At 48.2% G+C, this 142,752-nt stretch overlaps 1 protein-coding gene and 1 long non-coding RNA gene across 3 annotated transcripts; both read left to right on the top strand.

Annotated features, from left to right (window-relative positions):
* Positions 1–3,934: 3,934 nt before the first annotated feature.
* LOC114095518 (uncharacterized) lies at positions 3,935–8,738 on the top strand. The gene is made up of 3 exons (XR_003583269.2): positions 3,935–4,193; positions 6,574–6,741; positions 8,336–8,738. It is a non-coding gene; the product is annotated as an uncharacterized lncRNA (long non-coding RNA).
* Positions 8,739–67,317: 58,579 nt separating this feature from the next.
* Positions 67,318–140,095, top strand: Tubgcp3 (tubulin gamma complex component 3). Of its 2 annotated transcripts, none has more exons than XM_027938789.2 (22): positions 67,318–67,488; positions 83,063–83,170; positions 83,828–83,895; positions 88,687–88,764; positions 89,538–89,755; positions 91,321–91,493; positions 93,256–93,374; positions 93,912–94,037; positions 96,810–96,878; positions 97,233–97,365; positions 98,937–99,103; positions 108,016–108,126; positions 108,457–108,565; positions 111,501–111,690; positions 113,489–113,624; positions 114,296–114,364; positions 118,116–118,251; positions 128,573–128,661; positions 128,763–128,894; positions 131,656–131,796; positions 134,485–134,601; positions 136,104–140,095. In XM_027938789.2, the coding sequence occupies exons 1-22, from the start codon at positions 67,413–67,415 to the stop codon at positions 136,260–136,262; spliced, it is 2,724 nt and encodes a 907-aa protein (XP_027794590.2). In that variant the 5' UTR covers positions 67,318–67,412; the 3' UTR covers positions 136,263–140,095. The 2 variants fall into 2 exon arrangements, with proteins under 2 accessions (XP_027794590.2, XP_027794589.2); XM_027938788.2 differs by having other exon boundaries at positions 108,457–108,571.
* The last annotated feature ends 2,657 nt before the right edge of the window (positions 140,096–142,752 follow it).

Here is a 142,752-nt window from a genome sequence, read left to right as displayed (position 1 = left end):
CACGGGTGCTGGCGGCAAGTGGGAGGACCTGAGTGGAGTGAAGGGCCCCCACTTCACGGGCTTCAGCACTCTTGCCCCCGAGGCCCAAGGGAGTGTGGCTGCCAGGTGAGTGCCTGCACACAAGGGGGCCATCGAAGGAGGGGCCCTGCCCCGAGGGCCCTTGACTCTTCTAATAGGCGTCAGCATGGCCACTGTGTTAGTCAGCTTCTCAGCACAGTGACCGACCACCGGACAAGAGCAACTTAGAGGAGAAAGCATTTACCTGGGCTCATAGTTTGGAGGCTAAGGTGAGGCAGAACCCGTGGGCATCCTGGAGGAAAGCTGCTCACCTCAAGACAGAGAGGAGGAGCCAGGAAGACAAGATATGATCCCAAAGGACACACCCCCAGTGACCCACTTCCTCTGCCACACCCCACCTGCCTAGAGTTGCCCTCCAGTAAGTTTCCTTCCACATCACTAATCCATTGGCCCCTGATTAGGTGAGGCCATGGATCACTTCGCCTCTGTACATTTCTGCGTTGACACAGGAGCTTTTGCAGGACAGAGGTTTTCCTGCCCAGACCCTAACAGCCACCCTTTGCTCCCGGGGGAGAGGCATCTCTGTCCTCCAAGGCTGTGTTCCCTGTGGACACTCTGTAGGTCAGCCTGGGGCACAGGGAAGTCCGGGCCTGGCCTGAGACCTGCAGGAATGTGAGGGGCTGTGGGAAGTCGTCTTCAGCGTCACCACTCATGGTTCTTGCTCTCCATTGAGGGGGGCAGAGCCACCGGGAGAGAAGCAGGGCTCGGAAGACAGATGTCCATTCGGGGCTAGAGGACATTAGTCATCTGCTGTCACCACTGCGAGGGTGGATGAGCTCTGGTGTGGGCAGGAAGGAGGAAGACGTGGGCTCCTGGGTTAGGGGATGAGGGGAGAGAGGTTGCCAGGGTGACGGGCTGGGCTGGCCTAACGTCTGCCCACTGGGCAACTTTGTCCTGAGGCAACTGTGCCACGTATCTGATGGGATGGAGGCCACCGCCTGCCCATGTGGCCAGGCTGCAGAGTAGCAATTAACTGATGTGACAGCATTTCATGCTGTGCTGGCTCAGCCGCAAAGAGGGGACCGGCTTTGGGAGTGAAGTTCTCGGAAGAGAATGCTGGCTTGGGGTGCCAGGGTGGGGGGGCACCATCCCTGAGCTAAGGCAGCTTGGATGTTCAAACTCCGTCTTGCAGGTGAAATCCCTCCCTGAACAGTGCCCTTATTTCTGGGTGGCTGAGCAGGCAGATGCCCAGGAGCCCTCCTGATGTGTGTCCCGCGGGCACTGTGGTTCTTGGCCTTGGCTGTGCCCTGAAGTTACTGGGGCGGTATTGTAATCCCTGTGCCCAGGACAGATGTGCTCTGCAGCAGAGGGCTTTACAGAACCAGTGCCCAGCAAGCAGAGGCTTTGCCCCAAACTGCAGGACGGAGCTCTACAGCAGAGCTCTCCACCCAGCCGCCCGCAGGCAGAGTCACCAGAGAAGCTCACCCCAAACTCCACGTCAGGCCGCCCCCGAGGGGTGGCATCAGAGGGCCTGGGGGTGGAGTTCTGGAGAGGCTGGTGTCAAAGGTCCCCCGTGAGCACCACAGCTCTCACTTGCTGTCAGCTCAGGGCACAGCCCTGGCTGCATGGGCAGGGGAGGGCGCAGGGAGGGTGGGGGAGCAGAGCCATCTGTCAACCTGCTCTCCAGCCAGTTGGCTCTCCAGCCCCCTCCTTACTGCTGTAGGCAATTAGGGTCCTGAGGTCCCCAGAGCTAACCCCCTGCCAGTCTCCTCAGTATTCAGCAGGCAGCTCAGGCTCCCTTTGCACCGTGGTCCGTGGTTTAGAGAGTGTGAGCTGCAGTGAGGAAACTAGGACTTGGCCACATCTCCAAGAAGTAGCCCTGGGGTCTTGAGGCCCCCTCCCCCGCTGCAGTTTCTTGAATCTCTTCCTCTAGAACCAAGGTGGGAAGGAGGCCGCCTGGGCCTCTTCCCCTGCCTCTGTCCTCCTGGCCTGTTGTGCAGCTCTCGGTCTAGCTCCTCCTTCCCGCAGCGTGGCCTTTCCTGGGGTGTACTGTGGCATCTCAGCTACTGGGTGACGGGCGGTCCCGGGTCCCTACCGTCTTCCTCAAGGTGCTGCTGCTCACATCTGCAAACACCAGAGATGTACCCAGCCGGGTCCTGAGCAGTTACACACAGTTCTCGCTGCTGTAGGCAGCGGCACGCCTGTGTCCACCCTGGCAGGACAGTGGCAGCTCTGGGATCCTGGGCTGGGACCTCAAGGAGGATGGTGCACTTGGGGATGGAGGCCCTTGTCATCCACAGCCCCGAGCCATTGCCCTTTGGCCTCCTGGCGCCCCACCTGGCAAGCTGGGGCCATGATGGTGCTCAGGAAACTGGCAGGACCGTGGTCCCCCTTACTTGGGCCGGTGCTGTGCCACCCAGGGCTGTGTGCGGCTTGCATCGGGGTGTGTGGAACTGGACAGCTACCTGCGAGGTGTAGACAGGGTTGCTGTTGGCAAAGCCAGGAGACTGCAGATCCAGGCTGCTCGGTGTGCATGCCCTGCCACACGTGAGCTGTGTGACCTCAGGTGGCCCCAGATGCCTCTGGCTCCCAGCATTGTCATCTGTAACTGCACACTGGGCGGCTGTTGTGGTGCTGGCTGTGTGGGAGCAGAGTCTTGCTCTTTCACTGTGCAGAGAAGACAAGATCTGCCTGTGCGGTGCTCGCTCACCCACAGCCAGAGAGGCAGAGCAGAGCCGCTCCCTGAGCTCCTCTGCCTACCCCGGGGGGAGCTGTGGTGGTGCAGGCTGGCTCTGTCCCCCTGAGACAGCCCATCCTCCTGACCGGACAGGGAAGCCACCTTGGCTGGGGCTTCTGCTCAGGCGGCTGGAAGCATGTGACAGGGAGCTGGTTTCCTCTGCCTCATCAAGATCTTAAAGCATAAAGGGAAACCCAGTTCTCCTGATTCTGCACTGCAACTTGGCTCCTTTGCATACATAACTGAGAACCACTGAGCACCACTTGACAGAAATGACTGGCCAAGGGCTGCAGGAGGAACAGAGCCCTGGTGGGTGAAGAGGAAACCGTCGATAGGGAGGACGGCCACTAAAGGCTGAATCGGGGAGATAAGCCCAAGCTGCAGGGGTGCTGGCCTTTCCCACTGGAGAAGCACAGCTGCAGACTGCCTTGGAATCCACCGAGGGAACTGTCAGCGGCGCCCAGCGGGCTCTCCTCTGAGGGTGCTATTTCCTGAAAGTTCTTGCCTTTAGAGTCACCTGTGCTCTGTTAAGGACACCATGCTTCCAGGCTTTCTGTTTTCCTGTGCAGATCCCCAAATCTGGGATAGCTGGGTTGAGCCTGGGGTTCAGTCCAGCTGAGTTCTTAGATGTCGCTTAAGCACTGGCTTGGACATTTTGTCCAGTGAGACACCCACATTGTGCCTGGTTCTTGCAGAGACACCCAGGAGCTGGTCTGAATCCCAGTCACTCTCAGAGTCGGAGATGGGTGGCTGCAGGTCTCAGAGAAGTCACCACCAGCTCGCAGCAAGGCCCAGGACACCTTAGCTATTGGAAGGACCTTGTTGAGTCCTGCCTCCTCAGAGCCTGGGGTAAGGGACTTGGGGTCCCTGAACCTCAGAGAGAGGTTGTCCAGGCATGAGACCAGCATTGGGACTGCAGCCAGGCTCCTGCGGGTTCTGTGCCGGGAAATGACCTGCAGATCTTCAGGAAAGAGCAAGAGAAGAGATACCAGAGGGTCTCCTCCTCGAGGGTGGGCCAGCCCTCAGCAGGCCACGCCCACCCCATCCAAAGCCTCTGCAGCTTTGACTGCAGCTCTCTGCTCACCAGAACCAGAGCTGCAGAGTCATGGGCATGTTCTCGATGATACTCAAGCAAGCACTTCGTCAATGTCATCAAAGATGGAGAAGAGCTGAAGGCTTAGAGACAAGGAGACTGAAGCAATGTAGGAGCCCAGAATAGGTCCCGTACCAGAGGAAAGACAGCAAAGGACACCGTGGGGTGAATGAGAAAAGTGGGACACGCCCAGCAGATTAGATGGAGACACTGTGTCACGCGACGTCACTGAACCTGACACTGCACTGTGGCTATGTTGGGGAATATCTGTGGTCGTATGAAATGCGTACTGAAATAATCAGAAGGCAAATATTTACAGGTAAATGAGGTATTCAGAGGCCACAGGTAGGTAACTTGCTCTCAGAGAGAGGTCTTGGGGACATAGATGTATTTATATATATGAGGTTCAAGAGAAAGAACCCAGATGCCAAAGCAAACAGGGCACATGTTAACTGTGGGTGAATCTGAGCAGAGGGTGTTTGGACATTCCTCCCACTTTCCCTGCAAACTCTCAGTAAGGCTTCAAGTTTTTCAGATAATAAGCTCCAGACTGAATGTGACCTGCCCATCGAGCACCCTCTTTCCCAGTTGCACCCACAGGTGCACTTTTTTCTCGTGTTTTCGGGTTTCATCTCAAACACGGAGCAAGGCTGGTGCTCTCGTTCCATTGCAAAGCTAGCTTGGGGTAGGATTTGGTGACAGAACAAGAGACACATGTTGGTTGCTGCCCCTGGCTCCTGACAGCATCCGCATGCCCTGGACTCTCCCAGGTGACTGCAGCCCGTGTTGTTTTAATGAGGTGGGTTTCACTGGGCTCCTGGTGGGGGCCGCTCACCAAAAACCAGCTCAGGATCAGCAGCCCAGCTTCTGCGCCACCCCATCCTCTGGGGAGTGGGGGTGAGGAGCTGGAGCCGCAGAGTTTGCAGAGCACCTCCCAGTGCTCCACGGGGACCTCTGTCCTGTGTCCACTGGACCTCAGCCTGTGATTCCCTCATCGGGCCATCCATCCTCACAACAAACCAGCGATCCTAAGAGTTTCCCTGAGTTCCGTGAGCAACACAGAAAAATGCCAGACCCGAGGAGGGGGCCAGGGGTCCCCCATTTGTAGCCGTGTGGGAGTAAGCTGAGGCCTCTATGCGGTGGGCCTTGGAGGCGGGGCCTCTGGTGGGGCTGAGCCCTTGCCCGTGGGGGTCTGCACTAACTCCAGGCAGCTGCTGTCCTGCTCCAGTGGGGCCCTGGGTGCAGGGTCAGTGTGAGGAAACCCACACTTGGTTCCATGGGTTCTGTGAGAGCAGGAGAAGCCAGGAGTGTCCTCAGAGGGCTCAAGGGGGTGAACGGAGGGTCTGGCATAGTTCAGTCTTTTATTTATTTTTTTCATTTCTTTAGTTGTTGATGGGCCTTTATTTTAGTTATATGTGGTGCTGGGAATCGAGTTCAGCGCCTCCCACGTGCTAGGCAAGTGCTCTAGCACTGAGCCCCAGCCCCAGCCTCTAGTTCAGTCCTGTCGAGGGGTCTCTTATAATGAGCAGGTGACCTGGCAAGGGAATCGGGCAAGAGCTCGCGTGTGGTCTTCCAGAGTTGCACTTGGGATAGAGATGGCATAGGTTGTGCTTGCTTTTGAGGTCCATTCTGACAAACTTTGCCTTTTAATTAAATGGATTAGTACGTTAATATTTATAATATTGTTGTGGCTAGAGTTCGGATTCATTATTTGTGTGTTTTGTTGTGTTTGGTACAGGGATGAAACCCAGGGGCACTTAGTCACTGAGCCACATCCCCAGCCCTTTTTATTTTTATTTTGAGACAAGGCCTCACTAACTTACCTAGGACCTTGCTAAATTGCTGAGGCTGAGATCCTCCTGCCTCAGCCTCCTGAGTCTCTGGGATTACAGATGGCTCCTGGCTCATTGTTTGTGTTTTGGTGGTTTTTTTCCTGTTTTTTCCTTTTCTACCTTCTTTTGGATTATTTGAACACATTAAGGAATTTCATTTAAATCACCTAGTAACTCTCTATTCACATCTGAATCTTAATTGTTGTGGTTGCTTTAAGGGTTAAATGATACTCAGCTTCCACGCTCTTTACCTGGGCCTGGGCTGGGCCTCCGGGGCTGTGAGAGGTCGAGCTGTGCCAGAGCCGCTGCTGCTCCAGGTGCCGCGCACCTGCCCGCGCTGCTCCTGCTGGGGCCGCCTCCTCTTTCCTGAGGGTCTAGTTACTTCCTGCCAGTGGGCTGGCCTGGCCACAGCTCAGGCCGGCCCAGGGGGCAGCTCTTCACAGTCATATGGACTGTGGGTATGGACAGTGGTCACCAGCACGTTCTAGCAGGAGACACTTGGATATTCGCGTGCAAAATCAGTTCTCCTGTGAAGGATGATGGTTTTATTTCTTCACTTCCAGTTTTCAATTTATCATTATTGTTATATTTTTGGCCTTCCTGCCAAAAGCCAAGTGGAAATAGTAATCGTAGACATACTCTGGTCTCAGAGAAAAGGCTTTTTAAAAATTTTATTATTAAGTAATAGATTTGTTATGTTTGTTCTTTAAATTATTCTTTCTGATTAAAATGTTCCCTTCTATTTTTAATTGTTGAGAATTTTTTATCACAAGTAGATGTTGAAGATTGTCAGATATTTGCTCCTTTGGAGATGATTGCTAAGTTTGACACCTTTATTCTATTACTGTTGTGAATTATATTATTGATTTACAATGTTGAACCTGCATTCCCAGGATTAATCCAGGAACTTATCATGAGGTTTTATTACCTTACAAGAACCGCTGTGCATGGTTTACTGTTCTCAGAAGGCTTTGGATCTAAGAGTGTCAGGGAGATCTGCCCGGGTGCCTGTCCTTGGCAACGTCCTTCAGAGGCTCGGTGCAGAGGACACGGGTTCCCAGGTGAGTGAGTGCCAGTTCCCTCCTCTCCTCTCTCAATGGGCACATGAACAATTGTTTTGAGTCCTTAAATTTGTGGAAGAATCCATGGAGAAATCATAATGTTTGGACTTGGTTTTGGGAGCAGTTTTTTAGATCATGGATGCCAATTTTTAATAGAAAAAGGCTGCTGGGTTTTTCTCTGTCCTCTGTCTGTTTTGGTAAACTGCTCTGGGTCAGGTTGTGAGTTGGTGAAGTCGTCGGGTGTGCTGTAGGCAGTGGTCGAAAGCCCCTTCTGCTCCTGCTTCTGCATTCTGGGAGCTGTGGCCGGGTTCTGTTGTTCAGTTCTGACGTTGGTGATTTCTGTTTTATTTAAACTATTTATTTTCATCCATCTTGCCAATTTCTTATGTTTGCTTTTTAAAATCACGTCAAAGAAACAGTCTTCTCTTGCTGATTCTCTTTATTTTGCTCACAACATTAATTTGTGCTCTGGTTTCACGTTTTCTTTTCTTTTTTGTGGGGGTTGGGGTGCAGGGGTTGGGTACTAGGGATTGAACCTAGGGACTCAACCACTGAGCTCCATCCCAGCCCTATGTTGTATTTTATTTAGAGACAGGGTCTCTCTGAGTTGCTTAGCGCCACGCTGCTGCTGAGGCTGGCTCCCGAGTCACTGGGATCCCAGGCTTGTGCCACTGCGCCCAGCAGGAGCTGGTGTTTATTATTATTTTTAGGGGCGATTGAACCCAAGGGGTGCTCTACCACAAAGCTACACCCACAGGAGTTTTTAAACTGTTTAAATTCTGAGACAGGGTAAGTTACCGAGGTGGGCCTTGAACTTGGGGCTCCCTTCTGCAGCCTCACAGGTGCTGGATGACAGGTGTGGCCTCATGCCCTGCCTGCCCTGAAGTCATCTTGCTGTTGCTTGCTCCTGTGGCTTACAGCATCCATCCTCGACACGTGACCACTAAGGAGAATGAACGAGGCCCTGTCCCAGACAGTGCAAGGGGCTGAGATGCTCCTCCCGGGGACACGCTGCCCACACAGCACGTGGTCTTCCTGCGTCCACCTCACACACCCTGAACGCCATGCTGCAGCTGTCCCTGTGGTCCCCCGTCCAGGCTCCACACAGGGACAGGCTCTCCCTGCGTCCACCTCACACACCCTGAACGCCATGCTGCTGCTTGTCCATTCCCAGAGGCCGGGGTCCTCATGCCACCCTGTGCGAGTGGGCTGACTTTGGGTTCCTCCTCTGTGGTGGACACTCTGGAGTGTGTTGAGCTGTGGCACAGGCTTGGGGCCCATGCCCACTCCCACAGGGTGGTGTCTGTCTCTAGCAGGGTAGGGAGCTGCTGCCCAGTCTGGGATGCAGGGGCATCTGGCCCTCGTGGTACTCGGGCTCCTTTGCCGTGTCTCAGGCTGGTGCCCTCGCAGGAGACCCAAGGCTGAAATCCAGTTTTCCTTCTCGCTTTGCTCTCTGCCGCTGACCCTGGGCCTGATGTTCTGCATAGTCTGTCCTTGGGAGGTGAAGCCCTCCAAACCCTGTCTTGGGAGCCTCCTGACTTTCCGGTGGCCTTGAGCGGAGGCTGGCTGACTTGAGCCCCTTGTTTCCTTTCAGGGCTTGTAAAACCAGCCGGCAGCACGCCCTCCACAAGTGCTATTTCCGCCATTCCATTCAAAACCACAGTGACCGCGGAAGCTAGCGCCTGCTCCTCGCCCCACACAGCCCTGGGAGAACCATAGTGCATCCTGCCAGAGAACACAGCCACCTGCCGTGGGCTGAAGGTCCCCACATCCACACTCCTTTGGGAAGTAATTAGGGATAGAGGGGTCGTGACAGTGGGATCAGTGTCCCTGTAAGCAGAGGAAGGGAACCCAGAGTGTGTTCTCTCTTGCTATATGAGGACAGAGAGAGATGCCACTGCCATTGAGCCAGGAAGGGGCCTCTCCATGAAGACTGCTACCTTGGTCTTGGGCTCCCTGAGTCCAGGACAGTGAGAAATAAATTGAGCTGTGGTGTCTGTTGTGCCAGCCTGAGCTAAGACACCACTGCGCCTGGGCACTAGCCTGGGACCCACAGGTGCAGGCTGAGCTAAGGGTGGCAGCAAGATTCCTGGGGGTGCAGACAGGGAACAGGGAAAGGGGACCCGCCCCGGAGAACAGGAGAAGGGCCTGGGGAGAAGAGGGGAGGGGCCTGGGGAGAACAGGGGAGGGGCCTGGAGGGAACAGGGGAGGGGCCTGGGGAGAACAGGGGAGGGGCCTGGGAGAAGGGGGAGGGGCCTGGGGAGAATAGGGGAGGGGACTGTGGAGAACAGGGGAGGGGCCTGGAGGGAACAGGGGAGGGGCCTGGGGAGAACAGGGGAGGGGCCTGGGAGAAGGGGGGAGGGGCCTGGGGAGAACAGGGGAGGGGCCTGGAGGGAACAGGGGAGGGGCCTGGAGGGAACAGGGGAGGGGCCTGGGGAGAAGAGAGGAGGGTCCTGGGGAGAACAGGGGAGGGGCCTGGAGGGAACAGGGGAGTGGTCTGGGGAGAACAGGGGAGAGGCCTGAGGGAACAGGGGAGGGGCCTGGAGGGAACAGGGGAGGGGCCTGGAGGGAACAGGGGAGGGGCCTGGGGGAACAGGGGAGGGGCCTGGGGAGAAGGAAGCAGCAGGTCAGCCGCCAGCCCTACAGAACGTGGAGGGCTCCTGAGATCAGCCTCCATCCCGTGGTGGCAGTGGTGATGTGGGGAGTGCTGGCCCTCAGGGATCCAGGTCCGTACTCCATGGCTCTGCGTCAGGAGGGCCTGGAGGAAAGAGGGAGAGTGCAGGGTGTCTGGGGTGGTGTAGGGGACTCATGACAATGACGTCAGAGCCAGGATGAGAACCCAGAGAGAGTGGAGGGGGAGGCAGGGGCAGCACAGGTGACCTGCCAAGGCCTTTAAGATGTGGCCCTTGCCTGGTTCCTGTCCCCTCGGGTCTCAGAGTTTACCACCCAGCTCTGCTGGGGCCCAGCATTCTCAGGAGAACTTTCTTTGTAGCATTCTTCATGACTGGTGGCCTGTTCACTGTCAGCTGCTTCCTTAACTCGAGTTCAGGGAGCCAGAGACGGGCTGGTACTGTCCACCAGGCACAGGCGGGCGCTCGTGTGCTGCATGGCCAGGTTCCAGCTCCTGACCCCTGGCCCCCTGCCCCGGCCCACCTACAGCCTGTGGGTGGCTCGACCCCCTCTTCTGTGTGCTCCCCACCTGGTGCTCATGTTTTCCTGCCCCACATGGGAATGGGCCGCTTCCTCCAGCAGACCAGGTGTGAGGACCAGACCTGCCCGGGTGTGCGCATGCTCCTGGGCGTCCCTGCCTGGGCGTCCCTGCCTGGGCTCTGATGTGCACCTGCTTCCTGACCCGTGCACACATGTTGACACCGTGTGCCTGTCAGGAGCTCAGCATGAGCACATGTTGATGCCTGGGGCTAGTCAGCACCTCCGATCCTTCCGGTGTGTTCTCCCTGGTTACTGCAGCCCCACTCTCCATCTGTGAGAACCGGCTCCACGGTCCCCAGGCATGGTGACTTAAACCCCAGTGCAGGTGCCGAGCCATCTCAGAACTGTTCACACACACCGTGAGGAGCAAGGGACCAACCCCCTGGAGCTGTGCTCCCTTCCTTGACTCTGCACTTGGGACTTTGTCAGACCCTCTCCCCAGGTCCCGCCCGCGATGTCACCTCAGTGCAGCCAGGCTCCCGGTGACCCATGCCATCCTCTCCCGCATCCTGGCTGCATTTCCCCTTACTCTTTGCTGACCTTAACTCATTCCACCAGGGCTCAGTGCGTGAGTCGGCCATGCCTTAGGGTGTGTTGGGTGTGGAGAGCTCACACCCAGGGCTCATCTGACCTCAGCACCACTCCCAGATGGTGGGAGGAGTGTGGCTTCACGTCCCACTCGGTGTTTGGAAATATAAACAGTGTGCTTGTCACAGCACAGGAAGGAGCAGCCGTAACGAGGGACAGAGCCCAGTTCCTTTGTGCTTCCTGGATGTGTCCTGCTGTTCAGAGTGGACCACAGCAAAGTGAGGGAAAGGGTGCATTGCAGATCTCCTGACCGTGCTCAGGAGAGGTGCCAGCCATGCTTCCTGAAGGCCGTCCTTTCCCAGCACCTCCAATGCTCGGAATTGAAAATGACCTTTCGATGAGACAGTGATGGCAAAAGCATCACATCACATTACAGTGCTTCTGAATGCTAGCATTGGGGGTTTTTTGCGGACTAGATGTTCGACAGGTATTTGGCTGGCAGAGGTGGGCAGTGCAGGGCCAGGGCTAACTCCAGGCCCAGAGGAGGCCTGAGGCCAAAAGGGATGGAGGCCCTGAGACACGGCCACCTCGCTGCCCTGCAGCCAGGGGCCAGGGCCATCTTCCTTGTGCACCCATGAGCACCTCCTCCTTCCACCTCTAGGGTGCAGCCACGTGAAGAAGTCCCAAGGCAACTGGGAGCCCAGCCTTCTCCTGCTGCCCTCCCACACCTGGTCAGAGGTCACCTCCAGAGTCTGGTCTCTAAACTGCTCGGTCATGTGGCTGAGCAGTGACACCAGAGGTGTGTGGCAGATGCTGGCAGAGCTCGCTCACCCCTGGCAGGACATGCACAAAGCTGCACTCTGGCAGCCGAGCCCTGAGAGGCCATGCAGAGCCTGCGGACACTTGGTGCGACCCATTCTCTTCCCAAACCAGCAAAGTGCAGGTTGGCTTCTGCCCAGAGGGTGTGTGCCGAGGCCAGGCTTATCTGATCCATCAGGAATGACAGCTGGTCCCCGAGCAGGGCACCAGCAGTCGCGAGCCGGGCACAAGCACCTTTTCTTCCCCACCTATTGTTTGGCGGCCTGTTTGGTCTCGGGCTCCATTTTCCCCACAGCAGTTGGGCATCCACTGAGTAGGCTGCTTCCTAGGGCAGGCAAGTCCCTGGAACTCGCCACTTCCCGTCCCAAGGCGCCTCGGCACTCTACAGTTGTCCAAGCAGCTCTGCTCCCGGCACAAGGAAGATGGCCCTGGCCACGTGCCCTCCTACTGTCCCTTGGTGATCACCCGCAGTTCTGCTGTCTCCCAGTGGCATTGTTTGGTGAAAACACTCCTAGAGTCCTCTCTCAGCTCTGGGAAGTGGGACAAGAGCTCCACTTGAATTCCTCGTGATAAACGCTCCGTTGGATATTAGCAAACGTCTCCTCCAACGAAGGCTGGTGGTAACAGTTCTTCAAACACAAGTGTTTACAGTAACACCCAGAAATCCATAAGATGGAAGCAGTTGTCTCATTAATAGCCGGTTTTCGAGAATCATTTCAAGATGTAATCTAATATAAAATCTATCTTCTTTAGAGCCAGGGTGACCCCTTGCTGGAATATCTTTTCTTCACAAAGTGATCTTGATCTCACAGATCAACAGCAGTAGCTCAGCTTTGAAGCTCAGCTCCCCTCAGGACAGGTCTCAAAGCCAGAGGCACCGGCTTCCTTCCCACGGGGGCTAACAGCATTCCTGGAGCAGGGGCTTCATGCCGAGACCACCCCGCCCCCCGTGATACCATGGGCAGGACTGATGGCTGGTGTGGCCAGTGTGGCTGTGAACAGGTTCCTGTTTTCAGTCTGCTCCGGTGCGTTCTGCATGGGGGCAGTTTGCCTGGGAAGTCCCGGCTGCTGCTGGGGGTCTGGGTGCCCGCGAGTGCTCTTACCTGCAGAGGGCTTGCGTCTTGTTCTGTGTTGTCTGAGTGAGCTGCAGTCCTGTCACTCCCTGGTCACTGCCCTGACACCACCACTAGATTTGTTAATGTGGCATGGACCATGGCAGGAAGGACCCATGGTGCCATCCACCCAAGCTCTTCTGGTAGCAGCAGGAAGATGGAGAGTGACTTCCAGGCCATGTTCTCGCTGTGCTGATGGAGCAGCCTGAGATCTCTGCCAGGCGGGCCTGGGTTCCGATCTCAAGCCAGCCACGCACAGGGGTCGCCGGCTTGTCAGACTCCTTGTCAAGTCCGACCTCTTCATCCACAAATGGGAAATATCGTGTGCACTCGCAGGTGACGTGAAGGACAGAAGGGTGCATGTGAAGTCTGCAGGCAGAATCTGCAGGACCCAGCAGGCACTCGCACGGCCAAGGTGACCAGGCGGCTCAGTGCCGTGGACAGGCGGGGGAATGGACAGGCGGGGGAAAGGACAGGCAGGGGAGGCGTGCAGGGAGTAGCTTCGGCCATGTGCCCTCATCATTTCCTTTGCCAGGGGAATATCAAAGGCTCCTTAGGTATTCTGTGTCCCTGTGAAACTCTGCATGTTCTTGGTCTTATGTCCCCAGTAAGAGAGTGCACCCCCAGACGACAGCAGTGGCTAGGGGTATGGGGTGCCCTCTTAGGTCCGGATTGAGACACTGACACATGCTCTTCCATTAGACTCGCTCCAGAGGCACCAGGTGAGAGCCATTATTGTCTGGGTTTGCAGGTGAGGTAAGTGTGCAGGGGTTTCTGACTCTGTATCTCAGCTCTTCACCTTCTCTCCCCTGAAGGTCCCTGATACTGGTCAGTTAAAACCCCAAATAAGCATCAACTGTTCTGGGAAGGATACTTTGAACAGGCCAAATGAGGGACCTTCTTAGCAAGGTGGGGCAGCCAGGGCACTCAAGGTAGACCACATCCAGTACTCAGGAGCTGTTGCTGCTGGGCTTAGCTTGTGGGTGACTGGAAGACAGGACCAAGCCTGGGTTCTCTTTGGAGTCCTAGCTCCGGCACCGGGTCTGGTGTATTGTAGGAGTCAATAGACAGACCAGTACAGGAAAGGGCGGTTTGGAGGGAACTCGGAGGAAGGATGGGTAACCTGGCCAACAGCAATCAGGGGAGGAGTCGTCAAAGTGAACCCCAGGATTTCTAGAATGATGAGGGAAGGATGCAGGCACAGGAGGCAGGCAGAGGAGCCGTGGGGCTGGTGCAGAGAGGTTGAGCTTGAGGTTGAGAGCAGCCTCGGAGAGAAGCGTTCCAACTCAGGAAGGTGGAATTGGAACCCAGTGTCCTGCTGCGGTCAACAGAACGCAGAGGATATTGCTGAGCTTCAGCAGGAAGGACGACGCGAACAGCAGAAAACATCATCAGACCAATTTCTGCACCCGGAAATCTATATATTCCTTTGATTGCCAAGCTTGAGAGATAGATAAAAAGCCAGGAAACGTCTAGAAGGCAATTAACTCTCAGGCACAGAGAGGTCCTTCACAAAAAGATTAATAGAGGAAAAATTTGACTTTTCAGCCTGAAAATAGAATAAAAAAGTGTTTTAGGGAAACGTGGAGGCTGGTAGATCAGACACTGCTGTTGCTTACTCCTGAGCAGGCGGGGGCTCCCCTGAGGTCTGCAGTTAGGCTCCCAGGAGAGGGCGCCACCTGCCTTTCCCTGCTGACGCAGGTCCCAGGAGACCCCACAGGCGCCCCCCCCCCACCACGCCAGGCGCTTGCGGCCTCCATAGTGTGCCCTTGCTGTCTGCACGTTGCCCTCGAGCAGACCTGGAGGGACCGCTCCATCTGTCACTCATCAGTGGCAGGCACATTCTGAAATAAAAGGTGTATCACGTGATGCACTCATCAATCAAAATGTGAAGTGTGTCACCCCAAAGACAGAGTGGAACCCACATCTCAAACATTTACCTGTAGGCACATGTTAAGACACTGTTGACCAAACAAGAACATGGATCCCTCTTAAAGGACCAGTAACGCGACTATCAGTAAAGCGCATTCAGACTGCCGTTACCCTAATGCGCATAAGTGGAAAATAAAGTGTGAACAGCCTGTGTTTACAACAGGTCAAGAGAGACAACTATAGACTAGGTAAAATCCAGATCAGCGTCCTTCTTCAGATAGCAGGTGGTTCTGGCTTCTCTGAAGTGCTGATGGCCTGCGTTTTGAGCTTCGCTGGTCCCAATACTTGTTGTGACACACGGTGCACTGTCTCTTCATCATCACGAGGGTGTTTCTTTTATTTTCAACAAACTCATTTTAACTATGGATTTGTTATTTAGATGAGCTAATCAACTTGATGATGTATCATCAAAACACAGTGTTGAAGAATGAAAAGAGAAACAAAAAGAATGGCCGCCTTGGATCTCAGTACACACAAGGCACCTGATTGAAAAACCAAGGGGCAGCTTTCCACAATGTTACTGGGCCTGTCTGTCAGCAACAGAGCGATCTAACTCCCTCCTGGAATTCCGGAAGCTCTTTCCGACAGTGCTCCTCCAGCCTGGCTGCAGGCTCCCATTTGCCGGTGGCTCCCTTTCGTTGTCCCTCAGCATTTAGAGGGATCCTACTCCTTCGTACGACATGGGCTCCGTGGCGCCAGTCAGAGTTGGTAGCTCAATGGAGACAGTCTGGTCTTTCCAGGAAAATGTCTTTCAGCCGCAAAAACGAGCTTTGAGCCCATGACTAGCCAGGGACACTCCCTCCTAGGACAGCCCCGTCTGGGATCAGGAGGCACCACCTGGAGGAGGAGCAAACCCACTTGCTCCACGGAGGCCGGGCTGACTCTGTCCCGGGCAAGGTGGACAAGAAGCACACGCAGAACTCTTGGGCCCTGGAGGATACAGTACTCCTCCTCTCTCTGCCTCTTCCATCGCCCGTACCGAAGCTAAGAATTTGGAGAACTTTATTAGGAATGGGCCTCGCTCCATGAAGGACCCACAACATCTAGTCCTAATCACCAGGGACTAGGCCAGCTGCCCAGCATTGGCTCTTCTGGCCATCTGAACCTGGGCATGCGTTTAACCTTTTTGGGCCAGAGGCCCGCATCTTTACAGTGGGGACAAAAACAGTATTCACCTCACGGGATTTCGGTGAGGTGAAATAGAGAAGACAGGCAAAGCAATCAGAGCGCAGCGGGTGAGACGCCCAGTTAGGACTGTACGTGTATTCTCCCAAGTAAGAACCGTGATTCTTGACTTTTTAGCAATAAAGAATACAGCATCACTTACGCAAATAGAGTTCTTAAAACGACTTTTAGAAAAATATGGACATGGCAGATGTTATATTTATCATTTTTATAAAATTCAATGAATCTAAGTTATTTTATGAGGCAGCTCAATAGCCACCAGCCCTGAAGATTTAGAAAAATCAGGCTGACACTGCAGGTGCATCAGAAAGACGATCCCAGTGCTCAGCCCAACTGACCAAGACCATGGTGCCAAACAGCATTGAAAGGGACCTTTGAATGATGGCAACAGAGACCGCAGTCATGGCCCTGTGACATCGAGCTTTTTGGTTGATGGCGTGCAAGTTCAGGACGATAGAGTAACTCAGGCAGTGGGTGTGGAAATCACACCACCAAGTGTCTGAAGGCAGGAGCTTGCTCTTTCATTCCATGCCCTCCGAGGACCAAAGGTGGAGAGAGGTGATCACGGGCTCCGTCCTGGGATTCCAGTCTCCAGAGCGGCAGGGTGAGGGTGGGGGCTGGAGGACTTGCCTGTTTTGCACATAGGAGTGTCCTCAGGGCAAGCCCCAAGATAAGAGGAATCTTCCCAGGGCTTTAACCAAACCAAGCTCCTCACAATGAGGACCTGGGGCAGGAGCTCTGGCTGGTGCATATCTCAGCAGGTGACCCTGCTCTTTCTCATCCTGCCATAGAGGTCATGCAGCAAGGTCACAGTGCTCCAGGACTCTCTCTTCCACTTTCGCCCGCAGCAGGGCTGTGTTCACACAGCCGGCCCTGTCTGCAGTGGGCATGACTTCCAGCAAGACAGACAGTGGGATCCCGCCAACAGGAGTGGACTCAGCCTCTGGACTGGATAAAGCCACCTCCCAGAGATGGCAGGAGAGTGTGGCTCCCTACTCAGCTTAGCAAAGAGTAAAGGAATGAGCAGGCGGGGTTGGACCATAGCTGGGGAGACATTCCTGGCAGAAGTGATTCTTCAGGAAGTTGAGGTACTCAGGTCACTCAGAGGAGAAGGTCCAGTGGACGTGACTGCTGGGGAAGGATGTGGAATCACCCTCCCTGAGGGACTCTGAAGGTGGACTTGATTCCTGCCTGTGAGTTCAATAAGTCCTGCCTGAAGTGATGGGAGAGCATGAACGTCAGGCTCCCTCCTCATCCTGGACTGCGGTTTCTCTACCCTAGAGTAGGAAGGTCCACTCTGAAGGCATCTTGGAAAACTTTGGCAAGGTAGCTGGGCTTTGCCAAGACTCCTATGTAGTCTGTTTGCACGAGTCGAGGAGGCAACTCAGATGACAAAGTGCTCAGCATTCAGTCTCTTACAGACTGCAATTTATGAGTAAAGCAAGATGCTTTAGGTCATTCAGAGGGACATTAAAGGTAAAATGTCACACTTCAGCACACTCCAGCAGAAACCATGGTTGGTTGCTTCTGGCATGTCAGGGTCCACTCCAGACAGCAGCCCTATAGCCCCAGAGGAAATGGTGAGAAGACCCTAGAAGTAGTCTCTGCTGAAAAAAAAGGAGACCAGAAAGACAGAGCTATTGGTCTGCGAATGGCAAGTCCGAGGGCAGGACTGCGGCCTGTGGAGTCATAAGACGGGGCAGAGTGGCTGGTGGTGGGATCCCAGATTCCAGGACCTTCACTCGGGTCCGAGGAGGTGATTTATGACTTTTCAAAGAAAGAAAGCATGCACTGTCCACAGTAAGTAGATCCACCCAACTCCTTGCCCTGCAATTAGTAACAGGAAGTGGTAAAAGGATTAAGTAAATCAATTGGTGATTGACAGACAGAATACCATCAAGGAGAGCTGGGATTTTGACCCTCCGAGATCAGCAGAGAGAGCAGCTGAGCCCCATGGTGTACTTACTGCTCATGACCTCATCCAAAGAACAGACCCGAGCTGGCTGGACCCTGGGTGCTGCAGAGATGACCTGGGGACCTTGCAGGAGAGGCCACCTCCATCCCCATGGAAACGGTGTGCCTCTAGACAGCTGATGTCCTTTTCAATGTGAAGAAATAGCCATTTGCAAGCTTTTGGTTTCATGCCAAGCAGATATCCCACATCACTTATGTTTCTTTACAAGGCCAAAATCTGGGGTAAAAGTACCCCTTCTTAGCCTTGCAAAGTGCTTAAGAATGCTTCTATTAGGCCTTTTAGACAACTGTATTTCTAATTTCCCCCAAGTGCATTTTGAATTACATTTGATAAGACTTCGCTAATTTATTCACAGCAAACCCTTATTGAACAGCAGTATATCAATACTGAGATGTTGGTATTAATAAAACATGGCCTCTGCCCTCGGGGAGCTCACAGTCGAATGGGTAAATTGCACCAAGAGAGACGAGGCTTGCAGGGAGGGCACACCCAGCCTGCCTCAGAGGAGGAGCCTGGGCAGCCTGAGCTACTGCAGACCCCAAGGCTTCCTCCAGAGGGCCCCCAGCCCTGGAGGCTGCCCACCGACAGCGGATGACCGCCCCAGGGTCCTCATAACGCCATGGGTTGGGGGAATACAGGAACACAAAAAGTTAAGTGATAACCTGGGGTGAAAATCTGAGAAACCCTAATACTTGGGGAATGGTCAGCAGAAGAAGGAACCATTGGTCACTGGGTCCACAGAACCAGGACGCGTGGATCCCCACACCAAGAGATATCAAGTGGCTGCACACAGTCCAGGGCTGGGGTGCTCGAGGTGGAGGCAGGCTTTCCACCCGGGGCACTAGGCACTCCTGGTGAGCTCGGGAAGGCCAGCAGGGCAGCTGCTTGAGAGCAGGAGAGGAGAAGGGGCCGGGACAGGGTCCCCATGGCACCGTGGGCAGCGAGTCTGTCCATCCGCCTGGCGGAGACTTGACCCCTCAGCATCTCTGCCCTTGCAGAAGTGGCACTCACTCACCCTGCCCCCTGGAGTGGACAGGACGCTGCTCTGGGTGGGGGTCACAGAAAAGAGCCAGCATCTGGTTTATAAAAAGTCTCTAGCTATTGATTTTCAAATCTTTGATCTGCTGGCATATTTAGGGGTGAGACCCTTGAGATTTGCTTCTGAGTCACTGTGGGGAGGTGGTGGGCCTCAGGTGGAGGAAGGGCTGGGGACGAGGGTCAGTGTTAAGACCCAGGGCTGACCTCTGGGGACAATGCGCAGCAGGTGCATGCTGAGAAGCATCAGGTACCTCTTCAATGAAACACAAGTCAGGACAGAGACAGGAAACACAGGCTGTGGAGAGCAAGCCAGCAAAGAAGGGGGCAGGAATGGGATGCTTGGTCCCCTGTAGGGGACAAGGTGGAGAGAGGGTAGACTGTATGCCATCCCAAGAGGCAAAATGGGTGCACACTGAGACCCCTTGAGGAGTTTTCCAGAATGATTCTCCTGAGCCCAGCTCCCAGGGATCCAGAGGGTGAGGGCCTGGCCACCTCCAAGTGGCTCTGCAGCTGGTCAGTGTGGCCAGCTCTTCCCCCTAGGAGTGCTCGGAAGGGGGTGCCTGTGAAGTGCTGGTGCTTAGTAGGCACACAGGGATTCCTCTCCATCTCTTCTCCTCCTTCCACATTGTTTAAATATCTTTTCTTTTCAGCTGCCTCCCCCAAATTCTACAAGCCTTGCAATAAATTTGTCCTTGTTTTTCAATGTTGTGTCCTATGAGATCATTGAAAAAGAAAATCATTTTTTAACCATCATTTTATTTATTTTGCCAAAATTGCACTTTTGAGTCTATTGTTGGCAGGGCGGCAGCCTCGTTTTTGAGCATCACCGCACACTTGACGTTCGCGTTGAGGAAACCTGATATGAACCTCGTTCCACCCTGCTCGGATATTGATTTCATATCAGAGGACCATTTTCTCTTCATCTCAACCAGATGCTAAAAGGAACTTGAGGTGGATAGCAAGGACATGTCCTGAGCAAGCTGCCGCTCCCTAACTTAAAAAAAAAAGACAACTTTTCCTTCCTTTGAAATATCTTGTTGCCAAATATATGTGCATGTAACTGCTAAGGGACAGCAGGATGCTGAATGACAAGAGTGGGTCAAAGGGCACCTTTCAGCTATTCATTGCACGTGTATCCTCCAGGGATGGGTCCTTCAAGCAGGAGCAGAGGACCAAGGTCGCCGTCCATCATAGATGGAGCCATCGGTGCTGGTCCAGGAAGACCCCCGTGAGCACCGACAGCTGGGACACGTGAGCAGCTCTGCTTCTTTCCTTCCGATTCTCCACATCTGACTTGTTTTCTTTTTCTGGCATTGTCGAGGGCCTCCAGGGCCACCCCGTTCAACAGCAGTGACGATGGAGAACATTTTGACTTGATCCCCCTTGAAGAGGGTGTCACGCGAGTGTCGCGGACTCTACATCAGGGCTCCCTTTAGGACTGTGTCTAACACGATGTCAAACAGTGGCTCTGGAGTTGAGGTAAGATTCGTGCCCCGTGCTACGAGCTGGAGAAGCTTCCTCTTCCATCTGTGGACCAAGGTGTGTCCCAGGAAAACAGTTCTGAGTCAGAGGTGGGCCTGGGTCCCCACAAAGCCCCCTGCTTGCTGTCATCAACCCAGCCTCCGTAGACATCCACAGTTCCAATTTCCATTGTCACTGATGAAATCTGTGCCGTGGTCAACTGACCACCCCAGAGTATGTTGACCTGCCGTCCTCTGGGGGGTACTTGAATGGCTTTCCCTGTGAGGAAAGCCACTCCACACGTTGTCAGTCTGTGTTCTCACTTCTCCAGGAGCAAGTAGCAGGGTCATGGGGCAGTGGGGACGGCTGGGTGGGAGGGGGTCCGGTGTTTTGCTTTATGAAAAACCGACCCATTTTTGAGGTTCCTGCACCATTTCACAATCCCAGTAAGACAGGGCTCCAGCTGCTTCGCCTGCTTGGCGGCACCGCGTGCTGTCCATCTCGTGAGCCTGGCCATTCTCCTGGGTGTGGGTCACACCGCATTTCTGTCTTTATCGCCTGGCCTCGAAGATGAGGGATCTCCAGCCAGCTCCATGCAGTTGTGTGCCTGAGTGTGAGTGGCCTGCCCTGGCCTTCACTCTGGCTGCCGGGGTCTGTGTCATGTCTGTGTTTTGTGTGTGATGCCGGTGGCCCTGTCCCTGTCCGGGCCCTGAAAACACACAACAGCTTTCCCGCCCAACGGCTTTCTGTTCTAGGTTAAGCTGCTGTCTGCCCGGGTCTCAGGATTTCCTCTCCCTTTCCGCCTTGGGTCACTGTGGCCTTCTTTTTCCAGCTCCTTCACTGGGAACCAGCGCTGCACCCTTGACTTCTTGAGGGCTGAGAACCCAGGCTGCGAGCCTCTGGTCCTCGCTGCGGAAGCTGCGCCCTGCAGGTTCCTCACTGCACCTTCACTTTAAGGCCGTTTGGGTGTTTCGAATTTCCCTTGGCAATTTCGCCTGCCCTGGGGTTGTTGAGTTTCTACAAGGTGGAGAGTTGTCTTCTGGTTTGATTGGGCGCCACTGAATTCACAAGGGAGGGTTGTGATCCTCCTGCTGGTTCCTGTGGCCTGTGGTCAGACTGGGCTGGGGAAGGACCCACCCTCTGTTGTGAGGCACGGCCACGCGACACCTGTTGGGACCCGTGTCGTTGGTTCCTCGGCACCTGGCTGGTTTCCTGTCCACTAGGTCTGCCCCTGCCAGGGAGCAGTGCCGAGCTCTCCAACTGCCATCCGGATCTGGCTCTCTCCTTTCCAGCTCCGTGGGTTTGGTTCCAAGCGTTCTGACGCAGTTTTCTGCGATGCTTGGGTTCAGGATCACGTCTTCTCATGGACTCAGTATCAGGGACACATCCCTCCTTTCCCTCGTGGTTCCCTTGCTCTCACATGACCAGAGCCTAGACTCTCGCCCTCGGGATGTGTCTGGACATCTCTTTTTCTGTCCTACTCTCTCAATCTCCCCGGCCGTTACGAGTGGAGTGAGTTTCCTACAGACAGCGTGCACTTGGGCTGTGCCTCTCCCTCCTCTGCCAACCTCTGTCTTTTGGCTGCTGTATTTAGGTCACTTACACCTGAGGTGACTGCTGTTCTATCCGGGCCTCCATCCATTTTCCTTATCTCTGTCAGGGTCCTCTCTGTCTTGCCTCGGGCCATCTGATCACTTTTAGAAACCCACCTGATTCATTATAACACCTTTCCAGCACACTGCTGCTGTGGCTTGCTAGTGGCTGCTTGGGTGTTGGGAGTGTGTGTGTCTCTGTGGGCCGCTGAGCGCCCGTCTCACCACTGCAAGGCTGCTGGGACTCTGGCTGTCCCTCATGCCTTTTACCAGTGCACTTTGCATGCTGTCGTCCGAGTGCTCACATGTGTCGCACACCCCATCTGACGGAGTCGCAACTGCTGCTTTCACTACAGAGCGGGAGTGAAGAGACTCTTGCAAAGGGCAGTTTGTCCCCGTCCCCTGGTTTCTGCCACCCTGTTGCCGAGGCCCCCTTCTTCATTCTCCTTCTGTTGGCGTCCGCAAGCCTGGGTGGTGAGACAGCCCTGGGTGCCCTGTGCTGAGTGGCACCTCCTCACCCTCATTCCTGGCCTTGCTTTCCCAGGCTTTGGGCTTGTGCTGACGGTCCTTCTGTCTGGTACGAGTTTCCTCCTGGCCCTGGTCTCTGCTGAGGGCTCCAGTGTCATCCGAGCTGGCATCGCCTCCCCAGCCATCAGCCCATGGCCGTTCCTGAAGTTTTATGATGTGTGGTGCTGTGGGCTTGGTGTTGTGGGCTTGGTGCTGTGGGCTTGGTGCTGTGGGCTTGGTGTTGTGGGCTTGGTGCTGTGGGCTTGGTGCTGTGGGCTTGGTTTTTTGCTTTGTCCTAATGCTGTTCTCTTGGTTTCTTGAGTCTGTGTTCTCATGACCTTTGCCAAACTTGCTGAGTTCCAGCTGCAGTTTGCTTCGCCCTCTCCTTATGGGACTTGAGTGACATGAACTTTAGGTCTTTTGCTCTCCTGCGGCCTGACCCTGAAGCTGTTCGGTTTTGCTTGTTTGTTTTGCAGTCCTGAGGACTGAGCCCGGGGGCACCCACCACTGGGTCATATCCCCACTCATTTTATTTTTGTTTTGTTTTGAGACAGCGTCTTTGTAAAGTCGCTGAGACTGGCCCTGATCTTGTGACCCTCCTGCTCAGCCCTGAGTTGCTGGATGACAGGTGTGGAAAGCTGTGTCCGGCTCTGTTCATTCTCTTCCAGCTGTTTCTCCCTGCTGAGCACCCGAGTAAAGGCTTTTGTCTCCCAGTTTGCTGGTTCTCTTCTCTCCCATCTCCACCATTGAGGGGTCCAGCAAGTTTCCATTCCTGTCATTTTTTCAATGCTATAGTTTGTACTTGGTCTTTTAAAAACAACTTTTTGGCCAAGATGTTCTTTTTTTTTTTTTTTTTTAATTTGTATCAAAGAATTTCTGATTCTCCGTAGAAGCACATTTATAGATGCTTCAAACGCCCTGTGTTTGTCCTGCCCGGGCTCCTTCTGTGGTGTGTTGACTGTCTTCCCTGTTGGAGTTGTGCTTCCTGCTTCTGCTATGACAAGGGATTGTCACTCGGCCCTGTGCACGTCAGATATGGTGCTTAGAGACTCTGTTGTGCTTGGAGACAGGCAGAGCTCTGTCTGGGCTTCTGTGGTTTGCTGGAGGGACTAAACCGGGGCCTCCACATTGGTGCCTGGTAGGCAGGTGCTCCTGAACCCAGGCACCCCTGAAGCCCCTCTGTCTGGGGGTGTGCGAGGCCTGCCTGCCACTGCATGCCTGCTTGGCAGAGCCATGATGGCAACGACAGGTTCATTTCCAGGGCCCTTTGTCAGGACGCGCCACGTCACCAACATGGGTGAAACACGTTTGTGCCCTCACCCAATGTCAGATTCACTGAATAGCAGCAAATTCACAGGTGGCTCTGCTGTCCTCGGGGCAGTGCACTGAACACTAGTGGCTAACCTGCTGTCATAAGCCCACACTCACAAGTTCTTTTACTCCAATCTTAATTTCTAATACCCAAACACTCGGCTCGCAGGTACTTCACACAATGCTACAGAAAGAGGTCACAGGAAGACCAAGAAGGGTTAGAGGAGCTGCAGGAGGCTGGGCCCAGAGCACAGCAGAGACCAGAGTGCAGTCAAGGAGTCACTGTAGGTGGTCACATGAGGATTCCTACGACCAGATCCTCAGAGCTGTCAGAGCCGTCTGTTTCAGAGTGTCCGCTGGAGCGGCTGCGTGGTCACCACAGGAGGAAAACTGCACTCGGCTGAAGAGCAACAGGACAGGAAATCACAGTTTCTTCTCAGTGGCGATTTTCCTGGGCAAGGCCTGTGATGAGAGAGCAGGGGACAAGGTCAAGGGCTCCTCACCTGGTGAGGCTGCTAAGTTCCCAAGTCCGGTTCTGATATGACGTGAGATGTCCACAGGTCCAAGTGCTCCTGATTTAGTTTGATAAGTTGGCAAATGTAAGGTAGTTATGAGTTTGCGCCTCGTGATTCTTATTTACTTGTACAAACAAGGTGTAGACGGATCACACCTTGGCACTTGGACTCAAAATGGATCCGCTCATGGCAAATTACTCTTTTACAAAAGGGAGTACCTTAGGTTGAGGCAGAGCTGAAAACTGCTGTTCCGCACACCATGGAGTCACTAGGACAGGCACAGCCTGAGAGCTGCTGTCCTACACACCATGGAGTCACTCAGGGCAGGCACAGCCTGAGGACTGTTGTTCCACACACCATGGAGTCACTAGGGCAGGCACAGCCTGAGGACTGCTGTTCTACACACCATGGAGTCACCAGGGCAGGTGCAGCCTGAGGACTGCTGTTCTACACACCATGGAGTCACTAGGGCAGGCACAGCCTGAGGACTGCTGTCCTACACACCATGGAGTCACCAGGGCAGGCACAGCCTGAGAACTGCTGTCCTACACACCATGGAGTCACTAGGGCAGGCACAGCCTGAGGACTGCTGTTCTACACACCATGGAGTCACCAGGGCAGGTGCAGCCTGAGGACTGCTGTTCTACACACCATGGAGTCACCAGGGCAGGTACAGCCTGAGGACTGCTGTCCTACACACCATGGAGTCACTAGGGCAGGCACAGCCTGAGGACTGTTGTTCCACACACCATGGAGTCACTAGGGCAGGCACAGCCTGAGGACTGCTGTTCTACACACCATGGAGTCACTCAGGGCAGGCACAGCCTGAGGACTGCTGTTCTACACACCATGGAGTCACTAGGGCAGGCACAGCCTGAGGACTGCTGTCCTACACACCATGGAGTCACCAGGGCAGGCACAGCCTGAGAACTGCTGTCCTACACACCATGGAGTCACTAGGGCAGGCACAGCCTGAGGACTGCTGTCCTACACACCATGGAGTCACTAGGGCAGGCACAGCCTGAGGACTGCTGTTCTACACACCATGGAGTCACCAGGGCAGGCGCAGCCTGAGGACTGCTGTTCTACACACCATGGAGTCACTAGGGCAGGCACAGCCTGAGGACTGCTGTTCTACACACCATGGAGTCACCAGGACAGGTGCAGCCTGAGGACTGCTGTTCTACACACCATGGAGTCACTAGGGCAGGTGCAGCCTGAGGACTGCTGTTCTACACACCATGGAGTCACCAGGACAGGTGCAGCCTGAGGACTGCTGTTCTACACACCATGGAGTCACTAGGGCAGGCACAGCCTGAGGACTGCTGTTCTACACACCATGGAGTCACCAGGGCAGGTGCAGCCTGAGGACTGCTGTCCTACACACCATGGAGTCACTAGGGCAGGCACAGCCTGAGGACTGCTGTTCTACACACCATGGAGTCACTCAGGGCAGGCACAGCCTGAGGACTGCTGTTCCACACACCATGGAGTCACTCAGGGCAGGCACAGCCTGAGGACTGCTGTCCTACACACCATGGAGTCACTAGGGCAGGCACAGCCTGAGGACTGTTGTTCCACACACCATGGAGTCACTAGGGCAGGCACAGCCTGAGGACTGCTGTTCCACACACCATGGAGTCACTAGGGCAGGCACAGCCTGAGGACTGCTGTTCTACACACCATGGAGTCACTAGGGCAGGCGCAGCCTGAGGACTGCTGTCCTACACACCATGGAGTCACCAGGGCAGGCACAGCCTGAGGACTGCTATTCTACACACCATGGAGTCACCAGGGCAGGCGCAGTCTGAGGACTGCTGTCCTACACACCATGGAGTCACTCAGGGCAGGCACAGCCTGAGGACTGCTGTCCTACACACCATGGAGTCACTAGGGCAGGCACAGCCTGAGGACTGCTGTTCTACACACCATGGAGTCACTAGGGCAGGCGCAGCCTGAGGACTGCTGTCCTACACACCATGGAGTCACTCAGGGCAGGTGCAGCCTGAGGACTGCTGTCCTACACACCATGGAGTCACTAGGGCAGGCACAGCCTGAGGACTGCTGTCCTACACACCATGGAGTCACCAGGGCAGGCACAGCCTGAGGACTGCTGTCCTACACACCATGGAGTCACTAGGGCAGGCACAGCCTGAGGACTTCTGTCCTACACACCATGGAGTCACTAGGACAGGCACAGCCTGAGGACTGCTGTCCTACACACCATGGAGTCACCAGGGCAGGCACAGCCTGAGGACTGCTGTTCTACACACCATGGAGTCACTCAGGGCAGGTGCAGCCTGAGGACTGCTGTCCTACACACCATGGAGTCACTAGGACAGGCACAGCCTGAGGACTGCTGTCCTACACACCATGGAGTCACTAGGGCAGGCACAGCCTGAGGACTGCTGTCCTGCACACCATGGAGTCACCAGGACAGGTGCAGCCTGAGGACTGCTGTCCTACACACCATGGAGTCACTAGAGCAGGCACAGCCTGAGGACTGCTGTTCCACACACCATGGAGTCACTAGGGCAGGTACAGCCTGAGGACTGCTGTTCCACACACCATGGAGTCACTAGGGCAGGCACAGCCTGAGGACTGCTGTCCTACACACCATGGAGTCACTAGGACAGGCACAGCCTTAGGACTGCTGTTCTACACACCATGGAGTCACCAGGGCAGGCACAGCCTGAGGACTGCTGTCCTACACACCATGGAGTCACTAGGGCAGGCACAGCCTGAGGACTGCTGTTCTACACACCATGGAGTCACTAGGGCAGGCACAGCCTGAGGACTGCTGTCCTACACACCATGGAGTCACTAGGGCAGGCACAGCCTGAGGACTGCTGTTCCACACACCATGGAGTCACTAGGGCAGGCACAGCCTGAGGACTGCTGTTCCACACACCATGGAGTCACTCAGAGCAGGCACAGCCTGGTCTCTACACCTCCCAGTGCTAATGTGGTCTCTTAAGATTTCACCAAGATTCAGTATTTTCGTGGTTACTTATGTGTTTGTAGGTAGAAGAATGAAAACCCAACCTGGACATGTAGTAGTATATAAATAATGTGTTGGGGGGAGACACCAATTTCTAAGTGAATGCCACACAAGAAGGAGGCCAAGGGTCCATGCCATGAAAAGAAAAATGAACCTAGTTGTTCTGGGAGGTGGAGGAGACAGCGTGTGATTTCTTCCGGGGCAGCAGTTTGCTGGCACAGTCTGTGCCCCAGCTGTGCTGTCTGTCCAGCTCAAAGACACTGTCCAGCATTTGAGAGGTGCTCGTCCAGGGACTGGGCCCCAGCCTTGTGCTGTCTGTGAGAACGTGACGCCTGGAGGGCGCTGGTGACCCCTCGACTTCCGTGACCCCTTTGGGCAAGCGTTACTGGCGGCTGGCCTGCCTCGCCACCCTCGTTCTCCACTCTCGCCTCCCTGCGTCAGGCAGGTGGGTCTGTTGCTGGGCCAGTGGGTCTCTGCCACTGAATTGTCTCTGCACTCCGGCCTCTGCTACCTCTCCATTCATCTTTGACCCTTTCATCCATGAAAGCATCGGCATATACGTGGCGCTAAGTTGGGTGTTTTTAAATCAGGCTCAGTGTGACCAAGTGAATCTCTCTGTTCGTCTTTCAGTTAGTCTTTCCTGTGTACTCTTTGAGAATTTCATATATTGAAATCTAGTGGACATTCCGTCACCTCTTACAGCTGCCATTTCCAAGTGCTTGCAGATATTTTTTGAACCTTAACGACAGAGTACCCTCAAAACCCTGTGAGGTGAACATGATCATTTCTGTTGTAACAGTTAGAAAACTGAAGTTCAAAGCTGTCACTTCCTGGGACTCAGCAGCTGGTGAGTTGAACCCAAGGCTTTCTGGAGGACTTAGCAGGCTTCCATCTCCAGCTTTCCCTGGAACAGAGTGGGAGGGAACTGAAGGATTTCTGAAAACAAGACAGAGGGTCCCAGCAAGGCAAAACTGGGGGCCCGTCGGAAGACTCGTTTGTAGAATGATGAAAACCCTATTAATGGTCTGATTCTTAGTGGGCTTAGTCTCTGAACCAGGTGACCTGCTTTAATTGCAGCTCATCCCTCTTGGGGTAGCAGTTGAGCCCTGCCGGCCAGCAGAGGGCAGCACAGGCCGGCTCACAGAGGAGCTGGCTCAGCCACCAGGGTGGAAAATCCCTTGGTGTGCGGGCTCCAGAGCACCTGCTGGCCTTGCCAGGTGAGGGACGCCCAGGTGCAAGGGCTCCGGCTCAGGCCTAGGAACAGCCGCTCCTCTCCTCTAGGTTCCCTGGAGAAATAGTTGAGAAGATTCTAGATCAATTGCAGATTGTCTCAAGCACCAGGTTCCACAGCTCCCTGGAGCGTGGGGTGGTTTTCGTCTGTATCAGTTGTATCGAATGCCTTTTTCTGAAATATGTCTGACTGTGGCAGGAATCTCAGATGATTTCCTTGAGGCAAAAAAAATAAATCCAGGGAGCTCTTAACGCCATGCAGCACCTGGGGGCTTTGGGAAGACCACACCCCGCTTCTTACAGGACGTAAGACACAATATAAATAGCAGCGTCCCAACACTGTAGAAATTAGCTGGCAAGATGGTTTATATTCAGTTTATGGTGACCATTATCTCCTAATTTATTAATGAGTGTTAAAATAAGAGGTATTAGTGTGTCCTGTGCTCCATCATTATTTAGATAGAGGTTCAGAATTAAATTCCTGTTGGTAATTTTAACTTCCATGAACCTGTTACTGATGGGTGGGAGCCACAGGGGCAGCGCCCACCTGACAGAGGCAGGATTCCAGCTCCCAGGGCCACTTACTGCCATGGGGCCATCGGCAAAGCTCTCCCATCCCTGGCCCAGCACAGGGGCCACGAGGTCTGTGTCCTGGTTTTGCTGAGGAACCTGTCTGACCTGGAGCCCTCTTCACGGGTGTCACACCCCAAAGGTGACACTGTGTTGTTGAGGCTGGTTGAGACAGCCTCTCAGTGAGTCTGACATGTGCCTTTGTGCACTGGACACCCACTTACTGACCAGTTAGCCATGCTGCGGAGCACTCACACGGCTTTGTGCTGGCCACACAGAAGGGCAGCAACAGAGCTGGGATCAAAGCTGACATTCTGGCCCCAAACTTCAGGGCCGGGCTGGTTGCATTGGGGGAGGACAGCTTGGAGGCAGGTAAACGGAAGATGTGTCTGAAGCAGAGGGTGGGTGCCGCAGTCTGGCTGGGCACAAAATCACGAGCCACTCACAGCCTTGTAGATTCAAACAGCAATTCTTTATTCCCGAACTCACACCGGCACTCTACAAACATGTTCTGGGGGAATTCATGTTCTGGGCCCCAATCACGTTCTGGGCAAAATCCCAAATACTCTCTGAATCCCACGAGAACTCAACTCAATGAGAACTCAACGGGAACTCAACGAGCAGGCGCGCCTGAGGCAGCAGGATACGCCCTATTCCCAGCAGGGTACACCTTAAACCTGGAACCGCCCTAAACCAGGATTGTCCTAAACCAGGAATGCCCTAAACCCCGATCCGCCCTAAACCCGGATCCACCCTGGTCCTTGAGCAAGGTCACCTTACATGCAATGACACTGCAAATGGCCTGGGTCATGCCATGCGTCATTCTTACTTAGCAATGGCCCTCAGCATCTCCCCCCTTCTGATTAATTAAACAACAAGCAATGTGGCTTAAGGACCGTGCCTGGTAGGTTGTCCAATTCAACATATGGTTCTTACCCGTCATGGGAAAAACTGACCTCTAGGCGTCAGCCTCCTGTCTTAGGTTGATACCACTGCAATTGGATCATACCCGTCACTGACTACCGGTCCAGCATACAGCCATACTTGTGGATAGGCCTATGCACCAGTGGGGGGGTGAGGTTCTTGCCTCACCTCTGTTGGCCTCCAAATTTTAGACCATCTCTAGCAGAAGGGAGGAGGATACAGAAATGCCACGTCACCAAGCCAATTGACGGCTCCTTTGGAAAAATTACATCACTGGTGACACCATCAGCAAAGATATGCCGGCACTACCACAATTCGCTGCACCAAACGATAGTTCACAATGTATACAAGTGATACATAGTCGAGGCAAGTTCTGCAAGCAGTTCAAAGCAGAGGGGTCTATCAATATGTCCATTTCCTCCCAAAGTAAATCAAGTCCTTGATTGAGCATTACTTGTTGAGTTATATTCATTGATGCATCAGTTTATACAGTTTACTGTGATAGCTATCATAGAAGCTGTAGTCTGGTTTTATCTTTGTCTTCACTGGCACTGGGATGGAGATAGGAATTCTGGCAATGATGCTAAAGAGACATTATCCTGAACAGAATTATTAAATATGATGAAAAGGAAAGGTGAAAGTAAACAAACAGATCTGTTAACCTCCTTTAAAAACAATCCTTAACAGCTGTTTACCTAATTTAAATTAAACCATTTAAATCACGTGAATAAAAAAAATAATAATAATAATTCGGATCCATTTTTTCATGAGCACTCCTCATATAAGATCTATGGACATACGCACACACAGACATACAACACAAAACACAAATGTGCACACAAACGTACAACACATAAGATAATAGTAAAGGCCTTGTAGCTTTACCTAGGTGAAATCTCCATTGCAATGTTTAAAAACTCCACAGTCAAAAAATAAAACTGATCAGAAAAACATTAACCTAGGTTTGTATGAGCTCAAAAAATAAAATAGAACTTTATGATGTGGGAAAAATGCAATAATAAAATAGATATTGAAAAAAGCACCCTGGTTAATCACTGTCATAGATGTAAGAATAGCCAAGCTGGAGCTCTGGATATCAGCTGTTATGGATTTGAGTCAAATCATCTTCTTTTTGGACTGTAGAAATTGCTTTAGTTAATCTCTCTGGAATCCAAATCGGCTGCTGTTCTCCCTGTGGAAAAACACAAACAGACTCCCGACTCCAGACAATCACTGGGTCAGGACTTTTCCATTGTCCTGTTAGAATATCCTTCCAAAGTACTTTAGGCTTATGTACATTTTTTGGATACATATGCCTTTCCGCAGCACTAAGTCCTGATGAATCCAAATTTAAAAAGTTTAGAGTAAAAGGGGTTATTTTAAGTTTATCTTTGAGGGATATATACCCCTTTCCAATTCCCTCTTTTTGCTTTAATAAGTATGTTTTAATAGTTTGATGAGCTCTTTCAACTATGCCTTGTCCCTGTGGATTGTATGGGATTCCTGTTATATGAGTAATGCCAAATGATGAGCAAAATTGTTTAAAAGAGGTAGAAGTATAACCAGGACCATTATCTGTTTTTAACTGTTTTGGAATGCTCACAGTGGCAAAGTTTTGTAAGCAGTGAGCTATAACATCTTTAGTTTTTTCTCCGGGATGAAGGGAGCCCATCAAAATCCGGAAGAAGTATCAACTGTAACATGTAAATATTTTAATTTTCCAAATTCTGGCAAGTATGTGACGTCTATCTGCCAAATATGGTTAGGTATCAGTCCTCTAGGATTGACTTCAAGATTAACTTGTTGTAAAAATGTCACACAATTTTGACATTGTTTTATTATATGTCTGGCTTGTTCCTTAGTTATTTTAAAACGCTTTTGTAAAGTATTAGCATTGACATGGAACCTTTTATGAAAATTTGTAGCCTCTTCTAGTGTAGAGAAAATATGTATGTCATGTATGGTTTTATCTGCTAAATCATTGCCCAAACTAAGGGCTCCAGGCAATCCTGTATGTGCCCTAATATATCCTATAAAGAATGGATCTTTTCTGTCCCAGATTAGACTTTGTACAGTGGAAAACAGTAGAGTAAGGGGAAATCCTACCAGCATCTTCAAGGGATACAATAGCATTAACTATATATTGACTATCAGAAAATAAACTAAATACAGAATCTTTAAACATCACAAAAGCTTGTAAAACTGCATTAAGCTCTACCTTTTGAGCTGATTGTTTGGGTGCTAAAAATGTAAAAGTTTGATCAGGGGTAACTACTGCTGCTGTACCATTATTAGACCCATCAGTGAATACATTTGGAGCATTCATGATAGGTGTTTTTCTTGTCATTTTAGGAAAAACTACAGGATGCTTAGACCAAAAAGACAACAAAGGATTAGATGGTAAATGATTATCAAATGTAACATTAGATTTACACATGCTTATTGCCCAAGTATTTAACACATTAGCTAACTCATCAATTTGATCCATAGTATATGGAATAATAATTTTATTGGGAGAAATTCCAAACACTCCCTTTGCTGCTCTTATTCCTTTGAGTATTAATTGTCCTACAGCCTCAGGATACCTAGTAAGAATAGTATTAGGAGAATAAGATAAATGTATCCACAATAATGGACCTTCTTGCCAAAATACTCCTATAGGAATATTTTTTGTTGGTAGTACAATAAATAATAAAGGCAAACATATCAATTCTATCCAAATGCATATTTTCCATATATGTTTCAATAATTTTTAATGCCTTTCTTGCTTTAGGAGTTAACATGCGGGGTGAATTTGGATCTGATGGACCTTTTAGAATATCAAATAAAGGTCCCAACTCTCCTGTTGGTATGCCTAGATAAGGCCTTATCCAATTTATGTCTCCCAATAACTTTTGAAAATCATTAAGTGATTTGAGTTGATCTACTCGTATTTGAATTTTTGGTGGACGGACCATGGTTGAGGATAATAGAACTCCTAAATAATTAACTGGAAAATTTAATTGTACTTTATCTATTCCTATCTCTAGATTATAATTTTTTAATAAGTTTGTAAGTGTGGCATAACATTCTAGCAATGTGTTTTTATCTGTGTGTGCTAACAATACATCATCCATATAGTGAAATATTTGTAGTTCAGGATTTTGATTTCTAAGTGACTGGATTGCTTTGTTAACATAGATTTGACACATAGTTGGGCTGTTAGCCATCCCTTGAGGGAATACTTTCCATTCATATCTCTGATCAGGACCTTCATGATTTAATGCAGGGATAGTAAATGCAAAACGTGGACTATCCTCAGGATGAATTGGAATTGAAAAAAATCTTTAATATCTATAACTAAAACATACCAGGTTTTTGGCAAAGCAGACAATTGAGGAATCCCTGATTGAGCAGGTCCCATAATAACCATCTCATTATTAATGGCTCTTAAATCTTGCAATAATCTCCATTTACCAGATTTCTTTTTGATGACAAAAATGGGAGTATTATGGGGAGATACGGAAGGTTGTATATGTCCCTCCGCTAATTGTTGTTTGACCAGGTCATGGGCTGCTTGTATCTTTTCTTTAGTGAGGGGCCACTGAGGAACCCACACTGGTCTTTCTGCTTTCCAAGTAATTTTGATTATCTCAGTGGCCCTTTCTGAAAATCCAACCCATGTCTGTCTGTTCCTTGATCTATTTGTATTGGTGCTGCTATACCTTGTTCTGGTTCTCCTAATCATTTTTCTTTCCTAAAGCCTTGTCTAGCCCTAGTAGTGGGCGCATTAGGATTGATGTTATTTGTTAATGTCAAACCTAATTGATCTAGGACATCTCGTCCCCATAAATTTATAGGAAGATGATCCAATACATATGGCTGTATAGTTCCTTCACATCCTTCAGGATCCTTCCAATCTAATATCATTGAACTTCTATGGGGATTAGTTGCCACTCCTAGGCCTCGAAACGTTTGAGTGGCTTGTTGTAATGGCCAATGTTTTGGCCATTCTTGACGAGATATGATGCTAAGGTCAGCACCTGTGTCCAGTAGTCCATTAAACTCATGTCCTTGAATATTTAGTTTTAGCATTGGGCGAGAATCTAAATTTAAAGACAGCATAGCCCAATCTACACCTGTGGAGCCTAATCCCCTGGAACCTCTTTCTACACTACGGCTGGAGAATTTATCATGTAGGTTGGATATTATTAACAACTGTGCTATTCTATCTCCTGGTGAAATTACTGATATACCTCTTGGAGAACTAGCTATAATTTTTATTTCACCTACATAATCGGGATCAATTACCCCAGGACTTATCATAAGTCCTTTTAATGTAGATGAACTACGTCCCAATAATAAGCCTACTGTTCCTTGGGGAAGAGGTCCTTTTACTCCTGTGGGAATGATTTGAACTCCCATCTCTGGAGTTAGTACTGCTCTGGCAGAGGCGCAGATGTCCAACCCTGCGCTCCCTCGGGTTTGTCTGATGAGGGATTTAATGGACAATGTGTCCTGGGCACTACCCTGATGGGGTTGCTGGGTTCCTCCACTGCCCCGTATATTTGTGGTTGTGGGCCCCGCAGCATTGGGCCCCCCAGTCCATTTTTTGGCAATGGAGCCTGATGCCTTTCTCCATGATATCCGTTTTTTGATAAGGGAGTACCCTCTATGGTGGTTTGAGAATGGCATTCATTAGCCCAATGTCTCCCTCTACGGCATCGTGGGCAAATACCTGGTATTCTATTCCTTTGATACCTACTTTTGTTAAACCCTCCTCCTATGGGGCAATTCCTTTTAAAATGTCCTGTTTGTTCACAATTGTAGCATCTTTTTGGCCTGGCATCTAAAGCCTATTGTACTGCAGCTGCCAAGACTTGCCCTTGTTCATTAATGTCTCTACATAATTTAATATATGTGTTTAAATCTTCATGTCTCCATGGTCTAATGACCTCTCTGCAGCAACGATTTGCTTGGTCATAAGCCAGTTGTTTTATTAATGGCATTGCCTGTTCTGTATCCCCAAAAATTCTGGAAGCTGTTTGAAGAAGCCTATCTACAAATTCAGTGTAAGCTTCATTAGTTCTCTGTATTACCTTAGACAGCTGACCTTGTAAATCTCCATGTCCTTGTAAAGTCTTCCATGCCCTAACTGCGTCTGCAGCAATTTGTGAATATATGGCAGGATCATATTCAATTTGTTGCCGTTGACCCTCATAAGGTCCTTTTCCTAACAACATATCTAGATTTCTTTGAGGGTAACTGGCTGCTGCATTTCGCCTAGCTGTCTCCGTGCAAAATTCTTCATTGGCAACCTTCCATAACAAATATTGTCCTCCATTTAGCACAGATTTATACATGCTAGCCCAATCTGCTGGTGTCATGTCCAAGTTAGTAATGGACTCGACCATGCTTACTGTGAAGGGTGCTTGGGGACCATAGGTTGTTACAGCCTCCTTTAACTGCTTCACTGTTTTAAAATCTAAAGCATGGTTAATTCGCTGCCCTCCTACCTGTTCAAGTACAGGGCATGCTAATCTTTGAGGTCCTGTCTCAGGATCCCATTTATCAACTACGGGGTTTGAGGGCCACTCAGCTGTCTCCATAGGTGGGAATGTTGGTTGAATTGCGCCCTCTGGTGAAAAAACAGAGTTAGTAACAGCCTCCTGTTGTGGCCTTTTTCCTAATAACCCCTTTTCCTTTAAATTTTCTTCCCCTGTCTGACTAGCTCGAGAGACCTTCTCTTTTGCTTGATCTAAAATGTCTTTCTCCATGGTCTGAACCTCTAACAATTTACTTAACACCTTTTCCATTTGTTTTTTACTAATTTCTAATCTACTCTAAAGATAACGCAACCCAATAAGATAACACAAAACAAAACCGAAACTGAATGAAACAAAAACGGAATAAAAAAATCATTGTATCAATTTTCTCTTCCTCAGGGCCGACAAACTTCAAACCTTTAGCCATCCATTTTTCCCAGTTTGCCTGAGAAATTTCTAGGGACAGGCAACTTCAAATAAAAACAAAATAAATCAAAAAAGGAACACATTGTTTTTTGAAATGCTCACCCATTCTTTCTCTCTTCCTCAAGAGCGAGAAATTTCACTTACCTCCAAGTTTCAGGCGTTCCCCGTATGGACCACCAAATGCCGCAGTCTGGCTGGGTACAAAATCACGAGCCACTCACAGCCTTGTAGATTCAAACAGAAATTCTTTATTCCCGAACTCACACCGGCACTCTACAAACATGTTTTGGGGGAATTCACGTTCTGGGCCCCAATCACGTTCTGGGCAAAATCCCAAATACTCTCTGAATCCCACGAGAACTCAACGAGAACTCAACGGGAACTCAACAAGCAGGCGCACCTGAGGCAGCAGGATACGCCCTATTCCCAGCAGGGTACACCTTAAACCTGGAACCGCCCTAAACCCGGATTGTCCTAAACCGGAACGCCCTAAACCCCGATCTGCCCTGGTCCTTGAGCAAGGTCACCTTACATGCAATGACACTGCAAATGACCTGGGTCATGCCATGCGTCATTCTTACTTAGCAATGGCCCTCAGCAGGTGGGTGTCCCCACTACCCTGGCTCCTAGACTGGCTGGCAGAGAACGCCATCTTCCTGGAAGCATTCCTGACAGGACCTGGAGTGGGTGGACAGACTCAGGGTCTGACATGGGCTTCGGCCAAGGGCTGGCGTCTGGAGCTGCTGTTAGGGTGTGTGGTGTTCATTATGCATGATTGAGAAAAGCTTCAAGACAGGCTGGATGTTCAAGAGTGCGAAGAGGGAGTCGGTGGCACCGTCCTGGTGATCCACACAACAGGGTGCAGCACGGCCGACGTCAGGCTCCAGGCTGCTGGATGAAGCAAGAATGAGACGTGCTGTTGAGCAAAAGGGAGGCTCAAGTGTTTGTGGGCAGGACCACCCCGTGTCTTGTGCACACAGCCCGTGAGAAGGACTGAGTGTGGCTGCAGGGCTTCAGGAGTGCCGTCTGTGGGTGCAGCCAGCCTGACTTGTACCCTTTGGGCTATTTTGTGGTTTCCTAATTTTTTAATGTACAATTATTATCTTGAGAGCAGGAGAAATTACTTTTTAAAGAATTGTGTGTATATATTGACAGTAAAATGAAAATAAATTAGTAGGTGAATATCTTAAGATATCCAAACTAAAAGGTCCTAAAAGAAAATCTAGAAAATACACAAGAATGCATGCATTGAAAGTGATAAAAGGCCATAATATCAAAACATTAAAGCAAAATGCAGTAGAACGTAATAAGAACCTGGTGGGGAAACTAGATCAAAGGTTTTAAATTTGATTCAATTGTTTTTATGCAGGAAAAGGCTGGACCCTGTGAGTTCACCGCTGAGACACTTTAAAAATCCTAGAGACAAAACTTGGGCTGTGGCATTTTTCCTGGACCTGTTGTGACATAGCAGGGTGACAGAGAAGGCGGAGGCGCTGCAGGGAGAACCAGGGCACTGGGGCAGCTGCACAGGAAGGTAAAGCCGAGCGCGGCCTCTCCTCCCCCCAGTCCTTCCCTTCCCTCCTCCTGACCACCGGCTCCCTTTCTTCCACACACGAACATGGGTTCCACCCAGTAAGACGGAAGGTCAAGGGCGGTCAGCTTCTGCTACTGCTGTTCAGGATGTTATATTGCATTCTCAATGGCTTCTGAGTTTATAAAACCAAGGAAAGACTCTGCCAATAATTAGAAAATGAATAATTAAGTAAAACTGTCAAAAAAGAACAAAGTTTTATCCAGTTTTAGGTGGATAAAACTTTGGAAGAACTCACAGATAACGCAAAGATAGCCCTGAAAACCTCAGAGGAGACCTGAGACACACATTCTGCAAATCCAGGATTGCTGGTGGAGGGCCTGGGGCCCCGGGGAGGAGACCACAGGTGAGGAGTCCCAGGGAGGAGACCACCACTCTCACTGACGGAGTGCCTGGAGTCTGTCAGGGAAGTGTGTCCACATCTTATGCAATGGGTCCTTTAGCCTTTCAATAAGAATATGAAATCCATAGATACCTCAGGCTTGGTTTCCCAGCTGCAAAAGCAGGCTGGAGGGAGTCACGCAATTGTTCTTGTAAAGTAGCAGAGACACTGAGTGCTGGCCTTTGGACTCAGGGTTCTCTCTGTGCTTTTAAACTGTGCATCAGTCAGCTCTCCACCCCTGTGACAAAATGCCTGAGCAAGACAAGTGCGAGGAGCCAAGGGTTAGCTCGGGTCACAGAGTGACAGGTCTCAGTCCAGGATCAGTTGGCCCTGTCATTTTGCACCTTTGGTGAGACAGATCATCATGGCAGGGAATAGGTGGTAGACCAGAGCTGCTCACTTCATGGAAGTTGGGAAGAAAAGAGAGAAACAGGAAGAGAAAAGGGGCACAGGGACAAACCCCTTCCAAGGCACACCCCGACCCGCCATCCAACTAGGCCCCATCCCTAAAGCTCCCAGTAGCACTGCCAGTGGGGACCAAGCCGTCAAACATGAGACTTGGGGTGCATTCTAGGGGACCACACAGGACCCTGGCACTCCGGTCTTGCTGGGGAGTCACTCTTGGTGGTGTCACGTTTTCATCATGCATCAAACGTTGATGTTAGCCTGGAATCGTGCAGAAATACTGCTCGTGCCATTTTAAAGTGTCACTGTGTGATGCTCACGGTAGGGGCATTTTCTGGGTTCCGATTCTGGGCACCCCCCATGCAGACTCCCCTGCATATTCCAGCTATATCTTTAAACAATCATCTGAGCTAATTTTAAGGAAAAATGAACAAACAGCAGTGGTTTTGTGTGACTGGTCACTAGTCCACCCTGCTGTTTAGTGAGGCACATCAACTGTAAAAACAGGACGGAGCAAATGTTTGTCTCTGCCGTGCAGAGATGAGCTGGGGTCTGCTGCCACCAAGGTGATTCATAATGTATACTTATAGAAACAAACGGAGTACAATACCCAGGAGAAGAAAGAGCGTCATTCAGGAGGCTGTGGGGCTGTCTGAACACTGACCGGGGAGTTGGCATCTGAAGGTTCTGCAGTTAAAGAGCCTGACCCTCCTTTATTAACTTGCCTGAAGCACTTGTTCAAGCAAAAGGGAAGTAAGCTCTCTAGTCATCCGGAAAACTAATTAGCTTCTTTCTTTCAAATGCCTTATCAGATTTCTCCTGGGAAGCTTTCCTTGACTCCTGAGGACTAAAGGGCTAAAGACCTTTGAGAGTGTTATCAAAACACATTAAGCAACCGCGTCTGGATGAGGCACAGAGCTGGGAAGTGCGACTGGGGGTCTCACCGTGGGTTCGGCCCTGGGTCTCCCAGCCTATGAACATAAGTGTGTTCCTGTGACTTCAGATGGCAGTCTCCCTTCTGTAAAACGGGGAGAGTAAGACTGACCTCAGGAGGCCGTTGCCAAGATGAGGGACGTAACGGGGAAGGGATTGATCCTGTGCAGCAGCGCTCACGATTTCTGCAGAAAGAGAGAATGTGTAAGATGGCTGTGGAGGCACAAGGGAAGTGAGGACCCGGGCTCCAGGACGCAGCGTCCTCTGAGGTCATGGCCCTGGGGGGCCAGGTGGTTTGATCTGGACAATGTCTGCCTCCCAGAGGCCTGACAGACCCCACTAGCCACATAGAATGTTCTGCTGTGAAGATCACACAGTGCTGTGGGCAGGCCTGGTCCAGAAGCAGGCGTTTACAAAGCTTGATGGGTCCTGAAAGGCGGGAACACCGAAAATCACTGCATGGGCCTGGCCACGGCACCGTGAGGGCAGGGTCTGGGGGCCCACCCTGTGGGCATTCCGTGGTCATGGTGGAAAGCCAGTGTGCTCTCTTTAGATGGTACTTTAAAATTAAGGCACCTGCACAGCCAGAGAAGCAGAGGTCCAAGTGAGCACTGGGCCTCAGGCCTCGGCCTGCCCGGGACTGCACTGGGCCTCAGGCCTCGGCCTGCCCGGGACTGCTCTGGGCCTCAGGCCTCGGCCTGCCCGGGACTGCTCTGGGCCTCAGGCCTCGGCCTGCCTGGGGACTGCTCTGGGCCTCAGGCCTCGGCCTGCCTGGGGACTGCTCTGGGCCTCAGGCCTCGGCCTGCCCGGGACTGCTCTGGGCCTCAGGCCTCGGCCTGCCCGGGACTGCTCTGGGCCTCAGGCCTCGGCCTGCCTGGGGACTGCTCTGGGCCTCAGGCCTCGGCCTGCCCGGGACTGCTCTGGGCCTCAGGCCTCGGCCTGCCCGGAACTGCACTGGGCCTCAGGCCTCGTCCTGCCCGGGACTGCTCTGGGCCTCAGGCCTCGGCCTGCCCGGGACTGCTCTGGGCCTCAGGCCTCGGCCTGCCTGGGGACTGCTCTGGGCCTCAGGCCTCGTCCTGCCTGGGGACTGCTCTGGGCCTCAGGCCTCGGCCTGCCCGGGACTGCTCTGGGCCTCAGGCCTCGGCCTGCCCGGGACTGCACTGGGGCCTATTGCACTCGGCCTCCCTGGGAACTGCACTGGGGCCTATTGCACTCGGCCTCCCTGGGAACTGCACTGGGCCTCAGGCCTCGGCCTGCCCGGGACTGCTCTGGGCCTCAGGCCTCGGCCTGCCTGGGGACTGCTCTGGGCCTCAGGCCTCGGCCTGCCTGGGGACTGCTCTGGGCCTCCGGCCTCGGCCTGCCTGGGGACTGCTCTGGGCCTCAGGCCTCGGCCTGCCTGGGACTGCTCTGGGCCTCAGGCCTCGGCCTGCCTGGGGACTGCTCTGGGCCTCAGGCCTCGGCCTGCCCGGGACTGCACTGGGGCCTATTGCACTCGGCCTCCCTGGGAACTGCACTGGGGCCTATTGCACTCGGCCTCCCTGGGAACTGCACTGGGCCTCAGGCCTCGGCCTGCCCGGGACTGCTCTGGGCCTCAGGCCTCGGCCTGCCTGGGGACTGCTCTGGGCCTCAGGCCTCGGCCTGCCTGGGGACTGCTCTGGGCCTCAGGCCTCGGCTTGCCTGGGGACTGCTCTGGGCCTCAGGCCTCGGCCTGCCTGGGACTGCTCTGGGCCTCAGGCCTCGGCCTGCCTGGGGACTGCTCTGGGCCTCAGGCCTCGGCCTGCCTGGGGACTGCACTGGGGCCTATTGCACTCGGCCTCCCTGGGAACTGCTTGCCTGCCTGGAAGCCAGAAGGGCAGTGGGGACAGACCTGAGGGACAGGTGCAGAAGCCCCAGCCAGCCAGCCGGCCCTCGGAAGTCAGTGCCAAGGTTTTAAAAGAACACGAGGAAACACTAGGTGCTCACAAGATGAGAGGACAGTGGACCAAACGACTCCTTGCCTCCCAATTTGTCCACCTGCTCACGACAACCACCTCCCCGGGACATGGGCCTTCCAATACCTAACTGAAGTTTTATCCTTTGATCTGATATCAGAACAAGAAATCATCCTAATCTCCAAAAGTTAATATACATTTGTAAACTAATTGTGATTTGAAAGTTCATGAGTTTTAGTCAGTCTATCCTTAGATCATCTTGACGTTGGCCAAGTTGGGTATTGATCACCAACTAATCACAAAGTTTCCAATTATCCAGGCTAAATGCATTTTTCACTTGCAGTGTTAGACGTGACATCAAAGACAGAACACAGGGAATTCTAGCAGGAAGCCATTTTACCAGGGAGAGGAGAGAAAGACTAGGGGTGAGGAACTGTCAGCCAGTCGGATGCCATCTACCTGAGACCTCACCTCTGCCTGGTGATGGGATCCACTCTGCAGGAGGTATCTCCTGCCCACGAACACAGCAAGAGGCCAGCAGGAGAGGAGATGAGAGCGTGGTCCCTGACCAGCCGTCAACGCTGGATGCTGTACCCGTCACGTCAGCCACAAGGACACACGCCCCCCCCCCCCGTGTCAGTGGGCATCTTAGGGGGGCAGGCAGACCACTCAGCAGCTGAGTGGACTCCAATCCCCCTGACCCTCGTTCCATCAGGCCTGCCCCACTCCTATGTAGAGTAGGGGCACATGTCATGTTCCCAAGGCCATTCATGAGCCCCCAAGCCAATCCAAAGGTCAGCTGACCATTACATGACCTGCCAGGGGTGCCGGGCCAGAGAGGGCAAAGTGACCCAAGCACATAGGCACAGACCCTGAGGCTCGGCACAGCACGGCTTTGACTTCTCCCCAACTCTGGGACCAAAGAGCTGTGCTACCTCCCACTCCAGTGCCACCTGAAGCTATTACCCCATCGTACCAAGGCCCAAACCCTAATCATTTGGGCACATTTCAGTCCCTAGATGACCCGCATTCCCCTTTCTTCGGGGTGCCTCACATTCTCCCTCTTTTCCCTCCTGCAATAGCCTGTTCTAATTGCCATCTCCGCCTCGCTGTCGTTGGGTTTCTGAACCAGGGTAATAGCTTATCTTTGGCCTCACACCCAAGGACCAAGGATCACAGGACTCTCAACCTCCGGGAACAGAGCCCTAGTCCTACACTCTTCCTCTCCCAGAGGACTGGAAGAGCAGGAGCTGTAGACATTCATTAAGAATACTGCATACACATGGTTTCATTAATCATAATGACTACACCACCCTAGCAGGAGATGGTGTGCTGGGGTGGGAGTGGGGCCCAGATCTATGGGCTCTGTCCATCTGCCCCAGCATTCTGTAAATCTAAAATGGCCCCAAAAGCACCTATTGATGTATGTTGCTGAGGGCCACAGCCGAGTCGGGATGATGCATGGCATTTTTGCCAGAAGTAGTGGTTGAGAGGTGATGCTAGCGAGCCATTAAGATGATGACTTTTGAGTTCTGGCGGAGTTCCCATTGAGTTCTGCTTGAGCTCCCGCGGGGATTCCCGGAGAGTTCCCATTGGTTGGGGAAGTGCCAGAGGAGGGATTTTTCTGGTTGTTGGTTCCTGGAGGAGTCACATGGCCTTCGGGAGAATTCCCGGGGAGGGTGTGTGGAGTGTGCTGGTGGAGTTCAGAAATAAAGTTTGTTCCTGCTTCAGTGGCTCGTGGTTTGTGCCCAGCCAGACTGCGGCATTTGGTGGCCCGTTGGGAACGTCTGAAGCTCGGAGGTAAGTGAAATTGCTCGCCCCTGAGGGAAGGTGAGAGAATGGGTGACCATTTCAAAAAACAATGTGTTCTTGTTTTGATTTGTTTTGTTTTTGTTTCAAGCTGCCTATCCCTAGAATTTTCTCAGACAGATTGGGAAAAATGGTTGACTAAAGGTTTGAAGTTGTTTGCCCCTGAGGAAGAGATAGAAATAGACCACAAACGCACATGTCAATAAAATAGGAAAATTGATACAACTATATTTTGTTCCGTTTTTGTTTCATTCTGTTTTGGTTTTGTTTTGTGTTATCTTGTTGGGTTGCGTTATCTTTATAGTAGATTAGAAATTAGTAAAAAACAAACTGAAAGAGTGGTAAGAAAATTGTTAGGGGTTTAGATCATGGAGAAAGACATTTTAGATCAAGCAAAAGAGAAGGTCTCTCAAGCTAGTCAGAGGAAGAAAATTTAAAGGAAAAGGGGCTATTAGGGAAAAAGCTACAACAGGAGGCTGCTACTAACACCGTTCTATCACCAAAGGGTGTAATTCAACCAACAGCTCCACCTATGGAGACAGCTGAGTGACCCTCAACCCCCATAGTTGATAGATGGGATCCTGAGACAAGACCTCAAAGATTAGCATGCCCTGCACTTGAGCAGGCAGGAGGGCAGCGAATTCACCATGCTTTAAATTTCAAAAAAGTGAAGCAGCTAAAGGAGGCTATAACAACCTATGGCCCTCAAGCACACTTCACTGTAAGCATGGTTGAATCCATTACCAACTTGGACATGACGCCAGCAGACTGGGCTAGCATGTGTAAATCTGTGCTAAATGGAGGACAATACTTGTTATGGAAGGTTGCCAAAGAGGAATTTTGCATGGAGACAGCTAGGCGAAATGCAGCAGCCAGTTACCCTCAAAGAAATCTAGATATGTTGTTAGGAAAAGGACCTTATGAGGGTCAAAGGCAACAAATTGAATATGATCCTGCCATATATGCACAAATTGCTGCAGATGCAGTTAGGGCATGGAAGACTTTACAAGGACATGGAGATTTACAAGGTCAATTATCTAAGATAATACAGGGAGCTAATGAACCTTATGCTGAATTTGTAGATAGGCTTATTCAAACAGCTACCAGAGTTTTTGGGGATACAGAACAAGCAATGCCATTAATAAAACAACTGGCTTATGACCAAGCAAATCGTTGCTGTAGAGAGGTCATTAGACCATGGAAACATGGAGATTTAAACACATATATTAAATTATGTAGAGACATTAATGAACAAGGGCAAGTCTTGGCAGCTGCAGTACAACAGGCTTTAGATGCCAGGCCAAAAAGATGCTACAATTGTGAACAAACAGGACATTTAAAAAGGAATTGCCCCATAGGAGGAGGGTTTAACAAAGCTAGGTACCAAAGGAGTAGAATACCGGGTATTTGCCCATGATGCCTTAGAGGGAGACATTGGGCTAATGAATGCCATTCTCAAACCACCATAGAGGGTACTCTGTTATCAAAAAATGCACAAGGTCCAGGTGTTTATCCACGATATCATGGAGAAAGGCATTGGGCTCCATTGCCAAAAAACGGACAGGGGGGCCCAATGCTCCGAGGCCCACAACGCCAAATGTACGGGGCACTGGAGGAACCCAGAAACACCATGGAGGCCCCAGCAACACCATCAGTGTAGTGCCCAGGACACATTATCCATCAGATCTCTCATCAGACGAACCAGAGGGAGCGCAGGGTTGGACATTTGCACTTCCGCTAGAGCAGTAATAACTCCAGAGATGGGAGTTCAAATCATTCCCACAGGAGTAAAAGGACCTTTTCCCCAAGGAACAGTAGGCTTATTGTTAGGACGCAGTTCTTCTACTCTAAAAGGACTTATGATAAGTCCTGGGGTAATTGATCCCAATTATGAAGGTGAAATAAAAATTATAGCTAGTTCTCCAAAGGGTATATCAGTAATTTCACCAGGAGATAGAATAGCACAGTTATTAATAATACCCCGCCTACATGATAAATTTTCCAGTAGTACTATAGAAAGAGGTTCCAGGGGATTAGGCTCCACAGGTGTAGATTGGGCTATGCTTTTTTAAAATTTAGATTCTCGCCCAATGCTAAAACTAAATATTCAAGGACATGAGTTTAATGGACTACTGGACACAGGTGCTGACCTTTGCATCATATCTTGTCAAGAATGGCCAAAACATTGGCCATGACAACAAGCCACTCAAATGCTTCAAGGCCTAGGAGTGGCAACTAATCCCCATAGAAGTGCAATGGTATTAGATTGGAAGGATCCTGAAGGATGTGAAGGAACTATACAGCCATATGTATTGGACCATTTTCCTATAAATTTATGGGGATGAGATGTCCTAGATCAATTAGGTTTGACATTAACAAATAACATCAATCCAAATGTGACCACTATTATGGCTAGACAAGGTTTTAGGAAAGGAAAAAGATTAGGAGAAAAAGGACAAAGTATAGTGGCACCAATACAAATAGATCAATAAATAGGTAGTCATGGATTGGGTTTTCAGGAGGTGTCACTGAGACTTACTTGGAAATCAGAAAGACCAGTATGGGTTCCTCAGTGGTCCCTGATAAAGAAAAGATACAAGCAGCCCATGACCTGGTCAAACAACAATTAGCGGAGGGACATATACAACCTTCCGTATCTCCCCATAATACTCCCATTTTTGTCATTAAAAAGAAATCTGGCAAATGGAGATTATTGTAAGATTTAAGTGCCACTAATAATGAGATGGTTATTATGGGACCTGCTCAATCGGGGATTCCCCAATTGTCTGCTTTGCCAAAAACCTGGTATGTTTTAGCTATAGATATTAAAGATTGTTTTTTTTTCAATTCCAATTCATCCTGAGGATAGTCCACATTTTGCATTTACTATCCCTGCACTGAATCATGAAGGTCCCGATCAGAGATATGAATGGAAAGTACTCCCTCAAGGGATGGCTAACAGCCCAACTATGTGTCAAATTTATGTTAACAAAGCAATCCAGCCACTTAGAAATCAAAATCCTGAACTACAAATATTTCACTATATGGATGATGTATTATTAGCACATAAAGATAAAAACACATTGCTAGAATGTTATGCCACACTTACAAACTTATTAAAAATTATAATCTAGAGATAGCAATAGATAAAGTACAATTAAATTTTCCTATTAATTATTTAGGAGTTCTATTATCCTCAACCATGGTCCGTCCACCAAAAATTCAAATATGAATAGATCAACTCAAATCACTTAACAACTTTCAAAAGTTTTTAGGAGACATAAATTGGATAAGGCCTTATCTAGGCATACCAACAGGAGAGTTGGGACTTTTATTTGATATTCTAAAAGGTCCATCAGATCCAAATTCACCCCGCATGTTAACGCCTGAAGCAAGAAAGGCATTAAAAATTATTGAAACATATATGGAAAATATGCATTTGGATAGAATTGATATAAGTTTGCCTTTATTATTTATTGTACTACCAACAAAAAATATTCCTACAGGAGTATTTTGGCAAGAAGGTCCATTATTGTGGATACATTTATCTTATTCTCCTAACACTATTCTTACTAGGTATCCTGAGGCTGTAGGACAATTAATACTCAAAGGAATAAGAGCAGCAAAGGGGTTGTTTAGAATTTCTCCCAATAAAATTATTACTCCATATACTATGGATCAAATTGATGAGTTAGCTAATGAGTTAAATATTTGGACAATAATCATGTGTAAATCTAATGTTTCATTTGATAACCACTTACCATCTAATCCTTTATTGTCTTTTTGGTCTTCACATCCTGTAGTTTTTCCAAAAATGACAAGAAAAACACCTATCTTGAATGCTCCAAATATATTCACTGATGGGTCTAATAATGGTACAGCAGCAGTAGTTACCCCTGATCAAACTTTTACATTTTTAGTACCCAAACAATCAGCTCAAAAGGTAGAGCTTAATGCAGTATCACAAGCTTTTGTGATGTTTAAAGATTCTGTACTTAATTTATTTTCTGATAGTCAGTATATAGTTAATGCTATAGTATCCCTTGAAGATGCTGGTAGGATTTCCCCTTCCTCTACTGTTTTCTCTTGTTTTCCACTGTACAAAGTCTAATCTGGGACAGAAAAGATCCATTCTTTATAGGACATATCAGGGCACATACAGGATTGCCTGGAGCCCTTAGTTTGGGCAACGATTTAGCAGATAAAACTACACATGACATACATATTTTCTCTACACTAGAAGAAGCTACAAATTTTCATAAAAGATTCCATGTCAATGCTAATACTTTACAAAAGCATTTTAAAATAACTAAGGAACAAGCTAGACAAATAATAAAACAATGTCAAAATTGTGTGACCTTTTTACCACAAGTTAATCTTGGAGTCAATCCTAGAGGACTGATACCTAACCATATTTGGCAGGTGGACATCACATACTTGCCAGAATTTGGAAAATTAAAATATTTCCATCTTACAGTTGATACTTCTTCTGGATTTTTGATGGGCTCCCTTCATGCCAGAGAAAAAACTAAAGATGTTATAGCTCATTGCTTACATAATTTTGCCACTGTGGGCGTTCCAAAACAGTTAAAAACAGATAATGGTCCTGGTTATACTTCTACCTCTTTTAAACAATTTTGCTCATCATTTGGCATTACTCACATAACAGGAATTCCATACAATCCACAGGGACAAGGCATAGTTGAAAGAGCTCATCAAACTATTAAAACGTACTTATTAAAGCAAAAAGAGGGAATTGGGAAGGGGTATATATCCCCCAAAGATAAACTTAAAATAACCCTTTTTACTCTAAACTTTTTAAATTTGGATTCATCACAGGGTTTAGTGCTGCAGAAAGGCATATGTGTCCAAAAAATGTACGTAAGCCTAAGGTACTTTGGAAGGATATTCTAACAGAACAATGGAAAGGTCCTGACCCAGTGATTGTCTGGAGTCTGGGATCTGTTTGTGTGTTTCTAGAGGGAGAACAGCAGTCAATTTGGATTCCAGAGAGACTAACCAAAGCGATTTCTACAGACCAAAAAGAAGATGATTTGACTCAAATCCATAACAGCTGATATCCAAAACTCCAGCTTGGCTATTCTTACATCTGTGACAGTGATTAACCAGGATGCTTTTTTCAATACCTATTTTATTATTGCCCTTTCCAACATCATGAAGTTTTATTTTATTTTTTGAGCTCATACAGACCTAGGTTAATGTTTTTCTGATCAGTTCTATTTTTTGACTGTGGAGTTTTTAAACATTGCAATGGAGATTTCACCTGTGTAAAGCTACAAGGCCTTTACTATTGTCTTATGTGTTGTACGTTTGTGTGCACATTTGTGTTTTGTGTTGTATGTCTGTTTGTGCGTATGTCCATGTATCATATATGAGGAGCGCTCATGAAAAAATGGATCCGAATTTTTTTTTATTCACCTGATTTAAATGGTTTAATTTAAATTGGTTAAACAGCTGTTGAGGATTGTTTTAATATGTGAACAAAAAAGGACGTTAACAGATCTGTTTGTTTACTTTCGCCTTTCCTTTTCATTATATTTAATAATTCTGTTCAGGATAATGTAAATTGTTCAGAAAATTGTTTTCTTAGTACCTGTTGGAATGTTATATAATTTTTTTTTTTAGCCATCGTTGCCAGAATTCCTATCTTCATCCCAGTGCCGGTGAAGACAAAGATAAAACCAAACTACAACTTCTTCGATAGTTATCACAACAAACTGTATAAACTGATACATCAATGAATAATAACTCAACAAGTAATGCTCAATCAATGAGTCGATTTACTTTGGGAGGAAATGGACATATTGATGGATTCCTCTGCTTTGAACTGCTTGCAGAACTTGCCTGGACTATGTATCACTTGTATGCATTGTGAACTATCTGTTGATACAACAAATTGTCGTAGTGCTGGCGTATCTTTGCAGATGGTGTCATCGGTGGTACAATTTTTCCAAAAACAGCCGTCATTTGGTTTGGTGTCGTGGCATTTTGCATCCTCCTCCCTTCTGCTAGTAATGGTCTAAAATTTGGGGGCCAACAGAGGTGAGGCAAAGAACCTCACTCCCCACTGGCACCAAGGCCAAATTTGGGGGCCAACAGACGTGAGGCAAAGAACCTCACCCTCCCCCCCCCCCACTGCTGCAAAGGCCTGTCCACAAGTATGGCTGTATGCTGGACTGGTAATCAGTGATGTGTATGATCCAATTGCAATGGTACCAACCTAAGACAGGAGGCTGACGCCTTGATGTCAGCTCATCCGATGACGGATAAGGACCATATGTAGTATTGGACAGCTTAACAGGCACGGTACCTAAGCCACATTGCTTGTTGTTTAATTAAACAGAAAGGGGGAGATGTTGAGAGCCACAGCCGAGTCGGGATGATGCATGGCATTTTTGCCAGAAGTAGTGGTTGAGAGGTGACGCTAGCGAGCCATTAAGATGATGACTTTTGAGTTCTGGTGGAGTTCCCATTGAGCTCTGTTTGAGCTCTCGCGGGGATTCCCGCAGAGTTCCCATTGGTTGGGGAAGTGCTGGAGGAGGGATTTTTCCAGTTGTTAGTTCCTGGAGGAGCCACGTGGCGTTCGGGAGAATTCCCGGGGAGGGTGTGTGGAGTGTGCTGGTGGAGTTCAGAAATAAAGTTTGTTCCTGCTTCAGTGGCTTGTGATATGTGCCCAGCCAGACTGCGGTAGTATGTTTTTAAAACAATGATGAAGAAATGTCAAAGGAAACAATGAAAAGAGTTTAGATGATCAAATCTGGAACAATTTGAGCAGTAAAGTAAGGCAGCGTTAGATTATAACCCAAAGAATAACATACATATCCCTTAGTACATAGAGACATGAATAAGTCATCGAGTAAATAAATAAGAGAGACTAGACAGATGTCCCAAGCAGAGAAATTCCAAATACTTGATGTGGACGCTCGGTCTTGCAAGGACAGGTGCACACCCACTCAGGCCTGAGCTTGGGCTGTCTGAAGTGCTTTCCAAAGAGCACAGCACAGACAGGAAGAGAAGTGATGGGTGGTCCCTCCAGCCAGCGGTCAGGAGTCCACAGTGGCCAGTTCTCTGACAGTGCGCACCCTGGACATGATAGGAGGAGGTCCTGTGGTGCCTTAGTGGATTTGGGACAGCTGCACTCATGTCATTTGTGATGTATTGGCTTACCTACTATCTCAATATTTTTATCTTGTCCATCCTATAAGTTGTTCCTTTTAACTTATTTTTTGAATTGAAGATGCATTTAACTTATTTTTTGAATTGAAGATGCATTTTATACTTGTGTATTTTACTCTTCACTAATGTGTAGTTATCAGTATTTTTACTCTTCATTGAGTGGCTTCCCTAGAAATTACAGCAAATATTCTTTAAGTATTGAAGTATATCATAAATCAGAACTTTTCAGGGCATTTCAGAGACATCGGAAAACTTTAACAGAGTTGAATTCCCCAGTTTTAGCGAGTCTGTGTGTGGTGGTGGGGATGGAACCCAGGGTCTGCCCCTGAGCTCCACCTCCCTGAGTTGTGAAATGCTTCTGCTATGCAGTTTGATCTCATGTATGTTAAACCTAAGCACAGGATTGGTCTGCTCATTCACATTCACCACATCTTTACACTTTGGACGCTTTGTTCTTTCTTCTGGTGCGTTTACTTATGCCTCAGGGATTCACGTTCTTATTTAAGATGGATCTTCTGGTGGCAAAACTTTCATTTCCATTTTTCTTTATTGGGGGATTGAACCCAGGGCTTCGTGCATGCTAAGGATGCGCTCTAACTAAGCTCCACACCCAGTCTACTTTTCTTGGAAAAATAAAACCTCTTTATTTTTCTTAAACCACTGGGCACAGTGTTGTACACCTGTAATGCAGCTCCTCAAGAGGCTGAGGCAGGAGGATCTCAAGTTTGAGACCAGTTTGTGCAATTTAGCCAGACCCTGTTTAAAAAATAAATAAATAAGCCTAGGGATGTAGCTCAGTGGTAGAGTGCCCCTGGATTCCATCTCCAGTATATACATATATAGTGTTTTGCTGAGTGAGGGGGAAGCAGGTTATGTTTTTTTCTGAGTGACTCCAAGTGTATGGAATAGTAGTCCTCAGGCTGCGCCTAACCCTGTGCCTAACCCTGTGACTCCACTGTGTAGAACAGCAGTCCTCAGGCTGTGCCTGCCCTGAGTGACTCCATGGTGTGTAGAACAGCAGTCCTCAGGCTGTGCCTGCCCTGATTGACTCCATGGTGTGTAGAACAGCAGTCCTCAGGCTGTGTCTGCCCTAGTGACTCCATGGTGTGTAGAACAGCAGTCCTCAGGCTGTACCTGCCCTGAGTGACTCCATGGTGTGTAGCACAGCAGTCCTCAGGCTGTGTCTGCCCTAGTGACTCCGTGGTGTGCAGAACAGCAGTTCCCAGGCTCGACCCTGCCCTGAGTGACTCCGTGGTGTGCAGAACAGCAGTTCCCAGGCTGCGCCTGCCCCTGGTGACTCCATATTATAAAGCAGTAGTTTGCCATTAGGCACTGACCTCCCGCCCCTCTTTTTTTTTTTTTTTTCTTTTTTTGGTACTAGGGATTAAACCCAGGGGCATTTAACCACTAAGCCACATCTCCAGTCCTTTTAAGTTTGTCAATTTTGAGATAGGTTCTCACTAGGTTGCTTACAGTCTCACTAAGTTGCTGAGGCTGGCCTGAAAACTGCTATCCTCCTGTCTCAGCTTCCTGAGCCAATGGGATTACAGGCACAGGCCAGCATGCCTGGCTAGCTAGTTGCATTTTGAGTTTAAGTGCTGAGGTGTAATGATTCGCCACCTTGTTTGTATACCAAAGAATCACCATCTGCCTGGCCCAACCATAAGGCACACACTGATAAATAAATTGTGTGAATAAAAATGACCACGTATGTTCTTACCAATTAATCAGAAGCAAGGAGATGCACGGGCATGTCAGACTCCTATAGGAAAAACCAGACCGTGACTCACTGGCTCACCAGACCACCAAATGAAGCAGCTGCACTGGAGGTCCGTAAGAGGAGGAGCAGCCCGAGACTGGACAGGTGCATCTCAACTCCAATAGCTGGTCACTAGTCAAGAGCCTTGCCCAGGAAAATCACCACAGCAACAGACTTCAGCAAAGTGCAGCTTCTCCTGCCCATGATGACCACGCACGGCCCACTCCAAGCTGACTTGCCAAACTGCAGTCCCTCTGCACCCTGGCCTCGAATACACTGTTCCTGACCCTTGAGACCTTTGCACCCTGAACATGTTCTCTGGCTGCTTCCTCATCGTATATGACCACCTACAGCGACTCTGCATCCCATCTGCTCTCAGTCCAGCCTCCTGAACCCCTGTGGCCACCTAATCCCTGTCCTAGCTTTTGTGTGACCTATTTATATAATTGAGTGAAGTGGGATTTGTGACTTGAGTGCTGTAGATATTCAAAATCAAGCTTGGGATAAAAGAACCCGGGACTGCCTGGCGTATGACTACCAGGTGACACCAGTACTCCATGAGCTGCCACAGGTAAAGGTGCGGCCTGTGGGTCTCTTGCTCTCCTGCAGTCCTCCCCTTCATTGCTCGGTGCAGAGACACAGTGTGCTGGTCTCTACTGATGGATGCACAGAGCTCCACATGGCAGTTATTTTCTTTCAGCACTTCAGAAATAGAATTCCATTTTCTTCTGGCTTTTATTATTATTTGCTGGAATGCTGGCTGTTGGGACAGTTCTTGCTCCTTTGAAGGCAATGCTCCTCACCTGGCAGCAAGTGCCCTCTCTGACCTGCCTGGCAGCTGTGGCACCGCGGGATAGTGTCTGTCCATTGTGGAGCCCTTGGCCATTTTCCTCAGTTAGCTTCTGTCTTCTTTCTTCTCCCTCTGAGTCCCAGGTGCCCCAGATGACGCCTCCCTGTCCCCAGGTGTCCTGTGCTCTTTTCCACGTGTGAAACCTCCTCTTCCTTGCTCTGTTTCTCTTCACTTCCTTCTCTTTCTGGTTGTGTCTGAACCGCTCTGAAGCTCACACTGTGGTTTCTTATCTCATTTATGTTTTTCCCCAGTTCTATTCTCTAAATTCTCTGTTACAAACTCTCAGTCCTCTGACTTCCTGTGGGCAGCTGTTCATGGTGCACCATGTGGAACATGGCAGTCTCCCTGGGTCTGCTTTCCCTTGGTTTTCCACACCACTGCCTGTGCCCTAGAATGCCCAGAGGGCGTTCATCCTGGCCACCAGGAGGCTCCTAGGAAGGCTGCTGATGAGCTGGATGTGTGGTGCCGCCTGCCGCAGGATGGCTGCAAGCCCCTCACCCTGAGGGCTGGCCACGCTGACCTTTCCAGACATGCATCTGCCATGTGCAGGTCTTTGGTGGAGCATCCACGGGAGTATTTTGTTCAGGTTTAAATTTTCAGTTGTGTCTGTTGGCCTCGTCATGTATTTGACTACTGAGCATTTGTTAACACAATTCCTTTATCCAACACATGCTCTGCAAATTTCTCCCAGCCTGTGGCTTAATTTTCATTCTTTTAACACCGACTTCCAAAAAAGCAAAATTTCTTGATTTTATGAAGTCTAACTTAATTTTTATTTGTATAAACCAGGTCTTTTGTCTGTTATAAAAAACACTCTGGTTAACTCAAGATCACAAATATCTTTGTCCTGTTTTCTAATCTTCATTTAGAGGTCTCTGAATTTTTGTTTTACAGTTAGATCTATGAGCATTTTGATTTTTTTCATGTCTTTTCTTTATCGACTTTGCATCTTTATTGAAAATCAGTTGACTGTGTAGACAACTATTCCATAAACAACTATCCCTTTCCATTGACCTCTTTATCTCGAAGCCAGTATTATACTAGCTCCAGTAGGTAGCTGAATAAATAATAAGCTTTGCATGAAGGTATAATAAGCTTAAATATTCTATATCTAAGCAGCATTGTCTATTCTTCATCCGTTGTATTCTTGTATTAGTCTTATAATCAACTTCAGTTTCTACAAAAAACTCTTCTAGGATTTTGAGTGCAAAAAAAATCTCCCTCTCAGACTGGCATGCTGAAGTATTTTACTGCCTTCTGGTCCATGAATACGACACATCTTGCCATTCGTTTAGGTCTTCTCTGATTTCTCCCAGATATTTCCAGTATAGAGTGTACAAGTCCTGCACATTTTTGTCAGTTTAATCCCTATTTCATGCTTTTGATGTACCTGCAATGGTATTTATGAATTTAAGTTCTTCTGCTGTTTATTAGCATGTAGAAATAGAACTTTAGCTTTGCTATCTCACTTGCTGCCTCCAGAAGCTTTCTGGTAGACTCTACGGGATTTCCAATACAGACTGACGACAAAAACAAAACAGAACAAGATGCTAGTAATGTCTTCCCTTCCGATATGGAAGCGTTCAGTTGTTTTTCTTATCTTCACGTCCTGGCTAGAAACTTCTCTGATGGGGGGACAGTGGGACTTTTGGGGGAGAGTATTGAGGCTTCCTCCCCTACATACCTTTTAACTTTGCTTTGTAGATGTCCTCACCAGGTTAAGGCTCTTACCCTCTATTCGTACTTAACTTGGAGAGGTGTGTGTGTGTGCGTGTGTGTCAAGAATGGAGCCAGGTGCAGTGACATCTGTGCTCCCAGCTCCTTGGAAGGCTTAGGCAGGAGGATCCCAAGTTGGAGAACAGGCTGGGCAACTTAGCAAGCCAAGCCTCCAGATACAATAAGAAAGGGTCGAGGATGTGCTCAGCAACGTAGAGGCAGGTCATCAACACCTAGTACTTAAAAAAAAAAAAAAAAAAAAGGATGGATGTCAGATGTTTGGTAAAGGGTCTGCATTGATAGAGATGATCTAACCATTTTTCTGTAGATTTTTAATAATATTAATTACATTGAGTCTTGAAAGTTTAATCAGCCTTACGTGGCTGGGTGTATCCATCAATTCAGGCTGCCATAACAAATCACCTCGGGCTGAGTGGCTTAAACAACAGAAATTTATTGCTTCCCAGCTGTGGAAGCTGGAAGTCCAAGTTCAAGGTGCGAGTAGGGTTGGGTTTGGGGAGGCCCCGCTTCCTGGTTTGCAGACAGCCACTGTCTCACCTCATCCCCATACCTCATACCCTATCCTCGGTGTGAGTGGGGCAGAGGTAGAGTGAGCTGTCTGTGCTCTGGTTCTTCTTATGAGGACACCAGGCCTATTGCTACTGTCTTATGGAAATCATAAGGAGATTCTCAAGAAATTAAGCACAGAACCCCTCCCACCCTGTGTGACCTGATGTCCCTCTTCTGTGTCACCACCCACAGGAGGTGAAAGCACCAGCTCGTGAAGACCCACACTCCCAGGTTCACTGCAGCTCCAGTCACAACAGCCAGAAATGGAAACAACCTAACTGCCCCGACAGACAGAGATATGTTCCATATGGTGGAACAGAGTTCAGCCCCGCAAAGAGCCCTATGTTGCCATTTGCCACAAGTGGCCGAGCCTGTAGGGCATTATTCCAAGTAAAATGAGGCAGATAAAGAAAGAGAAGCATTGCGTGATATTACTTAAATATGAATTCTACAAAGCAAAATTCCAGTATACAGAGGTAGTAAACAAACAGTGGCTATCAGAGGTGGTGGGGGGAGGAAGTGGGAAGGTGTGGGCCAGAGGACACTAAGTGGCAGATGTGTAGGTGACCAAGTCTGTAGGCCCAAATGCATGGTGAGGAGCACAGGAGGTGAGGCTGCTATACGTGGGTTGGATATAACTCTGTTAACCTGGCTTTTGCATACACGACCATGTGAATCTGCATCATGTGCAACCACAAGAGTAGGATCCTAAATAGAATAAAACAACTCTATGTACGTAAAATTTACCAAAATACAGTCAATTGTCATGTATTACTAAAAAGAACAAATTAAAAAGATTTTAGCTGCTCTTGCCATAAAAGAAACAAAACGGGGTAACTATGTGAGCAGATGAGCGCGTTGATCTGTTTCACCCAAGTAAGCGCTTTACTATCTACAGGTGTCCCTCCCATAATATCATGCAGTCCACCTTAAATATACGCAATAAGCTTTATTTTTAAAAGCCACTAGTTCCATACGATTGGGGCCCCACTCCTATGACATCGTTTAACCTAATCTCCTTTTTAAAGGCTGCATCTCCCAACACAGTCACATTGAAGGTCAGATTTCAGTGTATAAAGTGAGGGGCACAGTTCAAACCCTAACACTAGCATAGAGCTCACTTGCTCATGTGTTGATCTTTTTACCAATCATTCACTTTGATTGGTTAAAATTTAGTTTAGCATTTTGGCATCTACGTTAACATGGAGTGGAGGCTAATTTTCTTTCCAACAATGACTTTTTGGATTTTGGTGTAATTCTGCCCTTGTGGAGTGAGTCAGGGAGCTGTGAGAGTCAGCTCTCCATTGTTGTGACAAAACACCTCAGAAAACTTAAGAGGACGGAAGGTTTCTTTTGGTTTAGGAATTAAACCTGTGGTCCCTGGCCCCTTGCTTTGGGCCTGCAGAGGCAGAGAGCACCAGGAAGTATGTGGTGGGGAGAACGCTCACCTCGTAGCAGCCGGGGAGCAGAGTGAAAGCAAGAGGCCCTTCAAGTGACCTCCCTTCCTCCCACTACATCCAGGTCCTTAAGGTTCCACCACCCCGCAATGGCACCAGGGACTGGAGACCGAGCCTGTACACCTTGCCTCCAGGGTACACGTGAGCAAACTGCAGCAGGAAACATTCCTCACCTGTAACCTTCTGGGAGAGCCTGGGCGAGCTGGTCCGTAGCTGCTGGTCCTCAGCTGCTGGTGAAGGGCCATGCGGCCTGCTGGCCTTTCTTTTATTAAACCCTGTGTCCTTGGCAGCTTCAGGGTTGCTCAGGTTATCTTTTAGCTGCAGTAGCCTGTGTCTTGAAGGAGCTGGTGCAGCACAAGGCACTGTCAGAGCTTTGCCATCACCTCCACTGACATCCTCTGGCACCCCCAGGCCCTGGGGCGACAGGGGCTTTCTCATTGAGGGCGCAGATCTGTGCATGTCCTGGACTCAGGCTGCGGCAATGGTCTCCCCGTTTGTGTAGCTGCAGATTTCCCTGTTTTTAATTTTCATTTTAAATTTTTAGCCTGGTTTCTTAGGTCTTGTCCCTGTTTTTGCATAACATATGCACAAGCCCCAATTTGGACAAAGCCAGAAAAATTTCTTTCTGCTCCTGGATCTGTGTGTGGGCTGGATCGTAGTCACAGCAGTTTCCACATACCCTCTGGGTTTGCTGTTCTGTCAACGTCTCTCACATGGCTTCCTTGTCAGCGAGATACTTATGGGAAGCTCATCTCAGGCATTACTCTGTGTGTTTTCATATGTTATGGTTACATGTGAGGCATCCCCCAAAAGCTCGAGTGTGAGTCTATGCAAGGCGTAAAGCTGGAATGGTCAGATTCTGAGAGCCTTAACCTGATCAGTACATTAATCCCAGTAGGGATTAGCTGGGTGGTAGCTGTAGGCAGGTGGGGTGTGGCTGGAGGAGGCAGGTCATTGCGGTGTGTCTTTGGGGTTTATATTTTGTCCCTGGTGAGTGGAGGTGCTGTTTCCTGATGCCATATCCCCATCTGCTCTCCTCTGCCACACATTTCCACCATAATGTTCAGCCTCACTCCTGCCCTGAGGAATGGAGTCATCCATCAACAGACTGGGACCTCTGGAACTTGAGCCCCAAATGAGCTTTTCTTCTTCTAATTGTTCTTGTAGGGTCTTTTGGTCACAGCGGTGACAATCTGACTAAAAACACAGAAGACAGACAGGGGCTGTCTGCGCGGTGGTGGGGGCTGGCAAGTCTGAAATCTGCAAGTGGGCTGTCAGGCTGGTCACACAGATCAGCTGCTTGCCACAGAAGCCCTCTGGTTTAGGGGAGGTCAGTCTTTTTGTCCTATTGAGGCCTTCTGCTGACCAGATTGGGCTCTATCCTGCTAGGGAGGGTGATGTGCTTCATTCAAAATCTGCTGCCTTATTCTCACACATGTCCAGAATAAATCTGAACCAGTATCTGGGCAATGTGGCCCAGGCAAGCTGACCCACAAAGTTAGCCATCACAGCATTGAAAGTCTGGCCTGCCCCTGGTACCCAGTGGGACCTTAGCCTTGGCTAGTGTGGCCGGGGTGTTCTCCTGCCCATTTGCTAACAAACCCTTCTTCTCTGGCAGAGCCATGGGTTTTAATTTCTTGGCCCAGTGGAGCCTGCTCTCTGAGGACCACCATGGTCCTCGCTGACCATGCTGTGTGCTGGAGCTGGAGTAGCCCAGCCAGAGGCCTGCAAGTGCTCTGGTGGACGGCTTCTCTCAGCATTACCTGTCTGGTGGATTTCTAGGCCCCGACCTGGCTGAACCTGCCGCCTCACCCTGCTTTACACCACGTGTGTGCAGGGGCGAGGCTCCGGCCTCACTCGCCTCCGGAACTCCCTCTTGCCTCTTGCAGCTTTGCCGTCAGGCACTTACACATTTACAAACTGACCCTTCTGTTATTACAGAACCTTCTTCTTTGCCTCTGGTGAGACTGCCCGTCTTGAAGCCTGTTTTGTCCAATGTCAACGTACTGTTTGGCCTTGCGAAACTTGGCTGCTGTCATGGGGCTCCTTTCCTCCGCCCACTTCGGTTCAATGTTTGTCTTTATATTAGGAAACACCTTATATTTAGCACATAACTAGGGCCAACTTTAAAAAAAAATTTTTTTGTAGTTGTAGATGGACACAATACCTTTTATTTATTTATCTTTATGTGGTGTTGAGGATTGAACCCAGGACCTCATCCGTGTACGCAAGTGCCCTACCACTGAGCTACAACCCCAGCCCCTAAGGCCAACTTTTAAAAACCTACTCTGACAGTCTCTGCCTTTTTTTTTTTTTTTTGGAACTAGGGACTAAACCCAAGTGTGCTTCACTAAGTCACATCTCCAGCCCTTTTTATTTATTGTTTTGAGACAGGGCCTCACTAAGCTGCTTAAGACCTTGGTAAGTTGCTGTGTTTGACCTTTAATTTGCAATCCTCCTTCTGTTATAGTTAAAGCTTTGTCCCAGGGTTTCATAAACTGACTTCCAGACCACTCACATATAATTGAATCAAGCCTTTATTGAAGCACACTGGTGGCGGCTGACCAGAACATAAAGCTGTTCCCCTGATCAGCCCTGAACAATTGCAAGGGCACTCCTTATAAGCCTGAAAACCGCAAAAGGGATGTTCAGGGGGTCTAGCCAATGCAAGCCAGCCAGGTTACAGAAGCGGGACAGTGCAGTCAAGCGGAGGGAAGCCTAACCAATCACAGTTAGCCCAGTCACCCCAGTTACAGAAACAGAGCCCCGTTACCCTAGTTACAGAAACAATATCCCATTAGGTAGTTCCGTGTTCTTAAAGGTTTCTATAGCAAAAGGAAAAGAACATCTTGTTCCAGTCATGACTCTTCTACTTGGCATGGTTGTTTTACAGGATGAAGTCATAAAACAAAATGGAGTCACATTTGCTCCTACTATCACATTCCCCACTGGTTTGATGTCAATCTTGCACATCATTAGGTCTCAGTTTTTGTTCCAACCTTCTGTGTCTAAGGGACTAAACTGGGCTCGCAAGACCATAAGTCTGACCTCACCTACATTCTTTTGTATATGGTTTAGGAGGGATTTTAAGAGGCAGGGTCCTACAGTAATACCAATCAGGAGAAGGACTAGGGGCCCAACTATGGCTGAAATGATGGTAGTCAACCAAGGGGACCATGAGAATAGGTTTTGGAACCAATTGCCTGAATTTCCTAGTGTTTCATCTCTTTCATTTAACCTGTTTTTCAGAAGTGCCAAACTGTTCTTTATTATCCCAGAATGGTTTGCATAGAGACAAGTTTCTCCTGGAGCCATACAAAGTCCTCCTTGTTTCAGAAAGAGACCATCTAGACCTCATCTGTTTTGTAAGACTATTTCTGTAGAGCTTGTGAAACCTTTAGTTTGGAGATTGACCTTTCTAGTTTTTCTAAATCTATATCTATTTGACGGCTGAGGGACTTCCAAAGCCAGCCAGGAGGGGAACTAAAATGGGGGCAGCCAGTCTATGTTGATAAATCAGTGGGGCCTGGCCTTTTAATAAGTCCAGGTGTTCTTTTTCTTTTACTCCATCAAAATAGTAGGTTACATAGTTCAGAGTTATTGACAGTTTGGAGATTTAGTCAAGGAGTTCAAAGTGGGACCCGGGAAGCACAATTTTTGGTGAACAGGGAGAGTTGTCCCACTTATAAGTTGGGTTGTAGAAGCAAGTGTCTCTTTCTGGGAGATCACCCAGTGTAATCTTGGGAGTAGTTTCCCAGGTACATCTTCCTGAGCTAGACATATTGGCGAACATCTATGTTGACCGGAATTTTTTTTTCTAATATTAGGGACCTCCAACTGCAGTAAGGGAAGAGGGCGATGACCGTTCTTACTACTTCCAGCTGAAAGGGGGCGATGTGCAGTGGGCAAGCAGTTTGGAGTCCCTTTTTAGAAACTGAGTGGGTCAAGGAGTCCATGGTAAAAATCTGGCTTAGGAAGAACAGGATGTAAATTCACCTGGGGTGGGCACTTCTATGAGAGAAACAAAAAGACCTGAGTGCTGAAGTAAGAGTAATACAAAATAGCAGTTGTAGCATCTGGAACCTGTCCATGAATATCATGAAAATGACAGAAATTCATAATTGTTTACCAGGAGGCAGAAGACCTGAGAAAATGCCCCCATAACAAGGCCTAACAAAGCCTAATAAGGCACTTTTTTAGGGAACATAAATCTTTAACATTGTCAGAATTATCAGGAATGTAGACACAACATTTAGTTAAATTAGTTAATGTCATCTGATTTTTGTAAAAATACCTTTTTGGCATGACCACTGTGTTCAGTAAAGATCCTTAAGGCTAGATAATTATATTAATAAACATTGATTACATCTACCTGTGTAGGAAATTAGGAAGATCTGTAGGCCTTGAACTGACTAAAAACTTCTGGCAGTTTTTTATTGATAGTTATCAGGCATTTTTGCCTAAGAATTTTTCTTTTGTTTCCCCCAGTCTTACTTATTTCTGGGGTGCTAACACTAGGGTACATTTTAAGTTACATTAAAATAACTGTTGTTTCTTTTTAAATACCCAGGAATGGCTGTGCTTTGGTTTTAACTGTTTTTGCTAGGTGTTTAAGACCAAGCTGGTCAAACTGACCTTGTTTCTATCTATTGGTAAGAGTCAGCTGAATTTCCTTGGAGGACATTCTTGGGGAACGTGTGAGTAGCATTTTAGCTCTGTTAGTGTCATCTGCATTAGGATGGGTCAAGGTCTTGCTGACCATATGGCTTCCCTTGGAAGCTTCAGGCATGTCTCCCCTTTTCAATGACCCTCCTCTTTTGCAGCATGTACACTCATTGGCTTTCTGTTCTCCAGAGGTCTCATTAATCTCCCTTATCGGGAGGTTATGTGGCCCAGAGTTGCAAAGCTTTTCCCCTTGTCTTGGGTTCAGGCTGACTTAGAGGGCAAGAGCCAAATATTGGTTTCTTTGGCCCCTTTATTTTAACTTTAATATTTAAATTTGGCCTTAAACATCCAGCAAGTCAGTTTTTACCAGTTTGAAAGTAAGAATGCTGGGCTTTAACTTTAATCTTTATAACTTTACAGTTAATTTTTACATAACATAATATCACAGTAATTTTTTAATAAATTAATCTTTGAATATAACTTTAAATTAACTGAAATCTGGCCTACTTTGAAGTTATTTTGATATGCTGTAAGGTGGGAGGCAGAGCCTTATCTCAGGTAAGGCAGGGCTCTTTACAAATCTTAGGTAAAGTGTTTTTGTTTTAAAGCTGATCTTTGTCTCTCTTTTTAGATATCATTTTATAAAGTTTACATATATTGTTTTTGACTCTGTATGAATGTTAGTAGCACAATATGACATACATCTGAAACATTAATTAAGGAAAGGCTGAGAGCCCTTAACATTTTTTATGTGGAAAAGTGGCAAAATGTTTTATAATATTTAACCTTTAAGTAGATTAGGCTCTCATTACTTTTTAAATTTAGTGTAAAAGGTAACATAAGATTTGGTTACAAAACATTAAATAATATAAATAAATCCCCAATAAAATCTATTATCTTTATAAGTTTAAATTACCATTACAGACAATTTTAGTTTGGAGAATACTCGCTTGATAAAATGTTTCTTTAAACCTTTTACCTTAAAGACTTGTGAACCTGAAAGATATGAACACATTTAATCTGTAAAGAAGAGTAATGTACCACACTTTTATTGATGTTTTTATATTAACCAAGGTTAGCTTTTAAAGGAAAATCTAGAAATTTGTAATGCAGGACAATACTTTAAAATAACAGTTGTTGTTTAGCCACAGATGTACAAACCTTAATTTCTCCAAGATTACTTGTTCTAGGGGATAAAACTTAACAGATATAATGTAATTAATATTTTTAGAAGTTCTTGTCATTTTAACATATAAACATATATCAGTACATTATTATTTGTCCTTGGGGAACAACCTTGAATAGTTTTAACTATTTGTGTTACATATATAACCAACTTAGTTACATATAAACCTTTTAATATTTGTCTTTTATTTATGACATTTATATTACTTAATTAGACCCTTTTGTTGTTTACTTAGATGTATTATAATTATACTTTACCACATAAAGACTTTTTACCTGGAAATGTTTTTTATTAAATATATTTTTATATTTAGAACTTTTTAATAATTTTTAATCCATTGACCCTTTTTTGTTTGTATCTTGAAATAACCCTTATGAATTTTTGAATTTAGATAAATTGATCTATTTTAATAAGATGAAATATTTGTTACTTACAGTACTTTAATTGAAATACAGTTGAAACCTCTTGACTCCTTGTATGTAGAATTATATCTGTTGGGACTTTGTAATTTAGAGTAACCTTGTTTTTATAATAACACAAAATGATTACAAATTTCCTTTTTAGTTTACCAATTTATGAAAACACCAACATTGTTTAAGTATTTTACCTTATGGAATTTAAGGAGTTAAAAGTACTTGATATTATATTTAACAGTCAGCATTTTAACTTTGTAAACCAATTAGATGTCTCTAACAAACAAATCCATGATTAATTTCATATACGTTTAGATGAAATTTACATCTTTTTTTAAAAACAAGGTATCACACAAGTGTATTGAATAGTATTAGTAATCTTTTTGTTGTTGTTGTTGAATAAAAATCCTAGAGACAATGGATATCAGACACATTATAGACATTAACATTTTAACAGCCGTTTAACCATCTAGAAACAAAACTGTGCATTAGTAACTTTAAAGACATTTGTACTTTTATCTATTTTCTCAATTTGAATTGAACCTTTTAAATCATATTAACCAAAAGTATTTGGATCCATTTTTAAAATTTTAATTTATGAGCTCATATGTCAATTTTTTGTATCAAATACATGTAGACATGGCAATACATATAGACAGACAGTACACTGGTGCACCCACACAAAGCACACAGACACACAAAAGCCTTGTAGCTTATTTTTTAAAACTTATTAGATTGAGAGTTAACCCTTTTAAATTGGCCTCAGAATAAAGCAGAGTGTCATCAGAAAAACATATTAACCTAGGCATATTGGATCAAAACTATGAGTTTAACAAATATAGAATTTTAAAAGTTTTCTGGCCTTTTTCCTGAGGTGGTCCTGTTCATGAAAGCTGAAAAGAGTCAAGGGAACATAGACAAACGAAGGGGGCTTATTTTTCCCCAGAGGAACTTCCCAAAGACGCAGCTTCATTGGTCTCCTTGGGAGAGTCCCCCAGGTTGGGGTCCCATTCTAAACTGGTTTTTCTGGTTTCTTGGATAGCAGCCACCAACTTTTAGCCTGACATTGAAAAATCTTTAGACCATTTTTTAATAGTTGGGAGTTATTCATGCTTGTAAATACTGAGAGACAAAAGCCAAATTTCCTAGACAAAATTATGTTTTTTGTTATACAATATAGGAATGATAATTTTATAAAACACTTTAGTTTTAATCTGTCCTCCATAGGAAGTGACATGATTTACCCAGTTGGCCACCTGGCCCAGCTCCTAAATGAAGGCAATCTCTAGAATGCCTTTTTCTTTTTACCTTTAGCTTTTACTTTTGACAATTCTTTTAGTCCTGTTGACAGCACTTTACATTTTAATGCAAGCTGTAGTGAGCACAGTTAAAACCGTTTTAACCATTTTTTTCCATCAGAAACAAACTGAGGTAGAAATTAACACAGAACACAAAGGAAACAAACAAAAACAAACCAACAGACAAAGTCCTGAGAATTGTTAAGAAAGCAAGTTAAAGGAGTCCAGGTAGAGATCTCTGTAGTGCTTCCTTGTCTCTGATGTTGGTGGAGCGAAGGAGTCCTGATGAAAGAAGAACGGTTATGGGAACAAGAAAAGGGCCCGCACACAACACTCAGACAGATTAAACACAAGACAAACGGCCGGCGGACAGACACAGGACAGATGACAAACAGCAAGAAGACTCTGGAGAAACGACAAACAGCAGAACAGACACAGGACAAGCAACAATCGCTGAGGTCACACAGGGAGACCTCTAATGGGGCAGAGACCCCACAAACAGAACAAATGGCTGGCGAACTGACACTGGACAAATGACCAACAGCAGAAGACACTGGAGAAATGATAAACAGCAGAACAGACACTGGACAAGCAACAATCCCTGAGGTCGCACAGGGAAACCTCTAATGGGGCAGAGACCACGTCTCGTCTCGCCCCCAGACAGATGAGGCCTCACAGGGAGGCCTCCAGTGGGACAGAGACGACGTCTCATCCTGTCCCCAGACAGATGAGGCCTCCCAGGGAGGCCTCCAGTGGGCCCCAGATACAGACAGATGAGGTCTCACAGGGAGACCTCCAGGGAGACAGTGACAACGTCTCGTCCTGTCCCGGGGAAGGTGTAAGCGACTGCGTCCAATCTGACCTTTTTCCCCAGAGAAGAGTCGACTCACCAGAACTGACAGCCGGCAGGAGGCTTTTCAGAGTGTCCTAGGACGGATTGGAGTCGTCCTCGGAGTGAGGCTGAGGAACGTCTCTCAGGAGCTCCCCTCTACTCTGGGGCCGAGGTCCAAAGGCCCGTCATTGGAGGCAAATTTGGCATGAGGGTAGGGAAGAAATGGATCATGGAGGAGCCCCCAAATGTTATAGTTAAAGCTTTGTCCCAGGGTTTCATGAACTGACTTCCAGACCACTCACGTATAATCGAATCAAGCCTTTATTGAAGCACACCGGTGGCGGCTGACCAGAACATAAAGCTGTTCCCCTGATCAGCCCCGAACAATTGCAAGGGCACTCCTTATAAGCCTGAAAACCGCAAAAGGGATGTTCAGGGGGTCTAGCCAATGCAAGCCAGCCAGGTTACAGAAGCAGGACAGTGCAGTCAAGCGGAGGGGAGCCTAACCAATCACAGTTAGCCCAGTCACCCCAGTTACCGAAACAGAGCCCCGTTACCCTAGTTACAGAAACAATGCCCCATTAGGTAGTTCCGTGTTCTTAAAGGTTTCTATAGCAAAAGGAAAAGAACATCTTGCTCCAGTCATGACTCTTCTCCTTGGCATGGTGGTTTTACAGGATGAAGTCATAAAACAAAATGGAGTCACATTTGCTCCTGCTATCACACTTCCTCAGCCTTCTGAGTTGCTGGGATTACAGGTGCACCATGCCCAGTCGGTCTCTGATTTTAATTGGATGCTTCATTCCATGATTTTTGCTGTAGTTATTAGTATGGTTGGATTTAAATACCATTTAAAAATTGGTTTTCTGCTCCTCTTCTGTGATTTTTGTCTGCCTACCCTTTCTTTCTTTGAACTTTCATTTTAACTTACTTATGATGAGAATAGCCATGCTGGTTGTTCCTGGACGTCAGAGAAAGGCAGGTCTGTCTCTGTAAAGGGGCTGAGAAGACCACTGAAGATGAGTATTCTGGATTTCATGTTTTAGCCAATGTCTAAATTAATCCTCAGGGCCCCACTTTTCAATTAATCAAGAACTCTTTTTTTTTTTTTTTGGTGGTGGTGCTGGGGATTGAACCCAGGGCTTTGTGCATTCGAGGCAAGCACTCTTACCATCTGAGCTATATGCCCAGCCCCCATTTTTCAATTAATGACCTACCTTAATATGAGATGTGGCAGGACTGTGCTCAGCCTGCTTCCTACCCTACTGCCAGGTAGGTTTGGGTCTGTTCCTCAGTTCTGACTACTTTGCAGGTGCAAAAATGAGAGATCCTATTAGAGCTGCTATGGGAGCTCCCTGGCTCTGTGATTGTACCTGGGGTTAGAAATGCAAAGACTAAGCCCGGAATGCACTCCTGTACTGTCTGTCCCAACTCAGTCTTTGTAGTCGTGCTGCTACATAAATACCTGGCTGGAGCAGCTACTTAATTTTTCAAGGTCTTCCTATCAACCAGCAGCCAGACAAAATAATATAAACCACTTTGACACTCCTTGTCATTGATTACCCACGTGTCATTGATTTCGTGTCAACACACTGGAGCTTAGACTTGTGAGCAATCCAGTCCTGGAATGCCCTCTTAAGGCTTGTGAATGCTCAGAGTCACTCCTACTACCAAGGACTGTGCTGGGTATCAGTCCAAAGCAGAAACCACACAGGGATTAAACAGAACTGGTTAGGAGGGTGACAGAGGCAGGGGGCTGGGGCTGGTGAGATGAGCAGGCAAAGCCCCTACTGCTCACAGGGCAGGGAAGACAATGCGAAGAGCTGTTAGTCACCATAGTGACATTCTGGAAGCTTCTGTTGGAGCAGTCTCCATGCCACGAAGAATAGGCTGACAGTAAGATGCTGCCCGGGAGAAAACATCTCAGCCTCACAAAGACAGTGTGCTATGAGCGGGTCTCTTCTTCCCCCCAGGTTTCCATGGCTGGGTTCCTCTGGTGGAACCCTGCAGGAGGCCAGCGTTCTCTCCCACACAGAGCAGGGCAGGGCAGGGCAGCAAGGCCAGTGGATCTAGAGCAAAAGGCAGGCAGACGACAGCATGTCCTCCTCTGCTGCCCCATCAGGCGGTGATGATTCGCTCCACCAGGCTGTGACACCATCCCCAGGTTTAATGTTGAGAACACGCGCTCTGTTCGCTGACCACGCTGCCCTGGGCTGCAGACCGTGCTTGGCGGGAACGCAGGGAGGATGCCCCAGCTCTTCCCGTCGGAAGCGTTCCTGGTCCACGCAGCCCGTTCTCCCGACCTTCCCTCAGGTAGCTGGACTTTAGTGCACTGGCCCCGGGCGCCTGAGAGTGCCAGCGAGGGAAAGCAGCTGGACACACCCCAAACGCCCCGTGGTCACTGCCCGCTCTGCCCACGTACGGATCCAAGGACGGCAGTTAGCCGGGGATGGGGTACGCGGCTGGTGATTCTACCCCTCAGCTCACGCCCGCGACCCCGGGCCTCTGCTTAGGAGGGGCGCACCCACGGTTAAAGGCCGTGCACTCCTTAAACAGTTTCCATCAGAAGTGTGAAGCCAACCTCCACCTGCGCAGTGTAACCGCGCACGCAGACGGCGGGCTGCAGCCTGAGCGCCGGCGCGCGGGCGGAGGCCCGGGACCTGCGGCGGGCGAGCCGCGCACGCGCGATGCGGCGGGGCCGCGGGGCATTATGGGAAGCGCGCGCCTGCGGCCGCTTCCGCGAACATGGCGGCGCCGTAGCCGGGGCCCAGGAGCGGGGGGCGCGGGGCTGCCGCCGAGCACAGTCCTGGCCGACGATGGCGACCCCCGACCAGAAGTCGCCCAACGTGCTGCTGCAGAACCTGTGCTGCCGGATCCTCGGCCGGAGCGAAGGTACGCGCGTCCGGAGGCCGCAGCGCGCCGCTCGGAGACGACCGGGGTCGGGGCGGCAGGGCCGAGGGGCGTGGGGGCGCGGGCGGCGGCGGAGCCGGGCCCGGCCGAGGGCCGGGGTCGCAGGGCCGCGTTCGCGCCCTCGGCGGCCGGGCGCTCGGCGGAGAGCGCGCTTCCCCGCGCCCCGCTGCTCCCCCCGGGTGGGCGCGGGCTCGGCTGTCCCGGGGGTTGCCGGGGCGGAGGCCGCCGCCGCCGAGCACGGCCGACAGCCCCGGTGCAGCTGCCGACCCGCCCGGGCTGAGGGCTCCGGGGGAAGCGCAGGACGTCACCTCCGGGCCCTGGTGCGGGGAGACATCAGGCGCACCGTGAGGGACCGTCACAGGAGTTGAAGCGACTGTGCCACTTAGCCCATAGGCTCCGCAGCGTAGAGATGAGCCGTTTTGAAGGCTGGCTAAGCCACTTACGTTTAAAATACCGAGAATGCTCCTTCACCTTCGTTCATGCTTTATGACAATTAATGCGTGTAACTTGTGGAATGCTCCGTGGTGACCTAAGGGACGAAGGATGAATGATTTTGTGTCACTCCTATTTGACTTCATCCGGTTCTTGCTCCACTTGGCATCTTTCCTGGGCAGTACCAGGTGCTGGAGCTACCAGGATACAGTCAATCTGGTCACAGATCCCACTTTCCAGGGAGGCGACTCAGTGTCAAGAAGGGATCAGTGGAAAGTGACTGCGCAGAGGGCAGGGAAGCCTTTGTGAGGCTGAGAGGAGCAGACTGTTCCAGCCCCGGAGCCCCTGGTGGTCTTCAGGGCAGAGGCGCAGGGCCTGGTGTCCTCTTGCTCATCAGGAGAAGTCAGATTACAGAGGGGGCTGGTTGTGGCGTTCTCCCTTGAACGTATGTTTTCCTTTTCTGTGATTCCAAAATGTTTTCTTCCAGGGATAAACCACACATTTATACCTTGTCATCATCACAACTGGATTTTAAAGTTGTTCCTCATGAGCTAGAGTGACATTTCTAAACTTTAAAATTCTTTATCTTGGGACTTTTTGATTGACCTAAAAGTTTCACCCCTTCTAGGAGATGGAAATGCTTCAGTGAAATTCTGCCCTCTTATCTGCTAGTGTAGATTGTGTCTGTGTCAAGAGTCAGTAGGCTCTTAGTGAGATCCAGAGGGGCTCTTGGAATAAGATATTTCAGGAAGGCGTTCTCTGCTCTGTCTTGGTCATTTTTGATATTGATCATTGCACTTACGCTACTACTTACTACAACATTTTGTAAATGTATTTAGTAGCTTACCTTATTATGTCTTTTAAACTTCTCTGTCATTGAGCAAAGAGCAATATTAATTACTGCCTTTATAACTTGACATCTAAAAAATTTAATTAGTGGGCATTTTATCTGCTAACTCCCCAGAACATTTAATTGCCTCATTTTCTGATGATATGTTGCAAACATTTGGCTTTATGCTCTTGTAATATGTTGCTTTTTAATACAGTGAAATCAAGACATAAGAGATTCTTGCTACTTTTAAGGTGAAATTCCTATTAAAGTTTCATAAGGCTTTTTTTTTTTTTTTTTGCTACTGGGGATTGAAACCAGTGGTGCTCAACCACTGTGCCACATTCCCAGCCCATTTTATTTTTTATTTTGAGACAAGGACTTGCTAAATTGCTGAGGCTGGCTTTGAACTGGAGATCCTCCTGCCTCAGCCTCCCAAGCCACTGGGATTATAGGCATGAGCCACTGCATCCCTCCATAAGGCATCTTTGCCGCAGTCTAGCTGGGCACAAATCACGAGCCACTCAAGCAGGAACAAACTATATTTCGGAACTCACGTGAATGCCACCCTCGCGCCCTTCCAGGCACACCACACACCAACCGGAACTCCCACCACCGGAACTTCACCAACCAACGCGAACTCTTCAGGAATCCCCGTGAGAGCTCAACCGGAACTCAATGGGAACTCCGAGAGAACTCAAAAGTCATCATCTTAATGGCTCGCTGGCGTCACCTCTCAACCACTACTTCTGGCAAAAATGCCATGCGTCATCCCGATTCGTCTGTGGCCCTTAATACATCTTAAAAAACAAAAATGTGTACTTGGCTTCAATGGACCTTCAGACGCCAAGTACCTACTGTATAATAGTGCTTAATGATTTTATAAAGTTAACATAATCATTATTTCCCATGTGTCAGCTTCCTGTTACTATGAGGAATACTCGAGATAATTGACCTATAAAGAAATTTATTTCGGCTTCAGTTTTGGAGGTTCTAGTCCACGATTGGTTGGTTGCGTTGGTCTGTGGTGAGGCTGCTCATCACCATCCAAATGCGTGCTGGAGCACACTGCTGTCCTCAAGGCTTTTAACACATAGGCCTTTTGGGGACATTCAAAATCCAAACTGGACCATCACTTTCCCAACATCTGGCACCTGTGAATTTGCTTGAAACAACATACTGCCAGTGATGTGAAGACCCTACTTCCACATCCCTGCCCTGCTGGAGTGCATTCTACTTGTGTCTTTGAATAGGCAGTATTTCTCTCATGGAATCAGTGAGGTTGGTGGTGGCATGCTTCAGCTGTGTCAGAGCAGCACTTCTCTCATAATGCTGTGTAAGCCTCCGTGTTCCTTACCTTGTAATCTTCAGTTGTCCCATGGGGCAAAGAGAAATTGTTGTGGGAAACAGACCCATCTGCCATGTTGCTTGCGACTAAAACAGGGTCACTCTAGGGGAACTGGGTTGTGCGAAATAACCACACAAGAGTCAGAAATACATTCTTCTTTGGGGGTGCTGTGATGGCTTCTCTGTCCTTAAGGGTCCGCAGAAAGATTGAGGAGAAGCCATTCAAATGAGGCAAGGGGTCAGGTTTCAGGGGGCTGAATCTAGCTTCATGATGTCTGCTGTCAGCAGGTTGACTGACATCTAGGTAGGCCACACCCAAGGGCAGAGTAAGAGAAGGGGACACACAAAGGGCGTTTCCATGGAATATTCTGTCCCAAACAGAGCAAGGGGAACAGGTGAGCATAGCTCGACCCATGGGGCTGTAGGAAGGCACGCCTACGCATAAAGACACATATGGTTGTATTATTTCTACCCTCAAGATCGGGGTCTACCGTCTTCAGCAACTTAAGAGTAGCCAGATCATTGGGGGAATGACCGACAGTGCCTCAACCTATCAGGAGGGGAAAGTGCTGGCACGTGACAGACGGCCTCCCAAACCTGTCTAGAAGCAGCAAGCAGCACTGGGAGAGGAGGAGAATTCCAGACCTTATTTTATGCCTGTGGACCCAGAGGAACAGAAACTCCAAATTCTGAGCCCTGATCCACAATTTTTCACGATATTTATAGGTTACATCATCTTAGACCCATCCCATCATTGTGTATTTTTCCTCTTTTTTTTTTTTTTTTTAATTCCTAATCTGTGTGCCTGAAGGCCTTGTGCAGGGTCTTTAGCATGAAGCATGCTGACAGAAACAGGTAAGAAGAGAGGCTCTGCCCAGGCACCTGTTACATTTCAAGAGGGAGTAGTCAGATTCCTGGGATAGTTATTTACAATCCAAAAGATAGGGACCCTTGGTTAATTAGACTTCTTGGAGAAAGGCTGAGAGAGGGGAGTGGAATTGACCTCTTCCCCATCATTGGTTTCTTACCATAACGTTTTAATAATTTCATTTCACACGCAGGTCTGGTTTTACTATCACAAAATAAAGGGGAGTTTACCTTAGATTAGCATGGCAACATGAATGTTCAGGTATGACTGTAGTGTACAAAGTATCAAAGTAAGTAAGACCCCTATGAGTCTACTCCCAACCGCAAGGAGTGTTTTCTTGGTGGTCCAGTGTCAGGGACAGAGCTGCTGTTGATTTCATGATTTTCTAAAGTGGTGAATGATGTGTAATGCGTAATCTTGCTTTTGAGTAAAACCGTGTAATCTTTCTTTTGAGAATATGATAATTATACTCTTGGGAAAATCAGTGAGTGTTAAATGAATGTTGAAACATATATTAAAGGTAAATTGAAATATTTATCAAATGTCTAAATTGTCCTCCGCATCAGTGGGCTTTGGGTCCACAGATTCAACTGATCACTTTGCATTTGTACTGAGTATGTCCAGATCTTTTCATCAATTCCCTAAATAATACACTGTAACAACTGTGTAGAGCATGTGCATTGTTTAGGTTATTATACATAACTACAGATTAAAGTATATACATAGAATTATTTAACTATTACGTTGTAAGTTGTTAAAGTAAGTCAATATTTAAAATTGTCATGGCTTATAATATGGTAACCCTGGATAGGTGTAACCTACATAGACAAAAACTCTTCGGGATCCTGAATCTAGAGATTGTAAAGGGACACTGAACCCAAAAGCTTAGGTGCCACAGGTCCAGAGCAGCGTTTTGTGTTAGAGCACTGTGTTTCAACCAATGCTGGCACCTCGCATCCCACAGGAGCCTAAGCAGGTTGGTTGGTGTGGGCAAGGGAGTGGCAACCAGGCAATTGTGGAGGGCACAAGCATTTTACTGAACTGAACATTTGTTATTTCTTCATCCTGAGCTCTCTATGTGGTCCCTATCAGCTGTCACTGTTGGCCCCCTGCTGGGGACCCTGCTTCTGGGTGTCTCTGCTCCTGGGTGTCCCTGCTCCTGGGTGTCCCTGCTATTGGAGACCCTGCTCCTGGGTGTCCCTGCTCCTGGGTGTCCCTGCTCCTGGGTGTCCCTGCTCCTGGGTGTCCCTGCTCCTGGGTGTCCCTGCTCCTGGGGACCCTGCTCCTGGGTGTCCCTGCTCCTGGGTGTCCCTGCTCCTGGGGACCCTGCTTCTGGGTGTCCCTGCTCCTGGGTGTCCCTGCTCCTGGGTGTCCCTGCTATTGGAGACCCTGCTCCTGGGTGTCCCTGCTCCTGGGTGTCCCTGCTCCTGGGTGTCCCTGCTATTGGAGACCCTGCTCCTGGGTGTCCCTGCTCCTGGGTGTCCCTGCTCCTGGGGACCCTGCTCTTGGGTGTCCCTGCTCCTGGGTGTCCCTGCTCCTGGGTGTCCCTGCTGGAGGCAGGTGCACTGTGCATCTGCATCTGGGGGTGGCTGTCGGCCCTCCTCCCACTTGCATCCCCAGTGTCCTCTTCGCAGCCCTTCAGACAGGTGTGTGTGCAGAGCAGAGGCCTTTTAATCTTGAAGGTCAGTTTGTCCATTAAAAAAGTCGATCATAACTTTGGTTTATGATCATATAATCTTGATCAAAATTTTGGTAACCTTTGACACATGCTAAAGATTTCTTCTTTTTGTTGCTGTTTGTATTTCTATTTTCCTGAGAGGACTGACACTTTACTCTTACGTGTGGTACATCTGGGTTAATTTTCATATGTGGTGTGTTGTAAGTTGAGGTTTACTTTCTAATTTACAAAAAACTTAAAAAAAATGTTTCAGTTGTTTTATTCTTATCTTTAAGACTAAGGAGTTAAAATGGAGGTTTAAAAAAATATCGACAGCATGGACCCACTCCAGACCAGTGAAGACAGGATTTGTGAACCAAAACCAAAATCCAGTCAAACCGCGGCAGCAGCGACTTTGTTTTAGAGTGATTTGGGGGTGGATAAATACAACACATGCACAGTTCCCACACGCCCTGCCGCGCTCCCGTGCTTGGACACTGCCAGCAGGGCTGCAGCCCCCAGTCCCAGAGAGCACTTCCACATGAACAAGTCTGTGCTGTGTTTGGGCTGCTTTCTTCCCTCCTGCCGCTTGCATTCCAGCATTCCCTCTCATGGGCCACATGGCTTTCGTCCTCAGGTCTCTCTGCGTTCCTCTGGACTCTGTGGACGCTGGGGTTTCTCAGAATCAGTCTTTCTTTTCTTTTCTTTCTTTCTTTTTTTTTTTAAATAATGATCCTGACAGTATTTATTTATTTATTTATTTATTTATTTATATTTGGTACTGGGGATTGTACTCAGGGGCACTCGGCCACTGAACCACATCCCCTGCCCTGTTTTTTTATTGTTTTATTTAGAGACAAGGTCTTGTGGAGTTGCTTAGTGCCTGGCTTTTGTTGAGGCTGACTTTGAACTTGTGATCCTCCTCCTCAGCCTGCTGAATTGCTTGAATTACAGGCTGATTCTGACAGTGTTGAAGGTCAAGGTCATTGCATAGAATGCCTCAGTTCTGGTTTGTCTGATATTTTTCTCCTGGGCTGACTGGGTCATGTATTTTTGGGAGAAAGCCCAGAGAGATGAAGTGCATTTGTGGTACTTCATCTAGTAGGGGAGACTGTCAGAGGGCCTGAGCCTGTTGGTGTCAGCCTTGATCGCTGGGCTGGGCATGCTTCTCCTTACAGTCCCTCCCACCTTCTGTCCTGAGCCCTTTGGAAGAAAGTCTTAGGTGCAGCCTGCATCCCCCAGTGGAGAGAGCTGTGCTTTGCCTTCTTGAGGGTCAGTATCTTCATAAATGATTTAGCCCCCATTACCTCTTGAGTTTCTGTGGGATCAGTGCCAATATTCCTTCCCCTCTTTCGTTTTTGTATTTGCTTCTTGTTTTTCTTGGTCATTCTGGTAGAGGTTTATCAATCCTATCTTATTTTTTCTTTCTTTTTTATAAAGAACCCAACTTTTGGTTTTGTTATTTTTTTTTCCTTCTATGTTTGTTTTAAATTTGATTGGTTTTGCTCTAAATTTTAGTATTACCTAATGCATACATTGAGTTTAGTTTGTCCTTTTTTCTGGATTTTATTGTGTAAACTGAGGTTGTTGATTTGAGGTCTCTCTTTTATGTCTTCCTTGTCCTTTCATGTTGTAAATCTCCCTCTAAGTGCTGTAGTAGTATATGTTTAGTACATTTTGTGATACATTGTATTTTCATTTTCTGTGAATTTTCTGATTTCCTTGGAGGCTTTCTTTTTGGCCCATGTATTATGTGCTAATTGACCTCCAGATACTTGGAGATTTTCATATACCATGTTATTCATTTCTAGTTTAATTCTGTTAGTGTTGCAGATTTTGCTCTGAATAATATCTAGTTATTTCGTGTTCTAGAGGTGGTTTTGTGACCCCTAATCTGGTCTGTGCTAACAGATCCTTCCCATGCACACGGAAGAGCAGTGCTGCTCTGCGTGGTTGTTAGAGCAGTGGGTTTCCTCTCCCCTGTTTGCTCCATCCTGCGGCAGGCCCCGGCCTCTCCAAGCATATTTGAGAATGTGCTTCTCTGTCTCCTCTGTTGCATGTGCCTCCTGCGTCTTAAGCTCCCTCCCCACTCCCTGGTAGGAATGTGTACCTTGAAGATGTTGTCCTAGTGAACTGGCTTTTTATTACTGTGCAGTGTCCTCCTGTGTCCTGATGGACTTTCTGGGTCTAGTTTGCTTTGCCTATTGGTTCCTACCTGGTTCACATTTGTTCTGAACAGAGTTTGAGTGATCTGCCTTTTCTTGTCCTTTTATTTTTAACTGCCTTTATTATATTCTGGGTGGTTTCTTATAGGTGACATCTAGATCAAACGAGTCCCCTCTGCTGTGTCCTTCCTTCACTCAGGCTCCCGGGATGCTTGGTCATGTAGGTCTAGTAGGGACACAGCTTTGTCACAGCACTCTGAGGGACTGTGGTGGGTGAGGCATGATGGTGTTGGTTTGCCAACCTCTGCCTTGCTAGCCGCTCCGTCTGCCCTGTGGTGGCCATCTTGAGAGGACGACGAGCTCCTGCCCCTTTGGAGCCTCCCTGGCACTGTGGAGGGCACTGTATTTCTTCTTGGCATCTGTTCCCAGTCCTGGCTGACCTTGGATTTGACTTCTGCTGCCTTCCTGTCAGTCATGCACCTCTTCACAGTTTGTGAACCAGTCTTGGACTTCATTTCTGCTACGTTTCTTTGCCCTTGTGGTCTATGCCTTTTTAAATAATTGCCTTATTCTCAGTTTAGTGGTATTTCTGAAGGTGGTGGAGGCCAGCGCCATCTTTGTCTAGGGGTGTTGATACAAATGGCTGACTATTGGTGGGTGAGCCTGGCTTTCTCTGTGTGCCGCCTGGGCGCTGCTCAGAGGCCTTCTCAGGCCTGCTTCCCAGGTCCTGTATCTGGAGTGTGGCTTTTTCTGCCACTTTTTCGTGTGATGATTGATCCAGTTTATCCTCTAGAATTTTTCTGACTCTCTGGTCTGCTGCTGTCTCTCCCCTCTTTTTGATGAAACTCTGGTTTTATTCATTCATTCATTTCATTATAATTTAGTAGCTTTTCTGTCTTCTCAGTTAAGATCTTAGAGAAGGTGGAAGGTAGACTTGTGCGCCTAGTCTGCTTTCTTGACCTCAAGGCTGGGTGACTGAAACGTGGCCTATTGGTCATAATTGTTGAGAGCCACGGCCAGGTCAAGATGGTGCCTGGCATTTTGCCAGAAGGAGCCACTCCTGCTGCCTTGGGTGCCCGCTACTTTTGAGTTCTCATGGAGTTTCCATTGAGTTCCTGTTGAGTTCTCGCGGAGTTCCTGTTGAGTTCTTGCGGAGTTCGAGTGGAGTTCGCGGGGGTTCGGGAATAAAGTTCGTTCCTGCTTGAATCTACAAGTGGCTCGTGACCTCCCGGTTATTTGTGCCCAGCCAGACTGCGGCATTTGGTGGCCCGTATGGGGAACACCTGAAACATGGGGGTAAGTGAAACTACTCGCCCCTGAGGGCAGGGCGAGAGAATGGGTGGCCATTTCAAAAAACAATGTGTACTTGTTTTGATTTGTATTCTTTTTGTTTCAAGCTACCTGTCCCTAGGACTTTCTCAGGCAAACTGGGGAAAGTGGTTGGCTCAAGGTTTGAAGTTGTTCGGCCCTGAGGAAGAGATAGAGATAGACCGTGGATACACATGTCAAGGAAATAGAAAAACTGATACAACGGATTTTTGTTCCGTATTGTTTCGGTTTTGTTTTGTGTTATCTTGTTGGGTTGCGTATCTTTATAGCAGAAATATGGAGTTAAAAATTAGTAAAAACCAAACCGAAAGGGTGTTAAGTAAATTACTAGAGGAAGGAGGCATCTCAGTAGAATCAAGAACACTTAGGGCATACGTTAAGACGATACAAAGGTGTAGCCCATGGTTCATTAAAGAGGGGCTGTTAAATATATCACAATGGAACCATCATGGTGAAGATTTAAAAAGGATAGAAAAGGAAAGCCCAGGAACTCTGCTAGTTGGCACATTACCATTATGGATGTTGGTACAATCTTGTTTGCTTAGTCAAGGAGAAGACATTTTAGATCAAGTAAAAGAGGAAGTCTCTTGAGTTAGTCAGACAGGGGAAGAAAGTTTAGAGAAGGAAAGGCTATCAGGAGACAAGTTACAATGGGAGGATGGTACTAACACCTTTCTATCACTAGAGGGCATGGGTGTCCAACCAACAGCTCCACCTATGGAGACAACATATGCTGAGTGGCCCTCAACCCCCGTAGTTGATAGATGGGATCCTGAGACAGAACTTGAAAGGTTAGCATGCCCTGTATTTGAGCAGGCAGGAGGGCAGCGAATTCACCGTGCTTTAGATTTCAAAACAGTGAAGCAGCTGAAAGAGGCTGTAACAACCTGTGGTCCTCAAGCACCCTTCACTGTAAATATGGTCGAATCCATTGCCAACTTGAACATGACGCCAGCAGATTGGACTAGTATGTGCAAAGCTATGCTAAATGGAGGACAATATCTGTTATGGAAGGTTGCCAATCAGGAATTTTGCACGGAGACGGCTAGGCGAAATGCAGCAGCTGGTTATCCTAAGAGAAATCTAGATATCTTGTTAGGAGAGAGACGTTATGAGGGTCATCTGCAACAAATTAGATATGATCCTGCGATATACTCACAAATCGCGTCAGCCACGGTTAGGGCATGGAAAACTTTACAGGGGCATGGAGATTTACAAGGTCAATTATCTAAGGTAATACAAGGAGCTAATGAATCTTATGCTGAATTTGTAGATAGGCTTATACAAACAGCTACCAGAATCTTTGGGGATGTAGAACAAGTGATGCCATTAATAAAACAACTAACCTACGAACAGGCAAATAGATGGTGCAGGGAGGCCATTAGACCATGGAAACATGGAGATTTAAACACATAAATTATGTAGAGACATTAATGAACAGGGGCAAGCCTTGGCAGCTGCAGTACAACAGGCTTTAGGTGCCAGGCCAAGAACATGCTACAATTGTGGCAAACAGGAATTTTAGAAGGAGTTGCTCCATAGGAATAGGGTTTAACAAAACTGTATGATCAAAGGGGTAGAATACTGGGTATTTGCCCACGATGCCATAGAGGAAGACATTGGGCTAATGAATGCCATTCTCAAACCACCATAGAGGGTCCTCCATTATCAAAAACGGACAAGGACCAGGTGTTTTTCCACGATATTGTGGAGAAAAGCATCGGGCTCCATTGCCAAAAAACCGACAGGGGGGCCCAATGCTCCGGGGCCCACGAATACAAATGTACGGGGCACTGGAGGAACGCAGCAACACCATCAGGGTAGTGCCCAGGACACATTATCCATTAGATCCCTCATTAGACAAACCAGAGGGAGCGCAGGGTTGGACATCTGCGCCTCCGCCAGAGCAGTACTAACTCCAGAGATGGGAGTTCAAATCATTCCCACAGGAGTAAAAAGGACCTCTTCCCCAAGGAACAGTAGGCTTATTATTGGGACGCAGTTCTTCAACACTAAAAGGACTTATGATAAGTCCTGGGGTAATTGATCCCGATTATGAAGGTGAAATAAAAATTATAGCCAGTTCTCCAAAGGGTATATCAGTAATTTCACCAGGAGATAGAATAGCACAGTTATTAATAATACCCCGCCTACATGATAAATTTTCCAGTAGTACTATAGAAAGAGGTTCCAGGGGATTAGGCTCCACAGGTGTAGATTGGGCTATGCTTTTTTTAAATTTAGATTCTCGCCCAATGCTAAAACTAAATATTCAAGGACATGAGTTTAATTGTCTACTGGACACAGGTGCTGACCTTAGCATCATATCTTGTCAAGAATGGCCAAAACATTGGCCGTTACAACAAGCCACTCAAATGCTTCAAGGCCTAGGAGTGGCAACTAATCCCCATAGAAGTGCAATGGTATTAGATTGGAAGGATCCTGAAGGATGTGAAGGAACTATACAGCCATATGTATTGGACCATTTTCCTATAAATTTATGGGGATGAGATGTCCTAGATCAATTAGGTTTGACATTAACAAATAACATCAATCCAAATGTGACCACTATTATGGCTAGACAAGGTTTTAGGAAAGGAAAAAGATTAGGAGAAAAAGGACAAAGTATAGTGGCACCAATACAAATAGATCAAGAAATAGATAGACATGGATTGGGTTTTCAGGAGGTGTCACTGAGACTTACTTGGAAATCAGAAAGACCAGTATGGGTTCCTCAGCGGTCCCTTATTGAAGAAAAGATACAAGCAGCCCATGACCTGGTCAAACAACAATTAGCGGAGGGTCATATACAACCTTCCATATCTCCCCATAATACTCCCATTTTTGTCATTAAAAAGAAATCTGGCAAATGGAGATTATTGTAAGATTTAAGTGCCATTAATAATGAGATGGTTATTATGGGACCTGCTCAATCGGGGATTCCCCAATTGTCTGCTTTGCCAAAAACCTCGTATATTTTAGCTATAGATATTAAAGATTGTTTTTTTTTTCAATTCCAATTCATCCTGAGGATAGTCCACGTTTTGCATTTACTATCCCTGCACTAAATCATGAAGGTCCTGATCAGAGATATGAATGGAAAGTACTCCCTCAAGGGATGGCTAACAGCCCCAAGTATGTGTCAAATTTATGTTAACAAAGCAATCCAGCCACTTAGAAATCAAAATCCTGAACTACAAATGTTTCACTATATGGATGATGTATTATTAGCACACAAAGATAAAAACACATTGCTAGAATGTTATGCCACACTTACAAACCTATTAATTATAATCTAGAGATAGCAATAGATAAAGTACAATTAAATTTTCCAATTAATTATTTAGTAGTTCTATTATCCTCAACCATGGTCCGTCCACCAAAAATTCAAATACGAGTAGATCAACTCAAATCACTTAATTACTTTCAGAAGTTATTAGGAGACATAAATTGGATAAGGCCTTATCTAGGCATACCAACAGGAGAGTTAGGACCTTTATTTGATATCCTGAAAGGTCCATTAGATCCAAAATCTCCCCGCATGTTAACGCCTGAAGCAAGAAAGGCATTAAAAATCATTGAATCATATATGGAAAATATGCATTTGGATAGAATTGATATAAGTTTGCTCTTATTATTTATTGTACTACCAACAAAAAATATTCCTACAGGAGTATTTTGGCGAAAGGTCCATTATTGTGGATACATTTATCTTATTCTCCTAACACTATTCTTACTAGGTATCCTGAGGCTGTAGGATAATTGATACTCAAAGGAATAAAAGCAGCAAAGAGAGTGTTTGGAATTTCTCCCAATAGAATTATTACTCCATATACTATGGATCAAATTGATGAGTTAGCTAATGAGTTAAATACTTGGGCAATAGTCATGTGCAAATCTAATATTTCATTTGATAATCACTTACCATCTAACCCTTTGTTGTCTTTTTGGTCTTCGCATCCTGTAGTTTTTCCAAAAATGACAAGAAAAACACCTATCTTGAATGCTCCAAAAATATTCACTGATGGGTCAAATAATGGTACAGCAGCAGTAGTTACCCCTGATCAATCTTTTACATTTTTTAGTACCCAAACAATCAGCTCAAAAGGTAGAGCTTATTGCAGTATCACAAGCTTTTGTGATGTTTAAAGATTCTGTATTTAATTTATTTTCTGATAGTCAGTATATAGTTAATGCTATAGTATCCCTTGAAGATGCTGGTAGGATTTTCCCTTCCTCTACTGTATTCTCTTTGTTTTCCACTATACAAAGTCTAATCTGGGACAGAAAAGATCCATTCTTTATAGGACATATCAGGGCACATACAGGATTGCCTGGAGCCCTTAGTTTGGGCAATGATTTAGCAGATAAAACTACACATGACATACATATTTTCTCTACATTTGAAGAAGCTACAAATTTTCATAAAAGGTTTCATGTTAATGCTAATACTTTACAAAAGCATTTTAAAATAACTAAGGAACAAGCCAGACATATAATAAAACAATGTCAAAATTGTGTGACCTTTTTACCACAAGTTAATCTTGGAGTCCATCCTAGAGGACTGATACCTAACCATATTTGGCAGATGGACGTCACATACTTGCCAGAATTTGGAAAATTACAATATTTGCATGTTACAGTTGATCCTTCTTCTGGATTTTTGATGGGCTCCCTTCATGCCGGAGAAAAATCTAAAGATATTATAGCTCATTGCTTACAAAATTTTGCCACTGTGGGCGTTCCAAAACAGTTAAAAACAGATAATGGCCCTGGCTATACTTCTACCTCTTTTAAGCAATTTTGCTCATCATTTGGCATTACTCACATAACAGGAATCCCATACAATCCACAGGGACAAGGCATAGTTGAAAGAGCTCATCAAACTATTAAAATGTACTTATTAAAGCAAAAAGAGTGAATTTGGAAGGGGTATATATCCCTCAAAGATAAACTTAAAATAACCCATTTTACTCTAAACTTTTTAAATTTGGATTCATCAGGGCTTAGTGCTGCAGAAAGGCATATGTGTCCAAAAAAATGTACATAAGCCTAAGGTACTTTGGAAGGATATTCTAATAGGACAATGGAAAGGTCCTGACCCAGTGATTGTCTGGGGTCGGAGATCTGTTTGTGTGTTTCCACAGGGAGAACAGCAGTTGATTTGGATTCCAGAGAGACTAACCAAAGCGATTTCTACAGACCAAAAAGAAGATGATTTGACTCAAATCCATAACAGCTGATATCCAGAACTCTGGTTTGGCTATCCTTACATCTGTGACAGTGGTTCTCCCACACCAGGAAGCTAATGAATAATGAACACCATTAAGGCCTATTTCAGATGTAAGAAACCTTGGGGCTTGCTTGTGGGAATACCTTCAGACCCATAGGCAAGTTACAGGAAAAAGGATGGGATATCAAAAGAAGAGTCAAACCCAGGTGGTAACCAGGATGCTTTTTTCAATCTATTTTATTATTGCCCTTTCCCACATCTTGAAGTTTTATTTTGTTTTTTGAGCTCATATAGACCTAGGTTAATGTTTTTCTGATCAGTTTTATTTTTTGACTGTGGAGTTTTTAAACATTGCAATGGAGATTTCACCTGTGAAATGCTACAAGGCTTTTTCTATTATGTGTTGTATGTATTGTGTTATGTGTGCACACTTGTGTTATGTGTTGTTGTCTGTATGTGCGTGTGTCCATATATCATATATGAGGAGCGCTCATGAAAAAATGGATCCAAATATTTTTTTTTATTCACTGATTTAAACGGTTTAATTTAAATTGGGTAAACAGCTGTTGAGGATTGTTTTAAAATGTGGTTAACAGATCTGTTTGTTTACTTTCACCTTTCCTTTTCATTATATCCAATTGTATTCAGGATACTAAATTGTTTAGAAAATTGCTTTTTTTTAGTGCCCGCTAGAATGTTACATAATTTTTTCTTAGCCATCATTGCCAGAATTCCTATCTTCATCCCAGTGCTGGTGAAGACATCTTTTAGAGCATGACTTAAAACCAAACTATAGCTTCTGCGATTGCTATCACAATAAACTGTATAAACTGATACATCAGTGAACAATAACTCAACAAGTGATGCTCAATCAAGGAGTCGATTTACTTTTGGAGGAAATGGATATATTAATGGATTCCTCAACTTTGAACTGCTTGCAAAACTTGCCTGGCCTATGTATCACTTGTATGCATTGTGAACTATGTGTTGGTGTAGTGAATTGTGGTAGTGCCGGGGTATCTTTGCTGATGATGTCATCGGTGGTACAAGTTTTCTAAAACGGGCCGTCAATTGGCTTGGTGTCATGGCATTTTGTATCCTCCCCTTTCTGCTTGTAGCAGGTTGTTTATGGTGTTTGTGTAAAAACTACTATCCACAAGTATGGCTAAATGCTGGGCTGGTAGTCAGTGACGGGTAAGATCCAATTGCAGTGGTACCAACCTAAGACAGGAGGCTGACGCCTGAGGTCAGCTCATCCGATGATGGGTAAGGACCATATGTAGTATTGGACAACCTAAGACAGGCACGGTCCCTAAGCCACATACTTGTTGTTTCATTAAACAAAAGGGGGGAGATGTTGAGAGCCACGGCCAGGTCAAGATGGTGCCTGGCATTTTGCCAGAAGGGGCGGATCCTGCTGCCTCGGGTGCCCACCACTTTTGAGTTCTCGTGGAGTTTTCGTTGAGTGCTCGCGGAGTTTTTGTTGAGTTCTCATGGAGTTCCCGTTGAGTCTCGCGGAGTTTTTGTTGAGTTCTCATGGAGTTCCCGTTGAGTCTCGCGGAGTTCGAGTGGAGTTCGCGGGGGTTCGGGAATAAAGTTCGTTCCTGCTTGAATCTACAAGTGGTTCGTGACCTCCTGGTTGTTTGTGCCCAGCCAGACTGTGGCAATAATTTGCACCCTTTGGCTTCTCTTTCAGCTGATGTAGCCCAACAGTTCCAGTTTGCTGTGCGAGTTATTGGCAGCAACTTTGCCCCAACTGTTGAAAGAGATGAATTTCTGGTAGCTGAGAAAATCAAGAAAGAACGTAAGTATTTTTTTTTTTTAAGTGTTACATGCTGGCTTTTGAAACGAACATGTTCTGAGTTTTGGAACCACAGCCAACCCATGGCTTTTCTCTTCCGTGACAGAACGTGGGGGGACTTGTTGCTTGCTGTCACTCCTTTCACATGATTTGTGCGTGTAACTGAATATCTAGATTCATTTATTAATATGAAAATTAACAAGCTGTTTTGATTTTTATTTTAAAAATTGACTATTGTGTTTTACTCTAAAATGATGAAATATCGCTGTGTATCTTAACAAAATGTTTTGTAAGGGTAGTTTTTAAGTCAGGTAAACTGTCATGAATGTTGTACTTTATTGTCCTTAGAATTTAGGATTCAAGGTATTTTTACTTTCCATTCTTCTTTTCAGGTAGGTATTATTAACTAGTTAAGTTGATGATAGTTTGCCTCACTGCTAATTAATATTTGTAAGTAAGTAGACTCTAAATGATCCCATTGTTTCTGTTCAGCAATTTTCACATAAATGCTTTGACTCCAGCCTAATATTTTCCATATTTTATAAGTATCAGAGAGTTTTTCAGAGCCAAAGTGTCACTCCTTTGTGTTGTTTTAGCATAGATGAAATAGTGGGTTTTGGCGTGTGATGAACATGCCTGATTTCTTTCCTCTCTTTTCAGTTATTCGGCAAAGGAGAGAGGCAGATGCTGCATTGTTTTCAGAGCTCCACAGGAAACTTCATTCCCAGGTACGCGCAGGTGGGAAGAAGCTGCGTTGGCAGGTGTGGCACTCATGGTGAGAGTCAGCCCATGAGTGGGGAGGCCTTCCTAGTGGACGAAATAATTGTAATAATGTTCCCTGTATTTTTTTAATATTTATTTTTTATCTGTAGTTAGACACAATACCTTTATTTTATTTGTTTTTATGTGTTGCTGAGGACGAACCCAGGGCCTTGCATGTGCTAGACAAGTGGTCTACTGCTGAGCCCCAGCCCCTTTCTAACACCCCGAGTGAATTTTAGCTGGGTTTCATGTGAAGTTGCTTATGAAGATGAATGGAGCTGGCCTGAAAAGGACTCAGAAGGCTCTAGGGTTGTGTCATGGTCTTAATGATGCTCTGAGCAGGCATGCTGGTCCACACAGCAGTAAAAGCTCCTCTCGGATGCACTTTGTTGTGTCCTAATTTGTACCTTTATAGGGAATTATTTAAAAAATTTTGAATGTTTTGTGATTGGTACTGACTCTTGAAAATTAATGGTTTCTCTAATCTGATATACATATATTTTAATATTTATTTTTTAGTTTTATGTGGACACAACATCTTTATTTTTTTATTTTTATTTTTAATGTGGTGCTGAGAATCGAACCCAGTGCCTCATGCATGCCAGGCAAGCACGTCACATCCTCAGCCCCTAACCTGTTATTTTTATGAAAGACTTTGCCAATAAGATGATTGAATGAGAGGACTGGGTGTAGCTCAGGGGTAGAACTCTCTCCTACTTATGCATAAGGCCCTGGGTTCAATTTCCAGACCTGCAGGGAAAAAAAATTATAGGTGAGATTTCTGACTATAAAGGAACTGAGTTCACTAGCTTTCTCTGTCCTTTTGTAGAACAAAAAGTGAGTTCAGAGAAGTTTAATGCTTTGTTTCACAAATGTGAAGTTGAAACGACACAAATTGTGAAGTTTGGCATAATGTGACTAGTAACTAAACTCTTATTTTTGAATCTTCATCTCTCTACATATATTCTGTCCTAAGTCAAGCCTAAATGTATGTGCTGTGTGAGCATTTTAATTCCAAGAGGGTATCTCAGAGAGGGTGGTTGTGCCCTTAGCACTTGGTTTGTTCAGGATAAACAGAGAGACAATAGGGTAGGAGGGTGTTCTCATTCCTTAATTCAGATCATTTTACTTGGATTCACGGTTTTAAGTGTACTCTTTCATCTTTGATAACATTTACAAAGTGAGAAATAGGAAATTTTTTTGTACATGCATTTCTAGACAGATTGTTTCTAACAGTGATATTATTTGTTTTTCTTAAATCTTTTTTTTTTTTAAATAATTACTTCTTGGTGTTGGGTGTTAGAAAGATGTACTATCAGGTATCACGTTCCTGAGATGCTTAGCCTTGCTGGGATCCCCACCTGGAGGATCTCATCTTGTGAAACCTGTGTGTCTGTTGATATAGGCCATTGGAAGAAAATATGTTCAGGAACTTTGTGATTTAAAGTGGTGGTTTTCCGTTAGTTACATTCTACATGACAGTAGAATGCATTTTGACATATTATACATAAGTGGAGTATAATTTCTCCTTTTTCTGGTTGTACATGGTGTAGATTCACACTGATTGTGTAGTCATATATGTACCTAGGGTAATAACATTTGATTCATTCTACTGTCCTTCCCATACCCCCTCCCCTACCTTCACTCCCTTCTGTCTAATCCAAAGTATCTTTACTGCACCCCCCTCCCATTGTAAGTGAGCATCCACATATCAGAGAAAACATTCTACCTTTGGTTTTTGGGATTGTCTTACTTCGCTTAGCATGATATTCTCTAGCTCCATCCATTACTGGCAAATACCATAATTTCATTTTTCTTTAAGGCTGAGTAATATTCCATTGTGTATATGCATTCTACTGTCTTGTATAACTAATGAGAATAAATTAAAAATTAAAATAGTTGTTTCCCAGAATTTTGTTTGGAATTTGATGTTTGTTTCTTTCTAAACATCAATATTCTGAAATGATGACTGCCTTCCTAGGGCTAGCCCAGAAAACTAACTTGGGTGATTTTTTTACATTGTGTGGCTGAAACATAAAAAATACCAGGAGATGGTAGCATAACACTAGTCATTCAAGTGCAAAGTAGCCATCCCATCTTTTTTCTAAAAATATCTGGCTCCAAAGTACAAATGTTGGTATTTTTTCTATCCTGTCTTCTCCGTGTGGGACCCTCTTCTGCATTTGCTATGCCTGCCATGGAAGGAAAGTCTAAAGTACAGCTTGCTGTTGTGGTTTTTAGCTCTAGAGAAAGGAGGGTCCAGGTTTGGGGTGGGGACGTGGGACCCTGAGTGGGTATAGGTGTGACTGGCAAGGAAGGGCTGAGGACAGGGGAGTGGCTTGCTTGGGGAATAGAAGCACACTGCAGCTGGGACCGGGCAGGAGGAGGCCTCGGTGGGGGTGGGCGCTGCCCCGCAGGACGCTACGCCAGCCATGCTGGTTCTGGTGGGGCAGCTGCTCTGGTGTTCCCAGATCTTGTGGTGTCTGACACATCTCATTTAAAATCTCGTTTACACGCAGCCCCTGAAGCTTGATGCCTGAATCGAGGCCTCTTGGCTTCTGGAGTCCGCGGTGGCAGGGGTAGTTTAAAACATCCTTGCTAGAGCTGAGACTGTTTATGTTTGCACCACCAGGTCCCTTGCTTTCTGCCCTCTGGCTCCAGCTGGAGGTGGCTGAGGCCCCAGCCAGAGTGGGGAGGATGGAGGCTGTGCCGAGCTTCCTGGCCCGTGGCTTGGCTGTCTTGCTGTCTTCCTGCTCCTGTTTCCTAGTTACTGTCTTACTCAGTATACATCAGGTGCTCATTAGGTGCTTCTCAGTAGCTGACCCTGGCTGTTTGACACCTGCTCTTCTCTGTTGAAGCTGTCAGTCACGGGGTGCAGTGGCACACGCCCGCAGTCCCAGTAACCCCGGGGGTGGGGGTGGGCTGAGGCAGGAGGGTCACAAGTCTAGGCCAGCCTGGGAACTTAGTGAGACCTGCTTCAAAATACAAAGAGCTGGGTGCAGCTTAGTGGGAGAGCACCCTGCATTCAGTCCCAACACCCCCTCGCCCACTGTGGTTTTTCCCCTCTGTTCAGGAACCCCTCTTTGGGAGAGCGGGTGTCTGGACCTGCTCTTTGTTGCAGAGGAAGGGCTTTCCTATGGCCATGCCCACTGACACCTTCAGTCAGATGTTTCTTAGGAAAGGCCACTGGAACTTGCAGCCAGGCATCCTCAGAACTGAGCGGGGCACGGTTCCTAGTTGTGCCTCTGGGCATCCCTGCGCTTTCTCTTTTGTGTCCCCTCTCTGGTGTGTGCTAACTCTTAGGCTACTGCCATCTTGACTCCCGAGGCTTGTGGGCTGTTCCTCTCAAGTCATCCTCTTTTGGAGTCGGGCAGACCTGGGTTTGAATCCTGGCATGCAGCATTGTGATGTAGGTGGATTATTTGGGCTTGCTGTCTGTGTTTCTCTCATTTGTGGAATGAAGTGAATACATTCTGTTGTGGCAGGAGGTGTTGTAGGTGAAGTACCTGCATCCTGTGGACCATCTCTAAATGGCAACTGCTGCTATTGTCTGACTGCTCCAGAATCTTTAGAGAAGTGGGATCTGGGGGAGAGGTTGCCTGAGTGCTAGTGTTGGCCTGAGCAAGCCCCTGAGCCCCAGGTCAGGTGCCCTTCAGGGGGTAGTGTGCTCCCAGGTGTGTGTTCCCAGGTGGCTGCCGTCTTCCTGCTGCCTCTAGCGCCTTGTGCACCCCTCCGTGAAGCAGGGTGTGCTCCCTGCAGGAGGCCTCCGCAGGCTCCTGTGTCCTGCTCAGAACTCTTCACCCCTTCCAGCTTGCACTCTGACTACAGTTCCCGTCTCACCTGAGTGGCCGCCTTTCTGAGAGCCCTGGGTGCTGTTGTGTAATCCGCCTGCTTGCTGTAACACAGGCTGAGACTCCATCAGGGCCGGGGCTCTTTCTTTTTCTTGTTGCTCAGCTGGGGAATTGGTTCAGTTTCTGGAAAATGTTTATGTAAATCAGTTTTATAAGTTAGTAATTTAAATACCTGGGATGAGCTTATTCTTCAAATAAATTTTCGGGAATGTTTTATATAACAAAGAGTCTGCATGCTGCAAGTGTTCATGGCCTGGCAGTGGGTCCCGTAGATGAAGGTGTCTGTGTCTAGCCTGTGTGTCCAGACGTGAGGCTCTGGAACAGAGGAGGTGCTGTGCACATTTGAGGTGAAGCTGGTTGAGGTTTGGCTGCGAACGGGGTTGAGGACCAGGATGAGTGGAGCAGGACTGGAGAAGAATGGGGCCCAAGTGCCAGCCCTCGTGGGGACATGGGGCCAGTGATCCTAGCAGCCAGGTGCTGCGCACAAGGTCCGCATGCTCCTGAGGCTTCACACACTTCAGACCTAAGCGAGACATTGATAAAGAAAAAACAACGCGTGTCTTTTATGATGGCATTTGTACTATGATCACTGTTTGGGAGGTTCTTCAGATTTTTTCAGAGGAGACAATACTGCTATTCAGAAGTAGGGTAATGTCAAGATTCGTTCTTATTGGGAACTTTGGAGTTTGTTAGCATGGTTAACATGGACCCAAGGATGTGATTCGGGAACATTATCTCCAGCTTCTGATGGTAGCTGTACTGATGACATGTGAAATGAGTACAGAGTGACGTCACCAGGGGAATTTTAAAATGCTTTTCTATTTTGGAAATATATTTAGGAGAGAGGAAAATAAAACTGAAAATTATATGAAATAGTTCTTTTAGTATTAATTTTTTTCTTAACAGGGAGTTTTGAAAAATAAATGGTCAATACTCTACCTCTTGCTGAACCTCAGTGAAGACCCGCGCAGGCAGGCAAACAAGGTGAGTGTCCCTGGTGTTGGGACGGTCTGTCAGGTTCGGAAGGAATCAGCCTCTACAGCTGAGAAGATAGCAGAGAGCAGGGAGCTGGCTTGGCCATTGGGGTCAGGCAGTTTCTTTTTTAAGGGCCTTTTTAGTCAGTGTGCAGTTTCCTTAAGCTCTATTTTAGGATTATGTCCTTCTCCTGTAACAGTGTGCGGCGAGCTTAAGTTGTGGTTTTAAGATTGGGCTTTGTGAGTTACCACTTTAGCACAGATGCATGGAAGGCCCAGGGGAGTTCCTTGTGCCTTTCTTCAGGTGTTGGGCACACTCCTCTTGACGTCCCAGTGGGCTTCATGCTGTCACACGGCTCCGTCATGCCTGTGCTGTTTGTGAGAGTGCCCTGGTTCAGTCCAGAAAAACTCGTCCTGCAGACGTGAGAGTACCCAGGCTGAGGAACGGGGTGGGGTGGCTGCATGTCTCTCTAAAGCCTCGCTGTGCGCTGTGGGCTCGTCACCAGGTGAGGTCCAGGATGCAGCCTGGCTCACGTTTCGCTCAGCCTGGAGTGGGGATGAAGTGTTTGGTCATCAGACGTTGTGGTGGTTGTGGGGCTTTAGAAACTTGTAAAGCTTTGTTAGTTCTGGCTATTAAAAAGCATCTTGCTTAAATTATTTAATAAATGTGAAATTAAAATCTAATTCCAGCAATGGAGGAAGGGGCATGCCAATGCCCTTTCAGGTTTGGGAGAACCCGTCTGTGGTCGTGCATCCGCTCACCTCAGTGCACTTCCATTTCAGGTGTCCAGCTATGCCTCGTTGTTTGCACAGGCATTGCCGAGAGATGCTCATTCCACTCCCTACTACTGCGCCAGGCCTCAGTCCCTGCCCCTGAATTACCAGGACCGGGGCACCCAGGCGGCGCAGAGCTCTGGCAGCCTGGGCAGCAGCGGCATCAGCAGCATCAGCGTGTGTGCCCTCAATGGCCCTGCACCTGCGCCCCAGCCTCTCCTCCCAGGGTAAAGCATGCTTGCACGCACACTCTCCTGGTGTAGGAGAGCTGAGGTGTCCCGGGCTTTCAACCAAGCCTGATATTGCACCATAGGTCGCGTCTTCAGGTCATCACCCTGGCCAGTTGTGTTGGGCTGGTGATGAGTAATACTCAGCAATAATTGATACTGTTGAATTATCCTCAGGCAGACGGTTCTGGCCAAGGTACTGCCTAGGAGCGGGGAACCTTGGCCCCCCGGGGTTGCACAGCTGTGAGGTAGCCTCTGGAGTGGAACATGCCATCCACTCTGGTTATGTTTTGAGGGAGTGTGAGCTCATGACTGAGAATGAGGAAGGTGCCAGTGTCTTTAATGTGCCTTAAGAGCTTTGTTAAGATCCAATCTTAAGGATGTTTCTTGTGCAAGTAATCAGATGGCTTTGCTTTTTGCTATTGTTCATTTCTGGAAATCTCAGTAAAACAGATGGTCAGAAGTGGGTAATTTTCTAGAACAGTGATCAGGAATCAATATCAGATATATGGCGTTTCCCACATGGGCACAGTAGAATCATAAATTGTTTTGTAAGATGAAAAGTCATGTTCAAGGAATCAGAAGACAGAACATATGCAGCACATGGGTCACACGTGAGCAGTGTTCTCTAGGGGCTCACTACACATCTACAAACAGCCTGCAAGAGAGCGAATCTGAAGTTCTGGTCTGGCCCAGAGTGTAAGCTGACACTCTCATTTGTGTCTCAGGATGTGGAGTGGTTATTGTGATGATTCAGAAAGTCATACAGCTAACTTTTAGAATTAGTCTCTAAGTCTGCAGCTGTGTTCACAGACACAGTCTGAGTGAGTGTTGTTGGCTTCCCCCGTTGAGGACAGGATCAAGCACAGCTGTTCCGGGACTGCCCTTCCCTGTCTGCTCCAAGCAGCCTGCAGGGCTCTGGACCTCCAGCAAGGGCAGCGGAGCTGCTCGTGTCTTGCAGCCCTGGTAGGGGCACTTTTGTTGGGAGTGTCCGAGTGTATGTCGTTGGAAACTTCTGTCAGGTCCTTGGATTTCTAGGAAGCAGCTGTGAAGTGTTCTCAAGTCACTTTGCTACCTTGACCTTTGCAGCTTGCCTTCCATTTCTGCATTTTCCCATCTTCCAAGTTGATTGAAATTGCAATGTCTTTTCCCAGTGAGCACCTTGAGGGCGGGAGGTGATTGGGGCAGGCAGATGGGCGGGTTCCAGGTGTTTAAACCCCTCTGCTCAGGAACTGTGGAGTGAGTGAAAGGTAGTGATCGTGAAGTAAAGTCCACTTCCACTCTTTGGTTGAGAATTCCAAAGTGGTAATTCGTGGGTAATGTGTTTCATGTATTAAAGAGAAATGGTTGGGGAAGAAAGGTGTGTGTGCAGGGGTGGGTCCAAGTGTCCATGGGCTGGGACTGGTTGTGGTGATGTTTGATTGGGTGAAGTCGTGGGGTCTCCCATCTCATAAAAGGGTTAATGTGATTCAGTGTAGCAACTGAAAGGGAATTTCTGGGATGCTTTTCTCCTCAGTGAGTTGCATGGTCACTTCAAGATATAAACCTTACTTTCTTTTTTCTAGACAGTCTCATCAAACTCCGGGAGTCGGGGATTGCCTTCGACAGCAGCTGGGGTCACGTCTTGCATGGACTTTAACTGCAAACCAGCCTTCTTCGCAAACCCCTCCCTCAAAGGGTGTCTCTAGTGCTGTTTCTCGCAACCTGACGAGGTCGAGGAGAGAAGGAGAGACGGGCGGTGAGTGAGGGGTCTAGCAGCTCTCTTCCCTCCCTCAGCACCTCTGTTCCCAGGGGTCTTTCCTTTGTGTCGTGAAGGTGCCTGATCGGGCCCAGCATCTTAGGGTGTCACCTCATGTCCCCTTTTTTGTCCTGCAACCCTCTGCTTCTCAGCCAGTGATCACAGTCCTTTCTCATCCTGCTATCCCTCCTGGGAAGCCTCATCAGAGCTCTTTTCCTGTCTCATTCTGTTCTTCCTGGGCTGGCCACTCGGACCTCCCCATCTGAGATACATGAAGGTTGTCTGTCTCTGTCACAGTGCCAGTGCTTAGTGCAGTGCCCAGAGCGTGGAAGAAACTCGGTGACAGTTTGCTGGATGGTGAAAGGAATATCAGTGTCCTTCTTGAGGCACTACATAGAGCGGGCTTCCCCTCTGGTCTGCAGCCTGCTGCCTCTGAGGTTGCTCAGAAGGCAGGCCAAGGACTGCCTTGGAGCTTTGAGGGTGTCCAGGAGCCTGTGGCTTTTGCAGCAGGCTCAGCCCCAAAGAGGTCTGCTGTTTAACAGCAGCTTGCACAGGCATGTTGCTGGTGCTTAGTATGCCAGCGTCTTGACCTGTCAGTGCTGCTTTCCACTCCTGATCCCTGGCCAGTGCCTTTAGCCTGTGTTCTTGACAAAGCAAGAGTGGAAGTGGACTTGCGAGGTTTCCTTGATTAATCCATGAGAATTAGGAGATGGTCAAAAGAAAAAAGGGCAGGGGATGGGTGGAGACCGCCCTACTCTAAACCCCGACCTGGGGGTAACTGCATTGAATACATAGCACTTGGTTGAAGAGAGAGTTGTTTTTAAAAGAATCCTGTTCAGACTGTGTGCTGCTTGTGAGAGACACATTGGACTCAGGGTGGAGGGTTGAAGTAAGTGGATGGGAGGCACCCATCTCATGGACACAAGCCGCACAGACGTGTGCCTGTGTCGCTGTCTTGGACTTCGCTGGGCAGGACCGGAGCCGAGGCAGAGGGCCTTTTCCTCCTAAGGAAGACATGGAGTCCATGTCCTGTGTCGTCCTCCCTCTGCACCCCCTCCCCCAGCAGCTTCACGTGCACAGAGCATGATGGCAGAAGCAGAGAGGAGACAGACTGACCCGCAGTTACTGCTGGAGAGGACTGACAGTCAGGTGGCCTGGGTAGCAGCTGTGTGCAGTTCAGATAGGACTTGAACTCAGCTTGCTGCAGGTGGTGTTCGTAGCACGTCCCACCCACTGTTGGACGCACGCCCTGTGCTCTGTTGGGCTGGCTCTGGGAACACTGATCCCAGGTCATGTCTCTAGGCCTCTTTCTCCTGCACCAGTATCTTGGACTGTGGGTGCCTCTGCCTCCTTATCCTTATTTTGGGCCTGTCTCCCAGTTTGACTTACGTTTGTTCTAAGGAGTCACAGCGAGCAGAGGCTTGTTTGCACTGAGAGCTACTTTTCAGTGGTGTGGCAGGACCCAGGCTGGAGTGCGTGTTGTGCAGGGGACCTGCGTGGTAGAGGTCACCTCTGTTGGTTGTCTCCTCTGGTTGGCTTATGCTGCTGGCCTGTTGGTCACATGGAGCTTTGTCCTTCAAAGTGGGCACTTCATGGAAGAGGGGCTCTGTTGCCTTTCAGAAGGCCCGTTTCTCCTAAACTCACACCTTTTCATCTGAAGCTTGTTACAAATATGTAACCCAGAGCTAATCATGTCATGAAATTTATTTCATCTTAAAATGTGTCTGTTAGTGATTACTGTCTTTAAAAAATCATTTTACAGGTGCTATGGAAATTACTGAAGCAGCTCTCGTGAGAGACATTTTATACGTCTTCCAGGGCATAGATGGCAAAAATATCAAAATGAACAACACTGAAAATTGTTATAAAGTGGAAGGAAAGGTACGGTAATGAGTGATCTAGTTTAAATATTCAAAAAGAAAAAAAGTGTCGTAAGTCCAAATAGTAAGCTGTTTCCCTTCCAGGGTGCTCCTGGGGCTTTATGGAATTGGTGCACCAGGCCGGTCGCACCGGGAGGCCCTGGCCTTTTCCCTGTCCCATCTGGCTCCAGCTTTGGGCAGTGCTTTCTTCCTTTCCTTGGGTTGGCCATGTGGCTGCAGCAGTGCAGTCAGAGGTGCCTGAGGACAGAGGGTCAGCTTGGCACTTTGCCATTGACACAGGATTCTCAGAAGATCAGTCATGGCCACAGACAGGCACCGCACAGGGTGACGCCATGGCTTCATACTCCCTCCAGGGCTCCCCGTTCCCTGCTGGCCCTGTGCTGTCCTTGCCCTCTGTGATGGTGCGTTAGTACTGCTCGCTTTCACATGCTGAAGCCTGAGAATCATACTGTTAAGAGTACAAGTGGTCGAGGAGAATGATAATGAAGACTCTAGTATTGGTTCTTCATTTTTAACTTCTGATGTGTTTCCTTTTCAGGCAAACCTAAGTAAATCTTTGAGGGACACGGCAGTCAGACTTGCTGAGTTGGGATGGTTACATAATAAAATCAGAAAGTACACTGACCAGAGGAGTCTGGACCGTTCCTTTGGACTTGTAGGTCAGGTATGTTCATTACTGTTATCTTTGAAAATGCTTAGATCTACTTAAGGTCTGACTGTGGAAATGGCTACAAGGAGAACCCTTTTCGAGGTCAGCCCCCTTGGTGGTCGGTGATGGCATCAGTCAGGGTGCATGTGCTCAGGGAGTGGAAAGCATGCGAGGCGTACACAGAAGGACCAGCCGTTGCTGTAAAGGGCCCACAAGTGGTGGGCTTGCGAGCAGGGAGCCTGGGAGGAGGGCCTGCCCCATTGCTGCTGCCACTGCTGAGCAGCAGCTCCCAGGACACGGCCGACGTGACATGCAGTTGTTCTGGGCAGCACCTGCGTCCATGTCTGCGTGCTGCAGGTGCCGGTACTGGGAGCCCATCGTGCCGCCTGGGGCTGTGGTCGGACTCTGCAGAGGAACACCAGCTGCCTCCCCCTGCTGCCTACAGGAGCCTGGCAGGAAGCAGCAAGTGTTTTCTGACTTATAATTGGACACAATGTCTTTATTTTGTCTATTTATTTTTATGTGGTGCTGAGGATTGAACCCAGCGCCTCACACATGCTAGGCAAGCGCTCTACCGCTGAGCCCTAGCCCCAGCCCCAGCCCCAGGCCCAGGACGCAGCAAGTTTGAGCATGTTTCCACAGGCCCTCCTCCTCTCAGTGGTTTAGCAGAAAAGATTTTTGCCTACAACTTGATTCTTGGGTAGTGATCATTACCAGTGTTACCTCCAAAAATTTATTGAGAGAATCACAAGGCGGCTGTGTACTGTAAGCATAGAGTGACACCATAGCACAGCTGGTGAGGAGCAGCATGGCAGGGTGGCATGGCTGGTACTCGAGATTGACTGTGCTCAAGAAGTAATGACTGATCTGGTTAGAAGAATGGTTGATGCTCTGGTTAGGGCGATCTTATGTGCCAGTTGGGGGGTCCTTGTTATGTGGTTAGTACCCCCTTTGAGTCTAGAAGTGTCTGGCTCTCCCACGCAGGAACCTTAGGACTCTGGCGAAGGGGCCTCAGCTGGCTGCAGGCTGCCCTCTGAACGTGGTGCTGAAGCACTCCTGGGCTTCACAGTTAACTTATGTAATCCTGTTCATACTCTTCATGACTGGTGGTGATTGGATGGTTTCTTGTGGTCAGGATTTTTTTCTCTATTTCTTAAACTTTTGGGTGTGTGTATGTGTGCCTGCCCTGAGGTGCTAGGTGTCGCCTTCCTCGCTACAAAAACACTCAGGGTCACTCCAGGGGAACTGGGCTGCACAAAATAACCACACAGGAGACAGAGATACCTTTTTTTGGGGGGTCTTGTGACGGCTCCTCGTCAGGTCACTTAAGGGTCTGCAGAAAGAGAGAGAGCATGTGCTGAACCCTTTTATTGAAGAGAAGCCATTCAGTGAGGCAAGGGGTCAGGTTTCAGGGGGCTGAGTCTAGCTACGTGATGTCAGTAGGTTGACATCTAGGAAGGCCACACCCAAAGGCAGAGCAAGAGAAGGGGACACACAAAGGGCGTTTCCATGGAACATTCTATCCCAAGCAGGGCAGAGGGGTAATATCACAAAAGAACAGGTGAGCGTAGTTCAATCCATGGGGTGACACGCCTATGTCTGAAGATGCGTCCTCAACCTTTGGGACCAGGGCAGTGTCCAGGTCACTGCGAGATGTAGTGACAGTCAAAGCCTCTTCACTCCAGGATGGAAGGCGCGAATCATTCCGAGTGGCTCCCACAGCTAGGGCAGGGTTTTGTACCATGTAGTTCTGGGCCTGAGTAAATGACATGACTTTTCCTTTGTGGACATTGCCTAAGGAGATGGACCCTCAGTTCATTAAGCACCCGGTGCCCACCCTGCATCCCGTGCTTCCTTCCTGATCTCATTTGCCTCCAAGGAACTGATGCCACCCAGGCTTGGGACAGTGGGGTCTGGCCTTAGTTGGGAGCCAGGACTTAACCCTAAGGTCTGTGATTCCCCAAACTAGAGCATTTTATCTTGAAAGTCTCTTTTGAAATGTTTTGTGTTTTTAAAATCAGTATTTTAATGTTTGTTTTTAGAGCTACAGACATGAAAGTATTCTTAGTAGTTCCCAACCCACAAAGCATAAATATAGCAAAATAAACCCTATTTTGTGTGATTATAATTGTTTTAAAATATGCAGGGACGTAAGGAGCCCGCGTGTTCAAGAGAACAGGCTCTATCTGTTGCAGACCGTGTCTGGTGGGCTGCTGTGGGAGGTAGAACTGCCCCAGGGTATGCTCTGTCGTAGCCTGCAGTTTGTGCCCAAGGTCTGCTCGAAGGCTGTGCACGGGTGCAGGGAGCCCTCCTTGCAGCGCTGACAGTGCCGCCTTGCTGTGGCCACTTGTCGGCCATCAGTGGGACAGAGGTTCAGAGCTGTGGATGGGGAGTGAGCGGTGCAGGCCAGAGCACAGCTGGGTCAGTACTGAGTTACCACTCTTTAAATTTTGCCAATTAAGAAACTTAAAGTTAGGTTTTAACGCTAAAAATCTGAGGGGACATGGCCTAAAGCAAAGGCTCTTTGAAGTGACTGCCCTTCAGCTTCTTGAAGGCCATGCTGCAAAGTCCACGCTGTCTTACTAAAGACTACCCCTTTCCTGTCATGTGGAAGGGCTCACTGTGGGGTCAGAACTGTGTGAGGACATTGGCAGAAGCAGCATTGAGGTAGAACTGCCCCAGTGTGTGCTCGCTGCCTCTGCTCTGGCCCTGGCCTCTCCGGGGCCGGGGCGGGGGTGGGGGTGGGGGCAGGGGTGGGGCACCCCGGTGACTCTCTGCTCCCCACAGAGCTTCTGTGCCGCTCTGCACCAAGAGCTCAAGGAGTACTACCGCCTACTCTCCGTTTTACATTCCCAGGTAAGCTGTTTAAAAATTTTTTGATTTCTTCCTGATTTGAAGAGTTAGAAAATTAAAACCACATAGACAGTTTTTTAAGTTACTTTATACAATACTTTTAATGATTGTATTTTGTTTCATAATATGATTTGTTAGGTCCAAATGGCTATAAAGTCTCTTTGTATCCTAGAGCCCATTAATTGTTAATTTTCAGGGTCTTGTCTATCATTTAAAGACCCTCTGTCCTTGAAAGTACTATCATTTTTTCAAAGGGGACCTTTGGTTTAATCACAAGTGTAGTTTCTTTGTGTTCACTTTGTACTGTTTAGAATTAACTTAGAATTTGTGCCTAAACTTTTCCATGTTGTTTTTCAGCTACAGCTAGAGGACGATCAGGGGGTGAATTTGGGACTTGAGAGTAGCCTAACACTACGGCGCCTGCTGGTTTGGACATATGATCCCAAAATAAGACTCAAGACCCTTGCAGCCCTGGTGGATCACTGCCAAGGTGCTTCTGTATCTGTGTGTGCCCAGATGTGTTCTGGTGGAAGGTCGTCTGCAGGGCAGGCCATCGGTGCGCTTTAGTACCCTGACCCTTTGCATCCTTAGCTGCCAAAAGTACCTTCACTGAATGCAGATTAGTAGACACGGCGCCTACAGGGAGGGCGACTCGTGGCCAGTGTGGTCCCTGTGTGTCCTTGTGGAGGCTTAGGATGTCCCCGAGGTGAAGGCCAGGAGGGGAGGTGTCACTGCATGTGTTCTGGATGCAGGACCCTCCTGTGCTCCTCTCTGCCTGGCCTCTTGTTGGGCAGCCTCCCTGCCTCTCCCCGTCGTCCTCACTCCTCTGAGGCAGGGTTCTGCCCTGTTCTCCACCTGTCTGGTGGCGTTCCTGTGTATGTGTCCAGCCGAGGCCCTCCCGAGCTCTAGCCTCTGTAGTTTTGGCTGCCTGCTGGACATTTTCCCCTCACAGTTTGTCCCAGCTTGGCCAAGACCCTCTCCTTTCTCTTTTGTGATGTTGGGATCCTGGTAGTTGTTACATCCTAGGCTTCTTAGGACTTGATGGGATGTGAAGAGCCAGCCATCTGCCCCTGGCAGGAGCTCCCCACACTCCGCCATCTTCTGCTGTATGGTTTTCAGGACCTGAGCTTACATATCTGAGTCCAGGTTTATCACCATGCAGTCTGTGCCCGCCTCCCTCACCTCCTGGCACTTCTCAAAAAGGTTTTTGAGCACAACAAATAAAACTCTGCTGTTGGTCCAGTTACTGCACACCTCCATGGCTGGGTCTCTGCAACATCCTCCTTTCTCTTGCAGTCCCCCATCTCTTCTAGTATCAGTGGGTCACCTAAGTCCTGCTGCTGTCCTCTACCTGTCTGACCTGTCCTCTTCCCATCCTGGTGGCACTGCTGCTGTGAGAACCACCGACAGATCCTGGGTCCCAGGCTCACCACCCCTGGTGCACACGGCAGAGCAGTCTGTCCACAGCAGTGACGCAGGGCAACATGAGCCGCTGTGTCACTTGGGAAGCTTCCTGCACCTTTGCTTCTGGACCTGAGTTTGCCACTTGCCTGCTTCAGCCTGCACTCAGGGCTGCTTTGTCTGCGTGGAACAGGGTCTTAGATGGTGCTGCTGCTGGTTAAGGGTGAAGAAAGTGAATTGAGACTAGCGTAGTGAACTCCAAAACAGTGTAGAACGTTAGTTTCTTAGAACTTTAGTTCTTGTTAATCTTACATCATGCTGAATTACAATACGATGTGTGAATCTTAGCGTGGCTCAGTCAAGAAGGCATGAAAAGCCACGTAAGATCTAGATTTTGTCACCAGTCACTTGTTGCTACTCTCTGAATTGAAACACTTGTTAGCAGTCAAAAAGAGGGAAACCACTGATGTTGGGTGAAGCCCTGGGCAGGGTCTTGGTGTCTTGGCCTGACGCATTGCTTATTGCTGCTGTGTCTAGGTACCAAAGTGGTGTAGACCGAAGAAAGCAGACACGCTTTATCTCAGTTACTTGGCCATCTTTGGTTAATGTTAAGTGACAGGTTTGTGCTGTGAAGTAAACTTGGGTGTTGTGTTTTCCCAGGAAGGAAAGGAGGTGAGCTGGCCTCTGCTGTCCATGCCTACACGAGAACGGGAGACCCCTATATGAGGTCCTTGGTGCAGCACATTCTGAGCCTGGTGTCTCATCCCGTGCTCAGCTTCCTCTACCGCTGGATCTATGATGGGGAGCTTGAGGACACTTACCACGAAGTAAGGAGGAGTGTTTGGTGCCGAGGCTGGGGGCAAAGGGTGCGGATGCTCGGTGACTCCTCCTGGTTCCCCACCATTTCCACTCCCTCTGAGCAGGATACACCATACTTCACTCAAGTGCCGTGAGCATTTTGTGCTGTGCCGAAAAGATAGTCTTGCTGAGCAGCAGAGCTGTGTGTGGCTGGTGGGAAACTGCTCTCCAGCTCCAGGACTGAGAGACTCAGTGAGTCGGCCCACTTGCCCAGACTTCTGTCGTGTGTCTGAGTGGTGCAGCCTCCCGTGTCCATTCACTGTTCCAGGAGGCCCCTGGGTGCACTCACTTTGCCCACCTGTGGTGGGCTCTGCAACATCCTCCTTTCTCTTGCATCCCCTATCTCTTCTAGTATCAGTCGGTCACCTAAGTTCTGCTGTTTGAAGGAAGCAAGTTAATTGTATAGTGTATATTTTACCTTTTGGAAGTATTGTCAGTTCTGCTATAATGCAGCATGTGAATTCTTAAAAATCACTGCTGTGCAGCTAGGCATGGTGGCTGAGGCGGGAGGATAGGAAGTTCAGAGGCAGCCTTAGCAACTTGGCCAGACCCTAAGCAACTCAGTGAGACCCTGTCTCTAAATAAAAAAATAAAATAAGGGCTGGGCTGCAGCTCAGTGGTAAAGTGCCCCTGGGTTCAATCCCTGGTACCAGGGGAAAAAAAAAAAACTCATTGCTATGCAAAGCCACACGATAAAAACCAAAGGGCTTTGTGGGAAAATAGGGTGAGGATTGTCACACTCAAAAACATTTTCAGGAACATTAAGAAAGCAAAAGCAGGAACCTAAAAATAATTTACACCTGTTAAGTGGTTAAGAGATACATGAACCTGCAGTAAGTATGGCATTCACCTTGGAACAGCTCTGATGTTTGCTGTGGAAGTGGGCATGGGAGGGCTTGGGTCCATCTGTTCTGTGAAGTGTCGGGGGCCGTCTGACACACAGTGCACCTGGGAGGAAGGAAGGGGGCCGAGGGCTGTCTGTGCGTTTGTCCTGTGGCTCTGGCTCTGCCTTTGGCTGCCATCCTCATGGCACGAGGTGCCCGTGAGCAGATGTGAAGCTGTGCCGCTATTGCCGTTGTTTTTTTTAAGACACGTGCTAGAGCAGAACCAGTGGTAGATGGCGCTCTGTGCTTTGGAAGCCTGTGGTGGGCGGTACGTGGGGGTGTGGTGCCAGTGGTCAGTGTGCCTCGGCTCTCTGATAACGCTGGGAGGGCCTTTGTATTACCATGTGTTATTCCACCACATGAACAGACCGGTATTTACTCAGCAGCTCTCCTGTTGATGGAAATTGTGTTTTTTGTCGCTTTTCATCTTAGGAACATTATTCAAATAAATGTCCTTTTTTGTGTCTCCCAAATTTCTTGGAAGTAGGTGTGGAGGTGGACCTCTGGCTGGTGAGGATGCATGCCTTAGGTTTTGATTCTGCCCTTTTAAGCCCTCAAGTGGGTGTACCTCAGGTTCAGCATCTCTAATTTGAATGTTCCAAATCTGAAATCTGAAACTGAGTGCTGTCATGATGCCACCAATGGAAAATTCCACACCTGGCCACGTGACAGTTCACATGAAACAGGCACTCTGTATGCTATCGACAACGACCTTCATACTGTCCACACAGTGCATAGGAAACGTAAATGAAGTTAGGTGACACTGGAGTCCCATCCCGAGGTACCTTATGTATATGCAGACATTCCAGAGTCCAAAACAGATCCAGTGTTCTAAACGCTTCTGTTCACAGGCACTTCAAACCAGGGCCCCTGGCCCGTGCTGGTGTCCTGGGCTTCCTATTATCAGCTTACATAGGTGTTTCTGAGCGCAGTTAGGCCGGTTGGCTGTGCAGGGAGTGTGTTTTGTATTTATAGTGAAATTTAAATCCTTTTTGGGTCTGTTCTGGAAAATATTATGAAGTTGTTTGTTTAGTTAAGAGTTTCAAGTGAGACTTAAGCTTTCAGGATTAAAGGGGTCTTATATTCTTGGGCTGTTCAGTTCTTATCCAGTAAGATGGGAGGTAGGGGGAACTTGCAAGTGTCTGCCTTTGCTTTGTTTTTGGTAGAGTTAATGCATTTGAATTCCTTTATTCTCCAGTTACAGGATGAAGTGAGTTTTGGATGGTGTTTTCTGTGTAGTTGAGGTGGTGCACACCTGTAATCTCAGTGACTTGGGAGGCTCAGACAGGAGAATCATGAGTTTGAGGCTAGCCTCAGCAATGTACCAAGGCCCTAAACAACTTATAAATAGGGCTGAGGATGTGGCTCAGTAGCAAAATAACCCCCCCCCCCCCCCCCGCCGCCACCACAAACACCCATGAAACCAAAAGAAGCCCTGTATAGTTGATTATTTAAAATGCTTGTTAAATCTTCTGACCATGATCACAAAACAGATTATCTATACTTTAAAAGTATGTCATTTTCGAGTTTAGGTTAAGAAAATGAAAAATTGAGTTTCTTTTTAAGGTGTATGTATATATGTGCAGGGCCCGGGTTCAATCCCCAGCACCAAAGAAAAAAGTTCTGTGTGTTCAGTTTTGAGGCTATCTTTTTATTACCCATTAAAATTGTACCTTACAGAACTAAGAGGTTATTTTTTAGAGCAATCTTTAAAAAGATTATGAAAAAACTTGATAATTTTACGACTATTTAATGAAGAGTCTCTGTTCCCTCTTCTCTATCTGGTGATTAATACATGGATTCTAACCCAGGTCCGGCCAGTTTCTGCTCTCCCGAGCCCTTGAGGTGCAGTGCCCGAGTTCCTTGCTGAGGCCTGCCCTGCCCAGCCCTGGCGGCCACGGGCGTGCTGCTCCCTGCTTGTCCTGCTGCTTGTGAGGCATGCCGTACTGGGCTCTGGCCTGGCCGCCCTCCTCATGGCTCTGCGCCCTTCAGCCTCCCTTCCGTCTCCAGAGGGGTGTGGTGGCCACCCTGCTGGGGTTCCACGAGGACGAGGTTTGAGCAGACAAGTGGTGAGCGTGTAGAGGTCACCTGAGTGAGGCAGCCCCAGCAGAATGGTGGGTTCCCCGAGTCTCTTTTGTCCCTAAGTCGGCGGCCTTTCTCTTTTCTGTTTGTACGTCTCCATCACCCTCAATTTCTGGAGAACCCTACGTTGATACATGTTCATTTAAACTTTTGATGAGCTTTGGAAACATTCTCTTTAGTTGACTCTTATGTACTCTCTGAATGAAATTGGTAGTTTGTAGAGGGTGTGTTTGATGGTTATGTGGCCAAAATCTGAGAATTCTCCTTCATTTCCAGCATAGGTTAGTATGTCCTCAGTCTGGCTACTGTGAGGTTGAATTTCTATAGTCTACAGTTGACCCTGATGGTGATACAGGAGCTTATAATCTTTTATTTCCTGGTAGATTATTGGATGTCTGCATAAAGAAATGCTACTTTCTGTAATCAAAAGAAAGATAAAGACATCAAGAAAGAACTTGAAAAAAGGGAGTAGGTGTAGAGGTGGAAGCCAGAGCTGATCAGGGCATTACTGCAGTGAGAAGAATCGCTAGCTGCCCTGCTTAGCAGGGAGGTCAAGTGAGGCCATCCAGCTGGGGGACCAGAGGAGAAAGAAGGAAGGAATGTGAGAGGTGCCCAGGAGACTGCGGTGCACAGATCTCACGCTCTGCTTTGCACGTCCCGAGTCGGCACTCTCAGTGGAACGGGGAGGGTTCTTAGGTCATTTTAAGAGGCTGCTGTAAGACAGCATAGGAAAACGATATGCCAATGTCTTATGAATGAAGATACGAAGATCCCCAAGAGAATACTGGAAAACGGAACTCATGGCATATATCAAAAGGACTGTACCCCTCAGCCAAGTGGGGTTTACCCCAGGAATGCAAGGGTCCGGCCTAGAGCCGACTGCGTGACACCACACTCAGGATGAGCAGAGAAGTCAGAAAACACCCCCCACCCACCACCATTGGTGCTAAAGGAGCAATTGAAGAAATCCAACATTCTTCACCTTAGGAACGCACAGACTAACTAGAAAGGAGCTCAGCCAGCAAAGGGCGTCTATGAACTGTCACAGACCACGAGCCTCTGGGATCAGGAACAAGACGGGGTGTCTGCTCCCACCACTCCTGTTAGCATTGTGCTTCAGGTGGGGGGAACAAAGCATCCAGGTCGGAAAGGACCAGTAAGTGCTCTCTGTCCCAGATGGCCAGGTCTTGCAGATGCAGGCACCGCACTGTGAGGGTACCTGGGCGAAGGAGCCTGAACCTCACATCTAGGTGCTCCCAGCAGCAGGTGTGAGATCAGTAGCAGGAACCAGCTGTGCTCCTGTGCCCCAGCAGTGTACGTCCACATGGGAGACCGAGAAGATAGTCACAGGCAGTAGGACCCCAACAGGCAGGAGGCCTGGGGTCAGTTTAGCCAACGAAGTGCGTGTCTTGAGCCTGTACATGCTGTGTCTGTGAGTTTGCTGCCTCCAGGACTTCTGTTGCACGAGTGTCTGGGTGTGTGTGTGCGTGTCCCCTGGCATGGTCACTGCGGTGTCTCCGACGGGTGTCCTGAGAAGCAGTCTCACCCTGGCCTTGGCCTGCATGGCTGGTGAGTGAATCTTCAGAGGTCTGTGTTGATGGGTCTGATTCCTAGAAACCAGTTGCTTACTGAGAAAATCTCCCTCTTTGTTTCTGTGTTTAGTAGGGGAGCCTTGGTGTTTCTCCAGCAGCGAACGACATACCTTGGTACAGTTAGCTTTATTTTCCCTTGATTCTGTTAGGTTTAATAGTGAAAATCCAAGACCTTGAGTGGAAAAATGCATCAGTAAAGTAAAAGCTTTGCATCTGTATTCTGACCTTGTTTTTCCTCCCTCGCTGCATCTCTCTCTCACAGGGTTAATTATGTTCTGAAGGGCCCCGTCTTTGTGTTCATACTGGCTGTTTGCCGGTAGAGTGACTGCATGTTCCTTTGCCCCCAGAGGAAGCAATGCGTTCATGACTTCTGAAGATGACCGGATTGTCTGAGCTTTTTATAGCTGAAATTAAATTTTCTTATTGTTCACGCTGATAAAAATCTGGCTGCACTCCAGCTATTAGGATGAATTAGTGTGTTGTCCATAAAAGCTAGCTCTTCTGTTCAGGTGAAGAGCAGGGAAATACAATTTATGCAATTAATCTAATCTGTTGAATGACAGGCTACAGAGCATGCACAGCACAGTGATTGGGTAACCCTGGAGATTATTCATGGTGGATTTTTAAATTTCCAGTGGAGATAATTTAAGTATATGTTAAGGTGACGATAGTCCACATTAGAGAACTGTTTATTTCTCAAAGCAGTTATGAGTTGTGTTTTAAATTAGAAAGGTAATGTAAATCAAAAAGTCTAAAATAGAAAGGTCCACGAATGCTTAGTCGTTCAAGTTGTGCTAAAGATGGGAAGTTTTAGCTGACTCAGTGGGGTGGCCCTGCTCTGCAGTCAGGGAAGCCCTGGTCTCGTCCTGCACCTGCGTGCAGAGGGCTGGCTGTGTGCTGCCGTCGCCATCACACCTCTCCTACCAGGACCTTGGCATTGCTGGAGTTCCATCCCCTGGCTCTTCTCCCTTGGTGTTCCTGCCAGAGACAAAATAGCCTTTGACCTAATTGCCTTGAGAAAATGATGTTATTAAGAAAAATACTGGAAAATGTGTTCAGTATTTGATGGAATTACTTCTTTAATTAAACAGTATTTTTTCCTGATTTAAAAATATTCCCAATTTTAAAAATCTGGGTTATATAAATAGAGATATAATAGATTATATAAATAGGTAAATGGAGGTAGTTAAAAATTCATTAGTAATCTCATGTACAAATATTTAGGAATATGCCATTTTTACTGTGTATTTGTGTACCATATCACAATTCATGTTTTATAACTTGTTATTTTTTTCCTTGTAGTAAATACTGTTATTTTATGCCAGTAAACATTATTTTTTCATACCACGGCTGCTTAGAATGATCTCTGAAATTCCTGAACAGTATACCAAACTGTATTGTGACATGTGCATTTTTTCCCTGGGACAAAGGTCTGTACTTTTCCTCAGATTCTTGGAAGGTCAGTGATAGTTAAGAACAAACTGTTTTAAATCACTACATGATAGCTTTTTGTAATTCCTTTATGTTTTGTTTTCAGTTGTGTTTAGGCATTTAGTGCCGTACTGAACAGTGATATACCCTGACCAAGAATACTTTATTTAAGTAATATAAGGATAATATTTTATTCAGAATTCATTCTTCTATTTTCATAGATGAAACTGGCTTATAATATTAAGTTTTGACACTCTTTGTAAGGTGTGCTAGCGTCAGGCTAATGTCATGAAGTAAACTCAGGCATTCTGTATATTTTCTGTGGTCTCGAACATTTTCAGAGCATAAGAATGGTGGTTTTTAGCCAGGTGTGGTGGCACATGCCTGTAATCCCAGCAGCTTGAGAGGCTGAGACAGGAGGATCATGAGTTCAAAGCCAGCCTCAGTGACCTAGCACAAGGCCCTAACCAATCCAGCGAGACCCTGTCCTGTCCCTAAATAAAATATATCAAAAGGAGTTGGATGTGGCCCAGTGCCTCTGGGTTTAATCCCTGGTACCAAAAAAAAAATAAAAATAAAAAAAGAAAAGCCACCTTTTTTTTTTTAAAGTTAAGCAGGCCCTGGACCTTGCTCACAGCATCTTAACATTTCCAATTTCTTCTAACGATGTTGCCCTTTTGGGGTCTCCTCTCTTTTCTTGGTTTACTTTTGGCCCTTGCATTTTGTTAGAAGATCATTGCTCTATAATTGCTGATATTCCTTGGATCCATTTGTGCCTGTGGACTCACTGTCCAGTCGGGGGGTGTCATTCACAGGGCACTTTGGGATGGGTAGGCACTTGTGTGTTTCTGCCTGTGTGGGGTTTCTGGTCTGACACCGTGGAGCTGCTGTGTGTGGTTCAGCCGGTGCTGGGTCTCAGTCCTCTGGGTCCTGTGGCACACCACCACGGGTGCTGAGGTCGTGGTCCTGACTTCTCTCTTAGAGCAGAGTGGGCTCGTGGGGAGGCAGCAGAATCTAGGTCCCAGGAGGAACCGAGGTGAGCCCAGAGGCCCTTCTGTGCCAGGAGGCCAGCAGGACTCCTAGAGCCCATCCAGTGTTAAGGACCAGGTGTGGTCCCGGAGGCTCCATGCTCCCAAGCATGGAGCACCAGTGGGAATAACAACCTGTGGTTCAAACTCTAGGGGCACTGGATACTGCTTTCCCATGGTAATACTAAGCAAACTGCCCCCACCCCCGTGGCTGGTCAGAGAATCGTCAGGTGCCCCTCACGTCTCTTGCTGTAGCCACAGGGCATCCTTTCTTATCTGTTGATGCAGTTCTGATAATGCTTCCCCGTGCAGCAGGTCCAGCAGTAAAGAATCATGGCACGCAGCAGGAAGCAGATCCCTGCAACATCTTGTCAGTTCAGAGTCCAAGGTTGAACATGGCACAAAGACTGAAGTCACATGGTGGAGAATATTCCTATGATCTGGAAATGGGAAGATCTCAGGGAGACAGGAAGCCTAGAAGCTCTAGAGGAAGGCAGGTGTTTAGCTCACAGGAAAATAGAACACAAATGTAACCAGTTGCAAACAGTTAACTTAGGAAAACTAGATTTGCAGGGTGTAGTAGCACGTGCCTGTAATTCCAGCAGCTCGGGAGGCTGAGGCAGGAGGATCGAAAGTTCAAAGCCAGCCTCAGCAAAAGTGAGGTGCTAAGCAACTCAGGGAGACCCTGTCTCTAAATAAAATACAAAATAGGGATGGGATGGGGCTCAGTGGTTGAGGTGGTTGACTGCCCTGGAGTTTAATCCCTGGTACAAGAAAGAGAAAAGAAGAACTAAGTTTGTGTCATGTAGTAATTTACAGCAGAATGTTATTGATAAGGGAAGGCAAAACCAGTAGAAAGGTGGGTTAAGGACACGAAAAGACAGTTCTAAGGAGGAAAAAAAGAAAGTAACGAAATTATGAAAATATGTTAAACTTCATTTGCAGTCAAATAACAGGACAATAATAATGTCACCTAAAGCACACAAGATGCAGAATGTCGGGCATGCTGTTGGCAGGGGGGGCAGTAGACGGCTACTGGGAAAGGAAGTCTGGTACTGTCCATGGGAATTAGGCTACTTCGACTCAGCACTTCTGCTTTTAGAAAACTCTTCTATAGAAACCAAGGCACAGGTGCTGGGCATGTGGCTGAAGGCGGAAGTATTCTCACTGTGGTGGTAGCTAAGCTGGACGTGATAGCAGTGGAACTTCCCCTCAGTGCTTGGAGTTCTTCCTGATGTCAGCCCTCTGGGTGGCTGGGGTGGGTGGGTGGGGGCGGGGAAAGTGGGCTGTGACTTAAATGGGAGGGAGAGGAGATCTGGGTCCTTTCCCAGTGCCACCTGGCTGGCTGCTGATGGCCACTGCACGTGTGCTCGTGTGTGTGGGAGGGCCTGCCTGCAGGTGATGGTGTGAACTCCGGTGCTCTTTTGTGAGCAGAGCATGTGGCTTCAGACACCTGTGCCCCACAGTGCAGCCCTGTGAAGTGGAGATGGTAAGCTGGTACTGGCTGAGCAGAACAGAAGTTCGGGCTATTGCCAGGTAGTAGAGCTTTGTGCAGACAGGGAAGCCGGTTCCAAGTTGCGGGCAGGGGCCTCCTTGATACTCAAAATGAGGTTCCTGATTCTCCAAGAAGTAGTCTAACTTGTTTTTTTTATGCTCTTATTTGGGAAACATGTAATTCAACTTGGATTTTTGTCTAAAATTCTTTATAAAACTAATTTTATTGGGTAAATGGGTAAGATTCCCTGTTATCTGGAGAATTTGCCTATAGAATAATTTTCTAGAATAACTTATTATTTGATGCTGCTTTTAGTTCAGTTTTTGCAATAATATCACTTTTTGATACTCATTGAACCTTTGCTTTCAGTTTTTTGTAGCATCAGATCCAACAGTTAAAACAGACCGACTGTGGCATGACAAATATACTTTGAGGAAATCGATGATTCCTTCATTTATGACAATGGATCAATCTAGGAAGGTGGGGAAGAAGAAATTTTTGTGACTTCGATGTTTTATTGCAATATATACTTGGATTATGTAACAAAACTAGTTTTCAGTTAAGTAAAATTTTTTTTTGCATGTTAGGATTGTTAGTATCTTAGAAGTACATGTTAATTGAATGCATCACTATGTCAATGTGTGTGTTAATGTATTGGCTTTGAGTTCCTAGAAGTTACTTGATAGTAGATCTGATGTTCTTGTTATGTAGTTTTTGATCAATCAACAATTTGTAACTTGTGACTATTTGTAGTATTTGATGATAATTTAAATTTCATTTAAAGGTAATCATAGGATATTTTCCTTTTAGGTCCTTTTGATAGGAAAATCAATAAATTTCTTGCACCAAGTTTGTCATGACCAGACTCCTACCACAAAGATGATAGCTGTGACCAAGTCTGCAGAGCCACCGCAGGATGGTATGAGTATGTTGGTGGTGATGATTGGTGGTGGTGGTGGTGGTGGTGATGGCATTGATGTGATGTGGGGTTGGGGATAATGATGATGGTGGTAATAGGGGTAAAGGTGATGTGTTGATGGTGGGGATGATGATATGGTGGTGGTGGTGTGAGGACAGGGATGATGATGGTGGGTGTGGTGGTAATGGGGATGGTAGCGGTGGTGAAGGTACTGATGAGAATGGTGGTGGTGAGGATGGTGGTGATGAGGGTGATAATGGTGATGGGGATGGTGGTAGTGGTGGTGGTGATAATGGTGGTGATGGCGACAGGGTGTGGTGACAGTGAAGGTGATGGTGGTGAGGATGGTGGTGATGAGGGTGATAATGGTGATGGGGATGGTAGTGGTGGTGGTGATAATGGTGACAGGGTGTGGTGTTGATGGTGACAGTGAAGGTGGTGGCAGTGAGGGTGGTGGTGATGATGTGGTGATGGTGGTGACAGTGAGGGTGGGGGTGATCATGTGGTGATGGTGATGGTTATTTATTGCTTAAGATGTTCTTTGTTCCATAGGATTTAGAGATTATGTGGATGACTAACATACTGTTGACCACAGTTTAGATATATATGTGGGCGAGTGTGTGCATGTTTGTGCGTATAATATCTGTATGAATGTTAATTCCCTTTTTTACACAGAGTTAAATAGTAGGTATTGGACTAGGGTGTGACTTTTTTATTCTGCTTAGTAAATTGTGTTACTCTTTCCCTAATGGTAAAGTGACAGGTGCCAAAATAAGAAAACAGGGTGAAATGTAACTAATGGCAGCCCTGCTTTGGGACTCAAATGCTAGTTCAGAAACCAGCAGGGATTTGGCAATCTGTTGTATTCAAAATGCTGTGCTAAATTTGTCCCTCCATTTCAAGTGTGATGATTTCCCCTCATTCGTCTGCCATTCCTCACTTCCATTTTACCCACTCGCTGCCTGCCCAGCTTTAATAGTTTCATGATATTGTGTGTGTGCCTGACTTGTTTTTATAGCTTTCCTGTCCTGGCTGTATCTGCTGTTCCTGTCGTCATCTCAGATGGCTCACAGAGTTTCCTTTGTATTGACAATGGGATACCAAGTAACCCTAGGAGAAGATCGGGCTGGCTGTGGAAGTTTGGGAAGCACCTGCCTTGTTACGACAGCCAAGGGCAAGGCTGATGCCCTGGCCCGAGTGCCCAGGGGGTGGGGTGGGGCAAATGGCAGGCCCTCAGAGCTGGGTGTCTCACCCACAGTGAATTTGGACACAGTTTTGTGGTCCCTCAGGTTAACTCCTGGATAGAGAGGTGCCATTCAGTGCAGATTTTGGGAAATGCCTATGATTAAAAGGTAGAAGAAAGAAGAGCCAGGATAGCAATTGTGTTGGAGCCGTGGCCTTTCCATAGTGCCTAGAGGACCACCTGCAGGAGGGGCATGGGTAGCACCTGGGAGGGACAGTGTCTCCACAGGCCTGGTTTGGCTGCCTCCGCTGCTGCCGCCTCTGCTGCTGCTGTAAGGCCACTGCAGCTGCCCCTGCTGCACCTCTGCTGCCACTGCCATTCTGCACTGTGCTGTGGCTGTGCTGCCTTTTCACGGTGGCCTGGATTCCTGCTGCCCCTTCAGACTGTGTCATAGCTAGTGTCTGTGGAAAGCCAGCTTCTGCTGCTCAGTTTATAGCATAGTGGAAAGATAGGGCACAAGTCCCCAGAGACTGCCAACAGTGCACATGTGGGATATGTCAGATTCATATTCACCTGTGAAAAAATTTCCAGATTATCCAAGTGCCACTAAAGAATAAAGAGGGATTTGAGAAGCTGGACACAGGAGTGCTGGGACCTGAGGAGCCTGGGTCTCAGTTTTCTGACAGGCGCCCTGGGGGAAGATTGGTTACTGTTGTGTTGTGTGTACTAGAATGAGAAATGCTTATGAGTCAAACAGCAGTGTGGTGAAGGCCTCCTGGGCTACAGAGTCTGCCCTTTTAAAACTGCATAGATGAACAGAAACATCACCTCTGCCCTTAGCGTGAGGACCGTGGGAGCTGGTGGCCTGCTTCTGTGCCTGTGGGCCCAGCAGACCTCACTCTGCCGTCATCTGTGGCCCTCTTCACCGGGTCCTGGTTTCCTACTCTAGGGGGTCACTGGAGTGAGCAGTACCAGACTCACCCACGGGTGTGGGGAAGCACAGAGAATCATGGAGTCTTCTGATACTTTAACTCAGCAGTGGAAGGAGACTGAAACTGGGAATGAAAGGCCTCGCCTCTCTTATTCCTGCTTGACCTTGAACATGTACTTCATCTTTTCTCAGGCTAGGTTGTTGCTTAGCTTTGGGGTGGTTTTCTAGCCCGAGGGTACTGTGGTTTCTTAATGAAACTGAATGTTCACACTGGCGCTGCAGGATGTAATTAGCCTCATAAAAGCCCTGTGGTGTGTCTGTGGTCTCCACATTCTTGTCCTTTGGAAGTACTTTCTCCCTGTTAGGAGCTAGGCTCTGTGGGCTACAGTCTGGTCCTCTCCCTGGGAAGTCTCCAGTGGGTTCCTGTGGCACTGTGATGTGGCTGCATGACGGTGATTTCCCGCTCTCCAGAGCTGCATGCCCGTGGTGCCCTGCTCTCCAGAGCTGCATAACGCACACATGTTCACACGGGGCTCTGCTCCAGGACCACTTATTTTCTGGGTGACTATAGAGCTTTAGTCAGACTTCACATGGCAGTGTGGAAAGTGACCTCTGGAGTTAGGAGCAGTGCCGTGTCAGTTCCTATTGTTGGTCCCGCAGTTGAGGTCGGCGAGTGCCCTCAGCTGTCTGGGTGCTGGTTTGCTTTCTTTGACTGCAACTCTGTGGTGGGGTCGGCCTGCCTTCCGCACATTTGTGCCCCTGCTGTACTGTTCCGATACATATCACACATGTATGTGTGCTTCTCCCTTTGTCCTCTACAGCTGCAGATTTATTCACAGATTTAGAAAATGCATTTCAAGGGAAGATCGATGCTGCTTATTTCGAGACCAGCAAATATCTACTGGATGTTCTCAACAAAAACTACAGCCTGCTGGACCACATGCAGGCCATGAGGCGGTACTTGCTTCTTGGACAAGGAGACTTTATAAGGCACTTAATGGATTTGCTAAAGTAAGAAGTAAACTGCTCAAGTGTTCTAAGTAGGCAGTACTTGCAATGTGAAAGAGTCTGATACTTCTGGTGTGGAAGAATCAGTGGTATCAGAGGGAAAGCTTGAATTGTTACGGGGCACACGCCTATCAGAATCTACACAGATGAAATGGTGTCATTTCACGGGCCAGGGTCCTTTGGGTTTGCTCTGGTGATCTGTAGGCCATCAGCCTGTGCGACGGGCTGTTCCTAAGAATCTGTGTCATTACGAGCACTGTGGCTGTGTCAGCACCCTGAGTGTGAGAAGTCAGGCAGAATCATAGTTAACTCTGGCTTCAGTGTGAAATTAACCTGAAAATGTATAATTTACACTGAACTTTGTATTCGTATTTTCAGCTATCATTGTTTTGTGTGAAGAGCAAAACCTTCCATTTGGCTCCTTTGGCCCTCCTCCGCCATCCCTCTGGAGTCCCATGCTGGTTCTCTCCTCCCTCCCTAGAGACAGAGACATCTGTACCTAAGAGGACACAGACCCCAGGGGTGCAGTCCAGCGCTCTTGGGCAGAGCTGGCCATGCACACGCTGAGTGTCGTCACAGCATAAGCCCAGTGGTTTTCACTCAGACGTTTGTGAGAATGGATACTTCTTATTTGGGGGCAGGGTGTGGAGTTCTCTTTAGGACATTTAAAAAAAAGATGAATGTCCCCCTTAGGACACAAAACAATAAGTTACTTTTAAATCCTAGCTGTCCCCATCAGATCTGCGGTAGTCTTGGGCCATGGTTGAACTTTATTTATTGTTTATTTAAGGGGGCACATCAAAGGCAGGGATAAGGTTTCAAGGGCGGAGTCTTGCAGTCAGCAGATTGATTGACGTCTTGGCATGTGACACCCATTTGAGGTGCAGTGTGGGATCTTTGGCAGAGCTTGAGGGGGGAAGTTCACCCGCATTAGGTAGTCACTCCTTGTCGGGGTGCCACCAGGAGTTCTCCATGCCAGACTGATCCTTTCGTGAGGCTACTATGCACAGCAGTCCACACACAGCCACAGGTGGCTTGTGACTCTTGTCTGCCCTTGAAACCTTATACCTGCCTTTGATTTGCCCCCTTAAATAAACCACCGGAGTCATTTTGTCTTTTGTCTAGTTCTAAAACCCATGTGGACTAGCTCTATCAGGGACTTCACTTTCTGTAAATATATTTCTGAGTATCTGTGCTTTGTTATTTACCGATTATTTGGAAATTTAAGTTTTAGGGTGGCTTGGATTATCCTAGGCAGGGGTCCTTCTCAGAGCTTGGCTTTAGGTGTCTGGTGTCTATGGGGAGTGGCCAGGTGATGCCCAGTGTTGGCCCATGTTTCTCAGGCACCCTAAGGCCTGGTATTTCGAGATTGCAGCCACCAGCAGCTGGCAGTACTGTTGCTGATGGCGGGTGTTTCTGAGCCCCTTGGAATTGCCTCATCCTCGTTTCTAGTAGGCTTGATTTCAAGGAAGCCCTCTCCTGCCATTGAGTGTCTGTAGGAAAGGAGTCATCTGTGCTACTCATAAGCCAGTCTTAAGTTTGAAAACTTTGCTAACATTTAAGTACTTTCAATTTAAGCCAAATGAAGATTAATATTTTGGGAATTTTAAATAAATGTTTTAGTCTTTAAAATAGTTGGCAAATCCTATTTGCAATTTATGTCTTGTAGCTCTTGTTACTATACTGTATTGGTCCCATTTATCTTTTCAGTTTTTACAATTAGAATTTTACTTGTAAGGTACTTAGGGGTTCCTTCAAAGTCCAAGTAACATTTTCTTTAATTTTTACACAACATATTAAGACCGGAACTTGTCCGTCCAGCAACAACTTTGTATCAACATAACTTGACTGGAATCCTTGAAACTGCTGTGAGAGCCACCAATGCACAGTTTGACAGTCCTGAGATCCTCAGAAGGCTGGACGTGAGGTTGCTGGAGGTGAGCAGCGTGAGTGTGCCGTGCGTCTTCGTGGGTGTGTCCACGTTGGTGAAGGCCCGGCTCCTCTAGGCTCTCCAGGGAACGGCGCCGCCTGTTTCCTGGGGCCTTGACTCCACTTGAGCCTTGATACTGGTGATTACAGGCAAGTCACCTCCCCTGCAAGCCATGCCACCTGGGGAGGGGTGATTCACAGGGCTGGTGGGCCCAGAACAGACGGCACATCATGGACACTTGGTGATGGCGACTGTTCTGCATCAGGTTGGCTTTCAGCATAGGTGGGAGGGAGGAAGTGGCTCTGGCTGGGGCCTGGGTATAAACACAAGCGCGTGTTCGCTGAATGTTGATGAGAATCATGATACGACTCCATTGGTTTTCTTAAAGTACACTTTTTGAGATCTGGAACCTGTCATGGGCCCATGGGCTTTGAATGTACCCTCAGTGTTCATTCCTAACCACCTGTAGAGCAGCTGTGGCGTGCCTTGCCCTCACCTCAATGTTGAGGACACAGAGGCTGACGTCATCCTCTCCCTGCTCTCTAACAAGAGCCTTGTTACAGAGGGGGCCGGTCAGTGCTATCTCTTGAAGCCTGGGCAGTTCTGCAGCAGGTGCCCTGAGTCTTTCAGTTGTCTGAAAATAACAGATGATAAACCGATGTCTGTTTCTGCTGATAGGTCTCTCCGGGTGACACGGGCTGGGACGTCTTCAGCCTGGATTACCACGTTGATGGACCCATTGCAACTGTGAGTTCATTCTGTGTGCTTGTCTAACAGTCAGCCTGTTTTGAATGCTAAACATTTTATTGTTTAAAATTGGCTTTTTTCTCCGTGAACATGATCCAAGTGATTGTGACGTGTAGGATATGTGCCCATTGAATGAATGAATAATACTTAGGCCAAAATCGTGTGTTAAATCATTAGTAATGAGTGCTGAAATGCTGTATTATTTTAAGATTCCTTAAAAATATCATCCCTTCTATCATAGATTTCAGCAAGTACTTAATAAATGGATTGTTCATTTTGTTCCATTATTCTTAGATTGTAGCAACTAATTTAGAATAATTTGAAAGGAACTATAAAGTATATTTTAGGGGAATTGTATTTTTACTACTTAGATAAAGTTTGATATGGAGTATTCATTTAAACTGATGAGAAAATAGCTGTGCTATTGTTCATAGTGCTTTTACCACATGTGAAGCGCCCTTTCTTTTTAGTTATCCGATCGTAAATGGTTGGCCAGGAGAGTTGTCATCTTAGTTACTGCAATTAAAATGCCTCTTTCTGGTGCTCATTTTTCTTTATTCAGGCTTGAATAAATCCTCCTTGACCATGATATCTCTTTAAACTTAGTTCAGTCATTTTTATAGCTGAAATATTGAAGAAGGACACTGCATTTCTTTTATTTATTGGGACAAATATTTTGCTGAGAAGTAACAGAGTTAGACTCTAAGCCTTCTGTGGTAGTTCCTGTAGAGCCGGACTCTATGGCTTGTCCCCTCCTCTCCTGGGGTGAATCACACTGCCCATGAGGATAATGTCTCTGAAGCTGCACCAGACTGGGCAGACTTGGCACCAACCACTTGTGTGTTGCTGGCCGTGAGCTGGGACTACCGGCACAGGTGCCTTACTTCTGCCTCGCCTGTCTGTCCTTCGCCAGAGGAAGCTGCCTTGGCTTGAACACCCTTAAGTTCACTCTTTTGTCATGTGCAGTTAGGTTTTTTCCTTTGACTTACATCCTAAACAGGGTTAGATAGTTAAAATGTACAACATGCTTGATATTTTAACACTCTAAGTGAGAGACTGTCATAGTATCTGCTTTGCGGGCTCATGTACGTTTCCTGCCATTTTCATAGCCTACAACAGGCTCCACAGTGGGGCGGGGGTGGGGTTCGTGGTAGAGTGCTTTGTCCAACCCGCATGAGGGGCCAGGATACCCTAGGAAGGGAAATCGCGTTTTCACAAGCTCCAGGTGCCTTCGCAAATCGGCAACCCGAACACAGTTTAGATAAGTGATGCCTTAGCTATTTGTAACATTGCACGTCTTACATGGAGTGTGCTGTGCACTCACAAGTGTGATGGCATGTTGTTAAAATCAGAGGTTTTCAAGCTCTAGCAGAAGGACAGAAGAAAAGCACGTTATGCCGTAGTGTCATTTAAAATGCATCTAGGACATTCCTGTGACCAACAAGTGTTGATTTGTAGGCTAGCCAGTGGTGGTCACGGCAGCAGCCTGGACTGCCCGATGGAGAAAGGGGAAGGGAGGGTCCTATCGGTGGCAGCCCTGCCAGGGACCCAGTGTGCGGATGCCCTCCTGCTCGTCTGGCCTTTGCCATGTGGTAGCATGTTTTCAGCTAAATTGCCATGACTGTAGCCATATTGGACTGCTGTAAGTATTCAACTGTTATTAGAAACTGAAATAATGTTTATCAGAGTAAACTGTATGCAGTTATGTTATGTATAAAGGTTACTAGGAAACTTATATTAAAAATAGTCTTTAGAGTCAAGATTTTGAAGAGAATCGTTTTCTGTTAAACTCACATATTATTCTATTTATTTTCTGTTCTCAATTCAAGTTGGCATTTTTATACAGAATTTAATTATACATATATCTGGTAATAATCATGAAATTATATCTAATAACAGCAATTTGGAAATTTTTGGATAGATTTTATTTGGGAAATTAATTTATGAAATTCAAGATTCAAGTTACTTTCCCCCTAAATTAGCCAAATATAGTTCACTAAACATGTAATAAAATACTCTGGCTCCCCTTATTTTGAATGAATCCTAAGCTCTTTGTGTGAAGTTGGGTTTTATTTAATCTGGGAACTCAGAGTGCTGAGGCCGTCTGACTGCCCCGTGGCTGAGGGGTTGGTGGTGAGGCAGGGGCAGTGAAGGCCTGGTTCTGCCTCAGTGCTGCCTTCTGCACGGCGCGGCAGAAACCTGGGATTTCTGTCACCTTCTCAAGTTTCAGAGCTTTTTTAGTATTTATCTGAAATCGATTCTGTAAGAGGAGGTGAACTGAAAGGCAGTGTGACAGTAGAACTACAGTGTTGTGGTGCTTTCTTCATGTAAATTCAGTGCAATGTGAGCACCTTTTTTTTAGTTAATATCCCAAAGAAGTGGTGATTAAATTGCATTTTAAAACTGCAGTTTAAAATGTGTTAAAGGAATGATATGTTGTGCTTCATTTGTGTACGGTGTGTCCAGATGCATTCTATTGTCATGTATAACTAATTAGAACAAATTAAAAAAACCCTAAAAAGTGTTAAAGGGCCCTTGCCCTATAGTATGTATTTATATGGTGAAGAATCCTTCATTTACCACAATACTTAATCCAGTCACCTTAATTTCTGTAATTGCAAGACTGTTGATAGCATGGGAAGCACTTCGAAGCAGATGGTCTGGTTTTGGAGTACTTTCAGTGCAAGTTTAGTCACCTCTGCTCCAGCGCTTGGTCCTCCATCAGTGTGGGCTCCTGCCAGGTACTGGCACAAAGATGCATACGGGAGAATAAGTAGGTAGTCCTTAGTCACATACTAAAACTAAGGACATCCAGCAGTATGTTCTAGGTGTCTGAGGAAGAGGGACATGGGCGCCTCGGGGGAACGACGTGTACCTTTGTCCTGGAGGATGGGTAGAGCTTGGGCAGGTGAGATGGGTAGAATAGGGCCACATACGTCACATTTAGATAAAGAAGAGGAGGTGGACAAAGCCAGGTCCAGGGATGCAGGAGCTCCCTTCAGAGCGAAGGCTGGCCTTGTCCCAGTGGCAGAAGTGGCCTGCCGAGCCGGCCATGTCCAAGTGTCTGTGGTGCAGGGTGGACACTGAGGCAGGCCACACTTCCTCTGCCCTTCCTCTGATGGAGGTGGACACGTGCTCCACTGCAGCACTCATGTTTCTATCAGAAATATGTGGCTGTGGTCTGCAGAAGACCCTGTGCCACAAGTGCATAGCTCATCCTTGATCTAAGAAGTGACTCGTGGGCTGAGTCACTGAGGGGCTGCAGGGAAGGCCTTGTATGGTCCCCAGCAGGGGCTGGTGGTGTTAACTCAGTGCTTGAGAAGCCACATTTGTGGGCATCAGATGGGGTATTCAAGTGATGAGTAGATCCATGAAGATGGCGAGGGACCCTTCAGAGTGGGGATTCCGCTAGGCCTCCCTTCCACCTTGGAGCTGCTGTTAGGTCCCTCCAGGAGCTGGGAGTCACAGCTAAGCATCCACACCTAGTAGCCATGTCACCTTGAGCCCCGTTTTCCCTGCTGCAGGGTGGGCCTAAAAACGCCTGCCTTCTGCTGTTGGGCTGGGCCTGGCCTGTGAATCACCAGTGTCATGGCGGTTGTGGTGCTTTCCTTGAAATGCACTGATTCAGTGACTTGCGCATCTCCTGGAGTTTGCTGGCATTGACTGAGTGTTTGTTGGCTTTTCGAGGCTGGGACCTAGGTTGGTTGCAGTCTGCAGCGAGTGCCGTGACCCTGTCTCCGCTGTCCCCCAGGTGTTCACACGAGAGTGCATGAGCCACTACCTGAGAGCGTTCAACTTCCTCTGGAGGGCCAAGCGCATGGAGTACATCCTCACCGACATCCGGAAGGGACACATGTGCAACGCCAAGCTCCTGAGGAGCATGCCGGGTAGGCCCTGTGGGGTGGCCGTGTGGGCATGTGCCTGCCCCCAGCCGCACTGGCTGGTTTCTAGCGACTCCCTGGAAACGGAAGTCTATCTGAAGTAGTCCAGCTGGAGGGAGCCACTGTTGTCCTCTGTAGTGTTTAGTGAAAGGGCTTGCTCGTAACATGAGTTATCTGGACATCGGTACAAGTGAGCAAAGTGAGTCATACTGTTACTTTTTCAGATCATAAAAAATATATTTTTAAAAAATCACATTTGTTTTTCACTGGTTGTCAACTGTTACCTAATTAAACACTTTAACTATATTGGTAGGCAATTTTGTGGGGGGTTGGGGTGGCATTGAACCCACTCTGCCACTGAGCCACATCCCTAGCTCTTTAATTTTTTATTTTGAGACAGACTCTTATTAAGTTGTTGAGGCTGGTCTGGAACTTTAAATGCTCCTGACTCAGTCTCCCAAGTAGCTGGGATCACATGTGTGCTCCACTGTGCCGAAACAGTGGCGGTTTTAAGGAAGGAAAGCCATTTAACAAGTCATCGACTCATTTAAAATTCACTTAGTGTCTTATTTATGTTCTCTTGTGGAATTTATTTAGTGCATTATTTTTCCATAAACCAGGACATGGAAACGTTTACAGAAAAAATGTGAGGCGTCAGTCACGTTGTTCTACTGTCACGAACCTTGAATGACTTCAGTTGCTAATACTTGGGAAATCTTTGCTTTGAAATTGATTTGGCAAGAACCTTTGAGAAATTATTTTAGTCAATACATAGCTCTAAAGAAAACTAAAGTGAATAAGCCCTTGGGTTGGTGAAAAGCAGTTATTAAAAATAAAAAAGGAATTGAAGATCTCTGTGTCTCTGCTAGACTCTAGAGTCCCAGACAGTGACGCCTGGGCAGGCTGCAGGCAGCGGGGACCTGCCTGGCCAGGGTCTCCCTGGGCGCCTGAAGCTGCTGTGGAGAAGGGCTCGTGGTGGGTCCTCAGAGTAGCTGAGGAGGGGTAGGGTTCCAGAGATGGCCCTGGACACAGGCCCTGCTTGTGTCCTGTGTGCCCCGGGGTGCAGTTGCACCGGGCAGTTCCACAGGTAGCACTGCCACTGTTGTCGCTGGCTCTTCCTGCGTTCCCTGCAGTTCTGCTGTCCTCCTCCTCCACTCTTGTCAGTAGGATCAAGGAGTGGGTTCTCGGCCGCCCACCGACCAGCCAGCGTCTTGCTGTGGATTTAGATGGACCCAGTCGTGCAGAGACTTTGTCCCTGTGGTGCTCTTCCTCATCGGTATCAGCATCTTGGGTGCTTTGGTTTTAGGGATCTGAGCTCCAGAGCACCTTTAGGTGCTGATGGTGGGGATCGCATTTTTCTCACCATTGCAAATAATCAACAGTGTTTCTTTTTTTTTTTAATATTTACTTTTTAGTTTTAGGTGGACACAATATCTTTATTTTATTTTTGTGTGGTGCTGAGGATCAGACCCAGTGCCTCATGCGTGCTAGGCGAGCGCTCTACCACTGAGCTGCAACCCCAGACCCATGTTTTGTTCTTCACTAGGAGACAAGTAATAAATCTTCTGGTCTATTTTCTCTGTTCGTGAATATGCACCTTTGGTGTCTGTCCAGTTAGTAACTGTACATGAGTGGGTCTTACCGTGATGAGCTTGACTCTCGCTTCTCTCGCCGGTCCTTTCCTTTTGTCAGTGAACTTGTTCCAGAACCTTCTGACCACAGCATTGTGTTGCCTTGGCTGCACTGTTGTTTTATCACTGCGGACTCACAGGCGTGGGCTCCAGCTCCACTTCTGTGTACTGCACTTGGCACTTGTGTTCCAGCCGTAGGGCACACGGTCAGGCTGCTTTTGGGAGCCTTGTGCCGTTTAGGTCACATCCCCACGAGCCCAGCTCTCACTCTGTGGAAGGTGTTGGTATTTCTGTTTCTGCTGACGATTGGATCTTACATTCAAGTGAATTAGGTTTTTGATAAGTCAAAGTTCATTTTAAATGTTTTATGCTTTTAAAATTACTGATGAGGGTGAACACTTTGTTTTTTCCTATTTGTCTTTCTTTTTCCAAAAAATTATTTATTGCCCATGTTCCTTTTGGTGGGGATTAATGTGCTTATGTTAGATTTTGAGAAGTATTTTGAAGTTGGTTGTGGCAAGCGTCTTCATGAGCAGAAGTTAACTGTGGTGATATAGATGTGTCTATCCCCTGCAACCCTGAGGCTAGTGCACATGGGGCCCCTGAGGTGCTCCTGAGAGCTGCCCGTGGTGGTCCTCAGTGTGGAGGGTGGCGTTGCTCCAGCGAGCGTTCAGTGGCTCTCGTCAGGACCCGGCCCGGCCCCATCATGCCAGTGGGCAGTTCAGGGGAAGTCCATCTGCTCCGGACTGGAGGCTTTTTTTTGTTTTTGTTTTTTGGGCAAAGAGAATAAACCAGGGCAATTTACCACTGAGACACATCCCAGCCCTTTTTTGGTTTTTATCTTGAGACCGGGCCTCACTCGGTTGCCATGCTGGCCTGGAACTTGCCATCCTCCTGCCTCAGTCTCTCGAGTGACTCCCTGGAATTACAGATGTGTGTCATTGCACCTGGCAGGGACAGGGTGTGGTGCTCTGCCAGGAGGACCGTACCTGTTTCAATTTAAGATTGTTTTCCCTGGATGGCAGAATTTTTATCTATTTGCCCTTCAGCTGTATAACACAGTTCCACTAAATGGTTTGTTAGCTTCAGCTAACCCAAAAGATACTGCTACCTGTGGCACTGAATTCGGGTTGTGCCGTGTTTCGTGAGGAAGTGAACAGTGTAGGCAAGTGAGCTCGTGGTCTCCCCCAGCCCTCTGTGTGGGGAAGGAGAGCTGAGGCTCCATCTGCTCAGAAGAGCATGTCGAAGTGGTCACTGCCGGTCCTGTTGAAATGGCATGCCCCTGATCTCGAGTAGGAGGGGAAGACTTCGTTCCTCCTCGTGAAGAGTTGTAAGGGCTGTAGGTGAGACTGATTCAGAAATTACCTCTCCCTTTGTTTTGAGATGTATTCGTTCATACAAAAACAAAAAGGTTAGACACTGAATATTTAGAGAACCATAGAGAATGTCAGTTCTCTACAATGGATAGGGATGGGGAGAACATTGGTTAGTGGGAGTTTATTGCTTACTTTTTAATATTAAGATAATATAATCTTACTAGCTTAGAAGAAATGTAAATGATAATTGTTTTAAAATCAGTTTGTGTACTAAACACCAGTTTATCCCCTGCGTGAGTGATAATAAATGGTATTGACTTCTCCTCGTTTCCAATGCCGCTGAGTGAGACAGTGCTCCCAGCACAGATGGTGTCGGGGCGTGGCCGTGTCTGACTGCTGACCTTGTCTGCCACGGAGGGAGCCCTCCAAGGGCAGCTCTGAACACTGGCCAGGTTCAGTTCTCCCAGCAGAGCCCACAGAGGTCTCCTAGTCAACGACTGTTTCCACTGGGGACGGGAAGTGGCTGGTTCAAGAGCATGTAGTTACACGTCTGTGCTCAGGATTGACTCTCAAGTTTGCTTGAAAATAAAAATGGAAATCTTAGCAAGAAAATGAATAAAAAATTAGTTAATATGAATGGAAGCTGTGAGAAGTGGCCTGATGTTTGGATTGAATGTTGGATATGAGATGCTTTTAGAATTGTCCGGAGGGCTAGGCTGGGCATCTGGTAGTGGCTCTGGATGTTCAGGAAGGGGTGGCCCTTGTGGGGCTCTGCCCTATTCTCCAGGTGCTTGTCCCAGGGTGCTGTCTCTCCCAAGCTGCAGGCCTTGCTGCCTGCACAGGGCTTCCAGAGATGCCTGGGCCTCAGAGGGCTGCAGTGCAAGGTGGGTGTCTCAAGCCGGCACCTGCATCTCATGCGGGTTCAGCTGGGCGGAGGAACCGAGCCTCACCTGATGCTGAACGCGGAGGTCCTGGAAGGTGCAGCACACGTTGGTCTAGTCTCTGTGCCTCAGGAGGCTAGAGTGTGTGCCCGGCCAGCTGTCCCCGGCCACTCTCCTGCTGTGCCTCTTCCTCACCTGCACCGCTGCTGGCTCTCCTCACACTTCTCCTCTGGGTTGCACCTGTGCTCCACAGCAAATGGCAGCAAGGGTGACAGTAGCCACAGTGAAGCGGGGAGAAGTTGGGTGACCCGACGGTGTTGAAAGCTCAGGGCGAGCCAAGGCCTTGTTGCTTGGGTGACTTTTTTGGTTCACCTTTTACTTATTTTTATCACTTGTAAGGTGGCATTATTTTCAGGTCACGATTTCTCAGAACGTGTCTGAAGTGCCTTCTGCTGCCCATGAGGTGGTGCATGGCCTCGCCGCAGCTGTTCCTGGTGCACTGTGGTGAAGTGCGTCTTGTGGACTGAAGCAGCCAGCCACAGTTGCAGCCCCTTGCCCCTGAGAAGAGTGGCTGTGGGCGTGTTGAGTGGACAGTACTGTGTTTGCACAGGAAGCCTGAGCTTAGCCAAGCAGTAACCACTGTGGGAAGAGGGGCCAAAATTCCTCTGTTCCATGTTGAAAGCAAAGGACTATGCACAAGTGGCAGGTGCTGGTGTTGGGGAGGGGGTCGTCAGGTGCTCTGGTGTCCAGTGCCACGGCCCGGTCGTCAGCACCATCTAGTCCGCATGGTGGCTGCTTTCTTTCTGGAGACACTAATAGTGGTGCGTCTCATGCAGATAGCACTGAGCCTTGGTGAGACGGGGTCTGAAAAGATGAGTGAAAGTTTTCCTCTTTGAAATTTCTTTGCATTTGTTTTTGTGTGTGAATGAGTCCTCAGATTTGTAATTACATAAACCTGGACTACTTCTGTGTGCCTGACTCAGGCTTAGGCACCAGCACCAACCTGGGGCTGCCTGGCCCTGGCCGGCCATCTCCCCGCAACCTGCCAGTTCCCTGGCTGTGTGGCCTCACTCCCCCTGGGAGTGGGTGATGATAACATGACTGCCTAGCCTTCTCAGGATCACGTCTGCACACGAGTCCTTGGGACAGCACCTGGCTGTGAGAGCGTTACGCGTGTGCAGCTGTCACTGTGGTGCTTGCCTGTGACGCAGGGGCGTGCAAGCCGAGCGAGGAGCAGGGTTAGGAGAGACCAGGTGGTGAGAGATTTGGGAAACACCTTTGAATAGGTGGACTCAAGGAAACAGGACACATGCTCTTGAGTCACGTGAGCATGCCTCAGTGAGCACACTCTGAAGGTTGCTGCCGGAGACTGCTGTGCGGGGCACAGGAGAGAGGCAGGTGTTTGTAGAGAGAACAGTGCTGGAGACCTGGAGAAGGAAAGCAGAGAAGACGTGTTGATTCTGTTGCTGACTTGGTCCTGGAACCCTCTTCAGAGGTGTGAGTTTGAGTGGTCAGGGTACAGGTGGGTGCAGATCCCCATCCATTCAGTGAGCAACTGTGAGGTCTGCGTGGCACCGCCCGGTTCTGGTATCCATGATGGACATGGCAGAAAAGGAAGTTTGTTGCCTGAAGGATATGACAGACATCGAGATAGGAACTTAAAATACCTGGTTTGTGATTTTGCTCAGGAAAGTACTGTAGGAGTCAAAATGGGAGGCCTCAGACAGACGGGTTGGAGAAGGTCCAGAGGTGATGGCATCCACGTTGTCCTCTCACAGGTGTAGGTCAGGGAAGGGGCTCTGGGTGCTGACAATGAGTGTGAGCCACTGTGTGCAGAGTGGTGTGGACTGGAGCGCGCAGTGCGGGGTTAGAGGAGGAGGAGGTGGACGCTGTGTCTGCGCTGATCTGTGCACTTCCTGATGGGGCCGCTGCAGGGCTCTGCGAGGGGAGGTGCAGGGGCTGGGGCTTAGCTCTGCTCAGGCCTCAGGCCAAGCCGGGTGGGGTTGTTCTGGAGAGATTAGATCAGCATATTAGATCAGATTAGATCCTAGAGCCTGTCTGGAGTCTGGGTCTTGGGAGCCGCCTAAGAATTCTACCGGGTTGCGAGAGTGAGCAGGGGAGCCAACTCTCCACACACTCTGCTGCCGGCCACAGCCTCCCCAGGCTTAGTCCCTAGAGCGTCCACACCTGCCTGTTCAGATTCCTGCCCATTTCTTCTGGACACATGAGCCACCAGCCTCAAAGGACAAGGGAGTGGACTCTCCTTCCCTTTTCCACCTGGAACCCCCTGGCTGCAGTCTCCTCTGTGCCTGTCTCACTCGTGTTCTGCTGGGTACTCTAGGCCCCAGGACAGGTGCTTGCTGGGACAGTGTGACCTCGAGGCTCCGCAGCAGTTGTCACAGTGTGTCCGCCTCAGAATGGCTCCATCCCAGCCCTCTGCAGCCAGGTGGGAATCGCAGTGCACTTTCCAAACACCAGTTCAAGGTGAAGCTCTGGGTCAGCTGAGCTCGGGTTGCTTTCCGATCTCAGGTTTTCCGTGGCGCACCTTGCCTTGCTGGCTGTGTGTCCCTCCCTCTGCTGAGCCAGCGCTGCTGGGCTGCAGGGGACTCACCCTTCTGTGCTCAGCGTACCCACGTTTCTGGGCTTCCACACTCTGACTGCCAAACACTGCAGTTTAGCGACATCCCCTTTTCTCCCACCTCCGAGGAGCAGCGAGGAGCAGCGCCCACTGCCTGCGTGCCCAGCCTGGAGCACGGAGGGATCACAGGCCCAGGTATTGATGTCAGCATCCCCAGTGACCTTTTCGTTTCTAAATGCAGTGGCATTAATGAATGTAGAACGTAATTAGTAGTGGAGAAATTATGCATCCAAGAAATTCAGAGATTGTAACATAGGATTCATGATTTAATCCATATTTAATCCTACTTTCAGAAGGACTTGAAAACCAGAGAAAAATTCATGCCTGAAAAGTAAAGTGTGTAAATCTCAGAATAAATGTGTAGCTGGTCCTGAACTCTGACATGTCACGCAGATACTGTGGTACTGATGGGCAGTGTGACTCCATGGGAAGACCTCTGGGAGGATCTCTGTCAGTGCAGACTGGGAAGCGCAATGCAAACCTGAGCTTTCCCGGAATTGCACTTTTCCAATCTGTGTGGAAAATTAACTTGGAACTAAAAAATGGAGAACAGCTACAAAAAAAATGTTTGTTTCTGTAACAGACAAAGGGTCTCTGACACAGAGGAAGTGTGGCCTGCTTAGTCACAGATGGTCCAGAGACAGGGGAAGTGTGGCCTGTCAGTAACACAGGGTCCCTTAGATTGGGGGGGAAGTGTGGCCCGCTCAGTAACACGGGGTCCCCCAGACAGGGTGTTGGGGGGAGTGGCCCACTCAGAAACACGGGGTCCCCTAGATGGGGGCAGAGCAGCCTGCTCGGCATCAGCCTGAAGGCACATGATGTTGTCTGGTTTTGTTGGTCCTGCGAAGCTTTCCCTGGGCAGCTGTCGGGAGAGCTCAGTCGACTGTGACTGTGCTGGGGAGTAAGGGTGGTGCCACTGGGATGTGTCAGAACTGTGCTCAGGGGTCTGTTTCGCTGCAGGTAGAGAGGTGGTCAGGTATAGGTGTCCCAGGCAGACCTCAGGAAGGACACCAGGCGGCATATTTATTAGTGGGGAAACCCACCAGGCATCTGTGATAGAATGTAGAACGCAAGGAAACCCTTTACAAATAGCACCTGAACTATTTCACGTGACTTGGGCACCAGAGAACTGTGTATCCTGGACACGTGGAGTGTTTGAATGGACACAGTTGACCACCAGGCTGTGGACACACATCACAGACCAGTAACTCAAGGTGATGAGGCTTGGCTGAAACCAAACCTGGAGTTGCAGATGGTGGCTCTTTCCCTTAGAAGCTTACTAACCCATGATGTAGCTGAACACCACTCAGAGCACGTTTCTCTGCCTTTACAAGTTGAGAACTAAGTTGAGCTGGAATGGAGCTTATTTCTTAGTGAAAATCAGCACAGTCTCTGCTTGGGGCTTTCAGCTGGGCTGGAAACTGCACCTGGGCCTTGGACGTGTGTTTCCCGCGTCTGTGGACGTCCATCCGAGCAGCGGGAGGATGTCTGGTGTGGATGGCTCACTGATGAAGAGAAGCAGGTGGGATGCTGGCAGGGACTGTGGTGTGTGCAGAGGTGAGACTGCTCTGCTGGTGGAAGCCAGCTCGCCGTGTTCAGCTGTCTGGGCTGTGGCAGGAGCACTGAGGCACCTGTGGAGTTCTGTAAGAGGATCTTGGCTGTGTTTCACAGACACGTCCCAGCTCTGGAGAGGATGCGCCGTGAGCCCTAGAGCGCAGGGTTCTTGTGGAATGAGACAGGCTGGCATGTGCATGCAGAGACCTACTGGACAGGCCACTGGTCAGGTTCCTACCTCCCACACATGTGGCCTGAGGGTCAGCGTGTCAGTGCTTCTGTGAGTCTGAGCCCCAGAAAGGTTGCAGTGTGTTGTTAATCGTGTCCCTCCGGATGCAGGTCTCCCATCTCCCTGAGTGTAGATTCTGCTCGTCTTTGAAGTCTGGCTTTTTAAGCCTCCTCTGTGCATTCAGGGGTTCGCACCTCTCTCTCACAAGAGGAGTGCTCGTGTGCCACGTCTGCGTCAGGATTCCTCGGCTCTGCTCTCGGGCCACCTGGCCCTCCAGTGTTGTAGAGTCCAGCTCCTGAGGCCCAGATTCCTAGAGCTGAGTGACATCTGCTTCTGCATTTTCTCTTGCCATTTTCCAAGCACGTGGCTGGCTCATCTCAGGCTGCACTCACTGTTACTGTCTGGGGATGCTGGGTTGGTTGTCTCTGTTTAGCAAAGAATTGGGAGTCTAGTGGGGAGTTTTGGCCAGTTCTTTTTATGGTCTCTTTCCTTTCCTTATCTCCTCCCTGTCCATGCTCTCCTCACTATTATTGATTGGTGCCTCTCTGTCCACGTGTCTGTTTTAGTTTTTCTATCCGTCTCCCTGCTTAGGAGTGCAGGTACAGAAGTGTCTGTCTGGTTGGGACCCCGCCTATGTCTGCGAGCACTTTCCTCAGGCAGAAAGTTGGCCTCATCAGAAGACCCTCTTGTGCTCCTTTGTTCTGGCCCTGCCCAGACCTCCTCCCTGGCCACCCTGCTCTGGCAGCCTACGCCCCTGTGTCTCCCTCAGCGAGGCGTGAGGATCAGGTTGTAGGACTTGGTGCTGTAGTCTGTTTGCATGGCATTCGTGCAGTTTATGTACGATGCTTGTCATTTGTTGAAGAGTTCGTATTTTATGAAACTTCTGTCACTTCTCCCTCTTTCCTCCCCTGACCACATGGTGCTGATAAAGCAGGGCTCCAGAAGACCCTCAGGGCCCTAACCTTGGCCTGCAGAAAGGGGCTCCTTTCCTTTGGCAGTAGTGCCTCCCTGGGAGGCGCCATCCCACATCGCGGTCCCCTGTGCGTTTGTGTCCTGGAGCTGCTGGATCAGGTATCACAAACTGGGTCGCAGATCTGGAGGCAGAAGCGCAGAAGGAAGGTGCAGGCAGGCCAGCTGCTCAGAGGCTGTCGGGATGCCCTCCTGACCTTTGCACTGGGGGATGTTGGCAGTCTCTGCCTCTGCCGTCACACGGACATCGTCTCTCCCGGTGTCTCTCTGTCTTCTTAAGGGGACACAAACTGGACTAGGGCCCCCTTGCATCCTCACCTTGCGTGACAGAGGGAGCGGTTCTGGCGTGCGTGTGGCCGCTGTTACCGCATCGTGTCTGTTCTGCTCCTGCTCTGCTCTCTGAAGGAGGAGCAGCTCTGAGTTCTTGCACAGCTGCCTGCGTGACAGATCTGCGTCTGGCAGCTAAGTGAGGGCCTGCGGAGAGGCAGCAGAGGTGTGTGCAGCTTGCCCATGCAGCTGTCCTCTCAGCCATTCTGCTGGTGGCCCCATCTGGCTCAGTTTCACATGCATTAGTGTGACAATGTTCTGGCATGATTTTGAGCAGGAAGTTAAAAGTGCAAGCAGAGAGCTTTACTCCATGGTGACCTTTCAGCCTTGTGACAGTGTCTTCAGTTTCACAGGAAGCACAGAGGTCTGCTGCACCGTGACACCTTCAGAGGCCATCTTCCTTGCAGGTGACACGGTCCCCCAGTCCTTAAAGAAGTTCCTTTTTTGTCTCCAAATAGCTGGGGAGTAGTTAGTACTCTGTGCATAGCAGACAGGCTGCTGTGAAGAAGCTGTGAACTAGAGCTGTGCTTAGTCATGGCACTGCATTTTTATAAAGCCAGCTGTGTGTGGTCTATCTGGTGCCCTTCCCACCAGGCCCTTCTGTCTGGAGGAGAGATGCACTACTCGAGCAGGCGCCCCGTCCTGTTGCGTTTTCCGAGCTCAGAAATGGACGATGGGAGGTGGTTTCCTGCTATAGGGTTGGTTGCTAAAGCTAGGGCCTTGTTAAAACCATTGGCTGGCTGTCCTCGATGCCCCTTGTGATCACACTGTCTTCTCTGCAGAGCTCTCTGGGGTGCTGCATCAGTGTCACATTCTGGCCTCGGAGATGGTGCACTTCATTCATCAAATGCAGTATTACATCACATTCGAGGTATGCTGACCGTCCTGCTGACTGTAGTCTGAATTAGTAATGCAGACTCCTGCAACAGGAAGAACCTGGCATATCCAAAAGCCTGAATTTGTCATTTGCAGGTGCTGGAATGCTCCTGGGACGAGCTCTGGAACCGAGTCCAGCAGGCCCAGGACTTGGACCACATCATCGCAGCGCATGAGGCCTTCCTGGACACCATTACCTCCCGTTGCCTGCTGGACAGTGGCTCCAGGGTAAGGCTGACTGACAGGCCCCAGGAGGATAGCAGGTGCTAGACGGAGCACCTTAGAATCATATGGCCCCGCCACGTCGTCGGCAGCAATTCAGTGATGTTTGAGGCTCACAAAAACAGAATAGGAAGAGAGTGGGTGGAAGAAGAGCATGCTGTGATGTGCCTGAGGCTGGTGGAGCATGGCGGGCAGGCTGACCCCTGTGTGGTCCAGAAGGAGACGTGTCCTGAGCCATGCTCTGCTGTGGGAACACATGGTAGACCACACAAGGCGCCGAGAGAACAGATGGCCAGTGGCGTGTGCCCAAGTCCCAGACAGTATGCAAAGGAAGCAGGAGCCTTTGCGTTAGGGTGCTGCTTCTCTCTCTTGTCTGTTGCAGTGCTGGGTGGACCAGTGCCCTTGACGTGGAGGCGAGTGCTGTGCTATGGAGCCACCTCCCAGCCGTGTCACTGTCAGTCCAGGGACAATGGTCTCACATGGGCCTTCACTGAGCCAGTGTCTGGCTTCATGCAGTGAACAGACTGCCTGACGAGGGCCCTGCATTCCCACGGCCTTAAGCTTTTGCAAGCTGTCTTCTCCCGGGGGCTCCTGTTCTGGGGTGGCATGTTCCCTGCAGCAGGTCTCTCTGGAGGTCTGGTTTCACCCGGGCCTGGGCAAGGAAGAGCTGCTTTACCTGCAGCAGATGAGCTGCACAGGCCCCAAGCCTCGGTGTCTTTCTTAGGTTAAGTGGCCTCTTTGGTACCATCACAGATAGCCGAGGGTTGCTCCCAGAGCCTTTGTGCTCACCTCAAGGTCCTGCTGTGGGGACGTCCTGCTTTACAGCTCTCATTTTGCCTGGACATCCGAGTGTCTAGATTAGACAAGCATAGCTGAGAAGACAGGGTTTTGATAACACTAAACTTCACTACTAAACAACTATTGATCACATACCTAAAACATGCCGAGCTCAAAGAGTCTTCTGTAAACAGTGTCTTAGAAACAATTCAAGTAACAACAAAGGTAGTCTAAAGTACTTGGAATATACCTAGTAATTTAAAGCGTGTTATTCTAAAGGGTTGCTGGCTTTGTGACCCCTTTTACCATCACGAGACCTATTCTGTTGGGCTGAGATTGTAGCGGGTTTTGGGCTGTCGGGCGGTGTGTGTGTTGTTTAGAGGGTGTTGGGAACACCCTCAGCACATGGCCCGCTATGTGGCTGTGGCTGGAGAGCATGCAGTGCCGCGGGAGGCCTTGCTGCCGTGTGCCTCAGTCACGAGCACTATTAGCAGGCCAGGTGGCCACAGTCAGACAGATGAACGGCTTTGCCAGGGACAGGCCAGGGCTGGACTTCCACTGCGTTGCTCGACTGTGGCGCTCTCCCGGTTTAAATGGCATACTGGTTCTCTTCAGCAGATGTGCAAGAGTGAAGTTATGTGATCTAATGTGGAATGTTCATCATAGTGACTGGCACACGGTTGTTGGTGCTACTTGAAAGTAATCAAAAGCCATATTGTGTGCACATGTGCAAGCATGTTTTAAAAAGGTATTTACCATCACTAGGTCTAATGCTTCTGTTGGATTGGTGTGAGAATTTGAGAGAATTTGCATGGAGAGCTTGATAATTCATCAGAATAGTACTTAGTTGCTATGACAAAATACCTGAGGGGGTGACTTTAAAGAAGAGAGTTCATTTAGCTTTGGGTTCTGGAAGTCTGAGAGCATGGCACCTGCTTGGGCTTGGCTTCTGGTGAGGGCCACATGCAACTTCAGTTCCTGGCAGGAACTGCAAGGGCAAGTGGTGTGTGTGGAAAAACAAGTGGTGTGTGTGGAAGAGAGGGACATGAGAGCTGACCTGCTTCATAAGAGCCTGCTCCTGCCACGATGAGTCTGGTCTCGGGAGACATCAATCCCTCTAATGGCCTGGGCCTCTCTTAAAGGCCCCCACAACTTTACACTGACAGGTTGGGGACCAGGTCTCCAACACTTGCATTTTGGGGGGCAAGCCATCTTCAAACCATAGAAGTTTTTTTTTTTTAAATTTTTTTAAACTGTAAATGGACTTTATTTATTTATATGTGGTCCTGAGAATGGAACCCAGTGCCTCGCACATGCTAGGCCTGCACTGTACCATTGAGCACAGCTCCAGCCCAAACCGTAGATGATTTTAAGTGCAGAAGTAGTGTTTTGCCAGTACCTCATGCAGTGCTGATCAGTAGTAGGTATTTGGTGAACGAACACTTGGAGAGTTTGGGCTGATGACTTACTTGATAGTATTGTCTTGGTCCATATTCTGTTGCTGTAATAGAAAACCTGAAATGGGATGATTTATAAAGAATGGAGGTTTGTTTTGGCCCATGATTCTGGAGGCTGCAAGTCCAGTGGTGTGGTGCTCACATCTCTTTTACATCTGGTGAGGGGCTCGTGCTGTGTTGCAACCTGCTGCAAGAGCAGCTCAAGTGGGCACGGGTGGGAGGGACAGAACACGAGGGGTGTGCTTGGTTCAGGACAACTCAGGCCTGTGAGAGTGGGTGCTCAGTCCTGTAAGACACCTCCAGTTCCTACAGAGCAGCACGGTCCTCTCCTTGTGGGACCTCAGGACCAAGCGCCTCTCACAGCCCCTCCACCTGCAGCACTGCTAGGCTGGGGACCAGATTTCAGCGTGAGTTGTAGAGGGGACAGACCACATCCAAACCAAGTGTCTTTCTGTCTCACTAGAGATTCAGGAAGCTTAGCAGCACATCAATGTTCTTGTGATTAAAAAAAAAAAATGGTCATATCTTTTTAGGTACTTTTAAACCAACTCAGAGCTGTGTTTGACCAGATTATTGAGCTTCAGAATGCTCAAGATGCAATATACAGAGCTGCTCTGGAAGAATTGCAGAGACGATTACAGTTTGAAGAGAAAAAGAAGCAGCATGAAACTGAGGTACGCTTTTCATACTAGGGGGTTTTCAGTCCAGTGATGAGCTAACTTCTTGCCACAGTAGTCCCAAGTGGCAGCAAGTACCTTTCCTGTGTGAACGTGGATGTAAGAACCCAAAGTATCATCAAACTGTGACATTTGAAAGGAAATGGGTTCTACCACGTTTGGGCACAGTCCCAGAGTACAAAGCTCTTTCATCATTCTAATAAACATATCATGGTTCACATTCACAAATGAGCGAGACAGAGCATGTGATCCCCAGCAGACCTGACAGAGCGTCTGCATGGGAGATCTGCAGCAGAACGCTGTGTGCGACGGTGAGGCCTGGGGACCTTTCCCAGAGACCTCGGGTCCAGGGCTGTCGCTGTGTTGCACTGAGGTCCTCCAGCACTGAGCTGAGGAAAGGAGCACACGGGGAGAGAGCTACCTTCTTTTTGCCGAAGCTGGTTTGGGAGCTCAGAAGTCTGAGAAGATTTTCAGGTGAGTCACTGAAGTGGACAAGTGCCTCTGTCAGGGTGCTGGGAACAAGGTCAGCCTGCAGCAGCCCATTCATTTCCTTCAGCAGCAATGGAGTCCTCCACGAAATGCCTTTAAAGGATTCTGAGATGCTGCAGTCTGTGGAAGCCCCATAGACACATCACAGATAGCAGGCCAGCTGAGGTGTGCCGGCCCCTGTGGCTGTCCCTGTGCTGAGATAGTGACCCTCGACAGCCGAGTGGTTGTAGCAGGGAGCCCGTGGCCCGGGCCTTAGAGTGCCAGGAAGAGGCACCGTGCCTTCTGCTGTGTGGCACCTTAAGAGGCAGCAAAGGGCCCAGTAGGGAGCGGCCTACGCAGTGGAGAATTGGACACAGGTGGCCCAGTGCCTTTTCTGACCCCAGGACTGTGGCTTTGCCTTGTCTTTATGATGATATTGATTAACTAATTCCAAGATATATGTGGAAATAAGACTTAGGGAAGAGTCAGCTGAACAGGGATCGGCATGAGTAATTGAGGACACTCACACAGCTGTCCCCGCATCTACAGACTCAGCCTTCTGCAGGTCGGAAATGTTTGGGAGAAAAAAATTGCACCGGTACTCAACACTACAGCCTTCTTTCCTTGTCATATCCCTGAGACAACGCAGTGTGACCGCTGTGTGCTTAGCACGTACATGGTGTCAGGTGCTGTAAGTGTCTAGAGACAGTTCAGAGTGCGGTGAGGTGTGTGCGTGTCCTGTGTGAGCACTGCCCTCTTGATAAGGACTCGAGCATCTGTGGATTTTGGTGTCCACTAGGGCTCCTGGCACTGTCCCCCATGGTTATGGATGGACGAGTTTATACTCAAGACTTACAATGAAGTTATGGTAATTAAAAGAATGATACTGGCTGGAGGAAAGATCAGTGGAGCAGAATCATCCAGAAATGGCCCCATGTGTCCAGAGGTGGCACTGAGAAGAGCAGGCAGGGGCATCAGTCGGCAGCGTTAGGGAGCTCCTTGACCTTTCTGTGCACGCACACACAGGAGCCAGGGCAGGGTTTTACACCCAAGTGCAGAGGTGAGGTACTAGAGCTTCAGAGGGCATAAAGTATCATCGTGACCGTGAGGGTAGGAGACCTTTCAATTGGGTAATTATAAAAGAAGTTAAGTTGATCTTACATCCCAGTTAGTAACATCTGTCATTGGCACGTAACATCAGCACATACCGCCAGCTCAGCTGGAGAAGCTGTTTGCATCCACACAGGTGTCAGCTCATCCAGAATGCGTGAGCGCAGCTGCAAGTCCATGCGACGACCCCAGGAACCATGTGCCTTCAATTGATGAGAAGTATCCGTGTTAACCACCAGTAACTCGAGACTAAACCCCAGTCATCTGTACTGCACCAGGCAGAATGGCTGACCTTGTTTTTGTTTCCTGAGCTTTTCTTTTTCCTACCTTTTTTACTGGAGCATTGTAGCTGTGCACGATGGTGGGGTTTGTTCCTACGTACTCATATGTGCACACAAAAGGCCAACGTTTTGAAGATTGACAGTGTCCACTGTGGGTAGGTGGAGCCAGTGAGAACTTGGCACTGCTGGTGGAGGGCAGGTTGGAGCAGACACTTTGGGATGCGTGGGCAGTGATGTGTGCTGGGCCTGTGAGCATCTGGCCCATCGCCTCACTCTTGGGGGACCCCTGCAGCTCTGCAGCTGCCGGTCCCCATCCCACTGGGTGAGGCCACATGTGTGCGTCTCCATGTGACGAGGAGGCTGTAGGCTGTCCATGTATGAGCTCTGTATCTTTTTATGCTTTCTGCTGCAGCAAAGGAGCATGTTTATATTTCAGTGTAGGGTCTAGAGTACTCCTCCATGTAAGTTACTAAAGAGAGATGAGTTCAGTAACGCCTGTACATTGCTGGTCGAAAAAGGCATTTATTTAAGTCACCACTGATTGGAAATCACCTTTCTAAAAATAGAAGTAGGTGGAAATGTCTCTAGTAGAATTGCCTCCATCTCAGGAATGAATTAAGCCTGTCCTAAGGGACATGGCGGTGCCCCGCCTGAGTCCACTCTCACCTGTGTTTTCAGGAGGATGTCAGGCTGTGCGTCTGTAGTCGGGAAAGACGGGCAGCCTGGGTGAATCACATAGGTTGTTGCCTGCTGTATAGTGTGATACTGTAGGTACTAAAAGCAAGTATTTATCAAGAAATTAAATTTGGTGATTTTGATTCTTCAGGGTCAGTGGGGGGTGACGGCAGTGGAGGAAGAGGAGGAGAATAGGAGGATCCGAGAATTTCAAGACTCTGTACCAAAAATGTGTTCGCAGTTGCAAATATTGACGCACTTCTACCAGGTGGGTGTTGGCATTTCCTGTAAGTGACAGAAATTTCTCTTGCTTTCAAAGAACTGGTTCCCTCCGAATGGCTCTGGTTTGTATAGATGTGAGTGGTGGCCAGGATGGAGCCCCAGGGGCCCAGGGGCCCAGGGGCCTACTGGGAGACAGGTCTGAATGGGCTCCTATGGGCAGCCTCGACAAGAAGCCCAACAGGGAGGTTGGCACTTGGGGCCTGAGGCCTGTTTCCAGCCTGCAGACACCACACCAGACCACGGGGCCCGTGGAGGAGCTGTCCCGGCCCAGAGCAGATGTGCCTGTGCGGGATGGTGCTGGGCTCAAGATCCCTTCTCCACCCGGGCCGGTTGCCTGCTTGCTAAAAGTGGACACCTGTGACTAGCTCTGTGCTGCCAAAATAAGATAGTTGTGTAGCCACAGAGCAATACTGTATGATCTAAAGAATTGGGCTAATTGCCCGTTTCAGAGAGAGAGTGGTCTAGTTTATGGTTACATATTTCCCTGATGGAGTTGATATAGATCTTAAAGAGTCATCTTAATTAGTCTAATCCCGATTTTGTTGAAATTGCAGTCTTAATCTTGGTAAATCATTACCATTCAAATTCCTTGACAGCAAAAGGCCGTTTCTCCGCTCCGGCGTACTGAGACAGTTGGGTGTTAGGTGCTGCTTGTCACAGGAAGCCAGTCTCTTATCATTCTAGTGGCTGTCCTGTCACCTACACAGACACTGGAAACTTGAGCACGCTGCAGGGTGTGTGTGCCCCAGGTGGGTCCTGTGTGGGTCTGAGTGCCTGCACCTGCCACTCCAGCCCGGCAGAGGGGTGGCCACAGAGAAGACTGTAGGTGCCTGTGTCTCTTTCCTGTGGAAGGCTCTTCCAAGACAGCTGAAGCCACAGAGGTGAAGAGCAGCCCCTTACAGATAAGCTCGTGCTGGTGGTGTAGTCACAGTGGAACCGCAGAGGACCCTGTGACCCTGAGCAGGCGGCTTCTTGTATTAGACTATGGGACAGCTCGTGTCCTGTTGCGGCCTCTTTACAAAGCTCCTTGGCAGAGGTGATGGCGTGTCCCGCCATGGCCTCGAGTGCAGCCTGCTCTCCGGCCCCTGTCCGGGTCAGCTTGCATGTTTTCAGCCTGTGTCCCCTCAGAGCTCTGTGGTGGACGTGCTTGCAGCCTCACGTGGGGAGTGAAAAGCCAGCACCGGGTTTAGATTCAGAGCAGGAAGGATCGAGTGCTTCTACAGGATTTTGTTTATTTTTGTACAACTTCAGTACCGAAAGGAAAAGTCTGTTGGTTTTTGCATTGCTAATTGTGTTTGTAAACTGAGCTCTGGGTGCTGTGGCATTGGCTGAGCCAGCTCCAGGTTCCAGCCCCAGGTCCCTGATGCCTGCTGAGGGTACATTGCAGGCTCTTAGCAGAAGGAAGAACCAGCCTAGGGGCCTGGAGGAGTCAGGAGCTGGTGGGTGGTTCGCTTCTAAACAAGTGTCCCACTGCTGTTGTCTCTCCAGGGCATCGTGCAGCAGTTCCTGGTGTTACTGACGACCAGCTCTGACGAAAGTCTCCGGTTTCTCAGCTTCAGGTTGGACTTCAACGAGCATTATAAAGCCAGAGAGCCCAGACTCCGCGTGTCTCTGGGCACCAGAGGGCGGCGCAGTTCTCACATGTGACGGGCGCCTTCTCCGGAGGAGCTGCGCAGGTTGCTGTGGTCAGCGCTGAGATTCAGTTCACATTCTGGGCCCTCCCGGCAGCTGGGAGGGGGCCCTGTGTTCGTGGCAGGGTGGCTGGCGGAATGGGTTTTGCGCTGCAGTTGAGTGCGAGGTTGCTGGGTCGAAGAGGCTAGCTGGCGCTGTCTTCCCACTCAGAAGATGCCGGGGTGTTTTGGGCTGCCTAAGCTCTCTGTGTCCTTTATATTTGTCACTTTTTTAGAAACTTGTGTTTCTTTTAGCACAAGGGCAGTGCTGTATTCATGAATTGAAATGGTAATGTCAAGGCTATTTTTTTAACATCCTCTTTAGAGGCAATTTTTGTTATCATAATGAAATTAAACTGAAAAAAGACGTCCCTACTAAGATAATACACAGAGCATTTGTTTGGTTTTAATGCTGTGACATACTGACCCCTGAGAGCGTTTGTGTCTTAACGCGTTGCCTTCACATACGTCTGTTCTGACTTTTTCTTCCAAAGTCACATTTTTATATTTAGTTTACTATTTTAGATAACTTCTAAAACAGTACAGAAACAAGTAGGCACGATATAGAACAGAGACCTCAAACAGTGCAGCCAGATTGCTCAAAACTGTCAGCTGAAGCAGTGTGTAGATACAAATAACTCCAAAGTAAGAATTTTATTTTCAGAATCCTGACAAGCATTGGAAAGAAATCGACTTGGATAATGAAGGTTTCCTTTTCCCTTGCCTATTTTTTCATTGTAAATATTTATATACCACTGACCAGATGTTGGGGGGAACTGTTTTTGTAAAAATGTCATATCAGGTCACATAAATCCGCCTTTTTTATGTTGCATAAATGAAAACTTAGAGAATTAAAGGCAACCATCTTTCAGACGCACTGCTTATCTCTTAGTAGTCTGTGAAGAGATGGTCCCTTGCCAGGCCTGGGGTGGGGTTGAATTGGATTTAACGTGATGCAGCATAGGAATTATTTAATTTGTGAAACCAAGAAACCAGGCTGTGTGCGACTTCCAGTGCAGAACCTAAGGGACCCCCACTCCCTGCTGGGTGAGGAGTCCTCAGCCGATAGCCACCTCTGTCACTCAGGAGGTGCGAGGCTCAGTCCCAGAGTGGAGTGGCCCCTGGCGAGTGTCCTCAGGGCCTGCCTGCTGTGCTCCAGTTAGCTCCCAGGCTGCTCCAGTTTGGTTTAAGTGTGATTATGATAATCTGCTGTTTTTCCTGTCCAGCTCAGGTGTGGCTGCCACTGTTGGAAGTATGGTCTCACTTGTGGTATTCATGTGCTCCAGTGGACGCACGGACATTAGGAGGACGTGTAGAGGGGCTGAGGATGTGCAGGCTGGAGGGAACCCTGGATCAGACAGCGCACTCAGGTGTGGATGGTTGGCAGGGCTGGCCCTGCTGGAGCCGGCAGGACCTATGGGTTCAGCTTGGCGGGAGGGGAGAAGGGGCAGCTGGCCAGATGAGCGTCCTGTCAGGGAGGTCACCATCTTGCTCTGGTGTTGTTGCTGGTGCCCTGCTGTAAGGTGGCCCGGGCAGCCTTGGACTGCTCTGCTCTGCTCTCCCAGGCTCTGGCATGTGCTGGTGTGGTTTCCGCATCCATGCCCCTGTGGCCTTCCCAGTGTCCCCGGTGCGCTGCGCCCCTTTCCTTCTTGTACTCTTGTCTGTACTCGCTCTCCCTCTCCCTGCCCGGGCGGTGGTGCGCCTCCAGGCCCAGCTGACTTGCTCCTGCTCTTCTGCAAGGTGCAGCTTCCCCGCAGAACCCGCCTCGTGGTGGCTGTGTGACAGGCGAGTGCGCGTGGGGTCGGCTCACTGTCAGCCTGTCCCTGACCACACCCCCTTGCTGTGACCCAGCCACGCCGTCCACGGGGCACTGTCAGGGTCTTCGACTCGTGTGGTTCTGTCCTGTCAGCTTTTCTCGTGACTATGGATATTGTTTCAGCTTCAGAATTTCTGGGAGTTTTGCTTTTTTCCTTTTCCTTTTTGAAAAAGAATAAAAGAAAAACAAAGGGGAATTGGCTGTACCGTGTGCAGCGTGTTGAGACTGTGGTATGTAAAGGGTGCTAGACAGGAGTCAGAAGAGCCCTCAGTGGACGGAGCAGTGCCGTGGTGCAGGCTCACGGAGGCTCCGTGTCGGAAGAAGACCCACCTCGGAGGTGTGAGATGTTTGGTTCCCACTTCAAGTGCTTTGGAGTACATGGTTTTGGGCAAACCATTTGAAAAACATTAAGAGCTTTAATTCATATCCCAGGAAAAATTCAGACGGCCTGAATGGTTTAAAGGTGAAAGTAAAACATTAAGGCTGCTAGGAAAGTGCAGTCTCTTATAATCCTAGGGCGCCTAACACGTGAGCAGCATCCTCTAGGACTGACCTGTGAAGGGAGGGTGTCAGAGGTGACAGTGAGAAGCAGCAGTACAGTGGTTGAGACAGACACAGACTGGGATCCTGGTTGCTGATGACAAAGTCTGTGTCCTAGTGGCAGCTGGCCCTGGGAATGACTGGAATAAAAAGCGAGTCCAGGCACGCCACACACGCACAGAGGAGGAGCACGGGACTCGTGCACATGGAGACCCAGGAAAGGTGTGGGAGGCTACCTCCCAGGCAGGTCACCCGCTGCATGTTGCCCCACGCCAGCGCCTGACTCAGTGAGGACACATCTGTCGCCCAGGCGTCCTGGAGATGCCTGCCCCCCTTGCTGCCGTGGCATCCCAGCTCCAGGCAGCCCGTCTGGTCTCCTGTTTTCTAGAGTTCCACTAGTGCTGTGTCTGTGCCCGTGTGTGGCCTCTCACTAACCACAGGTCAGTCTTGAGGTTCACTCTCTGCTGTTGCCTGGGAGAGCCGGTTCTGCTCCTTACCTGAGTCTTCCCCGGGATCAGCACAGCTGGCTGGCCCTTTGCCTGTTGACCATTGAATGTTCCCGTGTTTTAATCTTGCAGTGAAGGTGCCGAGTGGATGGTCCCCTGGGCTGCATGTGTGGTGCCAGTCCCTGGGGTTATGGTGGTCAGGTGCAGGAGGCGCGGGACTGCTCAGTTCTTAGTGCAAGGCTCGGTTGCTCCTGGTGCTTGTCACGGTGGGCGTTCTCGTCTGTGGGGGTGTTACGTGGCTGTAGCTCACGTTGCCCTGAGCGTGTTGGAGTTGAACACCATGGGCAGCCTCTGTCAGGAGCCTTGGCCTGTGTATTTATTAGGTTGTTTTCCTCCTGAGTTTCCACAATCTGTTATGTGTCTGGGCAAAAGTCTTCTATCAGATAATTGCTTTGCAAATCTTTCCTCCCAGTGTGGCATATGTATTCATGTGTGTATACACGCATGTACACATACACACGTCCACATACAGACACACACGAGTGTACCTGTGTGTGTCGTGTTGAATGTTTACGAGAGTCTTTGCTCATCCTCATGGAGCCTTTGTCTACGTCCATGGCGAGCACAGCATCTCTCAAGCTGCAGCTTGTAGGATTGGACAGTCCAGACTGATGCTGCAGGTGCCCACCTTGAGCAGAGGTGCTGTGCTTGCCTGTGTTGGACCCACAGGGCCTCCGGGGGCAGCGTGCTCCACAGGGTGCAAGGCCTGGCCATGCTCAGAGGTCACCGCTGCCAGTCTCCGGGTCTGTGTCCATCGGGGGCTGGGAGCGCTTGGAATGTGTCCATTCTGGACTGAAGAGTGTGGAGTGGGGGACACACTCCAGATCTCAGACTGTGTAGTTAGTATGAAGGAGGAAGGTGAACGTTCCCGTGTTTTATTCACATGGATCACATGTTGAAGTGATAATATTTTGTATATATTTGGCTAAATAAAATATATTGTTGAAATTTTGCCTGTTCCTCCTCCTCTTTTTAATATGGGTCCTGGCGATCTCACAGCTGTGGTACCCGCTCTGATTCTGTTGGATGGTGCCTTTCACAGGGGCCTGTTTCCTCCTGGAACCTTCTGGGCCCCACTTCATGTGGGGTGTGGGGTCTCCCTGGGCGCTGGTATTCCTCTGCTCTGGCAGCAGGTGGACCGTTAGGTGTGTCGTGGAACACCCCAGCTGGGTGTCGCATGATGCTGTTCCCATGGAGGACGGGATGTGGGTCCTGGGAAGAGAGTGCGTGTGTCTGGCCTCTCACTAGGTGGCTGCAGGGTGTGCAGCTGGGGGCCTCATGCTCCGCTGGGCTGCCCCTGAGGAGGGGTCCCTACATGCCACGTGGGCTGAGGCTGCATGTGGAATGCAGTGCCCGCCCCCAGCAGCTTGGGCTTTGCCTTTTGGGAGATGGGTGCCTTCTCCCGCGCACACCTGGTTCTTGAAACTGCTCTTGTCAGAGTGGATGTTTATTTTATACCCTGGGTCTAGGCCACACCTACATGCTTTGCTACAGAGATCGTTCTTGGGTGATGTTCTTGACTGTTTTGAGCGTCTATGTTTCAGGGAGTTGGTCCATTTCATCTGAGTTGTTGAATTTATGGGCATTGTGTTGATAGTATTTCCTTATCTTCTCAATAACAGTAGAATCTGTAATGATGCTACTGCTTTCATTTTCCCCCACAGTTTTTATTGGTGCATTAGGGTCGTAGAAGCTGATGAGACGTGTTACACACCGCACGGTGCACAACATTAAACGGAGTCTAGCCACTCCCCAGCACGTCCCCCTCTGCCTCCCTCCGCCTGCTCCCCTTCTCTTCATATTCCTGTTGTTTCCCTCACTGTGCAGAAGCTTTTTAATTTGATGCATTAACTTGTGGCATTATTTCTTGAGTGTTAGGGTCTGACTGAAAAAGTCGTTGCCTGGGCCTGAAAGCTGGAGTGCTGACCCTGCGTTTTCTTCTAGGAACTGCATGGCTTCTGGTCTACTCTGAGGCCTTTGATCCATTCTGGGTTGATTTTGTGCAGGGTGAGAGAGATGCATCTGATTTCAGCCTTCTACACGTGGAAAACCAGTTTTCCCAGCACCTTTTGTTAAAAAGGCTGTCTTTCCCCAGGGTCCGTTTTGGGCACCTGTGTCAAGGGTCAGGTGACTTCCTCTGAGGGGTTGTTTCTGTGTCTTCGACCTGCACCGCGGTCTCTGTGCACCATCACGCACACTCCAGTACCTGCTGCTGTGTTGGTCACTGTAGCTCTGTCACATCCTTTGAAGTCAGGCGTGGTGATGCTTCCAACATTGCCTTTTTTTTTTTTTTTGCTTAGAATTGCTTTGTCTGTTCTGTTCTTCGAAATGAATTTCAGGACTGTTTTTTCTAGTTCTGTGAAGAACGTCATTTGGCATTTTGACGGGGATATTGCTTTTGGTAGCGTGGCCATTTCAACTATTAATTCTGCCTATCCATGGACTTGGGATGCGCGGGGGCTTCGTCTTCTGTGCCTTCTTCAGTGTTCTTGGTTTGATTTATTCCTAGATACTCTATTTTTTTTTTTTTTGAGGCAGTTGTGATTGGAATTGTTTTTGTGATTTCTTTCTCAGCAGATTCATTGTTGGTATGTAGGGGAGTTATTGATATTTGTATGTTGATTTTCATAACCTGCTACTTTGCCACATTTGTTTATTGGGTCTAGCAGTCCTTTGGTGGGGTGTTCGGACTGTCTGTATATGTGCACATCATCGGCAAATAGTGATGATTTGACTGACTCCTTTCCTGTGTTCAACCCTTTTCTTTCCTTCTCTCACCTAATTGCTCTGGCTAGAATTTCTAGCACTCTATTAAGTAGGAGTGGTGAGAGTGGGCATCCTTGTCTTGTTTGAGTTTTAAAGGAAATGCTTTCAGGTTTTCCCCATTTATTGTGAGGTTGGCTTTCACTTTTTTATATATGACCTTTATGATGTTGAGGTAGGTTCCTTCTATCCCTCGTTTCTTCAGAGATTTTATCATAAATGGGTGCTGAATTTTGTTGAAAGACTTATCTGCATCTATTGAGATAACTAAATGATTTTTGTCCTTAATTCTCTTTATGTGTTGGATTACACTTATTGATTTTTTTAAAATTTATTTTTTAGTTGTAGTTGGACACAATACCTTTATTTATTTATTTTTATATGGTGCTGAGGATCGAACCCAGGGTCTCTCACTTGATAGGCAAGCAATCTACCTCTGAGCCACAACCCCAGTCCCACATTTATTGATTTTCAAATGTTAAATCATCCTTGCACCTCTGGAATAAAACCAACTAGGTTGTGGTGTATAATCTTCTTACGTTGTTCAATCAACATGGTTTGCTGATACTTTACTAAGTATTTTTGCATCATCAGAGACATTGGTCTGTAGTTTTCTGTCTTCCGTGTGTTCTCATCTGGTTTGGGTATCAGTGTGATACTGGCTTCGTAGAATGAATTTGAACATGTTCCGTCCCTTTCTCATTCATGGACTGATTTCAGGAGTGTCATCATCAGTTCTGCTGTAAAGATCTGGTAGAGTTCGACTGAGAACCCATTCTGATCCTGGCCTTTTCTTTGTTGGAAGACTTTTTATTACTGCTTGTATCTCATTGCTGATCATT

The sequence above is a fragment of the Marmota flaviventris genome, chromosome 4, assembly GCF_047511675.1.
Source record: "Marmota flaviventris isolate mMarFla1 chromosome 4, mMarFla1.hap1, whole genome shotgun sequence".
NCBI classification, from domain to species: domain Eukaryota; kingdom Metazoa; phylum Chordata; class Mammalia; order Rodentia; family Sciuridae; genus Marmota; species Marmota flaviventris.
This window is presented reverse-complemented; position numbering and strand designations above follow the sequence as displayed.

What these genes read in the sequence shown, in the direction of transcription:
- Tubgcp3 (XM_027938788.2), top strand. Translation starts at nt 67,413, where the DNA reads ATGGCGACCCCCGACCAGAAGTCGCCCAACGTGCTGCTGCAGAACCTG. An exon ending in GAGAGAAGGAGAGACGGGCG is followed by an intron (nt 91,494 to 93,255) that starts GTGAGTGAGGGG and finishes ATCATTTTACAG; the next exon opens with GTGCTATGGAAATTACTGAA. An exon ending in CACTTAATGGATTTGCTAAA is followed by an intron (nt 111,691 to 113,488) that starts GTAAGAAGTAAA and finishes CAACATATTAAG; the next exon opens with ACCGGAACTTGTCCGTCCAG.